General features: G+C 43.5%; 1 protein-coding gene across 2 annotated transcripts; it reads left to right on the top strand.

Annotated features, from left to right (window-relative positions):
• Positions 1-16,059: 16,059 nt before the first annotated feature.
• Cab39 (calcium binding protein 39) lies at positions 16,060-121,877 on the top strand. Of its 2 annotated transcripts, none has more exons than XM_070015110.1 (9): positions 16,060-16,161; positions 73,558-73,714; positions 99,838-100,002; positions 102,244-102,362; positions 108,756-108,924; positions 111,748-111,807; positions 116,399-116,464; positions 117,889-118,032; positions 119,353-121,877. In XM_070015110.1, exons 1-9 carry the CDS (start codon positions 16,145-16,147, stop codon positions 119,539-119,541), a joined length of 1,086 nt encoding a protein of 361 aa, XP_069871211.1. In that variant the 5' UTR covers positions 16,060-16,144; the 3' UTR covers positions 119,542-121,877. The 2 variants fall into 2 exon arrangements, with proteins under 2 accessions (XP_069871211.1, XP_069871219.1); XM_070015118.1 differs by lacking the exon at positions 16,060-16,161 and adding an exon at positions 41,058-41,161.
• Positions 121,878-125,279: the final 3,402 nt, after the last annotated feature.

Genomic DNA, 125,279 nt, shown 5'->3' with positions numbered 1-125,279 from the left:
CTGAGGATCGAGGTTCAAAGTCAGTCTAGGCAGACAGATCTGAGAGACACTTATTTCCAATTAACCACCAAAAAGCCAGAAGTGGAGATAAGGCTCAAGTGGCAGAGTGCCAGCCTTAGCAAAAAAAAAAAAAAAAAAAAAAAAAGTGAGAATGCAAGGTTCTGCATTCAAGTTCCAATACCAGCACATGCACACATGTGCATGCACGTGCGCGCGCGCACACACACACACACACAGAATGATCTTACTATGAAAGTTCAAAATCTATTAAAAAGCAAGTTGCAAAACAATACCCATAGTAACATACTAGAAAGGATAATAATAATAATAATAGTTTTGGTCGGCTATGGGGCTTGAACCCTGGGCCTGGGCACTGTCCTTGAGCTCTTCAGCTCAAGGCAAGCACTCTACCACCTGAGCCACATCACTACTTCTGGTTTTCTGAAGGTTAACTGGAGATAAGAGTCTCATGGTTGCCAGGCACCGGTGACTCACGCTTGTAATCTTAGCTACTCAGGAGGCTGAGATCTGAGGATCTCGGTTCAAAGCCAGTCCGGGCAGGAAAGTCTGTGAAACTCTTATCTCCAATAAACCACCAGAAAACCAGAAGTGGTGCTGTAGCTCAAGCAGTAGAGCACTTGCCTAGAGCTGAAGAGCACAGGGACAGCCCCCAAGCCCAGAGTTCAAGCCCCATGATCAACAACAAAAAAAAAAGTCTCATGGTCTTTCCTGCCCCGGCTGGCTTTGAACTGTGATCCTCAGATCTCAGCATCCTAAGTAGCTAGGATGATAATATTTTTAATCTTGACAATATACACCAAACTATTAACAACCATTAAATGCTTGCAAGGATGAGCAGGGGAAGGGAGATTTATGAAAGACTTCCATCTTATTTCTGGAATCCTTTAGATTTTTAAAAAGAAAATGTATTGCTTTGGGATCTAAAACCTAAAATACCAGTCTGTTTTTTAAAGAAAGTGTCTTGAAAATGGGGAACAGGGCAACAGATGTCTGAGTGCCCTGCCGACAGACATCTTGTGTTCACAAGGTTGTTCTAGAATTCAGACTTAACTCCTTGCTCACTGACCCGTAACACAACAGACTACAAGTTTGACATGGGAAAATTCCCGGGGACAAAAGTGCTTATTCAAGTTGAACTGACAGCCATGAGCTATCTCATAATCAACAGAGAGACCCAAGTCCTGCGTGGTGGGGGCGGGGAAGGCGGGGAAGATCTCACAAGGGGGTCAGGAAAGGACTTCCTTTCCTGTGAGGTAGTGGGCACTTGTGTGGCCTAGGCCTTGCTGAATTGTTGCAGGGGTGGCTTGAATGGAGGGGACCGGGAAGATAGAGGGAGGTAGAAGCCTGTGCTGAGCACTGTGGTACACTCCTGGAATCCCAGCACTTGGGAGTCTGAAGCTGGAGATTCTTGAATTCAAAGCCATTCTGGGCTACGTAGTCAGATCCTGACTAGAAAAAATAAAAATGGTAAAAGAATCATTGTGCACCAGTGGCTCACACCTGGAGGCTGAGATCTGAAGATCAAGTTTGGAAGTCAGCCTGGGCAGAAAAATCTGTGAAACACTTATCTCCAATTAACCACCCAAAAGCTTGAAGTGGAGCTGTGGCCCAAGTGGTACAAGCGCTGGCCTTGAGCTAAAAAGCTAAGGGACAGTGCTCAGGTCCTAAGTTCAAGCCCTAGTGCTGACACAAAATGGAAAGAATCTGTGCTCCGAGCTTGCTTTCATTTGAAAGAAAACAATGGATTTTATTGAAATAAAAATATACCTAAGATGAAAGTTCCTGTGTTTACCATTTAGAAGGATTCAGCTCAGGGGTCTTAAATCCATTCATATTGCCGAGCAATCCATCCCCACAATCCATCCTCTGATCTCTTTTCCCGTAGAGAGAAACTGTTCTCATTAGCTGATAATTCCCCATTGGCCCTACCCTCAGCCAGACTCTCCACACCCCAGGCCAACTCAGCCTCTTTGTCAATTAATTGAGAATTAACAGTACTTGGCTAGGTCTTTTGTGAGTGGCTAACTTCACTTACCAGGATGTTCTCATGACGTGTTGGGGCTCAGAAAGCAGATACCCCTAAGTATGGCACCCTGGTTGCTCATGACTTCCAGTTGAAGGCACTTGGGCATTTCCCTTCCTGCCTAAAGTCAAACTCATCCACTGGGGGAAACTGACTCAGAAAAGAGACTAAAGGTCAAGCTCGCCCAGGCAGACTTTGGCACAGCTTGCCACCTGTCTTCTGAGATTGTACCTGCATGCCATGACCACCTTTGTTTACCCAGCGTCTCCTCCCCTCAGCTCCTATAAGCTGTCCCAGCCTACCTCTCCAGAGCTCAGAGTACTATATTAACATTGAATCTCCTATTTTTTTCCTGATTCCTGCACCCATCGTATAAAGTGTTTTTCTCCTGTTAATCTGCTTATTGGAAGTTTCTTCTAGAGACTCAAGTGACTGGATGTTTGAAAGAATAAAAGGAAAACTTAAAACTCCCTTATGCAGGCTTTCCTTTTTTACGGCTGAATAATACTTCATTGCATGTGTATGCTTCATTTTGCTTAGCTATTCATCCAACAGATGGACAGGTGGGTAGCTCCCGCATTTTGGCTGTTGGGGCTAGTGCTTCTGTGACTACAAGGACGCAGCTCTCTCTTCAAGACTCTGCTTACGATGTTGAGGGTATCTCCCCAAAGGCACCCTGAGCATTTCTGGCCTGGATTAGATCTGTGAATCGATAATGACAATGATCATCTCTGACCTATAAGCTGCCTTCTGCTTCCCCTAGTTTCCCCCACCACCATCCTCACTCGTTTATTTCAGGCATGGCCCCTGGGGTCTCACATTCATCTCAGCCAAGTCTTCTACTGTATGTTATATTGTTATTAGGAGCATTTTTGCATTGCAACCTCTCTTTGTAGAATGAAGAGCTATTCTATGTCATGTCCATCGACTCCTGCCCAGTGTTTCACAGATGCGGGGGGGAACGGTGGGGGGGGATGACTCCTCCATGCCCCAGCTTTGTCCAGGTGGCCCCCACTGCCTGTTGCTTAGCTGTCACCCCAGGAAGTGAGCCTGCCCCTCCCTGTTTCCCGGAGGGCAGGATGGAAAGACTCACTCCCGCTTCCAAGGCAAGGCGGCCAGCCCAGGTGCACTTGGCATTTACTGATTGCTCCAAAACAGCTACACGAGCGGGTTTTCAATGTTCTCAACACAAAGCCATGATAAGTGTGTGAGGTCATGAATATGCTAATTACCCTGATCGGATCATTGCGCTTTGCATATATGAATTGAAATATCACACTGTACCCCATAAATATGTACAATTACAGTACTAGGCATTTATTTATCAATTAATTATAATAATCTGCAAGGGTTAAGGAAAAGAAAGAATTTGCATCAAAAAACAGGGCCCACTCCACCAAAGTGAAAAAATAAATATTGCTGTTCTTTCCTTTGCTACTCTGCCAGCATGCCCTCACCCTCCTCCCCCTCCCTGGTAGCTCTGCTCTCCCTACTCACCCCTTGGTGAATGCCCAACTTCTACCCCCCAACTCCTAGTGCATTCCTCCCTAATTTATTATGCAGAGAAATTCATGCACCTTACTTCCTAGCCTCATTGCATATTCAAAGACCTCTTAATGGCGCTCCTGACTCCTCCTACCATGGGAGGACACTGGGCCTCCAGTGCCTGCCCATATCCTTTACTGGGGCTCTGACAATGGAGTCTGTGGAGATAGTGAAGCCCCCAGCCCCAGTGATTGTCACCCTTCTAGCTTCTGGAACAAAACGTACCTCTGCCAAACCTGAGGACAACTGCTCACTTCAGACAAGTCTGAGAAACACCCCCATGGACCTCCCTCTTCCTGGCCCCAGTGCCTGCACACCTCAGAAAGCGACACCCCAGCTAGGATTCTGCTACAAAACTTAGAAGAAAACTGGAAGGAATGGAGGACAAAGTTGACTACCCAGAAGGGTGACACTGCTTCTGGGTTTCTTAGGATTCATTAATTCTAGGAGGAAAGGAAGCCCAAGGTAGAAATTAATTTATAGAATTAAGCCTTTTCTTAGTGTGAACACAGTCTACAGCTTTGGGATACCACGGACTGCCATCTGTGTATCAAGTATCTGATAAAATCCAGGGACAATGCTGGTGTCTGAGGCCTGCGTGCCCGCTCTCAGCATGAGGTCTCATGTGGGAATAGTTCCCTTCGTGCTACTGGTGCCAATCAAGGTGTTCACCCCTCAAAGGGCACCTGAGGGGACAGCCAGAGTCAGTGACCCCTGAGCCAAGGAATTATGTGTTATCCAATAAGCCAGCAATGTGCATTTTTGTTGAAAAGATAAAAGCCTGGAAATAGTAGTGATATAACACTGAAGATAAAACTCCAAGCCAGTCACTGCTGCTCACACACATAACCATAGTTACTCAGGAGGCTGAGATCTGAGGATGGAGATTGCAATCTAACCCAGACAGAAAAGTCCATAGGAAACTCTTATCTCCAATTAACTGGCATTAAACTGAAAGTGGAGTGTGCTCAAATGGTAGAGTGCTAGCCTTGAGGAAAATAGAAAAAGAAAAAGCCAAGGGAGAGTGCAAAGCCCTGATGTCAAGCTCTAGTGTAATAATGAAAGGGGGGTGGAGACAGAGGTTGGAAAGAGGGAAAGAGGAAGGGAGAGGGAGGGAGGGAGAGAGGGAGAGAGAGAGGAAGGAAGGAAAAGGAGGAGGGAGGAAGGAAGGAAGGAAAAAAGGAAAAGAGAGAGAGAGAGAGAAGGAGAGTAGGAATTAGGTGTGAGGTAGGAAGGTGGTTCAGGCAGAAAGAGCAGGTGAGAGGTGAGAGGTCGGAGGTCTTGCAAGGATGGGGAGAAGGAGATCCTGTTTGCCCAGCTGAGGAATTGGTGTTGATCTGGAAGGTAACGAAGTCCAGACTGTGGCATTACTACTTCTAAGGCCTGATGTGGCTCTGGGGAGCATCAGCCTGGAAGGCAGCCAGTCCTGGAGAAGACAAGGCAGTAACTGGTAGGAGAAGATGAGGGCCAGGAGGGGAGGGGAGGTGTGGGGAGTTCCAAAGGGCCAGCAGGTGTGAAAATGTGTGGGGACAGGAGCCACATAGGGGTGAGGAGGAGATCAATAACCCTTGTTTTCTGCCCTGTCTGCAGTAGGCAGCCGGAGGTGCCCCACTGATTCTCCAGGGAGGTGTGGCCCCGTGCTGAGGGGGATAAGCAGGGGAGACAGAAAGCTCTTTCTCAGGCTACAAGAGTTTCTCTTTGCTAGAACTGCAGAGTCATCCAGAAAATGAGAAGCAGGACCCTGCAGGTCTGATAAGCAAAGGCAGGCACAGGGGCACAAGTGTGGGTTACGGCGGGGACCAGGAAGGCAGTTTTGCTACTATTTCTACAGAAAACCCCAGAAACCAGCCTCAAAGCAGATTAAGCTGTGGTTAGGAGGTGAGAACCCCCTAGGAAACAGGGGAGACCCCTGTGAGGCCTCCCTCCATTAGCTAGTACCAAGCCAACCCCTGTGGCCACAGGATGGCCCAGATGCCTACCCAGCAGCCATTGCGAGGATCTGATGGTAGGCAGACACCTAGAAAGCTCGGTGGCTTTCTCGACCCTGTAGTGGCCACGGCCTCATACAATAGCCTTGAGGGAGAGTTAGGCGTGCTCCCTTACATAGACAGGGATTGAAAAAATAAAAGGCAGACACGATGTGGCCTGTCATGGCACTTCTTCCCATAATGCTCTGCGTTTCTGCTCAAACACTTCCTTCCCATAATGCCCTGGGTTCCCACTCAACCAATAAGAAGTGCCAGGTTGGGGCACACACACACACAAGCCATTCAGCCATCCGTGCAAAGCCCGGGAGAGGAGGAATGGAGTGGCTAGCTCTATGCAGAGTCTGTTTCCCTGTTTTCCTTTTCCTGCTTTTCTTCTCACCTTTAAATAAACTCACTCTGACTGCTTTAGACCGTTCCCTGCCTTGTCCCTCTTCAATTGGCAGAGAAAACAAATCCATATTCCTAGACAGTATCTTCCTCATGCCCTCTGGCCTCCACCAAGGCTGCAGAGTCTGCTGCCGCTGGATTCCAATGGGTGACACACAATGAGCTCATGCGAGGTCAGGTTCCTTCCTGTCTGCTACCAGGGGACCGAGGCAGGAGACACGTTGCAGTAGGCCCGGGCGGGCCTCTGGGCCTCCTCCCTTCCTCCATCTCCCCTGCCTGCAGCTCACCTCAGATGTGGAGGACTACACGTCTGGGACACGCCCCTGGGGGGCACACGGTGGCCCTCTGGCCTGGACAGAGACCAGGTTCTGACTATAGAATCTCCCCCAGGCTTATGAGGCCAGAGGGCAGGGAGGAACCCACCGAGCCAGGTGGGTTGAGCACTAGACACAGTGCTCAAATCACTCCTTCGGACTCTCAGCTCAAAAAGGACACAGTGTGCCACATTGTCACTGACAGTGGGAAACACCCCTCCCCAGGGATGCCATTTCCCTAAACCTTGGCTGCAGATTTATCTCCAGGCTGTCCATGCTCTTCTAGGAATGGTTTGGGCAATTCCAGCCCCAGAGAAATTCCTTCTCCTTCCTGTGGTATGGCCTGCCCAGGCTACTTCACAGCCAGCTGGTAGCCTTTGTACCTCCTGATGCTGCAGGCTGAGGGGCCCAGGGACACTGGCTCAAAGAATTGCCTGCTGATAATTCAAGCCTCAGCTCCCAGGTAGCGGCCGTGGGGGGGGGAGGAAGCGCAGGCAGGAGAGGCTCAGGACCACGCGGGCAGCGCTTCAGATCTTTGTCACATTGGTTGGCAGTTTCCATCTTCTCACTTCCTCGTTTTCTGCCCAGCACAGGGGAACTTGCCAGCCAACCACAGCCTGTGGGGACACAGGGCGAGGCAGTGGCGGTGAGTGGTGAAGAGTCTCACCCTAGAGGGAAGTAGGATGCCAGCTCCACATTTGAGCTGAGCCTCAGTTTCCTCATCTATAAAATGGTGATCATGATCAGTGAGCATCTTGCAGGGTGACTCAAAGGATGAAGTGAGAAACTACAGAACTGGATGAGGGCGTGAGGAACGCAGTGGTTCTTCAGCTAGCATTCCCAGGCAAATCTGAAGTTAGCGGTCGGCAGTTATTAAGGTCATACTGTGTGACCCTAAGTCTGTTCTACAGGGTCTCATGCGCCGAGGGACATTCAGGAAATGCTTCCTCTCCTCTCTTTCTCCTGTTGATCTCAGTGTGTGAAATTAGAGATTAGTTCTTTTGGGAAATGGCAGCCACCTGTCGGCTCATAGGCTCTGTGCAGAGATGCAGGTGTACCTCCATCCTGGAGGGCCCTCCTTCGTGAGGGGTGGGGTGCAAAGGGAGACAGATGGGGGACAGGCCTGGTTGCCCAAAGTCCATATAAACAAGGACCCTAGCAAGTCAGCTCCTCTCCCCCATCTCACGAAGTTTTGTACCCCAAGATGCAGCCCTTCGTGGGCCCCTTGACATCCTGAAACAGTTTCTGTCTCTGAGAAATGAGTACTTATTGCTCAGATTCTGGTGAGGACCAATGAGATAATCCACGCACAACCCTTTGAATTGAGCAAGGCATAGGTGGCCTGTAAGTCTAACAGGGCTACAGTAAGGCCAGGCCCTTAAACAATGGAAATGTACTTTCTCCTGATTCTGCAGATGAAGGTGTCAGCAGGGTTGTCTCTTCTCAGACCTGTCTCCTTGCATTATAGGTGTCTGTCACATTCCTGGATCCCTCATTGTGTGTCTGTGCCTGAATCTCCCCATCTTATGAAGACACCAATTTTATCAGCTTAAAATCCATCCTAATGACCTCATCTTATCCCAATCACCTCTTTAAAGATTTGTCTCAAATACTGTCACATTCTATGCACAGGGAGCCAATAACTCCACATGTGAAGGGTTTGGGGTTGGTTGGTTTTTGTTGTTGTTCCATCACGGGGGTTGAACTCAGGACCTAAGCTCTGTCCCTGAGCTCTTCTACTCAAGGCTAGTGCTCTACTGCTTTGAGCCACAGTGCCACTTCTGGTTTTTCTGGTGAAGATAAGAGTCTCAGGGGCTTTTCTGCCACTGCTGGGTTTGAACCACTATACTCAGTCTCAGCCTCCTGAATAGCTAGGATTACAAGTGTGAGCCACCAGCACCTGGCCACACGTGAATTTTAAGTAGGCAAAATTTGACTTGTAACTGTAGGTGCTAGAAGGAAAGATTGCTAATCAGCTTGACAACTACCTCCTTTCTGACAGCACTATGCTCAGCCATGGGAATACATTATGAACAAGCATTCAGATGGTGGAAGGGAGACAGACATAAGTTATGATGGCCAGGCAGGGTGGTTCATCCAGCACTCGAGAGGCTGAGGCAGGAAGATCTTGAGTTCGAGGTTAACCTGGCTGCAGAGACAGTTCAGGCCAACCTGAGCTATCTAATGAGACTATCTCAACGAAACAACACAAAGAAAGTAAGTCATGCAATGTGCTGGGCTGAGCTGATCTAAGAAAAATAGAACAAAATAAAGGGAATCTGGAGTCAAGAGTAGAAACTTTGAATAGAATGGACAAAGCATTTAAATGGTTAAGCCACTGTCATTATATTATTATTGTTTTTAATATTATTGTTGTACTAGTACTAGAGTTTGAGCTCAGTGCCTCACACTGGTTGGCTGGCACTCTACCATTTGACATGACACTACATCTATTTTGTTGGTTACTTTTGCAGATAGAATCTCATGGACTTTTCTGTCGGGGCTGACCTTGAGCCCCAGTCCTCCAAATCTTGGCCTCCTGAGTAGTTAGGATTAAAAGTAGGAGACATTAATAGCATAATTTCATTATCCCCAGAAATTACATCTGAATCCTTTGGCTTGAACGCCACTCTTAAAGAAGGAAAGATCTGTTTGGGGGTCACGGTTTCAGCCTGTGGTCACCGGGCCACCACGCCTTGGGCCTGTGGTGAGGCAGTACATCATGGAGGAGGAGGAGGCTGCTGGCCTCATGGCAGACAGGAAGTGGGGGGGGGATGAGAGACAGGAAGTGGGGAGATGAGAGACAGGAAGTGGGGGGGATGAGAGACAGGAAGTGGGGAGATTAGAGACAGGAAGTGGGGGGATGAGGGACAGGAAGTGGGATGAGAGAGAGGAAAAAGGAGAGGAGAGGAGGAGAGACAGAGGAGAGAGGGGAGAGACAAAGGAGAGAGAAGAGAGTGGAAAGAGGAGAAAGAGAGAAGAGAGAGAGAGAGAGAGATTGAGGCCAGAGCCCTAATATCTCCTTCCTGGACATATTTCCAATGCTCTAACTTCTCCCACTGACTCCATTCCCGAAGGGGCCACCGCCTCCCATTAGCCCCACAGGCTGGCACCCAAGCCTTTAGCCCCTGGGTCTGGAAGAGGCAGGGCAGGAGGGGCAGGGCCTGCCCGGGGTGGGTAGGCAGTAGGGAGTCTCTTTCCTGCCTCCCTGCTGTCTGAAGGGCTGCCCCGGGCTAGCGGTGGGGCCACTGCTCCTGGCCTCTTCTGGAAGGATGGCCCCCTCCACTGCTCAGAGGGAGGAGTGCGCTGTGGAAGTGGAGGCTGTGCTGTGTGACCACACCCTGCCGTTCCTGTGCCGCTCCCCACCCCGTCCCCACGCCTGTGGGCCACGCCAGGGTTCTCCAGGGGAAACTGTGCTGGGGGGGGAGTCCCTCCGCCAGTGCTCACCTCAACACCCTGGAGACCCCCTCTTCCTCCTTCCAGCAAGGCCTTGAGATGCGTGGACAGAGTCTGACTTCTTCTGCCTCCACAACCAGAACCCAGTCCAGGGCACTGTAACTCTGGTCTCCTCCTGGACGCTCGGTCACCACTGTCCACACTCAACACCCAACTTCTGCAATGGCTCTCAGGGGCTCACATGATTGCTAACCAACCCTGGGGCCACACCAACCCTTTGAAAGTGTCTTCCTGCCTCAGGGCCTTTGCACTTACCAAACCTTCTGCCTGAGAGCCCTGGCTGACTCCCTCACCCTTCAGACATCAGAGCATCTATCAGAGGTGTTCTCTAGCCTTCTGCTTTCCTTCCTCCACAGCATGTGACCCACCAGACACAAATCACTAAATCCCCAGTGCTTAGAACTCTGCAGCAAACCCTCAGTCCCCAGGTGCTGAAGGAAGAAGGAATGAACACAGAACCACAAGGATGTTGACACTCCAGGAAGGCTGCAGGAATGGTGGTGGGACAAAGGTCCTGGGAGCCCTCTCTGCATGAGGTACTTAGATCCCTACCTTTTACTTCCTGCTGGGTCTCTGGTTGTCTCTTGAGGGCATGCGCACAGGTGTGCTTGCAGCTGGGGTGATCACACTCTCTCCTCTGGGATGGGACTCGAGGCCAGTCCCCAGTGAGTATGCAAATACATTGGGGCCTACTCTGGTCAGATGACCATATGATCACCACAAGCCAGGAAGCCACATGGAGGCCTCTTCTGGTTTCCTGGAACCGTAGCACCAAAGCATCACAAACTGGGTAACTTAGTATAACAGAAGCGTTTTGTCAAACCAGGTGTCAGGAGATCATAGCAGTCATTTTAGCAACTCAGGAAGCTAAAATCCAGAGGATTAAGGGCCAAAGCCAGTCTGAACAAAAAAGTCCATGAGATTCCATCTTCAAAATAGCCAGCAAAAAAGCTGGGCCGGAGGCATGACTCAAATGGTAAAGCACCAGCCAAGCAAGCAAGCTCACCAAGCTCAAGGCTTTGAGGTCAAAACTCTGATACCAGCAGAAAACAAAGTGTACTGTCTCATAGTTCCGGAAGCCAGAGTTGGAAACTGAGATGTGTGCAAGGCCACGCCTCCTCTAAGGGTGCTGGGGTCTGTTCCAGGCCCCACCCCTAGCTTCGGGTAGTGTGCTGGCAATCGCTGGTATCTCTTGATTTCTAGAAGTTTCATCCTCATGTAGAGTTCTCCCTGCATGTAAATATCTATGTCCTCATTTCTCATTTCTCCCCTTTCAGAGACAAAAGCCAGACTGGAGTTCCATTTCAATATGAGCTCACCTTACTAATTACATATGTAAGGATCCTATTGAGATACTGAACTTCAAAACTTCAGCGTACAAATTTGGAAGGGGACACAGTTCTACTCTCAACACACCCTGAGAGCAAGTCTGGACCCAATGGACAGACCCAACTCTTTTGGCCTCTTAGAGCCTGTCTGGGTTTTCCAAGGGGGAAAAAAAAGTTTCTGTTGTTTCAAGATTAGTCAGATTTTATGTGAAATCTCTGAGCTTCCTCTCTCCACCCCCTTCCACTGCTTGGGTTTGAACCTGGTGCCTCGTGCTTGCTCAGCAGGTAGTCTAGCCCTCTTTTGTGGTGATCATTTTTGAAACAGGCTTTCATGGGCTGGGAAGGTGGCTCAGTGGTAAAGTCTTGCCTTGCATGCATGAGACCCTGGGTTCGGTTCCTCAGCACCACATAAGCAGAAAAAGCCGAAAGTGGCACTGTGGCTCAAGTGGTAGAGTGCTTAGCCTCGAGCTGAAGAGCTGAGGGACAGCACCCAGGCCCAGAGTTCAGGCCCCACGACCACCACCAACAACAAAAGAAATAGGCTTTCACATCAACCTATTTTTAAGTTTCCCATCCTGGCTGGGGTGATAGGCATGCACTATCACACTCAGCTTCTTCCATTGAGATGGAGTCTTACAGATTTTTCTGACCAGATTTGCCCTTGAATTGTGATTCCCCCCATTTTCAGTCTCCCCAGTTGCTAGAATAAATAGGCATGAGCTGAAATCTCCATTGAAGACTGACCTTAGGCAGGCCAATGCTATCTCCTTCCCAACCCCTAAGGCTAAGATAGACAAAGCACAAAAATGTGTAGAAGCAGCAAATCCAGACTAATCCACTGGGCTCTCTATTTCCTGGCTTCCATGAGGGAAGTAGTCTTTCACTGCCAAGATATGCTGCTTTGCCTCAGGCCCAAAGCAATGGATCTGGCTGACCATGGGCTTGAACCATGAGCCAAAGTAGATCTTTCCTACCTTAAAAAAAATGAATGGATGCTGCTGGGAGTGTGGGATCCCTGTGAAAGGGCAGGGAAGAGGCCAAGCCACATTGTCAATGACCAGGGTTGCTGTAAACTTGGGCCTACACACTTGTCACGAGGCCCTGCTTCATTTATACCATCTGAGGAGGAGTTTAAGGCTACTCTCCCCGTGCTTCAGTAGTGCTTCATTTCCCAGAAGTTTATAGAACCACTGAAAATAAGAAGAATAGGATGAGCAGGCAGAGAGGACCATACAGGGTCTATTTTCTGTAGCTGTGACAGCACGCTGGAGCTTGAGTGAAGAAAACAGCCTCATTTGGCTCATGATTCTGGAGCCTGGAAGTTTAAGGGCATGACTCCGGCAGTCTCTCCCTGGCTTCTGGCAAGGGTCTCGTGCTGCTTGGTAGGAGCATCAAAAAGAGGCCTAATACCAAGGGCAGCCTCCATTTATACCAAGCCATTTATACCAATCCCATCAGGTGAGCACATTTCTGAGAGAAAGGCTTTAATACTCTCTTTCTCTTGTCTCATCCCTTGTATTTCTGTCCTCCTTCTTCCTGATACTGGTACTGGAGCTTGAATGCCGATGGCGCTCTCCTCTTAGCTATTTTGCTCAAGGCTGGCACTCTACCCCTTAGGCCACAGCTCTATTTCCAGTTTTTTGCTGGTTAATTGGAGATAAGAGGCTCTCAGATTTGTCTGTCCCGGCTGGCTTCAAAACTCTGTCCTCAAATCTCAGCCTCCTGAGTAGCTGGGATTGCAAGCGTGAGCCACGGATGTCTGCCTTGATCAAATCAGCTCCTTAGGGTCCACCTCTTCTCAACAATGTTACATTGGGGACCCAGTCTCAACCCAAGCTCGGAAAACTATACTCCGACCACTGCAGCATTCTGGGAAATGAACCAAGCTGTGCACGTCTGGGGTGCAGGGAGGGGCTACAAACCTGACTGCGGGCAGGGCCATCCCTTTACACCCTCTCTCACAGCACACCAACACTGCTCCTTCACCCTCCCGCACCAGCTCCAGAAGCTTCTCAGTCAAGAGCAGCATCGTAAACCATTTGAAGGCCAGGTGGCAGCGAGTAAGAGCAGGCTTTCCTGCTGCTTGGGCAGGGGAAGGGCCGCTGATCCAGGCCCCTGCTGCGGTGCCTGCTCTTCTGGGTCTGAGATTCCCCCCAACTGCCAACAGCTGGGCCCTGAGGAACCGGAAGGGGAAAGAGGAACCGGAAGAGGAAGTTCTGTGCTGGAAGAGAGGGGAAGAGCAAGGGCTCTTCTGCTGCTTGCCAGGCGCTGAAGGCCTGGAGCCACACCTCCTCCCCTGTCTGGCCGGGCCCTGGCCTCCCTGCTCTGCCTACTGTGACCTAGGCAAAGCATGCTGCTCCTGCACATCTTGGGGCTTTCTGAAACCTGAGGAGTGAAAGCCAGTGAAGGGGGAGGCCCACCCAGCGCCAGGCCAGCTGGTCGGGCTAATTTTAGATTTTTCCCAGCCTGAACAATTCTGCTAATCTCCCCTCATCCCAGAAAATGTCTACAGATCAGCAAGTGTGTTCGCTCTAGTGTCCCCCACCTCCATCCTGGCCCCCCCACAGAGTGTCTCCCTTTGTCCAGATTCAGTCTTCTCCTCTACCTGCCCCAGCCCCACCTCCCCTAGGAAACCTGCTCTGAATGTCAACTCACAAACATGGCCAAGGGGGCAACTGAGGTCGAAAGCCACAGTGAAACCTTGTGTCCCTACCCTGGCATGGTGCTGGACCCAAAATAAGCACTCAGTGAGCGTGGCTGGAATGAATGAATGAGCACTTTGTGACCCAGAGGTGTCAAATGCTACTCAGAGGTTAAGTCTAAAGTTAGTAAATACTGTAAGGTCACAGGCCCTCAGAGATTAAATCACCCTTAAAAGTTCACCAGGAAGCCAGGTGCCTGTGGCTCATGCGTATAATCCTAGCTATGCAGAAAGCTGCGATCTGAGGACTGTCGTGTGAAGCCAGCCCAGGCAGGAAAGACCGTGAGACTCTTATCTCCAATTAAGCATCAAAAAGATGAAAGTGAAATGGTGGCTCAAGTGGTAGAGCACTAGCCTTGAGCAAAAAGGCTCAAGGACAGTGCCCAGGCTCTGAGTTCAAGACCTAGTACCAACACAAAACAAACAAGGTGCTTTTTGTTTGTGCTTCTAATCCTATCTATACAAGAAGCTGAGATCTGAGGATTATGGTTCAAAGTCAAGCTGGGAAGAAAAGTCCTTAATACTCCATCTCCAAATAACCAGCAAAAAATAGGCTGGAGGCATGGTTCAAGAGGTAGAGCCCCAAGCATGAAGACCTGAGTTCAAACCCTAGAACCAGCAGACACATGCAGCAGGAAGCTGGCTATGGTGGCACATGTGTGATCCTAGCTACAGAAGAAGCATAAGTAAGAGGATGCTGGACTATAACCAGTTCTAGCTAAAAGTCAAAGGTTATATTTGAAAAATAACTAAAGCAGACTTCCTCTTTTCTGGATGGCATCATGGGGGATGCTGAAGATAAGAAAGACAAGAAAAAGGAGGCTCCTGCTATGCCAGGAACCCTTAAGACAAAACAAAGGGAATTCACAGAACCAAAAGCAACGCACTCAAGAAAGATGCTTCAAAAGGCAAAGAGAAAGCTCATCCATGGCAAGGCAATGCATCAACACAAAGAACACAAGCAGGTGCACAGAACTGGGGGCGGAAAAAAAAAAAAAAACAGCTGGACACTTCTACGTACCTGCAGAACCCAAGTTTGCACTTGACATCTGAACCAGTGCCAGTAGTGTGACCCCAAAATTCATAGGTGTTACATCTCCTTTGCCTTTGACCCATCTTCCATGGTGCCTTTTGCATCAAGGAAACCAGTAACTTCCTGGGCTAGAGACGTGGCTTGGCTTTAGAATACCTACCTAGCAAGCACCAGGCACTGAGTTCAAACCCATGAGATGCACTGTAAACAGCCCATTTTGTAGAAGGTAATGATACTGGTAACAGGAAAGACCAGATCAACAGGCTCAGCAATCTGGTCAGTTAATCAACAATGAGGCTGGTAAATTGGGGGGCGGGGTAGTGGGGGGATAATACCTAAAGCAAAAAAGGACTAGAAGGGTGTCTCAAGGAGAAGAGCACTAACTTAACTCTGAAACACTGACTTCAACCCCCAGTACTGTCAAATGGACACACAAAAAGGAAACTCGGCTGCCAATCTCACACCTATAATCCTGGCTATTCAGGAGGCTGAGATCTGAGGACTGAAGTTCAAAGTCAGACCAGAACAGGAAAGTCTGTGACATTCTTATCTCCAGCAAAGTAACGAGCAAAAAGCTGGAAAAGTAAGTGTGGCTCAAGTGGTAGAGCGCCAGCCTTGAGCAGAAAAGCAAAGCACGAGTGCAACACCCTGAGTTCAAGCCCCAGGACCAGCACAAAAATAAATAGACAGATTTGAAAACAACTCAGTGGGCGTGGCTAAGCCAATAATTCCAGCACGGCCATTGTATTTCTTCCATCAGACCTACCTCCCTGGACTCCTTCTTCTCTAGCCTGCAAGAGGGACCCAGAAAGGACCCTGGTCCTCTGTCTTAGTCTCTTAATCCTCTGCCCAAGACTTGGGACTGATGAATTCTTGCACAAGGATTCTCCAAGTTTAGGCATCATGCCCCTCACGTGAGCCAGGCCCCGTGACTCATGCGTGTAATCCTAGCTACGGAGAAAGTTGAGATCTGGTTTGAAGCCAGCTCAGGCAGGAAAATCCATGAGACTCTTATCTCCAACGAACCACCAAGAAAAGCCAGAAGTAGGGCTGCAGCTCAAGTGGTAGAGTACTAGCCTTCAACAAAAAAGCCCAGGCCCTGAGTTCAAGTCCCAGAACTGCTCACCTTCCCCAAAAAAGTATCCCATCCCCATCCTCCACCCTTCATCCTCATTTAAGGCCAGCAGTTCTGTTGCTATGGCAGCCAAGATAGGGTGTGGTCAGGCCTCAGAAAGTCCAGTAAGCTAAGTATGATGACGTCACAAGAGGCAGAGGAGGACCCCAAGGAAGGTAGCAGAAACGAGGAGCTTTTCAGTGGACAACTGGATCTGTAAGGTTTTGAAGAACCATGAGTATGCAGACAAGGTAAGGGAAACTTTCTAGATCCAGGCAAACAAAAGGAAGTGACCTTAGCCAGAGGTTTAAAAGACCAGCAGGGGGGAGACCTACTCCTCATAACCCATTCTTTCCCTAGAGGTCAGTCTGTCTCCCTCATCTCTTTATCTAACCATCTCCAAATGTGAGGGGAAAATGAGCAGGAAAGTCCAGTACTGCTGCACTCTCATCTGTAGTCAACACTGTTAGTATTTTGCCTTCTTCTCTAGCAGTTTTTGAGATTGTCAAGAGAGCTGTAAAAATCCTGACATATGCCAGGTGCCAGTGGCTCACACCCATAATCCTAGGGACTCAGGAGGCTGAGATCTAAGGATTGCGATTGAAGCTAGACAAGGACAGGAAAGTCTGCAAGACTCTTATCTTCAATAAACTACTCAGAAAAAAGCTGGAAGTGGTGCTGTGGTTCAAGTAGTAGAGAGCTAGCCCTAAAGAGAGGCTCAGGGAAAGTGCCCTGGCCCTGAGTTCAAGCCCTGGACCTGGTACCCCAAGAAAGAAAGAAAAAAGAAGGAAGGAAAAAGGAAGGAAGGAAGGAAGGAAGGAAGGAAGGAAGGAAGGAAGGAAGGAAGGAAGGAAGGGAAAGGAGAGAAGGGAAGGAAGGAAGGAGGAAAGGAAGGAAGGGAAGACAGAAAGACAGAAAGGAAGAAAGGAAGGAAGGAAGAAGAGGAGAAAGAGAAGGAGGGAGGGAAGGAAGGACGAAAGGAAAGAAGAGGTAAGGAAGGAAGGAGGAAAGAAGGAAGGAAGGAAAGAAGAAAGGAAGAAAAAAGGGAAGAAGGAAGGAAAGGAAGAAGGAAGGAAGGAAAGAAAGAAAGAAAAAAAGAAAAGAAAGAAAGAGAAAGAGAAAGAAAGAGGGTAGGAAGGAGGGAGGGAGGGAAGGAGGAAAGGAAGGAAGGAAGGAAGGAAGGAAAGAAGGAAGGAAGGAAAGAAGGAAGGAAGGAAGGAAGGAAGGAAGGAAGGAAGGAAGAAAGGAAGGAAGAAATCCTGACATGTCAGCCCCAAATATTTCAGCTGCCTATCCTGAGTTGTCCATTTTCCTACCCAACCACAACCCCAAGTTTAATGGATATTTAATTTTAAGAAAACCCAACAAATAGCGAACTATTTTATTTTCCAAATAAAGAGGCTTTGCATGACTCTAAAAGTAAGGGAGGGCCAGGCATTACAGAGTACATTACAGAGTACGGCCATACAGAGCACATTACAGAGTACGGCCATACAGAGCACATTACAGAGTATGGCCATACAGAGTACATTACAGAGTGAGACCATACAGAGTACATTACAGAGTGAGACCATACAGAGTACATTACAGAGTATGGCCATACAGAGTACATTACAGAGTACGACCATACAGAGTATATTACAGAGTGTGGCCATACAGAGTACATTACAGAGTGAGACCATACAGAGTACATTACATAGTACGGCCATACAGAGTACATTACAGAGTGAGACCATACAGAGTACATTACAGAGTGAGACCATACAGAGTATATTACAGAGTACGACCATACAGAGTACATTACAGAGTACGACCATACAGAGTATATTACAGAGTACGGCCATACAGAGTACATTACAGAGTGAGACCATACAGAGTATATTACAGAGTATGGCCATACAGAGTACATTACAGAGTGAGACCATACAGAGTACATTACAGAGTGAGACCATACAGAGTACATTACAGAGTGAGACCATACAGAGTATATTACAGAGTGAGACCATACAGAGTATATTACAGAGTACGACCATAAAGAGTACATTACAGAGTGAGACCATACAGAGTACATTACAGAGTGAGACCATACAGAGTACATTATAGAGTGAGACCATACAGAGTATATTACAGAGTACGACCATACAGAGTATATTACAGAGTATGGCCATACAGAGTACATTACAGAGTGAGACCATACAGAGTACATTACAGAGTGAGACCATACAGAGTACATTACAGAGTATGGCCATACAGAGCACATAACAGAGTATGGCCATACAGAGTATATTACAGAGTATGGCCATACAGAGTACATTACAGAGTTGCGACCATACAGAGTACATTACAGAGTATGGCCATACAGAGCACATTACAGAGTATGGCCATACAGAGTACATTACAGTGTGAGACCATACAGAGTACATTACAGAGTTGCGACCATACAGAGTACATTACAGAGTGAGACCATACAGAGTATATTACAGAGTACGACCATACAGAGTATATTACAGAGTACGACCATATAGAGTACATTACAGAGTATGGCCATACAGAGTACATTACAGAGTGAGACCATACAGAGTATATTACAGAGTACGACCATACAGAGTATATTACAGAGTACGACCATACAGAGTACATTACAGAGTATGGCCATACAGAGTACATTACAGAGTGAGACCATACAGAGTATATTACAGAGTTACGACCATACAGAGTACATTACAGAGTACGACCATACAGAGTACATTACAGAGTGAGACCATACAGAGTACATTACAGAGTGAGACCATACAGAGTATATTACAGAGTATGGCCATACAGAGTACATTACAGAGTACGACCATACAGAGTACATTACAGAGTGAGACCATACAGAGTACATTACAGAGTGAGACCATACAGAGTACATTACAGAGTACGACCATACAGAGTATATTACAGAGTATGGCCATACAGAGTACATTACAGAGTGAGACCATACAGAGTATATTACAGAGTGAGACCATACAGAGTATATTACAGAGTATGGCCATAAAGAGTACATTACAGAGTGAGACCATACAGAGTACATTACAGAGTACGACCATACAGAGTATATTACAGAGTATGGCCATACAGAGTACATTACAGAGTATGACCATACAGAGTACATTACAGAGTACGACCATACAGAGTACATTACAGAGTGAGACCATACAGAGTACATTACAGAGTGAGACCATACAGAGTATATTACAGAGTATGGCCATACAGAGTACATTACATAGTGAGACCATACAGAGTACATTACAGAGTGAGACCATACAGAGTACATTACAGAGTGAGACCATACAGAGTATATTACAGAATGAGACCATACAGAGTACATTACAGAGTATGGCCATACAGAGTACATTACAGAGTGAGACCATACAGAGTACATTACAGAGTAAGGCCGTACAGAGTACATTACAGAGTGAGACCATACAGAGTACATTACAGAGTACGACCATACAGAGTATATTACACAGTGAGACCATACAGAGTACATTGCATAGTGAGACCATACAGAGTATATTACAGAGTGAGACCATACAGAGTACATTACAGAGTGAGACCATACAGAGTATATTACAGAGTGAGACCATACAGAGTACATTACAGAGTACGGCCATACAGAGTACATTGCATAGTGAGACCATACAGACTACATTACAGAGTGAGACCATACAGAGTACATTACAGAGTGAGACCATACAGAGTACATTGCAGAGTAAGGCCGTACAGAGTATATTACAGAGTGAGACCATACAGAGTACATTGCATAGTGAGACCATACAGAGTACATTGCAGAGTAATGCCGTACAGAGTACATTACAGAGTACGACCATACCAAACCCAGCCTGGGTCAGTTCTGAGCATTCTAAATTGGCTTCTCATCACAGGAAAACAAGTGTGCTTTCAGTTCTGTCCAGCCGTTCCCAGGAAGCCTCTAGATGCATATTTAACAGTGGTCTCCAGTCACATGTCTATGCTTCCCACAACGATGCTTTGTGTAAACTGGAGCTGTTCTAGAAACATCGGATTATCACATAGTAGGTTCTTACTAGCTTCACATGCAAGCTCTGCCTTTGGGACAATAGGACGTTTTCAGAACCCACTATTTGAGCCAGCTTAGTCTGAATTAGCCATAACTCAGCCATGCTCAGAATGACTGCACTTACCCACAAGACGTTCCCATCAGAGCCCAGCTCTAGCTGCTCTATGAAGACCCCTCTACCTTTCAGTCCCCCCACTGTTGTCTTATATGAATCCCTAATTTATTTGTGGTCAGAGATTGAGTTCATTTTCTGTTGCTATTACAAAGTAGCTGAGGCTGGACTTTTGTGAAACAAAGAAATGGATGTAACTCATAAAGATAGAAAGAAGCACCTGCCAGGGACAGTGATTGGCAAGGTGTGAGGCAAGAGCAACTCAGGTGCCATGCCTGATCTTTCTGGAACTGTGAAAGCTACATTAATCCATTGCAAGGGTAACATCTCCCAATGACCTAACCAGCTCCTGGTAGGCTCTGCCTCTTAAAGGTTCCACCCAACATTATTGCTGCACTGAGGACCATGCGCATGAATTTGGGGAGACACATTCAAATCTTATTCACCCATTAGCAGCCAGCATCGTATTTGGCTCCTTCTTTGTCTTCTGTTTTTTCCCATGTGATGGTCATATTTCTCTTCTCATTCTACAGCACCACGGGCTCATAGGCAGAAATTGCTGGCTGGATCTGGCCCACTATAGATCAGAATTTTCATAGAACTCTACCTCCACATAAATGCTACATACTGGGCAACCCTACAAACATAATCCTACTTCATCTGCACCAAACCTTATGACAAGGTTTGTGTGTGTGTGCGTACTATTTATGTGTGCATGTATGTGTTTCTGGGGATTGGACTTAAAGCCTTGTGCTTGCTGGGTGAGTGTTTTATTCTCACAGAGCCACACCTCTGGCACTCTTTGCTTTAAGTGTTTTTTGGTGGTTTTTTCCTCACATCTTTGTGTGGATCTGGTTTTAGGGTGTGATCCTCTAACTAGATAGAGGTTACAGGCATGAGCCACTGCACTTGACGTGGTCCCTATTGTACAGAGAAGATCAGGAAGATCAGAGAGATGGTCAGACATGACACAACTTGGAAGTAGCAGGGTATTCTGTAGTGATTTGAACGGATCATCTAGACGCTAAGTCCCAAAGTTGTCCTCTCAAGAGTGCCAGAGACAAGCTATAGGGCCGAGGGGTCTGTACAGGTTCCCATGAAACTTGGGGTAGGTGAATGTAAGGGAGAAAACAATGTAGGCTCCTAGGCCGGGGACCAGTTGTGTCAGCATGGCTCTGGGTCTGGCCTGAGCTGTGTCATTCTACCAAGTGCCCCGACGAGGCAGAGGACTCTGCTTTCCCTTCCAGTCTTCTCCATGAGTTTCAGACAACAGATGCCCCATCAATACGAGAACCCAGGCAGATACAAAGCAATGTCATGTATTTCTGCATCACCCCCCCCTACTGTGCAAATGAGCAGATGGCAGAGTCCAGGGCGGGGGATAGGGGTACTACAGCCTACCCCTTGGCATCCCGTTGACCTTTCTGCTGCTGACCCCTGAGCAACTGGGCGGAAGGGGTGTGCTCTTGGCTTCTCAGGTTATTCCAAAGCATTGAGTCTCAGGGGGAATATTTTCCACAGCAGGTGACCAGAGGAAGCTCCCCCACATTCCTCCATAATATGTAGGACAGCTGTAGGGGTACAGGGGTGGTCCAGAAATGACACAGGATGCTGGAACTTGAAAGAGGAGAAGAAAGGAAGGATTGCCCACAAATAGCCAAAGAAAATAGATTGGGGTTGTGGGGTTTTTTGGTAAGAACTTTGAACAGAAAGAATGAATAGAAAAGTGTGCAATGATTTTGAAAAAAAATATTAATAAGAATTTAATCCCAATTCTATGTACCTGGGGGAAAGTTTAGGAATTGTTACAGAAATGGAATTAAGCGGGGGGGGGGGGGGGGGGGCAGCGGGGAATCTAAGCCGGCTGTTGTTAGCTCAGACCTGTAATCCTAGCTACTCATGAGGCTGAAATCTGAGGATCACAGTTCAATGCCAGCCCAGGCAAGAAAGTCCATGAGACTCTTATCTCTAGTTAACTGCCCAAAAGCCAGAAGTGGAGCTGTGCCTCATGTGACAGATTGCCAGCCTTGTGTGGAAAAAGCTAAAGGACAGTGTACAGGCCTTGAGTTCAAGCCCTCAGTAATGGGTGGTGGGGGTGGTGGAGAGGGTGGGGGTGGGGGCACGCGCACGCACACACACACACACACACACACACACACACACACACACACACACACACACACACACACACATCTAGGTGTCATTTTGTTTCTATAGAGGTAAAAGTAGCCATAAGTCTCAACCTACTGGGGTTGTATGTCTGTGTGTCCATGTTCTGCATTACTTTATATAGTTAGTTTTCCAAGCCAATGTGCTTTCCCCATCCCACATGGAAGTAAAGAAGAAGTGACTCCCTCAGTCTAGGAAGGAGCAGACAGCCCAGTCAGAGAGGCAGGGAGGAAAGCAAGGTAAGTGCGTGTATGTCCCCATCAGTGGTGGCAGATAGAAGCTAGACAACAGCTAGGTAGAGGGAGAGAGGGGAATCCCTTCTTCTCCTCAACCCGGCAGGCCACCCCTTCCTCCCTCTTGCTCAGGCCTCTGGGGAAAGGCTGTCTGAAGTCTGCCTTCACCAGCCAGGCACAAAGTTTCATCAAGGCCCACTGGCTTGGCAAAAGGCTGCTCACCATTGCCTCTGCCACTGTGATAGCAGTTAGGGCAGAAGCAAACCACTCGACACAACCAGATGTGAGCTCCAGGCAAACCCCACAGGGGCTATCAGGTCCTGGGGCGCTGGGGTGGGTGAGCCAGTGGTCATGGAGTGAACTCTGCAGGGTGGGGGTAGGCTCTAACCCCTCCAGAAGGCAATGTCACCTCCCTCTACCTCCCTCTGCAGATCTGGCCTTCGGGAAGTGGTGGAACATTGGCAGAGGGGTCAAGGAGCATCTAAGAACAGAAGTAGGCTGGGCCCTGGTCCCAGGGCCTTTATACCTCTAGTACCATATGACCATCCCTGAAGACTGAGATTGTCTCAAAGGAGGACTCCTGGGAGGAGAGAATTCAAAAGGAAACTCCCCCTGAGGAAAGGCGGCCAGGACTCAGGACCCAGAGGTCTAGTACTTGGACTTAGAAGGCAGAATTAGCCTGAGGGCTGACCCAGGTCCCCAGTGCTGACCTTCAGAAACTGTGTTGCTGAGCAGATGACTGTAAGCTGAGTATTCACAGCGTAAGAGGCTGAGGGTGGGGCTCTTCTGCAGGCAGTGGCACAAGCAGCCACCCTGCCCAGCTCTGGTTCACCGCAGAGGAATGGGGGCAAAGGCAGCCAAAGCAAGGAGTCTGATCAATGTCTCTAGCCATTTCCTGTCCCTATTGGCATCTGGAATGCTGTTCTATCTAGGGTGCTCTTTGCCAGGTCCTATCCCTAACTGTCCCTCTGCCAACCGAGATCTAATCCCCTCTCCTCTTTCATACTAAGCCCTAGATGCTACCTAGGTTCTGTGTCTTAGCTGTCCAAGTAAAGGAAACGACCACCACCATATGCCAGGCCCTCTTTCCTGTCCCTGTATTAGGTCCTCAACCAGAGAAGGGGACTGTGCACCACCCAGCCTCATCCTGGGAACCTGCCTTTTCCAGGCATCCAGGTGATTCTGGATGATTCAAGACCCAGAATTCCCTCTCTGACCTTCCACAAGGTACCTCCAACCACTGTGTCTTTGATAAGATTTCCAACAAAGAGGTAGTGTATACAGGGAAGGCTCAGTGTCTCACCTCAGGCCTACAGATTCAATTCATCCTGACCGATAGTCATTCATCCCATTTGATTAAAAACAAACAAACCAAGAAGGTAGGTCAACACAGATGGATAAAAACTCAGGGCACCAGACATCCATCTGTAAATATCGGTTTGATTCAAACACCTTTATCAAGTGTGGTGATTACACTACATCTGTTTGCAAGCAACCGAAATCCCTCCTGTACCAGTCTAGACATAAGGGAAAGGATCATGTCATCATACCAGGAGCTCAGAGGGGGCTACTCCTGTCCTCTCTGCTCCAGGTACCACACTGGGGCTTCTAGGTACCTAGACATGGTCCCTGTTGTTAAGCAAAATCTCAAGGAGAAATGTAATTGACCCCCTTGAGATCAGATGTCATGGTCAGGAGTGACCAGACTTAGAGTAACGTCAGCAGAGTTGAAGCCCCGAGGTGCCCCACTCCTGACCCTGAGGACCTTGGAATCGGTGCTCTGCCACATGGCAGTGTCCATGAGAACAGCTAGAGAGGTCACACGTTGGTTACAGAATAATTTTTCCACCCTTTGTCTCAGTGGCTGGGACTGAAGACATATATTAGAGGCTTGGCAACACGGAGGTGGTAGAAATCCTGATGTGGGTGGGAACGGACAAGCAGAATGGGAGAGACAGCAGAGCACTGGGTTGAGGGCGCGGGCCCAGGGTGCCAAACCTTTGAGCCTTCAGGGTGGGGTCTTGGAGACAAGGCAGAAGAGTGCCAGTGAGAGGCTCCTGGGAAGCAGAAAGAATGGCAGGATGGAGGCTGCTGTGTCAGATACCACAAAGAAGGGCTGCAGTGTATCCTGCGGGCTCAATAAGGTGCAAGCACAGTACCTGGAGGCTTTGTGAATCATTTCTGTGATGTGGAAGGGATGGAATCAGAGTTCCATGCTGTTGGGAGTGACTGGGAGGGGAAGATTGAAATTACCCAATGTAGGGGACGCTTAGCGGAGAACAGGATCAAAGGGCGGTGTTTGGAGGTGTGGAGGGTGTAACTCGCCAATTCCAAATGAATGGCCCCCTTCTACAGTCACCCCAAGAATAAAGAAGAGTCAGAGTTCCAGTCAGAACATGGGTTGTTTGGGATGAAATGGTTTGGCTTCCAAGTACAAGGGTCCGTTCAAACCATAATATGACCAAGAAAGAGTCAGAAAGACAGAAACAGGCAGACACACAGATAGACACAGAGAAGGTATGGCTCAAATCGTAGAGCAAGAAAACTGAGTGAGAGCATGAGGCTTTGAGTTCAAGTCCTGGCACAAGAAGAAGAAGGAGAAGGAAAAGAGAAATTGGCTATTTCTAGCATGGAAGATGCCGGGCATTTAAATGTGATTTGATGCTGAAATGGGCAGCTGGGACTGAAGAGATCAAAGGAGCTGGCTAGGTTGGTGGATAGGTGTGGCAGATAGGAATTCATTTAGCTGTGAGCCAGATGACTGTGAGCCATATGACTTTACTAAGAGAGCCTCTCACTGGGCTGTGCATTCTGCAAGGACAGAAATGGTGGGTGTTGGCTTGCCATCATTCCTCACAAGTGGCCACAAGACCACCTGTGTGTCAGAGGGCCTGACAAATCATTACATCACCGAAGGAGTAAAGAGGGACTAGCTTCTTTGAAGAGATACAGAGCTCATTTCTAAAGGGAACAGAACTTCGAAGGCTGAAGGGGTGGCATTAAGCATCAGAGGAGCCAGGCACTGGTGGCTCACGCTTGTAATCCTAACTACTCAGGAGGCTGAGATCTGAGGATCGCAGTTCAAAGCTAGCCCAGGCAGGAAAGGCCATGAAACTCTTATCTCCAATAAACCACCAGAAAAAAAAAAAAACCCAGAAGTGGCGCAGTAGCTCAAGTGGTAGCACTAGCCTTGAGCTGAAGAGCTGAGGGACAGTGCTCAGGCCCAAGTTCAAACCCCATGACTGACACACACACAAAGAATCAGAGGAGCAGCACATTCTAACAGGAAAGATTCAGAGGCCTATGGAGAAGTAGACATAATTTGTCCCCCAGCCACTACCAGTTCTCCAACTCAGCTTTTATTAATGACTTGTGCAGCCCTCCCTGTACTGTCTCTGAGGAGAAGAAGTAGAGGAGCAAAGAGCTGTGGGGGAGGAAGACACAATTTTACAGCCACCCCTAACACCCACTGCTTCCCCTCTGACTGACCACCTCCAAAAACTACGCGACAGCAGAAAGAACCGTCTCTATAATTAGACCCTGAGAAGTGGGGAAGTCTCAAAGAGTTCTTGTTTGACTCTGGTGGTGGCCTGGGTGGATGGACACTGGCTTCTGAGAGCAGGCAGGCCAAGGAGAGGAAAGCAATCAGGAACGAAGCCTGGCCAAAGAGTAAAGAAGTCTCTACATGGCCTGCCTCAGCTCTGAGGTTCTGGCCACATTACCCAGCCTCTCTCAGCTTCTGCTTCCTCATTCACAAATCTTCCTCATCAATTCCAAGATGTGCTGCACTTCTTCACACCTGACCACCACTGATTTCAGGATGTGATTAGCAACTGCTGTCAGGTTAGAGTATGCCCAGAAGGGCCTTTATTTCATCAGGATAGAAGGTAATGGTGATCTTACAACCAAGGTGTCTTGAGATTCCAGGAAGTTTAGCATCTTCCCTGTTGTTTTGAGATCAGAAATAAAATGGTAACAATTACTTAAAGATAAGCTATTTAACCCTAGTTCTTCAAGCTATAAAGAAAAATCTTCAGACTCATTATTATGAGTTGTTTGATGTCCTCCAGACCTAGGAGTTGCTAGCTAAAAGCTAGATGCTGGTGCCTCACAGCTGTAATCCTAGCTACTCATGAGGGTGAGATCTGAGAATTTTGGCTCAAAAACAGTCTATGAAACACTCATCTCCAATCAACTAGCAAAATATTAGAAATGGAGATGTGGCTCCAGTGCTAGAGCACCAGCCTTGAACAATAAAGCTCAGGGATAATCTCCAGGCCCTGAATCCAAGCCCCTACCCCAGCATGTGCATGCTCGTGCGCGCATACACACACACACAGACTCGGGCTGCTTTGGTGTGTTAGACTGAAATATAGGATAGAAGATGGATCTCAGAGAAATGGGGACAGAGGCAGAGGGCGAGAGGCAGCTAAAGAGATATACAAAGAGTAGAGATACAAAGACAGAGACAAAGACTCAGAGAGATAAAATTTTAATCCGCCACCTCTTTAGAACTTTGCAGCGGTGATGGAAATGTCAGAGGGACTGTCTCCAAGCCTGGGGAAAGGGCAAATGAACCCAAACAAAGTGACCCAGTTCACAGATACCTTTGTCAGGAGCCAAGAACATCCAGAGGAAGAAACATCCTTCTCAGATTACTACAAAGTTGGAAATCATAAATATAAACCTTTTCTTTTCTTTGTAATTGGAAAGATAAAAGGCTATTGTTTGGTACCAAACTCCTGGTTGGCTTTTAAAAGGCAAACAAATGATAGGCTATTGTTAGATATGAAATATCTAGAAAGAATGCTGAACTTATCTTCACGCTTAGAATCCCCCCTAATTATTCAAATGATTTCTTCAGTTAGAATTGGACTGGATTTCTTACAGCTCTATTGGAGTGTGAATATCTCCATATGAGTATTCAGTTTAATAGCTATAAGTTTAATTGAGTTCTTGAAACACTTTCTTTAAAAAAAAAATACTTCGTGGAGAGGGGTAATACTTAGAGGAAAATTGAGGTCTGCTCCATATTGGTCTAGAACTCTTTTGCAGGGTAGCAATGCTTACAGTTTTGCAGAGCCCAATAATGAGAATCAGGAAGAACATTAAAAACATCCAGATAAATAAGCTTATGCAGAAATTTATAAGCATGACTCAGGATATTCATTATTTCAGGGGAAGTGAATTGTTAATGAATGACTTTGGGAGTTAGAACTGTCTATTGTTATGCTACCTTTTATAACATAATAAATCAAATGGGAAAATGCTCACTTTTGTATAAAAGTCAGCCTATGTGTGTGGCTAATTCTGTTAGAGAAAAAGTACAAAGCTGTGTGATTTGAATTCAGAAAATACAGATAAACATAAAACTACAGCACTGATACTTTATCAGAAGATTGCTTAGTGCATAGCCAGATGTTTATAACTATTTTCTATGATGTAATCTGTCCTTTAATTCAATCAAGATGCTTTTAGAGACAATTTTTTGTTAAAGCAATCCATGATGGGACTTAACGTGCAATACTCAGTTAGCAATCAAGTTTGGGGGGTGGTTATTTTAATTTTTTTGTTTGTTCTGTTGTTTTGTCATTTTGCAGTGCTGAGGATAGAACCCCAGGACCTTGGCCAAGCTAGGCAAATGTTTTACCACAAAGCTATATCCTCAACCCTATGTTTCTTTTAATTTGCTTGGTAATTTTAGCCAGAGGCATACAATGATCATTGGCAAATTTATTGGGATTTGGTGTGTTTTGTGGTTTCTCATGTGCTATACTACCTCAGCCTTGTACGCTGGGTGGTTTGTGGTATGAACACCATAAAATAGGCCTGAGACAATGAATGCCAGTGATATCAGCTCATATATAACAAAAGACAATAGACACACCGAATAAAGATGTATCATTGTTGACACTTTATACATTGTAAAATAATTTTGACCTATAACTTGTATTGAATAGTTAGTCCCTCACCCCTGAGTAACTTCTGGAGATGGCTGGAAATGTATTTTCGTCATGCTGAGGGTAGTTTTAGATTGTGCAGCAGAGATGGAGTAGATATGTATGTATGTACATACGGGGTTGGCAGAAGTTGTTCTGATAGTCACTGGCCATGTGGATCTCAGTCTGGAAGAAGTTGGTTGCCGTTGGATGGATTTGATCTGGGCCATCTCCAACTCTGACCCTGACACTGTTGCTCTACAAGGAATAGCTTCTGCATCATTCCCCAAATAGCTGGAGACTCTGCAGCTCTTTCTTGAGCCTTGTTGGCAACTACAGGCTGGTTGCCACCACTGCACTCCCACTGCACCAGGAGGCCATGAGTCACAGCGTGCTGTTGCCTGGACCATGCCTGGACTGGAAAGAGCCTGTCACTGCACCATTCCAGGAGGATCTGAACAATCCCTTCTGGAAGCCAGGCTAAACCACAGTGGTTGGCAGCTTCCCCAGGCTCTCTTCCACTGTAGTGGGATCATGAGGTGGCTGGATTCCAGCCATAGCTGCTGTGTGAGCATGAGGCTTGGGAGCTCCAGGGCCCCAGTCCCTGCATGACCCTGACCATGGCCATTCTTTATCGTGCAGGGTCTGAGAAGAGCCAGGGCTTACCCTCTGTGGGAGTCCGTAGCTCCTGTATTAAGGCATGTTCCATCTGAAAGAGTCTATTCATTTTTTTTTCCAGTAAAGAAATGGGCTGGGTGGAAGTTGTAGGTTCATGGAGGCCTACCTCTTCCTGCCTTCCCAACTAGCCCTGTAGCCTCTGCTGGGCATCTCACTGCTACTGATCTCAGCTAAGCAGAAGCCCTTTGTCTTATCCTCACCTAGAAGCTGGGATGTAGAGCTTAATTCTAGGTTCTTACAACCAACACTATCCTACGTAGATGTCCTCTATTTAGATTATACCAGAAGCATAGCTAAATGGCCACACCCATCTTTGGAAGTTCAAGTCTTCATCCCAAGACAATCAAGAAGAAACTTCCCATGGTGAGTACTTCATCATTCGAGCCAGGCTGGTGGAAAGGGAGAAAACAGGGAACTTCAGCTAAAATAGAATTGCTTAGAATGGGATGGGAAGAGAAGTACATTTAGAAGGGAAACTAGTTGTCCAACTTTCTGTATAGTCATGTTAATCTCATGTAAATTCTTTGTGCTATCATTTCTTCTCAACAGACCCAAGATTGGTGGCCCCAGTCGGGGCCACATGCTTAGGACACATGTATAGAATACATGTGTATTCTACTCCATGCATATTCTATTCCATATGTATTCTGGGGGGCAATCTGCCAAAATCTCCTGGGCCAGGTGTGATGCCATCCTTGACTGATGTTCTGATCCACTGTTAATTACCACATGGGTGGGCCAGATTCTCCTCCCCAAAAATCTACATTCAAAACATTTGAGATTGACTTCACTAGATACCTACAGTCAAGTGGCAAACCTTTATAGCATCCAGGGCTTCTGGAAACCACAGGCATCTACAATCTCACTTCTCCATCATCACCTTGTCCATTAGCTCCCATGAAATAAAAAAAAATACTCAGAACCACAAATGAGCAAAACCTTCCAGAAAACCAAGCATCTGCTCTCTTCTGCCTTCAGCCAAAACTACCTTCTCATACCTGCCTGACCTGGAAACCTTACCACCAAATATGGCCACTGCATTTGCTGGAGAACTTTTGTTCTGTCTACTTTTCAAAAAATCAAATTGGGTTTAAAGTCAATACCCAGTCCACAAAGAGCCTTAAACAGACCTTAAGAGGAATTCAATGGAACTTGCCCCCAAGAGCCTGACCACTGTAACTTAAGACAATTATAAGAGGAGAGAACTCAAGAGTGGTCACTTGCCAGGCTACTGGTGGGTCACACCAGTGACTCAGAAGGTTCACAACAAACCCATACAGAAAAATTGGTGAGACTCTTATCTCCAATTAACCAGCAAAAAGGCAGAAGTGGAGGTATGGTTCAATTGGTAGAGATCCATCCCTGAGCAAAAAGACCAAGAGTATGAGACCTTGAGTTCAAGCCCCAGTACTAGAACACACAAACTCGAAAAGACAATGGCTCACGCTACTCAGGAGGCTGAGATCTGAGGATTGTGGTTCCAAGTCAGCCTGGACAGGAGAAAATCCATGAGACTCATCTCCAATTAACCACCAGAAAACCCAAAGTGGAGCTGTGGCTCAAAGTGGTAGAGCAGTAGTAGCCTTAAATGAAAAAGTTCAGAGCCAGCACCCAGGCCCTGAGCTCAAGCCCTATGACTGACCAGACAAAAAGGCACTTCTAATGATAGGAATTCTCAAACAATAAGGTTCTAGGCAACCATCTAGCTAAAATCTTGCTATACAAATCCAAATTATAGGAGTCATCTAGACCACCTTAAGTAAAGGAAGTGCCTTCATTATGAAAGGAAAAAATGGTGGCTACGCTGTATGAAACCTACTAGCTTATCCACATAAGGCCACAGGGCAGTGTTGGCATTCTGCATCCCTTGCTCAAGGCTCTGACCCTATTGGTCAGGGGTTCTTAAAGACCAGAGAATGGGAGGCTAGCTCTACCATCATGAACCCTCCAGCCAGATTTCTTGTGTAAGGTCAGAAATCATATGTGTATTTGCATTATGCCAAAGCAAAGGTCTCCTAGCACACAGGTCAAGTTGAGGTTCAGGAAGATTCTGGAGGTTCCTTTATTGACTTCTGATGTCAGGTGCTCCTGAAAAACTGGACTTTACAACAGGTGCTGATGGCTCACACTTGTAATCCTAGCTACTCAGGAGGCTGAGATCTGGGGATCACGGTTTGAGACTCTCTATCTCCAAAAAGCCAGTCACCAAAAAGCCAGAAGTGAAGCCCTGACTCAATTGGTAGAGCAGTAGACTTGAGCAAAAAAGCTAAGGGACAGTGCCCACGCCCTGAGTTCAAGCCCCAGGACACACACACACACACACACACACACACACACACACACACACACACACACACACACACACACACACACACACACACACACACACACACACACACAGCCAAATCAACAAAACAACCCTGGACTCTCTAATGGGTCTCTCTCCCACACACCCCTTTGAAATGTGGCTCTAGGTGACACTGTGAAGACAATGCACACCCTCTTCTTTTGGCAGAGCCCTTCTACCCTTTATCTTCACAGTTCTATTTTCCAAGGCAGATTTCTAACTCTATAGCTTAAGTGGACTCCTTTGGCACCCCAATTCTAGAGGCTTAATCCAGAGTCTAATGTATGTCTCCCATTTTATTAAAGTAATAGGTCCCTGAGAGATTCTACCATTGCTAGGGATGGTACTGATTTTTACCCAGAATCCATTCTATTCAGTAGTTGCCTGTATAATCCTCATTATCAAATATTTTAATATCACCATGGAAACACAATATACATGACCCCTTCCTGTATCTCGTTTTTAACCGGTTTTCCTTCTTTGTCATCCCTTATATGGCCCCCAAAACATCTCCACAATAATTATAAGTTCTTAAACAGCATGGAATGCTTCCTACAGGCAGGGTGCTGGCCTGAGGAAACCACAGAGGGCATTTAAGGGCTCTGGAAATTCTCAGGGGCTTCCTAAGACCTGAGCTCAGCAGCCTCTGGGACCTGTCTGACCTCAGTCATGCTTATTCACCAAAGGGAAACCGATGTGGGACACCTTGGGCCCTTGAGCAACAAAAGAGTCTCCCATTCTTTCTTGCACATACAATCATGCCTTTAACTGAGATCAGGCAGGCTGCTTGCCTTTTTATTTTTATTTTTTGATCCAAGGCTGAGACTTGAACTCAGTACCTGCCACTTTCGCTCATTGTCTAGCGCTCTACCAACTAAGCCATGCCTACAACCCTGAGGCTCCTTTCTAAGCTCTGTAAAATTGTAGACAATTGTAGAGTCTCTTCGCCTTTTGCCTTCAAACATTCCTGCCTGGGCACATTCTATGCTTGGAGCATCCTTGCCTGTCAGGTGAGTTGAACACTTGCCTATCTTGGATTTCTTTAGCCCTTACTATGGCCTCCCCTACCTCTAGGTTTTAGGGCTGCCTCCACATACCAGCTCACTCTTGGCCTTCATTCTGGTCACAAAGTCAGATCCCTAGACCTGAGAAGCACCTGCTGCAGTCTAGTTCTGCTCAGTCTGCCTTCCACCCAGTTGGCTGTCCTGGCCAGACGTCAGCTGTTTGGATAGGACTTCCTCTTGCAATAAAGGCATTCACTGGGTGTGTGCTCCTGTGTCTCTGTTCGGAGGCATCTCAGATTCCTGACAGGATGTGGAAGTCCCCTCCCACAGCTGCAGTGCCACCTGGGGGACCAAAGGTCACCCCTTCTTTCTTCAGTTTGCTCAAGCTCTGGGATGTTTAACTAGTGGTTGCCATGGGGCTAAACCCCAGGGGGGGCTGAAAAGAGCCTCAGGGCACAGATGGTTGTCACCCTAGCCAGGCAGTTGGTATGATTGGGGGGGGTCCTTACCAGTGTTATCCTATACAAAATTCACCTCACAACTAGGAGGTGTCTTTATTCAGGTTAATGCAACAAGGAGAACTTTGTTGGATGAAGAAGACCTCTACAGATCTTCCTTCCGTAGGCAAATGATACAGAAGATAAAGAATAACTTTTCAAAACCTCCCAACCCCATTTCCTTCTGCTGCTCTAACAAATCACCATCAATTAAGAGCTTAAGAGAGCACAAATTTATGATCTTATGGTTCTGAGATCAGAAGTCCAAGATCACCCCCACTGAGCACAAATTGCGTGTCAGTAAGACTTATTCCTTTGGGAAGCTTTAGGGCAGAATCCATTTCTTTGCCCTCATCTAGAAGGCCCTTAACTTTACCATAGCTACAAGGCTTGCTTTACCAGAGAAAGTAACAGATCCACAGACTGCAGGGATTAGAATGTGACTTGGATGTGATCACTTAATGTGATTATAATTAGACTTCTTTGAGGAACTTCATTGAGGAGAGACCAATACTTTTTTTGTTTAAAAAAAAAGAAAAACAAATTCTAGTTTAATATCAGCATATTTTGAGACAAAGAGTCTTTTCCTTTTTTTTTTTTTTTGGTCGGTTGTGGGGCTTGAACTCTGGGCTTGGGTGCTACCCCTGCACTCTTCAGCTCAAGGCAAGCGCTCTACCACTTGACCCACAGCACCACTTCTGGTTTTCTGGTGGTTAATTGGAGTTAAGAGTCTCATGGACTTTTCTGCGCAGGCTGGCTTTGAACCATGATCCTCAGATCTCTGCCTCCTGAGTAGCTAGGATTACAGGCATGAGCCACGGGTGCCCAGCACAAAGGGTCTTTTCTTATTTAAAAAAAAAAAAAATATATATATATATATATATATATATATATATATATATATATATATATATATATATATATCTTGTAAGTCCATAGCCAGCTTTGACCATGATAAAACTTTTTCTAGAACCTTCTAGAGTTTTCTGTGGCCATTCACATTGAGCCATATAGTTTTTCTTATTCTGGAACCCCCAGCCATTTCATTTTAGTATTCTCTCTTCCCCTTAATAAAACACATCTTGAAGCTTTGGGTCCTCAGCTCCCGGGACCTTCCCCTTCAATTTCACTCTGTCACCCTCTCTTTAGGCTATACTTTTCTTCCTTTTCTGTTATTACTAAAATAAAAGGGCCTCACTTCCTCCTTCTGTGCTCTTGTGGAGCTTCCTCTTGCTTGGGGACTCTGAGCTGCTTTCTCTGATTTCCTCTCCTTCCTAAATCTTGAGCTTCCTTCAATACTCCATCCCATCTACACTGAAATTAAATTCTCTGCTATCTTCCTCTCCAGCTGTGCTTCACCAACCCCCTAATGTGAAAACGTGACCTTCCTTTTCAGCATCATCTGGGGGGGGCGTGCACCTGCGCTGGGGGGCTTGAACTCAGAGCCTCATGATCTCACTTGGCTTTTTTTACTTAAGGCTCCACCACTTGAGCTGCACCCCTCCTCCCCCACCAGCTTTTTGCTGGTTAATTGGAGATGAGAGTTTTGTGGACTTCTCTACCTTGGCTGGATTGAAACTACCTTCCTCAGATCTCAACTTTTGTGTAGCTAGGATTACAGGTGTGAGCCACCAGTGCCTGGCTCAGCACCTCCCATGTAGACCTTAAATTCACGGTCACCTGGCTGATTGTTCATTCATGACTCCACTGGTATGTTTCTTGCCAACGTCACTCAAGTCATCCCACTGCCAGAGCCCAAAGATTCTCACAGACCTCATACCCCTTGACATTACGCATTCTTTGGAGAAAGCTTGTGGGACACAATGCTCTCATGGTTGTTCTTTATCTCTGATTAGTCCTAGATAGTGTCCATTTAAGTGAATGGCTCCACTATCCAACCAACTGTGTATGTCTGGTTTTCTTCTAGGTCCTTCATTCCATATTATCATCTATACCTTGAAATCACTAAGTATTATGTTCTAAAGGCTTCTTCCTTGATGATTCCCTTTTCCCAGGCCCACTGCCGCCAATCCTACCTCTAGCCACCATCATCTCTTGTCACAATGAAAATAGCTTCCGATGGGTCTCTCTGGCCTTCCTATCATTCATGGTGCACACCAGACCAGTGTGGTGCTTCTAAATTCACACAAGCATGGCATCGATGGTTTAAAAGTTCCAGTGCCTACCTACCTAACCCCTACCCTCAGTGTCCTGGTGTTCAAATTCAGTCTCCTCACCCTGGATGATAGAGTTCTTCATAATTGGGTGTTTGCTTATCTCTCCAGTCTGCTTTCTTACTAGTTCCCCTCCTCAAATTCTCACCTCTGTGTATTGCACTGCTCTCATGCAAGTCCCCAAACTCATGGTACTTTGGCTACTTCTTGCAGGATTCTCCTTGAACCCCCACCTTCAACTGGCCAGGACTTATTCACGCTTCACGTGGTCTCATTCCTCTGATTGCTTATTTACCTAGGTGTGTCTGTTCGGACTCTAATTTCTCTGAGAGCTGGGGCCCTGTATGGTTCAATACCGGGTTCTCAATGTGCTGGGGAAAGATTTGTTCTCAATAAGCATTTGTTGAATAAACAAATTCTAATGAGATTTTGGAGCAGGTTTGGTGAGAGTGAGGGTGTGGCCTGGTGGATGGATGGGAACAGAGGGCAAACAGGATTGTGGTAGAATTCAAGCTTCAAAGGTAGAGCAATTCTGGTAATTGCAGTGTCCGGGGTGGGGCTAGACAAGTGGAGGGGACATGAAGGTCACAGGGACAGAGAACAGGAAGGATATAGGATCTAATATGGCCTGTGAGTGGCACCTGTGCTGTCCAGGTGAAGGTAGGTACTAGGTGGGGTGGGAGGGAAGTCATGAATCAGGGTTCAAAGTCCTTTCACAGTGGTCTGACTAAGGCAGGGAGGGGCCTTCGGCCTTTGGCCCTGCCCTAGAGGGGGAGGAGAGGAAAAGGAATGGAATGATGGGAAATGTACCACCAGCAACCCTCACTCAAGAGGGATGACAATCCTGCCTTATGACCTTGAGGGAGAGCCTCTGATCGCGATGAAGAGATGGAAGGATTTTCTAGAATTGGTTCCGCTTTTCAGAGGTGTGTGTGTGTGTGTGTGTGTGTGTGTGTGTGTGTGTGTGTGTGTGTGTGTGTGTGTGTGTGTGTGTGTGTGTGGTCTCCCCATTGTAATTCAAGGGGCCAAGTGACATGGTTCTTTCCAGTGTGTCTTCAGAACTTGTTACAAACTCCTGCTCCAAATACTTAGATGGGGTTGCTGCTATAATTGTTATGGTTAGAAGATTAATGTGGAACAATACCCTAACCTCTAAAACAGAGGAGTAGCAGTCCATCCCCATTTATTTTTATATTCTGTAGGAAATTGACTCCTGTTGTTATGGAATAGCAATGCCATAAAATTCTCTCTCTGGGACTCCTTCATCATAAAACAGCAACAGGAGCCATCCTAGGAGTAAAGTCTCTAACGAACAAAGTTTCCAACTTAGATAACGCTTGCGGTCTAGCTTGAGTCTCACTTGCAGAAGGCCAAGGGCCAGGCACCTGCCTTTATCCTTTATCTTACTGGGAGAGAGCAGTGTAATCATTATTGTTAGCTGGATCCCCCCAGAGCCCAGACTATGCCTGAGCCTCCTTGCTTCATTTTGTATGGTCCAAAGGACTTCATGTTAGGATTGTTTTTGTTTGTTTTGCAGTGCTGGAAAATCAAACTCAAAAACTTACACATACTAGGCAAGCATTCTACCACTAAACTAAATCACCTGCCCTAAATGAACATTACTTTTCTTTTTCTTTTTCCTTCCTTCCTTCCTTCCTTCCTTTTTCTTTCTCTCTTTCTTTCTCCCTTTCTTTCTTTCTTTCTTTCTCCCTTCCTTCCTTCCTTCCTTCCTTCCTTCCTTCCTTTCTTTCTTTCTTTCTTTCTTTCTTTCTTTCTTTCTTTCTTTCTTTCTTTCTTTCTTTCTTTCTTTCTTTCTTGTCATGGGGCTTGAACTCTGGGCTTGGGCACAGTCCCTGTGCTCTTCAGCTCAAAGCAAGTGCTCTACTGCTTGAGCCACAGCACCACTTCCAGATTTCCAGTGGTTTATTGGAGCTAAGAGTCTCACAGACTTTCCAGCCTGGGCTTGCTTTGAAACATGATCCTCAGATCTCAGCCTCCTGAGTAGCTAGGATTATAGGCGTGAGTTTTTGCTGTGTGTAGTATTTATGGAGGATTTCATACCATGTCAATAATAGATTGCTCCCTCATGACACACCTTACCCAGCTTATTAGAACTATAGAATCCTTACCCACAATCTTACCCAGGCCACCAGAACCAGTCCTAGCATTTCCACAAGACCTGCTGGTAATGTATAACCAAGTTATACTTTAAGAGGCTGCCCCAGGCCGCACCATTCCTGAAAGTATCCCTGCCAGACCAGCTGGCTGCCTAACTAGCACTTCCTTCTCTCCAGCTCACTCATGGGGGACGCGGATTCCAACCATCCATGGATTCATTGTTTGACTCCGTTGCTCTATCTACCAGCTATCTCCTCCTTCTGTCCCCATCCTACCTCACCCTCTCCTTAAACTCAACAGCCCGTCATTATTAATACATATTTATGTATACGTTGTAATTATAATCATTACTTACACACTCACACACCTTCTCCTTCCTTTCTCCCTCTCCCTCATGGAATTATTCAGCAAAAACGATCTAATCTCCCACTTCCTGTTCCTGCATCTTTCCAGCAAAAAAAAAGGTGCTTGTGAAAAAATATAAAATGACCCTGCAAGCCTGGGTTGGAAAATCCATGAGATTAATCTCTAATTAACCAGCAAAAAGCTGGAAGTGGAGCTGTGGCTCAAGTAATAGAGTGCTAACCTTGAGCAAAAAAGCTAAGGGACAGTGCCCAGGTCCTGAGTTCAAGCCCCAGGACTCACACACACACACACACACACACACTCACTCACTCACAATGACTTTGCTGACTAGTCCCTTGCACCTTCCCCTCCCCCTCAAATTTCCAAGCCTGTCTTGCTCCCTCTGCTCACTGATGGAACAGAAGCCCTCAGGGGGGCCCGGGGCACACATTTCCCACACCTAGTCTACCTGGCTTCCTGCCTCTGTGCCCATGTTCCACCCAATTCTCCTGATCCTGTGAGTGAAACATCACCTTGTACCTGTCCCAGGACAAGCCCTCCAATAAACTTTGCACCTTTAAAAAAATTGTTCAATCAAGCACAGCATTCCAGAATACGCTCCCCATACCTCATCATCACATTTTCCCCCTTGACTGAACCAATCATATCAGCATTTAAGCATAATGTCATAGTTCCCATCCTGAACACAAAAGGAAATAGAAAAAAAACCCTATAACCTCGCTTTGGCCCCACACTACCCTCCAGTTACCTGCTACCCTGTTCTCTGATTCTCTGAAGAAGCAACGCATCATGAAAAGTGTGTAGCCTCATGATCTCTTCCTAGAGATCTTCCTAGGCCTCATTTCTTATTGGGATCTTTCCACTCAGGCATCCCCATGTCTTGTCTACAGTGAAACAGCTCTTAGGGCACTGGCTGGCTCTATGATGTTGAAACCAATGGTGTTCACCAGTCGTAGCCTCATTTGGACTAAGAGCTGCATTGTACTAGTGGTCCCTTCTCCTTCCAGAAAGGTGTGTCTGCTTTCCCAGAAGGTGAGCCTCCTGTATCTCCTCCCTACCCTGGCTGCTGCCTCCTCTGGTTCTCTCTCAATGTCTCACTATTGGAGACACTGAGTCCGCTCTTGGCCTCCCCCCCCCTTTTTTTTTGCTGGTCTTGGGGCTTGAACTCAGCCTGGGCACTGTCCTTGAGCTTCTTTTTGTTCAAGGCTAGTACTCTACCACCTGAGCCACAGCGCCACTTCCAGCTTTTTCTGAGTAGTTTACTGGAGATGAGAGTCTCATGAACTTTCCTACCTGGGCTGGCTTTAAAACTCAAATCTTCAGATCTCAGCCTCCTAAGTAACTAGGATTAAAAGCATGAGCCACTGGAGGCTGGCTTGGCCTTGCTCTTAGTTAATACTTGTTCCCTAAAGGTTCTCAGAGTGCTGAGGTTTCACCAACTCTGAAGAATCTCAAGTCCATCTCCAGACCAGACATCTGCTCCCCACCCCACACTTCCTGTTCCTACTTGTGTGTCCAGCAGCCTTGTGTCCACACAAGGCTCCAAAATGAAGCCTTCCCTCATAGCTTCCTCTATGGAAGTCTTCCCCACATCACTAAATCATTAAGTTTCTTGAGAAAATAAGAAATTTGATTTTAGTAAAATCCCCACAGTTGTACCTGTAAATGTATCTAGAGCTGACCACTGAATTCTTGCTTCTTTCTCCCTTTCCCAGATTACCACTTCCTCCCTCCTCTCCATGTGTTTTTCTGTCTGTCTTTCTCTCACCTCCCCATCCCAGACTTCCTACATACTAGAAAGCACCCTACATCTGAGCTCCCCCCACACACTATCCAACTAGATCATTTCAACCATCTCTAACTAGCCTCCTCTGAAAAACTTGGGTCCTCAGTCTGTTCTTCACACCACAGCCACAACACCCCTTTTAAAATGTCAGATCACATCCCTTCTCTGTCCCAGAGCCTCTAAATAACTTCTCATCACTTACAGTTTAAGCACCAAAGTCATCAAGGGGGTGTGTAGGCCCAGTCTCTGCTCTTCCAGCCTCTATCCTGTCCTCCAGCTCACTGGCACTCTCCTTCCATCTCCTTGTCCATCTGCTCCTTCATAGACTTTTACCGTAACATGTGCACTCTCTTCCCTGTTTTTCTCCCAAGCATTTCAAACTGTTCTCTGGTATATATATTGCTTTGTTTGCTGATTGTTACAGAAACAAGGACTGTTTAACTAACTGCCCTACCCCTAGAATACTGCCCAGAACATGGTAGGAACTCAACTATCTTGTTCAATTATGAATAAAAAAGAAACAAGCATATATATATATATATAATATATGGTAATAGATGGATCCAACTCTTGAAGGCCTTTGTAATATGTATCTTGTTCATCCACATACTATTACACCATGTGTGTGTGTGTGGGGGGGGAGAGTTCCTGGGCCTTGAACTCAGATAAGCCTGAGTATTGTTCTGAGATTTTGTGCTTAAGGAATACCACTCTACCACTTGAGCCAAAGCTCCACTTTCAGTTTTGTGAGTGTGCTTTATTGGAGATGACAGTCTCTGGACTTTCCTGCCTGGGTGGTTTTTGAACAGTGATCCTCAGAGCTCAACTCCTGAAGTAGTGAGGATTACAGATGTGAGGCATTGGTGCCAGGCTTTTTTTGGTTGTTTACTGTTACTTGTTTTTAAATGTAAGAATCCCAGGCAATGACATGAAATAGCCCATGGATAGTAAATGGTGGAGCTGGGGTTTCAGTCCAGGCTGGATTCTACTACTTTGGAACATTACATCACTTTCTTTGGTGGCAGGGGTTGGTAAAATGAAGTTACATGTTCCCTGCATGTATGGATGGACTGGAGTGCACAAGTTGGTTCCAGGCCATGGCAGAGATCAATGCTTGAAGTGAATGTGCGGGAGGGTCCTCCAAGGACAGCAGTCGGATGCCCAGGAGGAGCTGAGCATCAGCGAGTAGATGAGAAGCTGGTTTCTGCCTTTCTAGGCGTCCCCTCCTGAACGCCTGCCTCGCGTGACTGCGGTGCACTGAGTCCTCCCGGCCGCCGGGGGGCGTCCGAAGCCGGAGGAGGGCGTTGCTGCGCCGGCCGACGTCGCGTCTTCGGCGCCTGCGCACTGCGCACGTCAAAGCCGGGCTCGGGCCGGAGCGGGGCGCGGGGCGCCGGGAGCGGCGCGGCCTGAGAGGACTCTAAGGTTTCAGGAGTCGAGCGAAGGCGGAGGCCGAGGCGGCGCCGAGCCTCACAGACAGCAGCCGCCACCCGAGCGAGCGCAGCCGTGCGGAGGCCACCGGCGGGAACCTCGGAGCCACCGTCCGCCCGCGCAGCCGCCGCCGCCGCCGCCGCCGCCGCGGGAGCCCGTCGCCGGGAGCAGCCGCGGCGGAAGACAACGGAGGGGCCGAGCGCCCGCGCCGCGCCGCGGGGACCGAGCGAGCAGCCCGAGGCGGCGGCGGCGGCGGCCGAGGACGGGGACGGCGACGACGCGGAGGCCGAGAGGGAGCCGCCCGGCCCGGCCCAGCCCCGTGAGTGACCCCCCGGCCCGGCCCTTCTCGCGGCGCGGACGCCCTCCGGCTTCCGTCCGGCCCCGGTCCCGGCCCCCGGCCCCCGGCCCCCGGCCCCCTCCATTTTCTCGGGTGGCGGCGTCCGGGTTCCGGGCTGGCCGGGCTGGTCCCGGCGCCTCCCGTGCGGGCGCCGCTGGGCGGCTCCGCGGCGGGGCTGCGCGGCCCCGGCCGGGGTCGGGAAGTGCGGGCCGGGCCAACTGTCACTCCCCCCGCCCGGGGGGCTCCGGGCGGCCGGCTCCCGGGCCCCGCGTCGGCTTCCGGGTTTCGGAGACCGTGGCGGGTCGTGTCGGGGGAGCCAGGAGCGGAGCGGGGGAAGCGTAACTGGTTTCTGGTTTAGGAATTGTGCGATCGGCTCGTTTGCAGCCATTGAACCCCAGTGGGTCCGCGCCGGAGGAATCCCGAGGAGGACCGGGCGCGGAGGTCCCCTCCCCGGACGAGCCAAGGCTCTGGTGTTGGAGATAAGACCAGCACACAAATAGCCGCGATCCCGGGACCCAGGTGAAAAGTCCGGCGAAGGAACAACTGCCAAGCGCTGCGAAGGGTGCCCGGGGAAGACGGGACCGGCCGTTGGATCGCTTCTGCCTTAGCACCAACCTGGGAGGCTTCCTGGGCGAGGCGGTAGCGTGGTGGACCCGTGGAGGCCCCGGTGGGGTTGGGAGAAGAGGGGGTAGGTAGCGGATCTAGAGGACAAAGGCGTGACTTAGGAAGCCTTGCTCAGGGAGGTCGCCAGCCTGGGCCGCGGTGAGGTGGGACGCGCCTCGAGAGGTATTTTGGGGCCACATCCTTGAATGCAGTTAGAGGAGCCGTTTGAACGACCTTCTGCAAGAAACTTAGAGCTCCTCTCTCAGTGACTCATGAGCCCGGAAATGTATGCTAGGGCATATTAAAGGCGCTCTTCAGAAAGAAAGGAGAGGAGGAGGAGGCCCCAGCCAGGATTTGACATTCTGTCCCTTGAACTGAATGCAGTTTGAGATCGATTTTGACAGTTTCCCGGATGTTTAAGTATATCCGTAGCCAAGCCAGGCCGAGGACCTTTTGCAGAAATTCATTAGGCGCTTAAGAGGTTCTAGAAGGATGTGTATAAGCTCGTCTGCACACGTCAGGCGTTTTTGTTAGTGACTTCCTTCAAACGCATCAGGACTTTATTTGTTAGGTGTCTACACACCTATTACCTGGGCTAACCCGAATTACTGAAGTAAACCTGAATTGTTTGTTGTTGTTGTTGTTGTTTTGGAATGACATTTGTGTAAAGCAATCTAAATCAATGATTTTTATAAAACTCGAAAGTATTGCTTATGTTCTAGAAGAAATTGGGCCCATATCTTTTTTTCCACTAGGAAGGTAATTTATTTTTAGTTGTGAAAAATAATGGGAGAGCCAGAAGTGAAAGTTTTTAGGTCTTCACAGTTTTTGGAATTGTTAGCAAGTAATTAGTACTTGTGTTTAAAGTCAAAAATTCTAACCTGTTCTAAGTAACTCAGAATCTGTGTTGGTTTTGTAAGCACTTTTTGTTGTATGTTAACAAGTGAATGCCGGATTAATACACAGATTAAGACATAACGTAATCTGTGTAAAATTCAGATAGTACTGGATTTCCCCCCCCCCCCCACTTTTTCTACAAGTCCAGGTCTGTGTAGCCCAAGCTGACCTGAATCTTGGGGGGATTCTCCTGTTTTAGCTTCCTGAGTGCTGAGATTACAGACATATACCACCATACTGGCTCAGTACTGAAATTTTTTTAAATTATATTTTTAATCTTACCATTTAAATCACTATTAACATTTTGTATATTTCCCTTTCAATCTTCTATGTATATTTTCTTTACTTGAATATGTACATTTGTATACACTGATATCTTTTGTTAATCATTTAAAACTTTTTTACCCAAGCAAAGGAAGTCTTAGATTATTAATAATAGTAATAATATTTGTGAGCAAGGTTGCATTACTACTCAAATGGAATTCAGTAGTCCTGTTTAATTGCTGTATGAACAGAGCTTTTCCAAAAACTTTTTTTTGAAAGACTTATTTGAAATATATTAATTTCTCTATAAGCTTTTGAGGAAAAAAAAACAAAACTTTGAATGCCAGTCCTGGGGCTTGAACTCAGGGACTGAGCACTGTTCCTTTTGTGCTCAAGACTGGCATTCTACCACTTGAGCCCAGAGCTCCACTTCCAGCTTTTTCTTTTTGAGTAGTTTGGTGGAGATAGGTCTGATGAACTTTTCTGCTCAGGCTGGCTTCGAATCTCAGTCCTCAGATCTCAACCTCCTAAGTAGCTAGGATTGCAGGCATGAGCCACCAGCTCCTGCAAGGTTTGGATTCACTTGCTTATTAAATAATGTTCTCATTGGTCTGTGATCAGGAGGTATGGAAGAGAGTACCACAGATCTCTGCTATGTGAGCAGATGTACTTTTAGAAGGGTGCTGTGAAAAGATTACTTTCATTGTTGGCACCCTGTGTCTTATACACTGTTCAATGCATTCCCCCTTCCTACCACCCCCATTCCACTCCTAAAAATAGTCTTTATTCCAGAGCTATCCACATAGGTCAACTGCGTTTTGAGCATGACATCATAAAGACTAGGACTGTATGCTTAGGTTCTTTTAATTAGCATTTTTAAAACCAAATATGTAATTTGTTATGAAATGATTTGTTATAATTACAAAGGGAGCTTTTTTAAAATTTCTAGGAAACTCACTTCAATTCATTAGCATTTTAAAGACAAGTCCTTGTACTAAATCTTACCTTGTGCTTTGCATTCTGAAATGCAGTAGCCTTTGTTTCTGTTGGTATATAAAATGAGATGTTGAGTTAGAAAATTTATATAAAGTTAAACGAATAGTTAAGAAAGACCAGGTTAAGAATGGGGCTTGGTTTATAATTTGGTTTCATTTGAATTTTTATTTGTATATTGAAAATGTGTGTACCACACAGCATCTTTTATTATTTATTACTTTGGAATATTTATGAAAGGCTTTTCTTTTGTGAGATTATAGATTCATGTGGCTACTGCCGTAACTTCTCTCCAAGAGCTTTCCTTCCCAGGATCACTTACTAGTCACATTTGCTTTCTGCTGTAGAAATATATACACACATACACCCCCACACAGGAAAAAACAGTACTCGACAATTTTATTTCAGATATTTGGTTACCTTTGTTGATATTTCTGTTTTACTGCTTTTGTTGATATTTCTGTTTTACTGCTTTTAAAAGTCTACACGGCTCATTTCCATGGTTTATTAAATTGGAAGTTTGACTTTATGGATGTCTTAGGGTGTTAGAGAAATAGGAATGTCCTAGGTAATATTGGTATGGGGCTTTTTCACACAAGGCTAGCACTCTACCACTTGAGCCACTGCTCTACTTAGGATTTTTTTTGGTGGTTAGTTGGAGGTAAGGGTCTCCTGCCTGGGCTGGCTTTGAACTATGATGATCCTCAGCTCTCAGCCTCCTGAATACAGGTGTGAGCCCCATTCTCAGCTAGTTTTTACAGGCAAAATTTTGTGGTGTGAAAAAAGTATGGGAATAAAGGTGAAATTTATGTCAGCTTCTGGGCTACATTAATTTTGACTTGGTATTTTATTTATGTATAAAGAGCCTGAATTTGTATGAATGTAGATAAAGCCAAGAAGCTTAAAAATTGCACAAGGATTAAGTCATCATACTTTTGACTTTTATTGGAAAGAAGACTAGTGTTGGAGCTGTCTGTAATTAAAGGAGGAAATGAGCAATATGAAATTTCTTTTTGTGGGCTTGCTTGTTTGAGATAGGGTCTTAATATGTAGCCCCAACTGGTTTCAAACTCCTGATCCTCCTGCTTCAGCCTCTTCTTGAATGCTGGGGTTACAGATGCACTATGCCTATGTACTTTTTTTTTTTTTTTTTTTTTTGTCGGTCGTGGGGCCTGAACTCTGGGCTTGGGCGCTGTCCCTCAGCTCTTCAGCTCAAGGATAGCGCTCTGCCATTTGAGCCACAGCACCACTTCCAGCCTTTTCTGCTTATGTGTTGCGAGGAATCCAACCCAGGACCTCATGCATGCAAAGCAAGCACTCTACCACTGAGCCACCTTCCCAGCCCCTTGCCTATGTACTCTTAATAACTATGGAACTGGACTTTAACCACTTTAATCAGTTTGTAATACCGGGGAAGAGGAAAGTGAGACAACTATTTCTACCATCACCATTTGTAGAGTACAGTAGTCTGGGAATAAAATGATGAAAGTTTTGCTTGTGTTTCTCTGGCTTTCCAAGGATTAGGAGAAAAGTTTTCCAGTAAGGGCATGGTGGCAGAACAGCATTTCATGTATGTGTAGCCCTCCATTGTGTCATTTTTACTCCTGAAGTTTCCTAGTATCACTGCTTTTACCTTTTGAAGTGGGACAGGGAAGGACAGAATGGTGGTTTGTAGCAGCTGTGAAGCTAAACCAGCAGAGGGAAGAATGGCATGCAAAGAATTGCAAGAAGTCAGTCAGGTGTGAAGTGGCCCCAGAGGAGAGAGCTAAAACCTGCTCTGGACATTATGTTGGCAGTGTTCATGGCATACCTATTCCTTAATAGAATATTTCTAACTTGAGATTTTGCTGCTCAGACTCAGAATATAGTATTTTAAGTTGGAGCTCTGTGCATGGTTGTGTGTGTGAATGTGTTTACCTTTTTCCTTTTTGAGACACTGCAATCCAGAGTGGCTTTGAAGTTGGGATGGCTTTGAACTTGTGATCCTCCCACCTCAGCTTTCTGTGTTTGGGGATTACAGATATGAACCACCATACCCAGTTTTATATATGCATTTTTATATGCATGTTAAAAAGACAAAACCTAGTCTAGTTAAACAGTATTTAGTAGCAACCTGGTTTTGTATGGTTATTATCCTTTGGAGCATTAGTATTATACAGTGAAGAAACTGTTGAGGTCTAAGAAGTAGGATCATGTTAAAACATCACAACACTTTAATTTTGATAGAACATTGGAAACAAAATAGACATTTTGTAGCTTAGTCTTCAGTTGCTACTTTGTAGCCTTATCTAATGGCCTGTAGCTTGCAGTTTTATAGGGTTCACTTTAAAATGTGTGTGTACAGTTAATATGTCTGTTCTCTTCTAGAGATTTAAGTTTTGGGGCCTGGGGGAGTCCTGGGGCTTGTTTTTTTTTTTTTTTTTGGTCGGTCATGGGGCCTGAACTCTGGGCCTGGGCACTGTCCCTCAGCTCTTTAGCTCAAGTCTAGCGCTCTACCATTTGAGCCACAGAGCCACTTCCGGCTTTTTCTGCTTATGTGGTGCTGTGGAATCGAACTCGGATTTATGCATGCTAGGCAAGCACTCTACCACTAAGCCACATTCTCAGCCCTGCAGATTAAATATTAGGTGTATTTAACCGTAATCATTTATAATACATTTTTTGTATACATAGCTGTAGGGGCCGGTCCACTCTTGGATTCAGAGGATCTGTCAGAGGATCTGACAGACCACCTAGATTTGGACTGCATCTCTCCTCCTATGGGTTCTATAACCTTACACAAAAAATTCCATGACTTCTTTTTCTGACAAGGTTATTGGGTTAAATGAGTTACTCTATTTCATACTCAGAACAGATCCCGGCAAATCTAATAATAAACTGTTCTGAGTGGACTAAACTTTAGAATTTCAAGCTAGTTAGTAGTTCAGAACTTTCTATAGGCGGGAACACTGAGGCCCACTGTAACCAGAGCATGTTTGGTTAACCTTTGTAGATTGAGCTTTCTACAAAGTGAGGTCACTTACCTAGAGTTACTGTTCTAAGTTATCAGCTACATGACTGGATTCTCTTCATTCTTCATCTGCTTTGCTCAAGTGAAATGTCTGTATTTTATGCAATCAGGTCTTCTTTAAAACCTTTTCATTAATATTGCTAAAGATTGTAGTCACAATTTAGTAAGTGCTTTTAGGCATATAGCCCTGTTTGGTGTAATATCCTAATGTTATCATTGTGATGTAGTTGGCAAGTTTGTTGGTTGTAAATTAAAAGTTGAAATGGACAAAGTAATCAGGGCAGATGAACAAACATTACTAGATAAATTTGAAAGTATGTTCTCACTCAGGCAAACCTCTGAGGTAGGCGGATGTCATACAGATACTGCACAGTTGAGGTAGGATTGGAACACAGGTCAGCTTCAGTTCAAAATCAGTATTCTTGGAATAGGACATGGTTTCATCATCTGAAAATTTTATTTTCCTCCATTGGGTCTTGGTTACTTGCTGAGTACTTTTGATTTAGTATTTTAGATTGAAATTTTATGAATAGAGGCTATTAAGAATTTTAATACATTTTTACAGTAACTACATGTTATAATCCAGAATGAGATGGTTTGTTCTAAATAGTTGAGTTGTATTGAGCATGATTTGATTAGTGGTTTATAGTTTAGCTAGGCTAGTATAGGTAGTACTTGCTTTTCATGTCAGTCTTAGGAGTAAGGATGGGAAGCCTGTGTTACAGTGGGAAAGGTAGAAGCCTGGGAATTGGCCCGGCTAGCTCCTGACTGGTTGACTAATCATGCTGTCACTTGAGGCAAGTCACTCCCTGGGCTTCAGTCACTCTGTTATTAAACCAAGTGGCCCAGGTTGAGTACCCCGAAGTCTTTGTCTTATGTCTCCTGATCTTGTGTGTGGTTGTATATGTGGACACATGTGCTTTAGCTCTTTCCTCCTGTAGTAGGTAGTTCTACTTTTGCTTGTGGTCTTGAAGTCTGTTTCTTTATTATGGTATGAACTGTTTCTTAATGGTATGAACCGTGGTTTTCAAAAAACATTTTTTGTCTCCCATTTAGTTGGTCAGATGCCTGGAGTTATTTCATAGTACTGAAGTTTTGTGCATAGGGTAAATGTGAACATTATAATGTGTTTTTTCTAATTTCCTATCCTTATACTTGTAAAAAATTAATAAGTAACTGTTAAATGATTGTAAAGTACAACCTTAGTAAATCAGGTAATGATTAACAAATCCTCAATCCTCAAGTGAGTTTATTGTCACACTCACAATTGTGAGTTTATTGTCACAATTATGTTGTAAGATCTATGAGCTGTTAGTTTTAGGGAAAGGAAAACATTAACCAAAGACAATGGGAGTGGAAAAGAAGACCAAAATCCAGACTCATATAGAAAAACAAAGAACAGTCCTAAGGGCAGTATTCCCTGGCCATAATCAAGTTGATCCTCTACTTGTGTGGTGGTCGTAGGTATGCCAGCTTAGATGTTGGGTCCTTGCCTGCCTTAGAAGAGATGAGAGTGGTACCACCATGAGGAATCATGGATTCATAGTTCCCAGAGTAAACGTTCAGACTTAGTTTGGTCCACATGCCCAAGTCCTCCCACACTATCCTTATTCTGTCTTATTCCAGACCAGACTGGAAAGTCCATGAGACTCTTTTTTCCAAATAACCAGTAAAAAGCTGGAAATGGAACTGTGGCGCTTGTGGTAGAGTGTCAATGCCCAGGCCCTGAATTCAAGCCGTAGCCTAGCACCAAAAAACAAAGAGTAAATGATTGCTGCCATATACATACTTGACAAGTGCTGGTGCATTGTTTGAGGTTTCTATCAGTATTTAGCTCATTTTTTGGGGGGGGGGGGCGGTCGTGGGGCCTGAACTCTGGGCCTGGGCACTGTCCCTCAGCTCTTCAGCTCAAGGCTAGTGCTCTACCACTTGAGCCACAGCGTCACTTCCGGCTTTTTTCTTATGTGATGCTGAGGAATCAAACCCAGGGCCTCATGCATGCAAGGCAAGCGCTCTACCACTGAGCCACCTTCCCAGCCTTGGTATTTAGCTCATTTAATTCTGTAAGAACCCTATTTTCATGTTCATATTTTTAGATGTGTAATGAATGAAAAGAAGCTAAATAACTGAAGTTATCTAACTAAAGAAAGACCCTAGACTGGAAACCCTGACTGCAGAGCTTGACCTATAACCTACCATGCTTTGCTAATCTACCACAAACAATGGATTGTAGAATCATCCTGGAACAGAAAATGTCTGATGTGAAAGCAGATCGAATCTCCCAATCAGGATGTCTGTTTTCCCAGAACATGGAGAAAACTTTCTTTGAGGAGTCATTGGAACCTTAGAGAAAAATTAGAGAAGTTTAAGTACTGTTTTTCTAAACAAGGAAAAAGTAGAATTCACAAATCCTAGAGACTCCACTTGATGTTGATTGCTAATAGTCCTTAACCAAGGGTTGATTTCCAGAAGTTCCCATACATATATCAGTTCTTCTCTTGGTAAGATTCTAATAGTGAGATTAGCTCAAAATTATTCAGCTTTACAGTGTTAGTTGGGAAACTGTCTAGGATTTGAACATCTTTATAGAAAATAGAGGAAGCTGGAGACGCAGCTTCGACGGTGGTAGGGCACTTGCTTAGCATGCTGGGTTCTATCCCAGCACTGAGGGTCAAAAGCACCCCCCTATATTCTAAGTCCTAGAAAAATAGACAGTTAGCATTAAGTCCCATTTCACTCACCAAGATTGCCATGAACGTCCTGAGTAAAACACCAGAAGTTATATTAAATAGGAAATTATTACTAGGTAAAATGGGACTGTCAGTCAGTCCATGTTAGTGGTAGGCAGAAGGAGTATGAAGAGCTGAGATTGAAGCCAGCTCGGGCAAACAGTGCAAGACACAACCTTAGGGACAAGAATATTACAAGAGTGTGGCATAAGATAAAGTACTTGCTAAGTGTGTGTTAGGTCTTAAGTTCGTTCGGTTCTCAGTACTGCCAGAGGCGGAGAGGAAAGGAAGAGCAAAATTATTGAAGAAGGTACCACTGTGTACCCGGTGTTGTTCTAATCACTTTACCTCTATTATCTTAGCGAATCAAAAAAAACCCAAGAGGTTGTTACTGTTACTCTCATTGTACCGATAGAAGAGGTTCAGGATAAGCGTCTACCTCCCCCAAATTTATTACAAGTAAGACACAGAATCTAGTTTTGAGCCCTAGGGGTATGGCGCTGTTGTATATTTAATTGTTGGGCTATATCATCTTAATTTGTGCCAAGATAAGTGTTAATTAAATAGTTCTTCCTGGTTTATGAACTTTTAAGATCAGAAAACCTGCTGATGTTTGCTACAATTCTGTCCAGTACAAGAATACATCAAATAAAAGAAAACTATTGAAAACTGGTAGAAAAATACCAATATTTACAGGTAGTTACAATATTAAACCTAGGAAATCAAGACAGTCAAATGAAGAGCTAGAGTTCGGTACTGTGGCTGTGTACTACATAAAGATATTAAGTAATTGATAGCATTTTTCTTGTTAGCAATATTCTTATATTGGGAGAATATTATAGCAATGAAAATGTCTAAAATGAGGGAATTTTACATGAAATGGTTGGGATTTCTATCAAGAAGAGTATTCTCAGCCAGGCACCGGTGGCTCATGCTTGTAATCCTCGCTACTCAGAAATCTGAGATCTGAGGATTGCAGTTCAAAACCATCCCAGGCAGAAAAAAATCCCTGTGAGATTCTCCAACTAACCACTCAAAACCCAGAAGTAGCACTGTGGCTCAAAGTGGTAGGATGGTAGCCTTGAGCAAAAGAGCTCAAGTGCAACCCCCAGGCCCAACAACTGACCAAATCTCCTAAGAAGCTATAAAGTTTTAAGCGAAAAGACTTAAGGATAAAGAACTATATTCTTGAATGGAAAGGTTTAGCAAGAAAAATTTAAAGTTAAAATCAAGTGTATTAATGTTAAATCAGCTAAGACAGTGTCTTATTGGCCAGAGAATACTGTTAGACTTTTTAAAACTCAACTTACAAAACTCAGTTGAAGATACATAGAAATATGAGTAGGGAAGGAGAAACTATTATTTAGCAAAAAATAGTTTTGGACATTGGTCCTTCTTCAGATGTTTTTTTGTTCGTTTGTTTTCTGGGTTGTTTTGTTTTTGTTTTTGTTTGTCATACTAGAGTTCAAACTGAGGACTTTGTACTTGGCTTTGTCACTAAACTACGCCCCCATCTCAGGAAAATCTATTCTGATAATTAAGCTACCCTTGAAAGTATATCTGATGAAAGAATGAATACAGAAAATACAAGAAAATTATCAGACTTTACAAGCAACTTTCCATTGCTGTCAAGTGATTAAAAGGAAAGAAAATGAGGAAAAGTTTTGCATGATAGTGAACAGAGAGTTGATATTTACTCAGTGTGGTAAAAATCCAGAAAAAATGGATTACTATTTATTAGTAAGCTACTCCTACAGTCTTGAACGTTGCCCTGGACACTCCTTTCACAGTAAGTGTGAAGTCATTTCTAAATAATGGAGACTCCAAAGATGGTGTTTTGCTGAGGAGTTTGATGCACACCTCTCTCTACCAAACAGCCTGGTGGTCTTTCACCTTGGCTCTGATGAGAGCTTGTGCTGTTAATGTGTATGAAGTTCTAAAACACTGGGTAGATGAACGGTCAGTTCAGGTAGTAGCTAAATGCAATAAATGTAAATAAACAGTGGGAACCTTAAACTAGAGTTTAATGCTAGTTTAATTAAACTAATGCTAGGGATATGTTGAGTCCTAAGATAAGATAATTTCACATACTGCTGATAAGGCTGTTCTGGAAAATAGTTTGGTCCAGTATATATCTATGTTGTAAAGATGTTCATTTCATGTAATCTAGGAAGAAATAAAAATTATTTTGTGCTTATTAAAGCAATTGCCAGTGTCTAAAAAAAATAATCTAGACCTTTCATTGATTGTAGTGGTGGTTATTGATTTCTGAATATCCCGAGAACCATTGAATTGTATGCCTTCTATAGGTAAATTGTATGTGAATTATTTCTAATAAAGCTGTTACTTCAAAATATCTATTTTTAGATGTTAAGTAGAAGAAAATAGTTTGCTTTGGATTATTAAAGATACTTGAGAAATTAGAGCTTTTCCATAATGCTACACATATTTTACTGGTATACCACTCCATTTGAATCAGTGTTACAAACCTGTAGAAAGTCAAGTTCATGATGATCAAAGGAGAAAGAGCTGATAGACCCGTGATATTACTCTTTGAGCAAGAGGACTCATAACTTGTCATTTCAAAGTCAGTCAGAAGACTACATGCTGGGGTTTAAGAAGACACTTTCTACCTCATCTTGATTCAGAACACAAGCACAATCTCTCACTGTTGGTTTTCCCCCAGTAGCCCAGCCTTTGAAGAGTACCTGAGATTGCCCTAAGGATGCCCTATGGAAATGCAGTTTTTAAAAAATTTCAAATACAAAGGTATTTGCAAGGGCAAATAGCTCAAAGATTGGACGGGGGAAAGGATCATATAAAGAAAGGTCCTTGACTGCTGAGAAAATTAAGTCAGCCTTTTCTGATCCTTCGACAGTGAGAGCCAGATGAGAGGAATCAAAATAATGAATTGTCTGCCTAAAGGAGGAGATGCAACTAGTTTACCCCCTGGTCTGGATCAGCATGGCTGGTGGGAGGTTGAAGAGTTAAAAAATGGGCATATCTTGGACTAGGAAGGTAGCTCAGTGGTAGAGTGCTTGCCTCGCATGCATGAGGCCCTGGGTTCAATTCCTCAGCACCACGTACACAGAAAAAGCCAGAGGTGGTGCTGTGGCTCAAATGGTAGAGCACTCGCCTTAAGCTGAAGAGCTGAGGGACAGCGCCCAGGCCCAGAGTTCAAACCCCATGTCCGACAAAAAAAAAAAAAAAGCATATCTTTTCATAAACCTAGTGAATATTTACTAGGTACTTACTTACTGATTTGAAGTATCAAATATTGCTGAAAGACTGTCATTAGTAACAAATATTTATGTGCAGTTGACCCTGCTAGGTCCTACTAGTGAAGAATTCTTTGTCCTTGCTAGGTGGGCTAATGAACAGAACCTTAGTTATACCAAGGTAGTCACAGTTTAGTTAGGGGTAAACAAATATCCCTATCTGTTAGGGAAAATACACATTTGACTCTGTCATCCTCATGCATATTGCTTCTCTTAGGTTCCTGTAATCACCCATGGAATAAGCATTGTCATCTTACATTCTGCTTTGCAAAGATAGCTGTTTCCTGGGGTAGCTTGATTCTGAGGTTCCTTCTGGAGCCAAAGCATACACTGGTCCTTTGGAACCCAGAGCTAGCCCTTTTAGAAGATTCCTTTGATTTTCCTTTCCTCTGAATGAGAACTGTGATGTTAAAGCTCTAAAACACTTACTTTTCCACAAGCCACAAATCTGAGAGATTCTAAATGTAAGCACTTTGTGCCCCAATTCCTTCTTGTTCCATTCTCACATATGTAACTTCCTAGGAACTACTGACAGAGAAATTGGAGACTTCCGTGTTTTTGTTTTCGTTGTTTTGTTCTTGGGACAAGTACTTCTGTGTAGTAGCCCAGTCCAGCCTTGGACTCCTATCCCCCTGCCTCAGCTTCTGAGCGCTAGGTATGGAAGTATGCCCCTGTGCCTCACAGAATTCTAGTCTTTAAGTGGTTGATAGTGAGATCATCTGTTTTTCCTGTCCTCTAGTGACACATTTCAGATCTCTACCCGCAAAAGTTGATATGGGGAAGGGTTAAGGGTCAAGTCTCCATCAAGCTACTTGGACCCCCTTCATAGAGTTAAGACCAGAAATGTTGAGCACTCTGATCAGAGCTACTCTTAGGGAAGAGGACCTAGAGCCATGAAACCTAGGAGGTGGCCCCTTTATTAACAAAGTGGGAGACTAATAGAATTTGGGGAAGAGTCAAGGTATGGGTAAAGGCAGAGGTGCACCTGTGTTGCATGAACAGCTGGAATCAGGAGCACCATCAAGGAGATCTATTATTTGCAGACTAGGTTGTTCTACCTGTTCAAAACCTGGCTGCTTGCACTTCCTGAGTGTTCCATTTTAGGAATGTAGTCTGGATACTGATTCCCTCACAGGTTAAAAGTTTAGCTTGCCTCTTTAGTGATTCATAGACTACACATTCCACTGACACTCTGAGTGGTGTGTGAGGTGAAGAGAGGGGAAAGGAGGCGCAGAAGGGGATCTTGGGTGGAGGTCATAGGGTGACCCTTCCATGAGGGATGTTGGGGTTATCTTAATCCATTTTTTTTTCTTGTTGTTGGTCACGGGGCCTGAACTCTGGGCCTGGGCAGTGCCCCTCAGCTCTTCAGCTCAAGGCTAGCCCTCAACCACTTGAGCCACAGCACCACTTCTGGCTTTTTCTGCTTATATGGTGCTGAGGAATCAAACCCAGGGCCTCATGCATTGCATGCAAGCAAACATTCTACCACTGAGCCACCTTCCCAGCCCAAATCCAGTTTCCTTAGATATCTTTAACAAAAGTTTAAGAAAAAGTTCTTGGTTATTTTCCCCAGGCATATTTGTTCCTATTCTTATTTTGTCCTTCATCTCAAATTTTAGCTTAAATGGCGGGGTTCCCGGCTTATTCCTGTAATCCTAGCTACTTGGGAGACTGAGATCTGAGGATTGCAGTTCAAAGCCAGCCCAGGCAGGAAAATCTGCGATTCTTACCTTTAAGCACCAAAAAAGTAGGAAGTGGAGCTGTGGCCCAAGACTGCTAGCCTTTAGCAGAAAATCTCAGGGACAGTGCCTAGGTCCCGAGTTCAAGCCCCAGGACGAGCACAAAAATAAAAGTAGGCCCTGTTTTACCTTCAGAGGATAGACAGGGTTGAAGAATGGGGGAGCTTGAAGGAAGGAGCAACATAGATTAGGTTGCATTGTTCTCATAAACTGATGTTGAATTGAAGCCCCTTTGTACAATTTCATATAGATAAAAGATTCAACAGTAAAAAAGATGGCCGTGTTTTAACACCTCTGGTCACATATCCTCAAGGACCCTGGAGAAGCCATAGAAGACTGGATTATACATTCTCAAACTCTATTAAGTACAGTGATCAAAAAAAAAAAAAAAAAAATCAGCCCTCCCAGAATGTGGAAGGAGGGACAAGCAATAGATGCAACCTGGGCTATTCATTGTTAATCTTGTAGTCTAAACCCACCAGTGTTTGTTGATTGGGTAGCATTTTAGTTTATCTCATCATTTCCATTTCTGTTGTGCTTTTTGCGGTCACCTCCTCACTTCTATTGTTGCTTTCCCTGCAGAGACGAGTAGAGTTATAGCATAGTGTTTGCAAATGAAACTCACCCATCCCTTTATGAACAGGATTTTTTAAACTAATTGAATCGAAAACTTTTTGTATGCCTGGTAAGAATAACTTTTAAGATTGATATTTAAATCTTAATGTCTATGGTATCTCCCACATTACCTTACACATTAAATTAGCCTGGAAATAATTTTTAATTTTTTCTTCTCAAAAGGCAAGCATTGCATACTAGAGGGTCTTTAGAGGAATGAACCCAGGCAGCTATTTCACACTCCAAAGGAGGCCAGACCACTATGACAGATAGGAATTATTTGACGCTCAGGAAAAATAATTGAAGTCCCTTATTTTTATGTATACGGTACGTGCTGCTTACTTAATGTGCTTAAATTTGAAGTCTCCAGATAGGATGTGCCCTTGGCCCTGTCTCCTATTTCTATCTCAGCAAGAAAATAGACACACTAGATTTTGCAATATTTAACAGATTTATTACAGTGCTGAGGTTCAAGTTACACCCTTACACTAATCTTAGATTTTTTTCATATTCCTTACTTGTATGCTCAGTGATCAGTTTATTCCCCCAAGTGTTTGTGTGTTTAGGGGCTTGGTTGTTAGTGTGGCGGTGAGGTGCTGAGACCTATGAGAGGTGGGGTCTAGTGGGAGGTTCTGGGTCGTAATTGTGCCCTCCAAAGATATTAAGGTGGTTCTCCAGGGACCTCTGATTCTCCTTAGAGAGCCACACATTTCTCTCTGGATTTCTGTTTGTGATGTAATCATTACCTACTGCACTGGCTCCTGCCATTGCTATCAGTCATAATGTAATAGCCAAGAGGGACCTTACCAGAACTGAACTGGTAACATGTGTCATGCCCTTGAACACCTAAAATGAGCAAAAGAAACTTCTCCTTAAGTTAGCTTGTCCCAATTATTTTGTTGCACTGACATAAAGCTGACAGTACAGTTGCATATCTACCACATAGGGGCATGGAGAAGATGAGCAATGCGTTTTCCTTTCTGTCTCACTATCTGAAAATAGTTTATGTACAATATGCAGATGTGTGCAATGACTTTGTCATAAGTAATATAAAAACACTTGCTAGCTGGGCATAGTAATGCATGCCTTAAAATCTCAGAACTTCTGAGACATGAGCATCTTGAGTTTGAGGCCAGTCTGGGCTATTAGCAAGATCCTTTCTCAATAGGAATTTTTAGATAAGAACAATGTATTTTGGAGAAGTGGACCCTCTCCTGCTCCTGGGTTTAAAAGCTTCTGTCAGTGCCATAGCTAATGTTATTTCAGTCTGAAAAAGCTTCAGAGCCTGGGTCACCAATCTACCACCATGGTGGAACAAATTTATCTTCCCCCTCCTAGAACACCTGTAGCAATCTAATTTTAATTAGATTAGTAAGATTCTCATAGGTTGCCATGGTTCACAGCAGCCCCACTATGTGTGAGAGAGTTAAGCAGCCCCACTATGTGTGAGAGAGTTAAAAATCAGATAATCTTCCATTTGTATGAGTTTGGGTTTTGGAGATCGCAGAGGACTTTCTCAGTCATCACTTGCGGTAACATTCCTCTGCTTAGCTAGTAAAGGAAAAAAATGCAAATGTATGTTCAAAATTTGTACAGGGAACTAAGTTATGCATATCTTTTGTGGCTTTTCCTGTATGGAGGCCTCTCGCTAGAACTCTGAATACTCCCTTGGATGTAAAAATGCTTTTGTTGTGTATTTTAGATACCGCTTTCAGATTGACTAGTAAATTTCCCAGTCTAACTTTGTCATGTCAACACTTACCTGAAAAGTACCACTCCACAGAGAGGAATGCTCTTAGAACAGAGACAGAGGGCTTGTGGTTATTTTGAAAATAGCACTTGGGTTTACAGGGAGTTTTTCTTAGTTTGCCTTCTTTTGCACTGGATACTTTGTTACCTATGAGAGCTTGAAGAAATTACAAAGTAATTGTGTTTCCTCACCTTCAGTCTGTTACATAAAGCTATCCAGCTAGTTATGATACATTTTCTGGCTTTTCTGGCTTTGAGCCATTTTCAGTCTCTTAAACAGTTCAAGAAGCTCTGTCTGTGTCTGTTGCCCAAGTTGTTCAGGCTGCCTGTGGATCCAAACTTGTTAATGTTAACCTGTTGGAGTTTTTTTTTTCATTCATTGTCTGGTAGTATGCTTGTAAGTCATGTGGAGTCCTGTCTTCTTACACTTGGTTTCATTAAGGTCTTATCTCTTGGTTCATGAGCTGAGTTTTGGCAGTGTGATGGAGACCTTTTTTTTTAGCTTTTATCAGAAATTTTACCATTCTGATGACTGAAGTTCAATAATTAACTCTCAAGTTAAATGTTTTTCAGCCATATTATTTCATTGAGCAATGTTCTTTAAAGCCAGAGTCAACCCCTCATAGTCCAGTCGCTGTGCTCATGTGGAGGCTGGAGAGGGTCTGTTGACTGGCTGGGAGAATTCTCAGGAATAACATTGGTAGAATGTTCTACATAGTCCTCTAAAGGGCCATGTAATTGTGCATTCTGTGACTCCAAATACTTCTGCTGGAAAAGATCTATTTACACTAAATCCCACTATACAGCAGCCTTTGAGCAGTTTAAAAAGAGAACAGACCTTCAAATCTCCAACTATGGTGGTTCAGCTTAGGCTAGGTTTGTGGCATGATTTTGCTTTTGTGGGCTTTTGGCCAGGAACAGAAATAGTAGTATTCAGGCCTTGAGGAGAATGATTTTCCAGGTTTATATCTGATCTGTAGAAGTGAGTTCAACATTATAAATTTTAAAAGGAATTCCTCCTCCCGCCCCTGCCCCCCAAGAGCTCTTGCTTAGAGTGACTAAAAGCAGAGAACCTAAAAGTCATTTCACCATTTTCAGGTATAACTTTTCAGAATCACCAAAGGTGATTTTTAATATACCTTGTTAATTCTTTGATCCAAAAGTAATTTTCTAAAAAGTGGTTTTGTTTTACCATATTTGAACTTGGTTTACAATTTTCTCATCTATTTACAGCTCAGGTCTTGAACTAGACATTCTTTTTAAGAACAGGATTGGCTGTTTGCTTTTCTTATTTACAAAAGTGTGGGTGAGCCATGATGTTTGATTATATGGACTTTATTTGCACAATCTTGTGGCTAAATGAGTAATAAATTTAACCAAAAGAAAAGTAGCTTATAACTTCACTGAAGATTTATGGTTTCTCAGTTTTAAAATATGGACATTCATTAACCTTTCCTGCTTTGCCTAGAAATATTTGGAGTTTTCATTTTCTGAAAGTAATTTAAAAAAATATGATAATACAACTTAATTCCTTAGTATAACAGTGAATAAATCATTATAGATGGAACTAAAAATGTTAGGTCAGTATTGATGAGAGCAGAGAAACCAGTTTGTCATGTATTACAGGTGTTCATAAGTAATGCTTTGTAATATATAACTATACTTAAATAAATGTCTTAAATAGTGGCAAAATCTTTTTATTTTGTAACAATTAAAGAGTTTATGAATTATGAGTAAGATAGCTGGGCACTGGTAGCTCTGACCTGTAATCCTAGTAACTCAGGAGGTTGTAATCTAAGGATTGAAGTTTGAAGCCAGCTGGGGCAGGAAAGTCCATGAGACTTTTATCTCCAGTTAATCCAAAAAGCTGGAGGTGGATCTGTGGCTCAAGTGATAGAGTACTAGCCTTAAGCATAAAATCTGAAGGACAGTGCCCAGGCCATGTTGTGTTCAAGCTCCAGAATTGGCACAAATGTACACATGCACACACACATGCATACATACACACACATACATAATATCTGTCTATCTGTCATTAGTGAAGGAGTTATCTGTCTGTCATTAATGAAAAACTGATTGATTTTAAATCTTACTAACTTCAGGTCCTGTCCTATTGGGGTTAAGATATCAATTTAGGGGGGTAGGACAGTAGTGCTGCCTAGTGATCACTAACTTGCTTTTTACTGGATGAATCTGTAAGCCACTATTAGTATTCAAGTAAGAGTCCTGGTGGCTTTAGGGAATTTAAGTGGCTGTACATAAAAGAGATTGATGGTAGGCTTTCATTGGAAAGACCCAATACTGTGTCCTCCCTGACCTATTTGTGCTTTTAACAGGGAGTAAAGGAAGACCTGTATGATTTGCCGATCAAGTTTATAATTGACAGGACTCTGGTAGGGGAAGCTAATAATGCACTGTATAGTGAATGCAGGTCAGGAATTTAATAAAAATAATTGTTCAGTCCTGTAGGTGTGTCTCAAATGCAGTAGTAAATAAGTAAACATGTAGGAAAGACTGGGTTCCACTAAACTACTCACCGAAAGTATATTAGCTATGTAGTGTGACGGTTGAACCTATTAATGTCGCTTAAGAGTACATGTATAGCTAATCTTGGCTGCCCATCATAGATGTACTTTGGGATCCAGTTTGGAGCATCACACTCTGAAGGGCAGTGACAAACTGGGATGCCTGGAGAATAAACGAGGGGATCTTCTGATTGAGTTTCCCTCTGTGTTCATCAGCTCTGTAACAGAACTTCAGCCGATGAACTAACTATAGGCATTTGAGTGCCTGCTCTGCTAAATGTAGTTGCTGATTAAGTCTAACTGAATGATTTTTGCTTCAGACACCTCACAAGCTGCTGTGGGGATATACTTACTGTAGATAGCAACATGTCTGATCAAACTGTTCAGCGGAGTGCTCTGATTTCCTTCTTCACCGTGTTTACCCAGTCTTGCCTGCCTCCATGCTTAGGGTTGAAAGTTCACAATATTCCTAACTAAAATGGTTGCCCAAACTTGAAGGCACATTTTGTGAACTTCAAGTTCTAGCATTTTCCTTTGGCTGAGACTAAGATGATGTAAGGAATGGGAATTCTGTTTCACATTATTGGGTCCATTTCTAAAAGGAATGCCTCTTCCAGTTTTTAAATGTCCTAAAATCCCAGGCCTATGATTTTTAAAAATAAAATAAAATGTAAATAAAGTTGCTTAATATGTATTCAGGGGAGTTGCCATATGCAATGATTATACTGTGCGTTTCTGCATCTCAACACCAGGCTAATGAGATGGTGATTAACTGGGGAAATAGACTCCTGAATGTATCACAGTGGGTTTCTTGTTGGTTTTTTTCTGCCCACAGCTAAGCAGTGCTGTAGTGAAAGCAACAACTCCTGAAACTAGATAGTATAATGAGATGATTTTTTTTTTGTCAGTCCTGGGGCTTGAACTCAGGGCCTGAGCACTGTCACTGAGCTTCCTTGTTCAAGGCTAGCACTCTACCACTTGAGCCACAGTGCCACTTTGGTTTTTTCTGTTTATTTTCAATTTGAAGGAATCAAACCCAGGACATCACAAATGCTAGACAAGTACTCTACCACTAAGCCACATTCCCAGCCCCTCTAATGAGACATTTTGAAAAAGATAACACTAATTATAGACGCTTGATATCTGTAAAGATAAAATATTGCATTTATATTCAAGGTACCATTGTAAGCCTAGTACAAAGTTCAAAATTATTTTAAAAGATTGATAAAGCTCTAAAAAACTAAAAATCTGTACATTACATGACAATTGTTGAAATACAAATGGTAAACTAGGAAAACATTAAAAAAAAAAAAAAAAGGAAGGAAGGAAGGAAAGCCAGAGGGATAATGTGATTGTACAGTATCCCACAAATCAGAACTACAAGTATGGCTCAAGTGGTAGAGTACCAGCTGCTGTGAGTGAAAAAGCCACACAAGCTTGAGGCCGGGAGGTAAACCCCATGCACACAAATTAAGAATAGCATGTTTAAAATCCCACAGATTCATGAGGCTCCAAATACAGTAGACTAATAAGTAGTAGAGTTTTACAAACAATCTTAGTAATAAGATAAAATTGTAAATACAATCATTATTATCCAGTGAATGCTAGCGATAAAACCAAAAGACTTGATCAGGGGGATAAAAAGGTGGGGAAAAAAATTTTTTTAAGATAGCATTTTTAAATTGGTCATATTGACAAAAACCAAGGATTAGTAATCTGGTATTGATTAGTCGCCAAGTAAATGGCTACCGCATGCAATTTGGCGTAAGCTTTTGCATCTTCAGGATGTTTTGACCCTCATATTTTGTTAGATGATAGATGTGGAGGGAATCTCTGCTTAGATTGCTGCCTTGTCTGAGTCCCAGACCATCTTTAGCTTCATTTACTCTGGTATCTGATATTTGCAAATAACATTGTGTGGTCTTTCAGAGACCAAAAGGACCCTTTGCTTAGCCATTCCCTAGGACTAACGATTTCTAAAGTGGGCCTGTCAGGAATCTTCCTCAAAAAAATGTTTGTTTTTTCCAGTAGGAGGGATTGGTCTTAGGGCCTTGTTTTTGCTACCAGCACTCTGCCTCTGGAGTCACACACTGAGTCCTTTTGCCATTTCTTAGTTTGTTTCTCAGATGGGGTCTTGATAATTTTTGCCTGGAGTGGCTTTGAACCAGATCTACCTGTCTCACAGCCTTGTGGGTAGCTGGACCACCACACCCTGCCCTCATTTCCTCAGCTTCTATAAAATGAGGAAGCTGACTTTGTCAGTGACTTCTGAGTCAGAGGGCCTGGTTAGTAAATGGAAGACAAGGAATTGCAAATTCTTTTCCCTTACTTTATTTGACTTCAAAGGATAACTGCATTGCTATCACAAGCCTAAGTAAAACTGAGTAGGTAGACCTACAGGAAAAGGAAAGGATATACTAATTCATTAGAAATAAGGCCCAAAGCTGAGCGTAGTGGTGTACCACTGTAATCCCAGAACTTGGGAGGCAAAAGCTGAATGACTGAAAATTTCAAGCCTGCCTGTGATACAAAGTAAGACCCTAGGTCAAAACCAGAAAACAAAAACACCAAAAAGGAAAGGAAGTGGGGGGTGGCGGCGGGGGGGGGGGGGGGGGGGACTCAGAGCCTGTGACCTCATAAGCTTTCTGCTGAAATCTTTTTTTTTAAGTCTTTGCTTTGTAAAAGTAATGAGATGACCCTATGTTGACTCAGAAAAAAACTGCATTTCAGAGTTTCAACTCTGAAAAAAGTATAATTAATTTTGTAGTTCATTAAAAGATAGTAGTAAGCAGGAGAAAATGAGAGGGGGGGAATAGTGTTTAAAAACGAAATTGCTCATTACTGTATTTAAGTAACTGTAAACCACCCCCCATCACCTTTACAATTTTTTTTTTTTAATACTGAAAGAAAAAAAATTGGGTCTGGGTAGTTGGCTCAGTGGTAGAGTGCTTGCCTCACATGCATGAGGCCCTGGGTTTAATTCCTCAGTACCACATAAGCAAAAAGAAAAAAGCCAGAAGTGGCGCTGTGGCTCAAGTGGTAGGACACTAGCATAGCACTGAGGGACATTGCCCACGCCCAGAGTTCAGCCCCATGACTGACCAAAAAAAAAAAGGATAGTAGTAAAGGTATTTTGTGTTGTTACTGATTTAAAATATTGCCAAGTTTTGGTAAACTATATCCAGATAATTGAAACATGAACATATACTTTAATATTTTTTACTCAATATTTTAAGCTGATTAGAAATGGATATTCATCTAGTTACGACTAGAAGAAACTCATTAAGAAGTATATTCCTGGGCTGGGTATAATGACAGTGGTTCATGCCTGTAATCCCAGTTACCTGGGAGGTGGAGATCCAAAGGATTTAAGCTAGACCACACACAAAAAAAATGAATGAAACCCCATCTCAAACAATATGCCAAGTATGGAGGCACATGAATGTGGCCCTAGTTATGTAGAAGGTCATTCATAGAAGGATCACAGTTCTTCAGCAAAAACCTGAGATACTACTTGAAAAAAAAAAAAAACTAAAGCAAAAAGAGGCTAAGAAGAGTGGCTCAAGTGGGTAGTGTACTTGCCTAAGCAAGCACAAGGATCTGAATTAAAACTAGTACCACCAAAAACAGAAAAAGTGTACCCAACAACAAAAGTAAAGTACAGTAGGAGCATTATCCATCTGGGACATAAAAAACATACTATATAGTGAGCAGAAGTCAGAAACTGTGTGTGTGTGTGTGTGCATGCACGCACATGTGCACATGCTTATACATGTGCATGCCTGCATGTCTATGTCTGAGACTATTAGAATGAAGACACATTTTGGAGGGAGCACTTGTTTTTGTTTTTAATTTTTTTACTGTCTTTAAGCAGTTGTACAAAGGAGTTTAATCGGCACATCAGTTTATGAGTACAGTGCATCTGGATCAGTGTCACCCCTACCAACACATTACAATTTTGCTGAGAGTTAATTATGCTAAGTTTGGTTAAGTACTTCCAACCACACCTTTAAGTAAATCAAGAACTGTTTCAGTGGATGTTTATACATGCCTTACCTTGTTCTAGAAAAGGATTTAAGGCAGCTTGAAAGATTTTATTGTATTTACTGTAACTTTTGCCTTTGAAATCCGTGACTGCATGTTACCCAGACTTGACTAAAGCAAAACTTGACAATAATATGACAGTAGTATGATTCTCAGGATTTGAGAGGTTTCTGTTTATAAAGTTAACACACAGCTTTCTATTTAAAAAAAAAAAAAATTTGTAAAGCTGGCACCAGTGGCTCATGCCTATAATCCTAGCTACTCCAGAATCTGAGATCTGAGAATCATGATTGGAAGTCAGCCCAAGCAGAAAAGTCCCTGTGAGACTCTTAACCTCCAATTAACCACTCAGAAACCAGAAGTGGTGCTGTGGCTTGAGCACAAAGAGACTCAGGACAGCATCCAGGCCTTGAGTTCAAGCCCCACAACCAACCCCCTCCCCTTCCCCCTCCCACCCCCCCCCCCCCCGCCCCGCCAAAATATGTATCGTTGTAAAATAACTTCTAAAAAGAAATTACCTACTAAAGCAAAGCCTTCTCTCCTATAAATATATATGCTATAAGCATATATATGCTGTTTTGTTGTTTGTAAGGAATTTACTTTACCATTACAATATTCCTTAAATATTCATAATTTGACATTCCTCATTCTGGAACTTTTTAATGAGTAACAGAAACCTTTTTAGAGGATCACAGACACATCTAAACATTATGATTAGTGAGCCCTTTTCATTAAGTTGTTCTCCTTGTGCTAATTTATTCAGAGCAAAGACTTATTAACTTAAAATATTTTTAAACACTTAAACTTCTGAGAGTACTATTAAAGATAGGTTAACAGAATTATTTATTGCTTTAGAGTACAAAAATGGAATCATGTTCATGATATAGTAATAGGTCCATGTTTAACTTTCAGATCATGGAAAATGTTTCACTAACAATGGTCTCCTTTGCCCTCTAAAGTATGAAAAAAAAGTTTGAAATCTTTTCATCTTTCTTTTAAAACATTTTGAGAAAATAGGCACATACTTAAAGGAACTTTAGTGAAAATACCATTCTCTCAAAGGGCTTTGTGCTTGGTAAGACCTGTGCATAGGTCCAGAGACGTAACAGGGTCTGAGGGAGGCGTCTGTACCCATCCCAGCCATGTAGGATGTTCATACCAATATTCATACTGCATAGAAAGGTTGTCATTAATGGCAGACTTTGCAGTGTTTGGCTATATTATCTAAAGATTCTGGTCATTTTCCTTTAAAGAATTATTCTGTAGCCATCTTTGTACATCCATCTTAAAGAAACATCTGTTAGAATACATTAGTAGAGTTGGGATTGCAAGTAAGGAATATATTTACGGTTACTCATACATAGTGAATATATTTGCTGTAATGTGAATGACACTGAAAAACTACATTAAACACTACATTAAAGCTGTTAAACATCTGGTTTGAAATTTCTTCAAATTTCTCTTGCATTTTACTAACTTTGTGCTATTTGAACATATCATCTAATACTTTTGAGCCATTTTTTACTTATCAATAAACAAAAATAACTCTTAGCAATGAAGAGAGTCAAAAGAATACCCATCTATTTCTCTGAGGGTCAAAATAAATTTTTAAAAATGGTGTATGTTTGTCACACATTCTTACAGTCTTTAGGAATACGATCGCAAAGGAATGATGCCAGCAAAGTTTTTATTTTCTTGAGGCTTACATGAATAGGGAAGGGAAACCACTCAATATAGGTCAGGTTGTTTGTGCTGGGAGAGATTGAAGCAGCAAAAGAAAACGAGAGCTGGAGACAGTGGTCAGGGAAGGCGTGTGTGTGTGTGTGTGTGTGTGTGTGTGTGTGTGTGCGTGTGCGTGTGCGTGTGCGTGTGCGTGTGCGTGTGTGTGTGTGTGTGAGAGAGAGAGCAAGCTACTCATACTCTTGGATTGTTTGTTTTTGAGGCAGGGCTTTGCTGTTAATCAGTCTGGCCTTGGACTTTTGATCCTCCTGCCTTCCTCTTCGCAAGAGCTGGGGTTACAAGCTTGTCCCACCACTCTCAGCTCTAGGACTTGTATATTGGGTATCATTTTAGCAAAAGTATCAGTAAAGTAAGGAGAGTGGGTTGGGCTAAGAGCTCTCCCTTGTACTTACTGTATGGGGAATATGCTTAGGCCTGGTCCAGAGTGAGTAAGATGAGGACACAGTAATAGATCACAAGAGCTATGTAGGCTTTGTCAGGAATCCAGGTTCTGCTTATGAATTGGGGACGTTTGGGGTAGGGATGGAGATTGAATAGAGAAGTGACAGTGATTTTTAAGCTACACCCAAGAGATCTGCTGGTACTACTGCCCCTGCAGCCATCTTGTCTACCATCTGGGTGGCGACAAGAGAATTTCTGTATTCTCCTTTTGAATAGCATTGGCCCTTGAAAGTCAAAATACACTCCAAGCCAGGCACTTGTAGCTCACGCCTGTAATTCTAGCTACTCAAGAGGCTGAGATCTGAGGATTGTGGTTTCTAAGTCAGCCCAGTCAGTCCATGAGAATCCAAAACTCAAACTGGGCATCTGATCTTCTGCTTAGTGGCTAGCACTCTTCCAGCTGAGCCATGCCTCCAACCCCATCCATGAGACTCTTTTTTTTTTGGGGGGGGGGTCCAGTCGTGGGGCCTGAATGCTGTCCCTCAGCTCTTCAGCTCAAGGCTAATGCTCTACTACTTGAGCCACAGTGCCACTTCCGGCTTGTTTCTTTTTGCTTATGTGGTGCTGAGTAATCGAACCCAGGACCTCAGGCATGCAAGGCAAGTGCTCTACCACTGAGCCACTTTCCCAGCCCCCCATGAGACTCTTATTATCTCCACTTAACCACCAAAAAGCCAAATGTAGAGCTGTAACTCAAGGGTGGAATACTAGTCCTGAGCAAAAAAGCCTGAGGAGGGCACCCAGGCTCTGAGTTCAAGTCCCAATATCGGTACCAAAAAACAAAAAGCTTTTGAGCCCTTGGTTTTGACCTAATTGATTTAGAGCTATGTATTTGGTGGCATTGTAATTAGCCAAGGATTCAACTGCTGCTTAAAGCTACTCATGGCTTATTATAACAGTGCTGAGTCATCATATCTTATTTGCCGCTAAGAAGGGTTTGCCTCCCATCCAAAAACTGAGCCAAGGCCTTTAGATGCAGGTTTACAGGATAGGCCATTCATATTATTCCATTTTATATTGTTATCCAGTCTGTATAAGTAAATACCTTATCTCCATATTTTGGTTCTGTAAGTAGTAGTCATGAGTCATATTGCTTTGATTTTTTTTTTTTTTTTTGAGACAGGGTCTTACTAAATAGCAGCACATGATTTTACCTCTGAGGCTGCCAATCAGACTTGAGAGTCCGAGGGGAACAAAAACTACCTCCTGCTGTTCAGATTTTCCCATGTTCAGGTGCTGTGCTAATACTTCAAACACATATTTTAGTATTTTAGTTGATTCACATTGTGCAGTAGCTGTTTTCTCATTTCAGAAATGAGGAAAGGGGCTTAGAAATCTAAGTTAGTTAAGGCTTGATAAGGTCAGATTTGAACTCAGGCTGTCTTTAAATTCCATGTAATTAACTACTGTGCTTTCTGTAATTGCCCTGTATTACCAAACTGATAATCTAGAACTTAACATAGTATCTGTATGTATTCAGTAATTTTGTGAATTAAGTCACATGAAGCCTGGAATCAGGTAGGTTTTAGAGCCAGTGCTCTTAAAAAAAATCATTCATATTATATATACTAGATTTCACATTTTCCATGACTTCATAATTAAGTACCTTCGTAGCTCCTTTGTACAACAGTCATATGTGTGTAGGTTCTTTCTGTGTACTTTTTTTCTCTTGACCATCAAATTTATGAGTCAGATCTAACACATATGTTAGTGTAGACTTATGAACTCAGCTGTCTAAGAATGTGTTGTCATTCGGCAGTTTTTCATTCTTGTCTCTAAACACACGCCCACATACATACACACCAGAATGTTGTCTCAAAAGCAGGCACTCTTGATGCCTTCAATTATGGCATATAGTATATACACAGTATTCAGTGATTGAATGTGTTCTGATGACTGGTTTATGAGCCATTTGCTACTTGTCCATATGTGTACATAAGTGAAAGGGTATGCCAGAAGCAGTCAGATGGTCCAAGATGGGCAGTACCTAGCAGCTTTAACTTGAGTGCTGTGGCCTTGTGGTTTCCCATGTCTCTTCTGTATGTTCTCTATACTTCTTGGGATGGAACTTTCTGCCCTTAGGAATATTAATGGAACAGAACAATGATTTCAAACCTTTGTTTTTTGTAAGATAGAGTTGACCAGTTCTAACATCATCTGCTCTCCATCTGTTTGGGAGAAGAGAGTACATTCCTGTGTAAAACCTACAAATATAAAATAAAATGGAGAATGTGCCAGTCCATTAATAGTATCTCTATAGGCTTGGCAGATAATACTTCACTTTCTATCTTATGTAATGCTTTAATGCTTGAATTTTTCAGAGTGAACAGTATAACTTTTTTTAGCTACAAGTTGTCCTCTCAGTAATGGACTTGGATGCAGGAACAGATAGACTCATTTTGACTTACCCCACTCCACCCCAAGGATATGGAAACTACCAGAAAGAGCCACCTAATGGGATCACCAGCATGAAAAGTAATGCTTCTTCTTTTTTTTTTCTTGTCCCAATGATGATTATGATGGTTTCAGTGGTCGTCAAATGCCCCATGTTTTCCAGAACATGACTTATTTATTCTACTGTAACAGACTACCTGAGACTGGGTAGCATATAAAGAATACAAATTTATTTGTTACTGTTCTGAAAGTTACATCCAAAATTAGGGTGCTTGTATCTGGTGAGGTCTATATTCTCACATGATGGGAAATAGAAGACCAAAAAGAAATGAACTCTGAACCCTCATGTGGGAGAAGAGACTTGAATGAGCCATATTAATCAGTTATTGAGCACTTCATACTCATGATCCACACACCTCCTGTTAAGCCCCCTCCCCTCACATACACATTGGGATTAAGTTCTAGTGTGTGAATTTGGGCAGGTATTCAGATTGTAGCAGTCTGTGGAGGCGACTCCATTAACAACATCTGGCCTAGGTAGAGAACTGTGAGTTTACATCTTGATGTCTGCAGAGACAGATAATTACAAAATAGAATTTGCTAAAATGATGGGCTAATTATATAAGAGACACTTAATCCAAATAGAGTCTGTTGTCACAGTCTAGTTTTGTGCCTAAGTGAACAGTGGATCCATTCAGTGTGAAGGGAACCTTAAAAATAGAAACAGAACATGGATGAGAGATTTCCAGGATACCATCTATAGAAAGTAGACTAATCAGTTAGGGCTAAGCTGGAGTTTAGATTGTTGAAGCCATAGATGAGACCACCTAGGGCTAATAGAAGGCAAGGAGACAGGATGGAAGTTTTTCTTTTATATTGTCTGATGGGAATCTGCTTTGTCTTCATAACTCTGTGGTGCTCCCGTGGCCCACTGACCACCCTTCTCTGGAGACCCCCTCCTGGTTCTCAGGTAAACTTTACCCTGACCTGATCTGAAAGTGTAGGACTGTTGGCAGCAGAAGGTTAGCCCTACCGTAAAACTTCAGTACAGACAGTTTGCATCATAAGTCAGTCCCCAACAGGACAGGACAAAGAAATTCCAAAAAAGATCTCACCCTTGAATGTATAAAAACCTAACCCCCTACCCCACCCCTATTCCTGCTCTTTCGCTACCCTGCTCTGTGTTACATGAAGTCCCTCTGCAGCACTATTTAAAGCCTGTTCTGGTCTGTTGAGGTCCCTGCCTTCTTTCTCACCTTTCATCTGCTTGATTTCTCTTAACACTCATGACTTAGTTTCCTAACATTGCTATTATAAAGGTGATATACAGAAGGGTTGCAGTTACATAAGTTGGGTAAAGAGTACATTTCTTTGTGGACAGCGTGACCCCTTCCCTCACCTCCCAGTTTTTCCCTCCTGTCCCCACTCACAAGTTGTATAGTTCATTTTCAGCATAGTGTCTAGTAAGTACCACTGCTGCATTTGTTCACCCCTTGTCCCTCCATTTCTGTGTTCCCCCTTACCTTCCCAACCACAGATACTGAGCAAACAATACAAAAAGGAAAAAAAAAAAAAGAAAACTTGTTTGTTTCCCAGAATTCATTTTGATAAATATGATTTTGTATGATGAGAGGCACTGCGCCTCACAGATGGAGTCTTGAAGCTTGTCCATATTGGACTAACCCTGAGTTGTTGAAATGAAGAACAGAAAGATAAATAGATACAGAAAGAAAATTTGTTGAAAGAAGAAAGCAACTAGTGGAAAGCCAAGCCATGCATGAGTACTGGGCAAAGGCTGCGTCTAAGGGGTTCCTCTCACAGACTCAGCTGGGCTGCAAGTGTTTATTTGAATATAAAAGTGATACATTAAGTTAGCCCTCTTTTGCTCAAGGCTAGTACTCTACTACTTGGAGCCACAGTGCTACTTCTGATTTTCTGGTGGTTAATTGGAGATAAGTGTCTCACGGACTTTTTCCTGCCTGGGCTGGCTCAAACCTTGATCCTAAGGTCTCAGCCTCCTGGGTAGGTAGGATTACAGGTGTGAGCCACCAGTGTACAGCAAACTCATTTGGCTAACTCGTGTTTCAGCATGTATCCCCCTCCCCCCCATCTTTAATGAATATGCTCAGATGACACATGATTTCACAATAGTGCTTGTGAGATAAAGTACATTGGCACAATAGTTTCTGCCTCAGCTGCTCTAGTTTCTTGTGTTCTGGAAATTTAGCAACATAGAATCAGTGCTTAATGGTTTTTTGCACACTATTCTAACATGTTTAGGAACTTTATTTCTTGATGGTACATACTTGTGGCTAACAGTCATAATCCTAGCTACTCAGGAGGCCAAGAGCAGGAGGATCACAGGTGGAGACCAGCCTGGGCAAAACAGTTTGTGAGACCCTATCTCAAGCCCCCCCCCTCCAAATCTTGAGTAGTTTCCTTGTGTTCGAGGGTGAATCTGAGGATATAAATGAAATAAAAGAATTTGTGGAGAATCACTATACTTTAAAAATAAGAGCTAGCTGGGCATCAGTGGCTACTAATCCTAGCTACTCAGGAGGCTGAGATCTGAAGATCAAGCTTTGACCAGCCCAGGCAGGAAAGTCTGTGAGACTCATCTCTAATTCACCACCAGAAAACCGGAAGTGGTGCTGTGGCTCAAGTGGTAGAGCACTACCTTGAGCTGATGAGCTGAGGGACAGCACCCAGGCCCAGAGTTCAAGCCCCAAGACTGACAATAAATAAATAAAATAAATGAATAAACAAGAGCTATATGCCTTTACTTACTCTTTTAAAACACTAGATTATTAAAGGATATACAGAGTATAGAGTGGATCATGATGTGATGAGATCCTGCTGAGGACGGTCTACTTCTTGTTTGGGATTCATGTTATTAGTTTATATATTATGGGGAATAACTGTCATACCTTCCCTTGCCCTCACAGAAGCCTTTTATGTACATGTTCTCTTTGGCCACTGCTTTCTGTTGTGGCCAATGTTTGATGAGTAGTAGGGCATTTTAAACCTCCTTTCTCCTGGAAAGTCACCTCTTCCACCATGAAGCCAGAGCTGAAAATATCTCTGTTGCATAGCACCATAACACATCCTGCAAAATACCATTAAACATTCCAGCCCTCCACCCAACACTGACATACACAGTGTCACTGCTCTTATTTGTAGAGTTACAGATAGGAAAGATAATGTCTTCAGAGAACTTACAGTGAATGTGGCCTATGATACTTATGTGAGAGTTACGTGTTCTTCCTCCTCCCAAAAAAGGGTTTAAAAAAAAAAGATGAAAAAGAATGATTCAGGACTTAACATGCCAGCAAGCCAGATAATTAGGTAATATAACAGCTACTTGGGGAGACTCTGCTAGCCAAATTTCCTGTCACGGAAATACATTTGTCTGTGGACTTAAAGCATCTTTGAACTTCGAGAAGGACATGTGCTAAGCTGTTTCTTTTTGGCCAATGGAGACACGGTTTTAGTTTGAGGAGAAAAGGATTTATAAGTTGACAGAGCTGAGGTAGGTGATGTTTGGAAATAGACACACTGATCATAATAGATTATATTAAAACATATTGAAAATAGCATACTTAAGATTTTAGTATAAGCTCAACATTGTATTTTCATGTTCTTTTCCCTTAAGCATTGGTTCTTTATAAACATAAATTTTCCTCTATTTCAAACTTCGGGGGAAAAAAAACAAGTTTTTTCTGCACATGAAATTTTAGGCAAAGTAAAAATGATATGCAATGGAGATATTTATGTCTATACTGGGGGAAAGTCAAAAGTAGGATTGGAGTAGCTGACACCTTCCCCTCCCTACTGTGGTGCAGGGGTGGGAGGTAGGAGGCACCTGGTACAGTAGAAATGCACTTGGAATTTGGCTTGAAACCATGTAGTGATCTGTAAGGTTCTTCTGCAAATGTTCCCCCACCCCCTTCCTCTCTCTCTCTTGTCAGACCTGGGGCTTTAACTCAGGGCCTGGGCACTGTTCCTGTACTTTTGTGCTCTACCACCTGAGCCACAAGCTCCACTTCTGGCTGTGTGTGTGTGTTTGCGCGCGTGTGCGTGCACGCACGGTTAGTTGGAGATAACAGTCTCACAGACATTCCTGCCAGGGCTGGCTTTGGGCAGCCATCCTCAAATCTCAGCCTCCTGAGTAGCTAGGCATGAGCCACTAGCACCTGGCTCTTTTTGTATTTGGTACAAGTTTTTTGTCTCTTGACTAACTTCTTTTACTTTGTTTATTAAAAGAAATTGTAGTTTCCATCATGTTCCCAAGGCATTTTTCAATCATTTGTCCTGTTAATTTCAGTTGTTCATTGTGGCTTCTCAGAATAGCTGTAGGTTCTCCTTTGGATAATTAATGTTGTTGTAGAAGTGGTGGTTTCTACCCCCAGAAAAAAAAAAAATTAAGTTTTTGGAAGTTTCTGGTACTAGAGATTTATCGGGTGAATTCTTCATAGGAAGTGATCATATCTAGGCTGACAACACAGCCTTGAGGATCTGCTGAGAGACTTGTCCAAGGTACTCTCATGGGGTCCTGGTCCTTTGCAGCTCTGGGACACTGACGTGTGAAGAGGAGGGTGGGTATGCTCAGTGCCACCCCCTTACTGCTGGTGCTGTTTGGCTGGGCTCCTTCCCTGGCTGTCTGCCTTACTCAACAGTAGAAAGAGGCACCTTTTAATTGGAGGTACAGCATGGTGATTAAGGACATTTAGGATTAAGATTGAGACAGACCTGAGCTTGTTTTACCCTGCAGCAATTTGAGCCCTGATTCTCAACCTTCACCTGAAATAGGAGCAGCAGTGTCCCTCAGGGGCTTGTTGGAAATCACTCTGTGACATGAATACTTGGCCTGTGCGTGGTGGCTACTGCTACCTGCACCAGCAGCATCGCACATTTCTCCTCAAATAGTGGTCAGGAGAGCTGAGGCTTTGAAAAGAAAATAACATTTTGAAAAGTAAAATTGGGTGCCAGTGGCTCATGCCTATAATTCTAGCTACTCAGGAGGCTGAGATCTGAGGATCATGGTTCAAAGCCTATATGACTCTTTACCACTAATTAACCAAAACCTGGAAGTGGAGCTGTGGCTCAAGTGGTAGAGTGCTAGCCTTGAGCAAAAAAGTTAAAAGGACAGTACTTAGGCCCTGAGTTCAAGTCCCAGTACTGGCACTGAAAAAAATAAGAAAATTACAAGTATCAGTGGGTGTTCCAGTTACTGCTGATGAAGAAAGTACATGAATGATGTACAGTGGCTATCTTTAGTGCTGTTTTTCTTCCCAGATTAGGATTGAAAAAGTGTGTTCTCTTGGCCCACTCTCACATGAGTCTGTTCTGCGTTGCAGGTCAAGCAGGCAGAGCGCAGCAGAGGCCTCTGTCACTGCCGTCATGCCGTTCCCATTTGGCAAGTCTCACAAATCTCCAGCAGACATCGTGAAGAACCTGAAGGAGAGCATGGCTGTTCTGGAAAAGCAGGACATTTCTGACAAAAAGGCAGAAAAGGTACACATTTAGCTTTAGCAGCAGTTCAATTCTTGGAATTAGGAGCAAATATACGATAAATTATAAGGTAATTGTTTTTTAATCAGTCAGTTCCCACTTGGATTTTAAAAAAATCTAATCATCAAGTGGTATTTGCTGCTCCTTTACTTTGTCCTCATAAACACATTTCTCTGTTGGTCAGTTGTAGTTTGTAAGTCTTAAGTCTGTTTATTTCATCCGTATTTATCTGGTTCTTGAAATTAGTGTCTCTGCCAACTATCATTTTTTGTGTACTCTGGGAATAAAACACTGGGCTTTGTGCATGCTAGAAAAATGTCTAGCCACAACTTGTCCTTCACTGCTGATTTTCTGCTGCATTCTCCATCCATCCCTGTTCTTTCCTTATATCTAGTCATTGCAGTTCAAAACCTGGCTCTCATCCAGCTGGGCCCACTATCCCCTGAAACACCATTTCCACTACTGTGTATTCTGCTTCTAAAAGGGCTTATGAATAGACCCGAATTCTATTCCTTCTTAAGAACTCTCAGTTTTTCTCATGCACCTTAGCAGTTGCTCTGGCAAACTACACTAAATCAGATAATCAAATACACTGTTTTGAACTCTTCTTTCTGGAATTTTGTTCTCTCATCTCATGTCCACCAAAGCCTCATTCATCTCTCAAAGCTACCACATACATTTCCTAGATGGCTTCCTAGCATACTTCCTCTCCTCTCCTATCCATGCCCAGTCTAATAAATCTCCGTCATTTAGACACCTCTTTTGGAAATGTCAGACCACCATACCATCATCTTCATTCTGGCTGTTTTTGTTATACTTTGCCTCCCTTACTAACTGGAGCTCTTTGAGCATTGTGTCATTTCTGGCCTCTCTATACTCTCAAAGTACCTAACTCCCATGAGCTAGATGACTGCTGTTTATGAATGAGTTGATACTTCAATGAAATCTTCTATCCCATTTTTAAGAGATTGTTTTCTGTATTGGGATGGAGCTAGGCTTCTTAGCTACATAGTTTACCTTTATTTTTTGGTGGAATGTTGTAATTATGGCAAAAAAAAGGAAAAGGAATATATCATCTGTCTTTTAACAACTCTGCAGTTTATTTTGCACTGATAGAGCCAATACTTTGGCACAAACCAGGACAAAGATCACAAGCTGTATTAGCAGTTAATGAATTAATTGTCATGTGCTGGAAGGAAAGAAGGAGGAAGGAAGGGAGGGGAGAAAAAGTGAGAGAAAATAGAGAAGGATGGAAAGGAGGAAGGAGGGAAAGAAAAAGATTAAAAGCAGCTATTTCGGGCTGGGAATGTCGCTCAGTGGTAGAGCTCTTGCCTTGCATGCATGAGGCCCTGGGTTCGATTCCTCAGTACCACATAAGCCGGAAGTGGCGCTGTGGCTCAAGTGCTAGAGTGCTAGCCTTGAGCTGAAGAGCTGAGGGACAGTGCCCAGGCCCAGAGTTCAGGCCCCACGACCGGATCCAAAAAGCAGCTATTTCAAACAAAGATGGAAAATTACATGTTGAGGTATTGATAAATGTTTATAAAATGTAAGCAAGCCCATGGGTAAATGAGAGCTTATTAAATAGGCAGGTAAGTGGATGGAATATTTGTAAATATTCCCTAAATTCCAGCTGTAACTACCTAGAAAAAAATTTTTTTTTAATTGTAAGCTAGAGCTGGGTGCCAGTAGCTCAAGCCTGTAATCCTTAACTTTTTAGAAGAAGGTTGATAGCAGTCGAAGCAGGAAAGTCAATGAGACTGTTATCTCCACTTAACTAACAAAAAAGCTGGAAGTGTAGTGATGGCTCAAATGGTAGGGCACCAGCCTTGAGCAAAAAAGCTCAAGGACATTGCCCAGGCCCTGACTTCAAGTCTTAAGACTGCCAAAGAATGAAATAAAGTCTTTTTACTATAACAACAACAACCAAAAAAGTAAAATATCCAGGAATATTTTCAGAAAGTATGTTGAACCTGTTCGGAAAAAAGAGACCAAAACTATGTAACCTTATTCAGAGGCACAAAAGAATACTTGATTCATGTTTCCAGTTAGTCAACATTCTATTTCTTCTTGAATCAGTAAACTAAAGCAGTTCCATTCAGATTGTAGCAAGACCTTTTTGGAACTTAACAAAAATTTCACTTTATTTTGGTTTAAAACATACTCCAAAATCTGTTTCATTGACCGTCTTCACAACCATGGTTTCCAGACTTCTAGTTTTATAGACTAAAAAGACAGCTTTGATTGCTTTCCTACTTCCCAAAGCCATCTACTTAATTAGAAAAAAAATTTAACTCAGCCTGGAAGCTAAGCATTCCTTTTTACCATGATGGTCTTATATCTGCTTTAGATTGCTGCAGTGTCCTCTCTACTGGTTTTCTTTTTCTCCCTACAACCATTGAAATCCTTTCAAAACTTTTTTCCTTAAAAAACAAAAATGTGCCCAAACCCAGAGTTCAAGACCCACTACTGACAAAATAATAATAATAATAATAATAATAAAAACAAAAACATTGAAAGTCCTTGCAGAGGCCTAAAGTATATTCTGCAACTAAGTCTGTCTAGGCCTGTTTTCATAAAGCTCATGAGAATGATTTAAAAAATACATGAGACAAACCATTTTCTTCCCCATTGGACTATCAGCCTGCCAAATACTTGTATTTATTAAAAAATGGAGTAGAAAGCAGAGTTAACATAAAGCACTGTGACCTTCTTTTCTAAACTCTTAATGACTGCTTAATGAAATAGCCATATTGGAACAACTTGTAGGTTGATCTAAGAGCTATTAACTGACACCAGAGTATTTTTTCTAAATTCTACAATGGTATCCATATACCATGTTCCTTTTTTCATGTTTCTGCCTACGGAAGGATTAAGGTAAATGACTTCTCTCAAGAGCTCTGTCCTAGTTGGTCATCAAGTAGTGTTTATTCATTATCTTTCCTTATGGATAAGGAGGGTCACAGGGCATTTTTAGTAATTAGATAAATAATTGTGCCTAATGAATCTAATGATTGAATCAATAGAGTTTGGTGATGGGGTTCTGTTAATCTGTGCAAGATATAGTCCTTGGTTCTATTATTACTTTTATTGTGATTTGTTTATCTGGAGAGAGTTAAAAGTTTTAATTAACACCTGATTGGTAAGGAGAAAGCTAGTGTGTAAAAGGAAAGGACAAAAATATGGATGACTGAATCAGACACCAAAGAAGAATCAGTAGCTGGAGGACCTGGGAGCTCAGGTTGAAGGGGATATATAAGCTTAACTGTAAATACATTATACATAAAAGTATGACTCTGTACTTGATCTAGAAAAAAGTGAGTTAAATGTCAGTGAAGAAAATAAAATAGAATCATTGGAGTACTTGATAAAGCCAAAAGAATGCAGGAAAAAAGGGTTAAATAACAGATGCAACCAAAAGAAAACAAATTATAGGATGCTAGATTCCAGTTTGTATCAGTAACCACATTTAATATAAATGTCCTGAGCACCTTACTTAAAAGGCAGAGATTATGTAATTAGATGAATGTTCCAACTGTATGCTGCCTGTAAGAAAGGTACTTAACAGGTACATTTGTACATAACAAATGGGTTTAAGTAAGAGAATGAAGAAATATACATTTGACATTTGTCAAAAGGAAGTGAAGTGGCTCTATTAAAAGAGGTTTCAGAACCAAGAATCTTGCCAGAAATAAAACCATGTCATGGTAAAGTTAGGGATTAATTAATTGAACATTACAATCTTAAACATTAAAACTTAAAAAACAGAACTTCACAATAAAGCAAAATAGAGTAACCAAAAACCAATGGAGAGCTGAGAATGTGGCTTAGTGGTAGGGTGCTTGCCTAGCATGCATGAAGCCCTGGGTTCAATTCCTTAGTACCACATAAACAGAAAAAGTGGGAAGTGGCACTGTGGCTCAGGTGGTAGAGTGCTAGCCTTAGCTCAGCAAGATTTTGTTCTACACCAGGATAATACCTAACCTGACCTGATTAGCAGTTGTAGAACACTCCACTTATTTCACAAATAATGGGATACTGCTATATAAAACATTAAGAAACTTAAAGTATTCCATAAAGTGAGCATTCACTTTAAGAAAAAAAAAAATCAAAGAATCTGGGTGCTAGTGGTTCATATCTGTAATCCTAGCTATTTGGGAGGCTGAGGGTTGAAAAACACAATCTGAAGCCAGCACAGGCAGAAAAGTTTAAGAAACTCTATTTTTAGTTAACCAGCAAAGAAGCTGGGCTGGGAGGTATAGCTCAAATGGTAGAGCACCAGCCATGAACAAACAAAAATGAGAGGGCAAGGCTCTGATTTTAAGCCCCACTACTGGCAACAAACAAAAAAACTAAAAACAAGAAAAGAAATCACTATTTACCCAAAAAAAATCAATTAATTATAAAACAACAAAAAAATTGAAAAGATATATCAAACTGATAAACTCTGGCTTAGAATAGTCAGGAGGAAAAGAGAGAAATTACTAACATAAAAGGAGAAGTGCTATTACTGAAATACTGAAAGGGTAGTATGAACAATTTCATACCAATAAATTTGATACCTTGAGTTTAAAAGGACAGATTCCTTCAAAGACATCAGCTACCCAAAATCACTCAAGAAAAAGTAGATAATTTGAATTTGAGTAACCCTATATTAAAGTGATGGATGATTTAGCCACTAACCCATACCATCAAAGACTGAGTCTAGAGGACTTTGCTAGAAATTCCTACCAAATGTTGTCCACTCCTTTTTCTTTTTTTAACTGAAGACAGTCTTACTAAGTAGCCCAGGCTGATATTAAGCTTTCTATATCCCTGGCTGTTCTCAAACTCCTGCCAAGTACTAGGATTATAGATGTGTACCACCACACCAGGCTTCTACCAAAGGACAAAACAGTATAGTTGCTAGGCAAACTCTTCCAGAAAATGCAAGAGGGAGGAGTAGTTCTTCAGTCTACCAAGTCAGCATTATCCAGATACTAAGATCAGACAGAACTAGGTGTCAGTGGCTCACACCTGTCATAACTATTCAGGAGGCTGAGATATGAAGATCACAGTTCAAAGCCAACCTGGGCAGGAAAGTCTATGAGCCTCATATTTCCAATTAACCACCAAAAAGCCATAAGTAGATATGTGGCTCAAGTGGTAGAACACCAGCCTTGAGGGTCAGGACAGCATCCAGGCTTCTGAGTTCATGCCCCAGGACCGATAACAAAACAAAACAAAGATAGTATAGGAAAAGGAAACAACAAAGTAACATCAGTCATAAAGATGGATCTAAAAATTAAAACTATCTTTTAGCAGATTGAATCTGAAAGACATTGTGATCCACGTGGGATTCCTAGAAGATTGCCTGTGCAATCTGACAAGAAAAAGGAATGGAAGGCATCCAGATTGTAAAGAAGTAAAGTCTTTTATTTGTAGGGGATATGATCTGAAGGTATCTACAGAAACTAATTGAATTAGCCGGGCACCGGCTCATGCCTGTTATCCTAGCTACTCAGGAAGCTGAGATCTGAGGATCATGGTTCAAAGCCAGCCTGGGCAGGAAAAGGCCATGAGACTCTTATCTCCAATAAACCACTCAGAAAACAGGAAGTGGCGCTGTGGCTCAAATGGTAGAGCGCTAGCCTTGAGCTAGGCTAGCTCTTGAGGGTAGGTAGCCTTGAGGTAGGCTAGCGCTCTACCCCTGGAGTTGAAGAGCTAAGGGACAATGCCCAGACCCAGAGTTCAAGCCCCCACAACCAACAACAACAACAAAATAATAATAATAATTAAACTAATGAGTTTAGTCAAGGTCACCAGTAATAGGGTCAATATTACACAAATAAGTTGTATTTCTGTATAGTAGCAGTGCTCAATATATGAGGTTAAAATTTTTAAATACCATTTAGAATAGCTTCAAAAACCTTGAAATAGGGATAAATCTGACAAAGGATGTGAGACTTAATATTACAAAATAATTCTAAGAGAAAGCAAAGAACCAAATGGGTGAAGGCATACATCAGAATTGTGAAAATGGCATTTATTCCCACACTTACCAATAGAGTCAATGCAATTCAAGCAGGCTTTGTAAAATAGTAAGACTTGTTCTGAAATTGGTGTGGAAATGCAGAAAACCTATAATAATCAAAATAACTGAAGAAAAATAGCCAGGGCTCATAGTGTCTGATTTGAAGAATTATGAAACTATCATAATTAAAGCACTGGTCTCAGTGGAAAGATAGATTGGTGGGACAGTTGAAGGAGTCCAGAAATAAATCTACATAGGTATGGAAAGTTAATTGGGACAAAGGAGTTCTGTAGGGAAAAAGTAGCTGTTTAGTCCCAAAAGGTTATTAAAACCTAGGTTTCAAAAATAGAAATACATTGTTTAAATTCTACTTTGTGTGGGCAAGTCCTCAGTTGAGGATGTAGAGAGAGGAGTAACCAGGCTGGTGAGGAGCAGTTGAATGAGCTGGAGATGAGAGGTCTTGGGACAGAGCCTCTTCTGTCTCGGCAGAGTGCCTTTGAGGGATGGAGGGAATCAGTGTAGCTCCCAGGGAAATGTTTTTAGGGGATTGTCTATTATAAGGCAAAGGTTAAACCTGTTATGGACTGTGGCAGGAGATAGAACTGAGACCTGAGGGCCTCCTGAGTGATGCCTGAGCAAGTAGAAGGATAACAGTAAACCCAATTTTGTCTTGATCCCAAGAAAAGTGAGAGGTGGAAGCTGGCTTCCTTATTTCTGGAGATAACACTGGCACAGTGCTGGGTGTGACCATCTAGTTTGGTGCTGTAGAGGGGACTCTAGCTTTGAGTCCTTGGCTCGCTTGGTCATGGACATAGTGCCATCTTTGGCAAGGTGCTTCATAGAGACACCCTGTCTTATTTTGAGGCACAGTAGCTTCCTGTTACTATTTTCACGATCCAGATGAAGAAAAAACTATTGTTTCCTAGGCAACTCATTAGAGTTATAATTGGAATTCACACCTAGGTCTTCCAAACCAGTGCTGAAGTTACACCCATTTCTACTTGATTCACTAAGTACATGGACAGTTCCCTGTTTGTCTCATGTGATACCTTAGACAGAAATGATAATTATTTGAGTGTTTATTTTTTTATTTATAACATACTGACATTTTTAGTGTTTCATGGCGCATAGTTACCATATTAAGAATTGTAGGTTGTAATTTGTTCCTCAGGAACCTTGTTATAGCTTTTTAAAGAATCTGTACAAAATTAATTTTCTTAGAATTAAAAAAATCAGTTATTAATCTTACCATCCTTATTTTAGGTAACTGGCAATTGAGGGGAGGGAACTTGTTCTTCCAAACTAAGAGTCAAATAGATGTGATGTATGTGATGACTATTTACACTCTTGGCCCACTATGCGCTATATAAAGAAGGTATGGCTTCCTTGCTCAATCTATACTTGGTTTCCCTCATCACCATGAATACATGTGTTCACTGGCTTGAATAGCTGTATTCACTCCATGAGAGAAGTAGGCTGGCTGGCATATAGGAGGGGGAAGGGAGTGGCCTTTTCATAGCATGGCCATTTAACAGTGACTCATGGTTACTAAACTTGTTTAGAATAATCTTTGATACCAGAAGGTTATTAATAGGTTTTACTTAGTCCCTGATCTTTTGGCTTAGAATTCTCAAGGCTGGGAAAGCAGGATTTCAAAAAGTATTTGCATAGGAATTAATATGATAATAGAATTTTTCTCATATTTGCACCAACAGTAACTTCCAGTTTTGAAAATGAAGTGTGTGTGTGTGTGTGTGTGTGTGTGTGTGTGTGTGTGTGTGTGTGTGTGTGTGTGTGTGTGTGTGTGTGTGTGTGTGTGTGTGTGTGTGTGTGTGTGTGTGTGTGTGTGTGTGTGTGTGTGTGTGTGTGTGTGTGTGTGTCTCCTGGGCACTATCTCTGAGGTTTTATAGTGGTTAATTGGAGATAAAGACTCATGGACTTAGCCATGCTGGGCACTGGTTGGCTTACGCCTGTAATCCTAGCTACTCAGGAGGCTGAGATCTGAGGATCGCGGTTTAAAGCCAGCCCGGGCAGGAGAGACCATGAGACTCCTATCTCCAATAAACCACCAGAAAACCGGAAGTGGCGCTGTAGCTCAAGTGGTAGAGCGCTCGCCTTGAGCTGAAGAGCTGAGGGACAGCACCCAGGCCCAGAGTTCAAGCCCCACAACCGCCAAAAAAAAAAAAAAAAGACTCATGGACTTTCCTGCCCTGGCTGGCTTTGAACTGAGAACCTCAGATCTCAGCCTTCTAAGTAGTGTGTGTGTGTGTGTGTGTGTGTGTGTGTGTGTGTGTGTGTGTGTGTGTGTGTGTGTGTGTGTGTGTGTGTGTGTGTGTGTGTGTGTGTGTGTGTGTGTGTGTGTGTGTGTGTGTGTGTGTGTGTGTGTGTGTGTGTGTGTCTCCAGGCCTGGGCACTATCTCTGAGGTTTTATAGTGGTTAATTGGAGATAAAGACTCATGGACTTTCCTGCCCTAGCTGGCTTTGAACTGAGAACCTCAGATCTCAGCCTTCTAAGTAGCCAGGATTAAAGGAGTTTGCCACCAGTGCCTGGATTAAATATATATATATATATATATATATATATATATATATATATATATATAGTTGTTGTTGTTGTTTTGTTTTTTCTTTTTTGTTTTTGGTCAGACATACGGCTTCAACTCTGGGCCTGGGCGCTGTCCCTCAGCTCTTCAGCTCAAGGCTAGCACTCTACCACTTGAGCCACAGTGCAGTGCCACTTCCAGTTTTCTGGTTGTTAATTGGAGATAAGAGTCTCACAGACTTTCCTGCTTGGGCCAGCTTTGAACTGCGATCCTCACATCTCAGCCTCCTGAGTAGCCACCAGTGCCCAGCAAAAAAAAGAAAAGAAAAGAAAAAATTACCACTGGTGCCCGGCAAAAAAAAAAATTTAAAGAGTAGATTTAAAGAAAAATGTGAGACAAAAGCAACAGTATGTTCAGTGTCACTGTATAGGAATGGGAATCAAGAACAGGTAGGAGGTAAGGTTGGTGTAAATTCTGGTAGATTGAAAAGGGTTCCTGTGTACAACCTAAGGATATTCTGAGGGTGCTAGAGAAGCCTTGTGTCATTTTGCTTTATTTAAAATACTTATTCTGAAATTATTCACATAAAGTTAAAAAATGAATCTGGAGAGATCCCATAAACCCTGTCATCACTCCCCCACCCCTCCTTTAGAAAATACCATGGAACACATGCATTGTCCAAATCAGGAAATTAACATTGGTACTGAGGGCTTTACTCGGACTCCTTCAGTTTTACAGTTTGTGTGGGTGTAGGTGTAGCTCATGTGCAGCCATGTGATTATTTTTATAATATAGACCTGTCCATCATCACAACCCTTGGCTACTATCCTAATAGCCACACACATCTATTGCCCCATCCCTAATCCCTTCCAGCAATCAATAATCACCTCTTTGAATCTATATGATTTTTTAACTTAAAGAATGTTATATAAATAGCAGGAGATGGAGATAGGAGAACTGAGGCCAAAAGTGGACACAGGAGAAAATGCAAGACCCTATCTGAAAAACAAAGCAAAAGGACAATGGCCTGAGTTCAGTCCCCAGTACCTCCAAAAGAAGATGAGGTGAGAAAGGGGGAAGAGGAACAAAAGGACTAGAAGGGAGAGGAGAAAAGGGGGAGGGGCCAAAGAGAAGGATTAGTAACTTATATTGCCTTTTGAGAGAGAGAGAGAGAGAGAGAGAGAGAGAGAGAGAGAGAGTGTGTGTGTGTGTGTGTGTGTTGGTCTGTGTCAATTTTCTTGGTCCTAAGACTTGAATTCAGGGCTTGGAAACTGTCCCTGAGCTTTTTTAGCTCAAGGCTAGTGTTCTTCCTCTTGAGCCATAACTCTACTTCTGGCTTTTTGCTAGTTGATTGGAGATAAGGATCTTAACAACTTTCCTACCCCAACTGGCTTCAAATCACAAATCTCAGATCTTCGCCTCCTAAGTAGCTAGGATTATAGCTGTGAACCACCAGCACCTCCCTGAGATTGGCTTTTTTTTAAAATTTCAGTATTATTATTCACATGAGACCCATGTCAATAACTCTATCAACTGTATCAGATGCTCTTTGCTTTTGAATGTGCGTGATATCCCATTCTGTGGCACACTTCATTTAACCATTAGCCTGTTAGAGGACATCTGGGCTACTTCCAGCTTTTAGCTATTAAAAATAAAGCTACTGTACAAATTTCTCTACAGGTTCTTTATGTTAACATATATTTTTATTCCTCTGAGATAAACACTCAAGAGTACAATTCTTGAATTATGTGTTAAGTACCTACTTAGTTTTCTAAGAATCTACCAAAGCTTCTTCCAGAGCTGCTGTGCCATTTTACATTTCCCTGAGCAGGTTTTCAAAATTAGAGATGGAATGAAATTGATATGTGCTTGGGAAGGTAGATATAATTGCAGATGAACTGATAAGAGATTTCTGATAAGAAGGAAAGTTAGGTATAACTTTTTTTTTTTTTTTTTTTTTTTTTTTTTGCAGTACTGGGGTTTGAACTAAGGCTCTTATGTTTGCTAGGAAAGTGTTCTACCACTTGAGCCACAACCCCAACCCTTTCTGTGCTGGTTATTTTTCAGATGGGGGAGTCTCACATTTTCTCTGGGCTGGCCTTAGACCATGATCCTTCTACCTTTGGCCTCCTGCATAACTAGAATCACGGGCACATGACAAACTTATTGGTTGAGATGAGTTTTTGCTAACTTTCTACCCAGACTAGCCTGGATCCATGATCCTTCCCAATCTCTACATCCAAGTAGCTGGAATTAAAGGCATGAGTAACTGCACCCAGCTAAAACTGTACTTTTAAGAGATAATTTAATGGTTATATACATTCCTGGTTTATATACCCATAAATTAATGGTTATATACATTCCAGGTTTATGTATCCTATGCTCATTTTCTCACCAAATATTTTCCAGAATTCACATCAACAAGCTGTAATCCTTTTTGCCTGGATTGCTAAGTCAAGCTGTGTTGACAGCCAGCTGGGGCCATTCATCTACTTATGGTCTGTGGCTACTGTCCTGCTATGGCAGACTTGAGTAGTTGTGACAGAAACCACAAGACCTGAAAAATGGTTGCCACATACTTATCTAGAAAAAGTTAATACATACTTCTGATGAGCTAGATTATAGTAAGGAATCTTATTTTGGTTACAATGTGGGAGGAGGCAAGGGGAATTTGTGTTTCATGTGTTTTCCTTTTAAACTCCAGAAGTGGGTCAGCTACGGCTTCCTATGCTGTCTTCCTTTAACTGTCTTCTGTTTTGTATATTGGGATCCTATTAAGGTTATTTAGAAAAATGGCAGTAGGCAGAAGAGTTAGGTTATCAGTTGTCCTGAAAAGATCTGAAACTTGCCAATTGAGATGACTTGTGACATCTCCATATAAATGCTACCATTTCTCACTGTAACATCTGCTTTCTTGAACTTGTTGCTTCCCTGTGGGAAGTTCAAGGGGCTGGCTTCCTGATTAACGCCTCTGCATTCCAGACCCAAAACTTTGCAGATACCAGGTCCTTTCTCCTTACTCAAACTCTGTTTGCCAAAGTTTTACTCATTTAAAAATCATTAAACTATTTTTATTTTCCTAAGTATTACGTGTAAATGTACAGGAGAAAAAGGATCTGTTCCCTTTATTAAACCTACATTTCAATTTAATTTATGTCTATGTTATCTGTCTTACTATTAATAAATTTTTTATTGTGAAAATACCATATAGGGGGGTTACAATTACATGAGCAAGGTAATGAGTACATTTCTTACCAAGCATTTTTGCCTCCTCCTTTGTAAACCAATTCTTTTTTTTTCTTTTTTGCTTATGTGGTGCTGAGGAATCGAACCCAGGGCCTCAGGCACGCATGGCAAGTGCTCTACCACTGAGCCGCCTTCCCAGCCCCCCAATTCTTATTTATATTATAGCATTCCCTCTTCCCTCCACCCTTTCTTTCTCTGGGAAGTCATGCTTTTCTATAACCTGGTTTATTCCTTAATTTTAATATTGACATCTATCTTTCATGTCAGCTTTGGACTTCAGTTATTTTTACTTTTATTTTTATTTTTTGGTCAGTTGTGGGATTTGAACTCTGGGCCTGAGTGCTGTCCCAGAGCTTTTCAGCTCATAGCCAGCTCTCTACCACTTGAGCCACAGCACCACTTCCAGTTTTCTGATAGTTAATCGGAGATAAGAGTCTAACGGACTTTCCTGCCCGGGCTAGCTTTGAACGTGATCCTCAGATCACAGCCTCCTGAGTAGCTAGGATTACAAGTGTGAGCCAACCAGTGCCCAGCATGGACTTCCAATTTGTTGTTGTTGTTGGTGGTGGTGGTTGTTGTGGGACCTGCACTTGGCCTGGGCACTGCCCCGAGTTCCTCAGCTCAAGGCTAGCACTCTACTTCTTGAGCCACAGTGCCACTTCTGTCTTTTTCTATTTATGTGATGCTGAGGAATGGAACCCAGGGCCTCATGCATGCAAGGCAAGCACTCTACCCCGGAGCTACCTTCCCAGCCCGACTTCAGTTACTTTTAAAGCTTATCATGTTTTCCATTCTGTGGATATATTAAAACCTAACTGGTTCAGTTAGGATAACTTTTATTTCTAATCCCTTGCTGTTGTAAATAATACTACTTGTATTTATATTTTTGTGTACTTGTTTAGTAATTATTTACTGAGAATTGGAGGCAAAAGGGAGGGCAGCCCCAGTCTCACATCTCACCACATTGTCCCTTCAATGGTGAGTAGCCATCTTATCACATCTGACCTCCTGACATTAGGTCAGTTTGGGTTTACCAGGTAGTTGGCTGTAGAAGAGAGGATGGTAAGAGCCCTAAGGACCTCAGGGCCATGGTCTGGAGGAACTGACAGGTAAATGAGTTGTCTTCCCAATCTTTGAAAAATGTATTTTGCCTTCCTGCATTGCTTCAGTAGTAGCAGTAGCATCTCAGGGAAAATAGTCCAGATGTGGGTGTCTCTGGGGTACTACCAGAGATGGACTTAAAGCAAGAAATTTAATACAAAGCTTTCTGAGGTTTTGAAGATTTTGAGACAGAACAGTTGTTGCCAGTATTTGGATTGCTTTTTTTTTTTTTTTTTTTGGTCAGTCCTGAGGCTTGAACTCTGGGCCTGGGCCTAGGTCTGGGCCTGGGCCTGGGCACTGTCCCTGGGCTTAAAACTATAGTCCTCAGATATCAGCCACCTGCGTAGCTAGGATTACAGGTTTGAGCCTCTGGTACCCACCTTGGATTACTTCCCCCCCAGCCCCTCATCTGTTTTTCTTTGGTTGCAAGGGAGGTCTCCCTGTGTTGCACAGGCTGGCCTTGAACTCCTGGACTTGTGATTGTTCTTCCTCGGCCTCCTTTGTAACTGGGACTACATGTGCCATACCTTTTCCCACTCTTTTTTTTTTTTTTTTTTTTTAATGAGAAAGCTGTCGGTGGAAAGCCCCACAGCTACAGTGCTACTTGGGGAAGTTATGACGGACACTACCCTAAGTTATTACCTATCTTATGTGACTTGGGTGGGTGTTTGTGGTGAGCAATTGATGTGAACTTTGAGATAATCACTAATGCTAAAGTTGATCCTATAACTTAGATGATTTAATTTTGAAATATTTCCAAAAGTAAAGGAAATGAAGTTGTTGTTAGTTGGCTATCTGTGGAGCTAGGGAGCCTTCCTAGTTAAGGATTCACATGTCTTGTCCCCAGGGGACTTAAAAGCATGACACTTCAAAAATTGGAGCCTTGTTTTTGATCAAGTCTGCCAAGCCCCAGACTGTGGCTCTGCTTGGCTGGGCCATCTCCAGACTCCCCTATGTGTGGCTGCTTTGTATATCACTTCTTAAAGGCCCTAGGAAAACAAGGCCTTAAATAAAATTCCATCCCTCTCACCTAGAAGAGTAAGTGGTGAAGGACAATCCACATCATTTTCCAGTCAGGCGAGTGGGCTTGTCACAGGGGCTGTTCTCACATGTTTCTCTTCTGATTGTGTATTTATAAAACACTCGCTGCTGTTAATAAAGTAGTGTGCCTGTGGACGTAACATGAGGCTTCCTGGCCCTAGGAGAGTGGCATTTGTGTCTCAGAACACCATGTCCAGCTGACGATTACTTAGTTCGGTCCATGCAAGTCATGTGCTCAATCCATGTGTAAATCTCTGTCTTAGGCCTTGGAGTGAAGATGGAGCGTTACGGGATTGTAAGCAAACTCTTTCAAAGGTCCTGACTATAAGAGAACTGAGAGGTACAGCTGAGATATACAGCATGTCAAGGCTGCAACTGGAAGAAGGAGCCAGCCACCATTAGGTATTAGAGAAGATAGAACCCTGTGAGGGAGGAAAGGGTTTGGGGGCTGGACTAGGGATAGACTGTAAGCTTTTAGCTTGGATTCGGAGACAAAGGTGCCCAAGATGAAAGAGTAAAAATGATGATGACAAGGTCAAAGAACTGAAGATTTTCATTTGGAATTTGAGATTATCAGAAATGAAAGTACTTCAGAGGTCTTCTGGCCTTGCCCACTTAGTTATCAGTTGATCTAGAAAAACCGAAGAGGTGTTCATGAAGCAACACACCTGGGAAATTACACATGAAGGATATGAATAAAGGCTAGCCTCCTTCTTGTTTGTAGGCTTTTCCAAACCAGAAAGCACTGTCAGCCTTGGAATTGATGTGAGATATTTCTTACCTGTGAAAAAAAGGCAAAATAAGGGGTTGATAAACCTGTAGACCTGGAAGTGGCGCTGTAGCTCAAGTGGTAGAGCACTCGCCTTGAGCTGAAGAGCTGAGGGACAGCACCCAGGCCCAGAGTTCAAGCCCCACAACCGACAAAAAACAAAAACAAAAACCTGTAGACTTACAAAATGGTTGCCAAAAGAGTGCCTTTACCTGGCCTCCCAAATGTTAACATCTTTCATGACCACAGCACAGTGCAAAATCAGGAAAGCAACATTAATAGTGTATTGGTGGTGTGCGCATGTGTGCGTGTATATAACTATGTAGTATATACTAAATGATATATAGACATTTTTTCATACTACCTTTTCTGGACCACTGTCCAATTTATGATGGCACATTGGCTTTAGGTGTGTTCCATAGTCTCTTTAAATCTAGAACAATTTCTCAAGCTTGCTTCAGTTTAACTTTCATGGCCTGGGCACTTGAAAGTTTTGTAGAATCTTCCTTTGATGGGGATTTGGTTGCTATCTCTTCATGTCTGAGTGTATGTTGCATGTGTTAGACGAAGGATCCACAGAAGTGGTGCAGTACCCTTTTGGGGACATCCTCCTGGAGACACCTCATCAGCAGTCTCATTTCTTTCTTTCTTTCTTTCTTTCTTTTTTTTTTTTTTTTGTCATGGGGCTTGAACTCTTGGCCTGGGTACTGTCCCTCAGCTCTTCAGCTCAAGGCAAGCACTCTACCACATGAGCCATAGCGCCACTTCTGGTTTTCTAGTGGTTTATCGGAGATAAGAGTCTCATGGACATTCCTTTCCGGGCAGGCTTTGAACCATGATCCTCAGATCTCAGCCTCCTGGGTAGCTAGGATTACAGGCGTGAGCCACCGGCACCCGGCAACAGTCTCATTTCTAGTGATGTCATTTGGTTAAGGTGATAGCTCTGCTGTAAAATGACTACTTTTCATTTTGATATAAGTGTCTTGGAGGACTAAGCATCTAAAAGTTCTTTTGGGGATTGTTGAGACAAAGAACGATAGAAATAAGTCAAGATGTAGAGCAAGGAAGTTGAGGGGGTTTTTTTGGGGGGGGGGGGCTTGAAGTAGCATCTCATTATAAACACCAGGTTGGCCTCGATCTGGCAGTCTCCTGCCTCTTGCCTCCTGAGTGCTGAAATCACAAGCACACGCCACGATGCCCTACGAGAATATGTTTTAGATAGGAAGTCTTAATCATAGAAAAGAAGTGAAGATATACAGATGTGGAACTCAGAGATAATCTAAAAAAAATCTGGGTGAAAGTAGAACCATTAAGATACATGCTGCTAGGAGTTACTGGTTGGAAGTCAACCCAGTTTGATCCAACTGAGCTAGATTGACAACATGCGAACCAAGTATACATGGATTCCATCACTTTTCTGTAGTACTCAGAACTTTGGGCTCTGGAGTAGAGAGATTTTCAGTAAAGCTGTTTGAGACTGTTTACATGTACTGTTAACTCCCTTATGGGAGTGAGACTGAGCTTCTGGAGGCCAGTGGATTAAATGACATTTGGTCATTTCAGTAGCTTGCAAAGGATGCAGATGTTTGTAGAAGCTGTGTGAATAGCTTACTCAGTAGGTGTGAGGAGACAGACAGGGAGGTGCAGATAAGGAGGATGTGGTCAGAGAAGCAGAGAACATATTGACGTAATGCAGACAGGCCCAAAGTGGGGGGCTGGGCTTGAAGGGAGGGAACCAAGTTAATTCTGAACAGGAAGGACCAGTTTGTTCTTTGTGTGGCATCTTTGTGTCTTTTCTTGGGAAATAACTTGTTAAACTTTTCTCATTTTTTTGTAATATTAGACGTTATTTCTTACCAGATTAAACCTGGTAAGTCCTCCATGCAATAGCGATCAGAAGGAGCACAAATACTTGAAATGGACATATAATTAAAAGTCACCATTGAAATATGAACAGATCTCTCATGTTTATCAGGACTGCTATGTATATGTATGGCCAGTTTTTCTTTCATGCGTCTCTGCTGATTAGCCTTTGTATGGTAGCTAGCTGTAGAAATGCCAAGTTCTGGAAATTTAAATAATCTGCTTCGGAGGAGTTAAACACTTTCTGTCTGTTAAGTCCCATCCCAGTCTTCAAGTTTTTATTTGTTATTTTTCACCTATTTTTCAAAATAGACCTATACATATATGCATATTTGAATGGCTGCTAGTCTCCATACTTGGCTTTTTTTTTTTTTTTTTTTTTTTTTTTTTGTCAGTTATGGGGTTTGAACTCTGGGCTTGGGCGCTGTCCCTCAGCTCTTCAGGTCAAGGCAAGCGCTCTACTCCTTGAGCCACAGCGCCACTTCTAGTTCTCTAGTGGTTTATTGGAGATAAGAGTCTCAAGGCCTTTCCTTCCCTGGGCTGGCTTTGAACCATGATCCTCAGATCTCAGTCTCCTGAGTAGCTACGATTACAGGCATGAGCCACCAGCACCCAGTTTTGCCCTCTTTTTTTTTTTTTTTTTTTTTTTTTTAATGAATCATTAAATTTTGGGGAAATACATTACCCCTTTCAACATTGTTACTGAGCTCCAGTACTGTGGCTTGAACTACTCAGGGCCTTGTGCTCTTGCTTGGTTACTTTGCTCAAGACTGTACTGTTCCCTCTGATGTCCTGCATTGTATTTATATACTCCTTTGTGAAGTGGCAACTCCTTTATATAGCTACTTAAAGATAATTTTTTAAAAATTGGAGGGAAATACCTTGTGAGGAAGGATGAAAATAAAGAAATAGAGCAGGGCACTGATGACTCGCTCCTGTCTGTAATCCTAGCTTCTCAGAAAGCTGAGATCTGAGGATCACAGTTCAAAGCCAGCCCAGGCAAGAAGAGTTCAGGAAACTCTTATCTCTAATTAACCACCAGAAAACCGAAAGTGGTGCTGTGGCTCAAGTGGTAGAGCACTTGCCTTGAGTTGAAGAGCTGAGAGACAGCGCCCAGGCCCAGAGTTTAAAGCCCCATACCTGACCAAAGGGAAAAAAAAAATAGAAGAATTAGAAAAATAAACCAATTAGTACCAAAGTTATAAACTTTTTTTTTAGCCTGTACTGGGCCTTGAACTCAGAGCTCAGGCAATATCCCTTAGCCTTTTCCATTCCACTCTACCACTTGGACCACATTTGTACTTGCCTTTTTGGGGATAAAAGTCTCATGGACTTTTCTGCCTGGGCTGTCTTCGACCTCTATCCTCAGATCTCAGTCTCCTGGTGGCTAGGATTATAGGTATGGACCAGCACCTGGCTATGAACATTTTGATCTTTAATTTATCTCCTTTATCTTGTGCTCTTAAAAAGATAAATATCATGTGACTTGTAAAGTAGTCAAGCAAGTCTGAAGGAGAGCAAGTAAAAAGTGAAACTGTTTTTACCACACTCTCCCATAGGTAAACTGTACCAGATTGTTTTGTTCTTCCAGACTTTTGCCTGTGAGATCACAGTCATTAGGCTGTACAACTTACCTTTGAGCTTACCAGTTGCCCACATAGAACAATATACAGAGTGGGAGTGCTGTGACTCAGGTTGTCCTCCTGCACTGAAACAGACTCCTCTTTCTTCAGCGGAGATCCAGATACAGGAATTGGCTTTTACTAAGCCTAGCTGCTGGAGATGTCCACACAGTTCAGTGTACGTGCACAGAGACCCAAACTCAGGGGTTTGGTTTTTAAGGAAATCGGGCAGCAGGTAGATGCTGCTGTTTCTCATTCATTGCTTCTCTTCCTTTGTTTCCAGTATTTTTTCACATCTGAGGTAATTTGGTTCTCTTCTCATCCTTAGAGTATTGTCTATTCTGTTTTCTTTTTTCTTTTTTTTAGGTTAAAAATATTTTTTTTAACAAAGAGGAGGTAAAGGCTGCTCAGAAGAGTGAGCAGCTGGACCCAGAAACTGGTTGTACCTAAAGTCTATTCTTGTTTAGTATTGGACAAAGCTTTTTTTATGCTAGTATTGGAGCTTAAACTCAGGTTCTTGGGGTGCTGTCCTTTAGCTTTCTCGCCCAAGCCTGGCTCTTTACAACTTAAGCCACAGATCCATTCCGGTTTTTGTTTTGTTGTGCTGGTTGGTTGGAGATGAGTGTTACAGGCTAGTTCTACCCAGGCTAGTTTTGAACTGTGATCCTTAGATCTCAGCTTCCTGAATAGCTAGGATTACAAGCATGAACTCTGCCTGGACAGAGCTTTTTGATTCCTAATTCTATTGCCCTCTTTTTCAGTAGGCTAAAAAAAAATAACTCAGTTGTTGTCTTGCTTGGCTTCTTCAATGATGCAGCAGCCCTGGGGCAAGTTAAGAGACAGGCATCTACACATGATGTGATTTCCCGTGTGTGATTTCTAGGAATAAACCATGTGAGCTGTGTTTTATTCTTTTTCTGGATAAAATAAACTGCTTACACAGTCTCTTCTTGGTGTCTAGGTTCTCTTAAGAACTTTTTCCTTTGCTTTCTTGGTGTGGTGCTGCAAGGTTGTTCGTTCTTCAAGTTCCTGCCCAGAACCACATATATAGAGCACCTGCAGTCACTGAGTGGCTGCCAGTGGAACAGAGAAGGGACAGTAATTTAGAAACCACAAGGAAAAATGGAATTACCTACAACTATGAATGAGAAACAATGTGAAGTATGTGGTAGAAGTGTGTGTGTTAGAATTTACCTAGAAAGACTTCTTAATGAAAGTGATCATTGAGCTGAGCAATGAAGGAAGAACAATAAAGGACACTTCAGGCACAGGGATCCACAAGTGCCAAGACTCTGAAAAGATCAGTGTGGCCATGCATTGGCAAGTAGATACAGGTAAGCTACACAATAGGGCCAGACCTTGCAGGGTTTTATAAGCTGTGTTAAAAAAGAATTTGCTCCACTAGCAAGAGAAACAGGTAATCATTGGAGCACTCCATTTGTTCATTTTATTTTTTTTGTGCCACTACTAGGACTTGAACTCAAAACCTGGAGATTGTGTCCCTTGGTTTTTTTTCTCTCAAGGCCGTGCTCTACCACTTGGCCACACCTCCACATCTGGTTTTTGCTGACTAATTGGAGATATGGCTCTTGCAGACTTTTCTTCCCTGGCTGGCTTCAAACCACTATCCTTAGACCTCAACCTCTGGAGTAGCTAGGATTACAAGCTGGAGCCACCATTGTTCCGTTCTTTCAAGTACTTTAAACAGAGATAATGTCTTAATCATTTGTGTTATGAAAAGATCACTACACTGTAGATACAATATGGGAAAGGGATTGGGGGGGTGGGGAGCTCGCAGATGCCAGTCAGTAGGTATTAACTAGTTTAGGCAAGATTTATGGGATAGATTTTTATTTCGGAGGGGAGCATAAATGGCCAAGTAGAGGGAAATTGGTAGTGACTTAATTGTTGAAGATAGATAAGAGTTGAGGATGACCTCTGTTTCTGACATATATAACAGCATCAATAATGGTAAGGAGGGAGGAATGCAAGAATTCTTCTGCTGGGGCGATAGTTCTTTTTTAGATGGGTTAGGTTTGGCCCACCAAGAAACATCTAAGTGGAAACTTTTTTGGTAGACTGTTGAATGGTAAGGACTGGAAGAGATAAGAATCTGTGAGGGGGCTGGGAAGATGGCTCAGTGGTAGAGCGCTTGCCTTGCATGCCTGAGGCCCTGGGTTCGATTCCTCAGCACCACATAAGCAAAATGAAAAAAGCCGGAAGTGGAGCTGTGACTCAAGTGGTAAAGCTCTAGTCTTGAGCTGAAAAGCTGAGGGACAGCGCCCAGGCCCAGAGTTCAGGCCCCACAACCGGACCCAAAAAAAAAAAAAAAAGAATCTGTGAGGCATCTGCCTTTAGGAGTTAATTAAGCAGTGGGTGTAGATGAGATCACCTAAAAGAAAAACTACAGAATGCAAGTGAGAGAAGGAGGGCCTAGCACTAGCACCCTGCCTTGAGAAATGCTGTATATCTGAATGGCCTTGACAAGGATAAACCGAAGGAGACCAAGAAAAAGCAGACGGAGGGCTGGGAAGGTGGCTCAGTGGTGGAGTGCTTACCTCACATGCATGAGGCCCTGGGTTTGATTCCTTAGCACCACATAAGCAGAAAAAAGTCGAAAGCAGTGTGTGGCTCAAGTGATAGGGCACTAGCCTTGAGCTGAAGAGCTGAGGGACAGTGTCCAGGCCCAGAGTTCAGGCCCCACTACCAACAAAAAAAAAAAAAAAGAAAGAAAAAGAAAAAGCAGACTAAGAGTAGCAAGAGTAAAAATTGAAGTTGTGGTTGCAGTTGATTTGGGAGGAATGGTTTTAAAAGGTGTGACCACCAGGGCACCCATGACTCACGCCTGTAATCCTAACTACTCAGGAGGCCGAGATCTGAGGATTGGTTCAAAGCCAGCCTGGGCAGGAATCCTAGCCCATGAGACTCTTACCTCCAATTAACCACCAGAAAACCAGAAGTGGTGCTGTGGCTCAAGTGGTAAGAGTGATTGCCTTGAGCTGAAGAGCTCAGGGACAAAGCCCAGGCCCAGAGTTTAAGCCCCACAACTGATTAAAAAAAAAAAAAAAGTGATGATTTAAAGGCATCGTGGCAGGCTTCTTTTGTGTTTTTGTTTTCTTCTTGTTTAGTATTTTAAGTCAATGCCTGACACAGCTGAAACTCAGATAATACAGATATGAGGGGTAGCTGATTGATATATTTGAGTATCTTTCTGAATAAAGAAATATCCCCCTCCCCCAATCTTGAGCAATAGTCTGATGAGATTATATCAAATAAAGCCTGCATTTTAGGGTCACTCAGTTTAAGAACAACATTTTAAAAGATTTGGCTTTGACAAGTAATGCCTCTGAAGGCAGAAAATATTTAGTTTACTCCAAGTTCTCTCTAAGTCAATTATATGTTACAGTAGCCAAAATTCTTAAGGTTACCCTTGGGCTACATTAACATTGCAATAGGAAGTGTGGTCTGGTATCTCCTCTGTCATCTTCTTCTGTTTGGGATGGGATTGGGACATTAGCCCTCCCTTTCTTGGAAGGATAATTTAAGAAGCTAAGAGATTTTCTGAGAATTTAAGAGGATGGGTAAGCTACCTTCAAATAAGAGTGTTTGTGTGGAAGAGAAGTTAGAATACGGCCTGAGCTGCGGGGCAGACCCAGGGCCAGCAAGCAGTGTGGTGAGGCAATGTTTGTCTCCTTACAAAGCTGTCTGATGCTGCCATCTGCTGAGACTGCCTTACTTCACACTGGAAATATTCAAGGTGAAGCAATGTGATCATTTGGTAAGAAGGCTGGACAGTTAGAAAAGGGAGTGTCGTAAAACTAGGTTCTTATAGCTCTATCATAGGCTTATATTTTGTAAATCTGTACTGTCATCTCCCTGAAGTGTATTTCTTATTGGAAATGCCTCATTTCACATAGCTTTTTACAGCTTTTATTTTATTTTGGATATTTTTAATACTCCACTCAAGTTTTTGTTGGTTTATTAGCCATAACTTTTATAGGTTTTTATGTTTGTTTTTTCAAGTTTTATGAGACACTATTTTATTATGTAGCTGGCCTCAAACTCAAAGTCCTCTTACCTCAGCTTCCCACCACATTTGGCTATAGAGGGCTTATTATCTTGTTTTCTGTTAATGGTTGCCTTAGGATTTATAATATATACCTTTAACATACCATAGCCTATCTTCAAGAAATATACTGCTTTAGTTATTATGAGGACCTGTTCTTTAGCTATTACTGTTAGATGTGTTTTTTAAAGTCAGTTTTCTTTAAAGATATTTTTTAAATATAATGATTAGGGGAATCTTATATTTACTTACATTGCTATCACCAGTGTTCATTTTTCATTTGTACATACTTTATTTCACCTTTGTTTTTGAAACATTTCACTTAGATAGAATTCCTTGATTATAGCTTTGGTTATATTAGTTGTATGTTTTATTTTTAGTCATTTTTAACAGTGTTCTGCCACATTGTTTTGACTTTCATTATTTCTGTCCAGAAATGATGCCATTCTTTGATTCTTTTTCCATAATGTTTTCCTTCCTCTGGTTGCTTTTAAGATTTTCTCATTTTCACTGAATTTGATTACTCTGTACTTTGGTAGTCTTCCTGTTTCTTGTGCTAGGGAGGTTTTCAATATTTTAGCAGTTTTAAGTCAAATTTAGAATTCTTTCAATCATCATGTCTTTAGCTCTTCTTTGGGGATTTTAGATACTCCCTAGTGCAGCCCCCACCTCAGTGTTTCATTTTGAGGTAACTGTTATTCCTTTAACCCTTTCTACTGTAGTATCTCATCTACTGTAATTTTTATCTCACATTATTTTTTTTTTCTTTGCTGGTCATGGGGCCTGAACTCTGAGCTTGGGTGCTGTCCCTCAGCTCTTCAGCTCAAGGCTAGCACTCTACCACTTGAGCCACAGTGCCACTTCCAGCATTTTCTACTTATGTGGTGCTGAGGAATCGAACCCAGGGCCTCATACGTGCAAGGCAAACACTCTACCACTGAGCTACCTTCCCAGCCCCTCTTCATTATTTTAAGTCTTTCTATGTCTTCTAACTACTTAAAGTGCCTGATTTTTTCCTTGAATATAATGAAGATAGCTGTAGTGACTGCCTTAATGTTCTTGTATATTCTGCCATCTATGACATTTCCGGGGCTATTTTTCTTAGGTTGTCTTCTCATGTCCTTGAGGCTTGCACTTAAGCTTTGTTGGGTAAAGCCAGTGTAGAGTCTAGAGATAATTTTGTATAGCTGCTTATTTTTTTTTTAAATCATCTGAGTTCTCTGCCCTGTTCCTTGTAACTATGAAGTTTTCCTTTCAGGTTGGTGAGCTAGGGAACAAGAGTCTCCTTCCAGCTCTGTGTGAGCTCGCTGATTTTGTCCCCTGGCCTTGGCACCTGTCCTCACGCACCTGTGCTCAGCAGTTCTCAGGTGACGTGCTCTCAGGTCACTGAGATCTCTCAGCGGCATCTGATGCACTCGTTCTGCGCAGTGCCCTGCGCAACCTTCTGTACTCCTTGGTTTCTGCTTTTCCCAGCCTTGCCTCAACTCATGGAGACTACCTGTTCTGTGGCTTCTTCTCCTCCTGGTGCTGTGGCCTGTCAATAAGTGAGGACAACTAAATAAACTAGGGTTCTCCTGCATTCTCAAGGATCACTGTCCCTTGCTACTTATGTTTAGTGTTTGAAAGTCATCATTTCATATGTCTTAGGATATTTGCTAGTCTTTTTCATAGGCAAAGGTAAATCTGACCCTGTATCTCCAATCTCTGTCAGGGCCAGAAATAAACCGCTTTGTGGAGTTTATTTTGTGTTGTTTTTGGTGCCAGTCTTAGGGCTTCAGCTTAGGGCCTGGGTACTTCCCTGAAGTTTTGTGCTCAAGGCTAGTACTCAACCATTTGAGTCACTATTACACTTCTTGCTTTTTGGTATTTAATTGGAGATACGCGTCTCAAGGGTTTCCTACCCAGGTTTGTTTTGATCTGTGATCCTCAGATCTCAGCCTCCTAAGTAGCTAGGATGACAGATATGAGTCACCAGTGCCTGGCTCTTTAGTCACCTTTTGCCCCTAACACTTAGCTTCACATTTGGAACATGTATTAGCTTTATTTTGGGTTTTCTCTGCAGTGCCCGAGGATTCTCCATACCTTTTCGCTGATAGACTACATTCATTAGATTTTTGTCACTATGCAAGATAAACTACTTAAAGGAGGAAAGGGGTTTTCTTGGCTCAGTTTCTGAGGTTTCAGACCATGGCTCCAAGACTCTTAAGGCTATGGAAGTATAGAAACATCATGGTAGAAGGACAGGCTGGAGGAAAGCTGCTCATCTCCTGGCAGTCAGAAAGCAGAGAGAGAGGGGGCCAAGAAGGCTCTGAGGACTATCTGTATCCCTCAAAGGCACAGCCCCAGTGGCCTTACTTCTACAAGTAGGCCCTGCTTCTGCTCCCACTGATGCTGTCAGATGATGATGATGATGATGATGATGATGATGATGATTTATTTTTTCTTGGTCATGAATTCTTTAAATCTTCAAATACTTGTACAAAGGGCTTATCATTGTCTGTTTATTTGTCCACTACATCTTGATCAGTTATTCCTTCCATCATTCTTCTGCATCCCTTTTACTCTTCCCTCCGTCTCATCAGGTTTCCTTTTTCACTATGTACACTGAGTGTTACGACTGTATTTATCCTCCTGTTTCCTGACAGCAACTCCACCTCTCTTCAATATTGTTCTGCTTCCTGATACTCGTTTTGTTAAACTGCTAATTGTTCAGCTCCCTCCATGGAGTTTTACTCCTGCATATACTATACTTTAGTCAGCTTAATTGTGTGTATAAGCATGTGCCCCTGTGTGTGTTTACATGGGATGTTGTGTGGAGAGAAAAAAATGTGCTCTTTGTCTTTCTGGGCTTGGCTTACTTCACTCAGTATGATTTTATTTCCCAGATTCATTATCTATTTCCCTGAAAATGACATAATTTCATTCTTCCTAAATGCCCTCAGATTTTGAGTCTACTAATGAATTAATCTATTGATGGGATTAGAGCCATCCAATCACTTCCTAAACATCCATCAACTGGCCATTGAGCCTTGAGCACATGAACCCAGATCTGCACTTCTCCCTCCTCATCCCTAACTCCTGTTCCTGATGCTTGTCAGAGTCTCTTTTTTTTCTCCTGGTCAGCTCTGGTGTCTTTTCCCTGCTGTTCCTGGCCCCCCTTTTAAAGGAGGAACTGAGGCTTTCCTTTTCTCCCTATTATGTTTCTGTCATAACCTAAAACAGGGTTTTTTGTTTTGTTTGTTTGTTTGTTTTTGTTGGTTCTGGGCTTGAACTCTGGGCCTGGGCACTGTCCCTCAGCTCTTCAGCTCAAGGCGAGCACTGTACCACATGAACCACAATACTAATTCTGATTTTCTGGTGTTTATTGGAGATAAGAGTCTCATGGACTTTTCTGCCTGGGCTGGCTTTGAACCATGATCCTCAGATCTCAGCCTTCTGAGTAGCTAGGGTTACAGGAGTGAGCCACCAGCACCTGGCTGAACCAGGTTTTTAGTGTTGAATTGTATATCACATTCTGGTCTTCCTGTGGAGTGTGCATGCTTTTGTTGTTGCCATCCGTCCGTGTCCGTCTGTCGTTCCTACACACACACACACACACACACACACACACACATAGTGTGCATGCTTTTGTTGTTGCCATCTGTCCGTGTCCGTCTGTCGTACACACACACGCACACACACACACACACACACACACACACACACACACACCCCATACCACCAAAAGTGTTCAGCTCTGAGAGGCAGAGGTGGAGCATTGTACATAGGTCTGAGGGAAGATGATATGGAGACAAGGCATACAATAATATATGTCTGTTAAAATGAATTGTTTTTCTCCTCTTCCCCAACCTTTCCTACAAATCAGGCCACGGAAGAAGTTTCCAAAAATCTGGTTGCCATGAAAGAAATTCTCTATGGCACAAACGAGAAGGAGCCACAGACAGAAGCAGTAGCTCAACTTGCTCAAGAATTATACAATAGCGGGCTCCTTAGCACCCTGATAGCTGATTTACAGCTCATTGACTTTGAGGTAAGAAATCAATTTCTTAATTTTCAAAAACAGTACATGGTACTTTTCTATATATTCTCTCAGAAAATCTTAAGATTCCTGTTGGCTCAGGGCTTCCTGACCTCTAAGCATAGGGCCGTCTACTTCATTGGCGTAACCAGGGCAGATATTCACGAGTGTCTCAAGCTTAACCAGGGTTTTCCCTCTCTTTCCTCACATTGAATGTAGAGTTCTTAAGATGTTCATTGTGGCCTTTCAGTTAGGCTACATTTCCTCAGTACTTGCTCTTTGGAGTGAGATCACATCATTTACTAATGTCTTCTGCTCTTCAAGTATAAGCAGTTTAAAGATGATAGAATATTAGAATTTTAGAGCTAGAAATCTGAAAGTCCATTACAACAGAGATCATATGTGTTTTCACTTGGCACTGCTTTCAAACTTTAAATTAGGGTAATGTTTAGTAGATTTTACTCATAAGTCTGGATTTCTGTCTTCTTGGAAAATTTGACTCTGGTATTGTTAGGCCTCTTAACTAGAATAGAACTATAACCCAGGGCATTCACACTTGGGTTTTGCTGTAGGCAGCTTGCCTGCTCTTTATGTCTGGGTCCACTTATTTGCATCTCCTGCCCAGACCTGGTAGGCATTTGAGTGAGTTAACCAGCTTACACAGCTGGATTATGCCATGTTGGATATTCAGTGAATTTAGCAGTCCTCAATACCAGTTTGAATAAAGAAATATGCATGGTAATAAAGCCCTCTGGCAGCTTCCTCATCTCAGAAAGTTTCCTCCAGTTGTCACAAGTGTGCCTTGTTATCAACCTCAGTGATTAGATGTCTCTGCAGGTGCTTAAAAGATAGATGTGCGTTCCATGGGGAAACATGATAGGCACTCAGATTAAATGGAGAGGATGGAGGAGAGGGTGTGGTTTGTAGTTTGCTTGAATAATACTGACAGTAAAATAAAATAGAAATTTACATTTGTCCTACTGAAGAGCAGATAGAACAAAGATACTTCCGTGTATATAGCTGATCTCATGTATTTTTAATAGTTTATCCAATTCTAGCAACAATTTCTATTTTCTCTGATAAGAGCCTGTCCTTGGTCTACATCCACCTGTCTCACCCCCTAAGCTGAACTCCGAATTTATTGTTCATTTGGCATCAGAAACGTCAATTTAAAGAAGAATGTATGTGCCCTTGACACTGTTTCATAGAAATACCATTACTGTATTTGAGTTAACATGGGCCCCAGAATGATCTCTCTGTTGTTTTAGGTTGAGTGCTGAAAAGCTTCCTTTTCACAGACTTTTTTTATGGGTTTGTCACTAGCCTAGGCACTGGTGGCTCACACCTGTTATCCTAGCTATTCAGGAGGCGGAGATCTGAGGATCAATTTGAAGCTACCCCAGGCAGGAAAGTCCATAAGACTCTTATCTTCAGTTATCCACCAAAAAGCAGGAGTTGAGGTATGGCTCAAGTGGTAAAGCACTAGCCTTAAGCGAAAAAGCTAAGGGACAGGGCAAGCCCTGAGCTCAAGTCCCAATACTGGCACAAAAATTGGGGGCGGGGGGAAGGGTGCATTCTGAATCATCACTTGGGATCTGGTTGTCCACTTGTTAATTTCTTACTCAGTTTTCCGATTGCAAGGCTCTCTAAATGGTACCTGTCTGATACAGAGGTGTTAGAAAGTTCTAATCTACTGCATCATGTGATACTCTAGTGCCTTTGTTTATTAATCTATTTCAACTTTTCTTAAGTGACTTAGTTTAAGAGGGAGATTTCCTGCTTGCCATTAAAGCTCTATTTCTTACGGAATTTTCTCACTTTGTTATGGCAGAGTACAATGTGTATCCCCCACTTCCATCACCCTGAAAAAAAGCTTGCGTATCATTCATAGTATGAACATCCCATTTGATGCTGTAGATTTCACATGGTGGGACTCACATCTATGTAGATTGTAAGCATAGAGCAACATTTGGTTTTTATGTCTGGGTCAGCATGATTCTGAGAGTTAGAAATGGTTGAAATTACTTGTGGGATATAGTAAGATTTTACTTTGTCTACACTTTGTGCTAAAAATAGGACACTTTAAAACTTTGGAATTATAAATTAAAATGTAAATGTCTATGAATGTTGTAAAGACAATATTCAATTTTAACTCTTACGTATACAATGGCTGTCTTGGACTTTATTTTGGAGGGTGGTTGGGCATTTTCATGTTTAGTCAGGTAAATATTTTAATGATTGTATTCCTAATAGGGCAAAAAAGACGTGGCTCAAATTTTCAACAATATTCTCAGAAGACAAATTGGTACAAGAACTCCTACTGTTGAATACATCTGCACCCAACAGAATATTTTGTTCATGTTATTGAAAGGGTATGTACAATGTAATAAAATTTATGTTCTTAGTTGAAAACAAAAAGGAAAGATTGCCTTGGGTAAAAACAGGATGGTGAAGGTGGGAGGCATTTTCTCTGTGATGTAGTGACATCCTTTTTCCATAGATCACGAATGCATTTCTCTCCTTAAAGTTCAACCTACAGGCGGGCTACATTAAGGTTAAAATGCCCTAAGTTTAAAATTTGGTGAATTGTGCAACTTTAAATTCACAAATCAAATATAGCTAAAAGAAAGGAAAAGGTCTTTCAAGGCCTTGTTTTCTAGGATTCAAAAGTTTGAGTTTTATCAGAATATTTATTTTAAGACATCTTCTTTGCACCCTGTCTGCACTCTGTAAGCAAAAACCTCCTATAAACTTCCTATTATAGATGGCTCGCATCTATAATCCTAGCTGGTCAGAAGGCTGAGATCTGAGGATCATGATTTGAACAAAGCACAGGCAGACAAATCCAAGACTCTTACACCCAGTCCTCCACCAAAAACCTAGAAGTGGAGCTTTGTTTCAAATTAGTGCCAGTGTTGAGCAAAGAAAACTCAGGTTCTTAAGTTCAAGTTTCATTACTGGTGCACGCGTATGCACACACACAGAGACAGCACCTGTAGTTGTGTACAGCTTCATTTCAATCAGTATGGTTATGTGTGAGTTTCTCCTGTATAAGCTGTCACTAGCCCACTTAGTTTTGCCGTTCATACTGAGTCTCCTTAGAATTGCTACTGGACTAGTCAGGCATTTGTGACTGGGTAGTCTGTCTACTTTAAAAAAAAAAAAAAAAAAAAAAAAAAAAACCCTAAGACCAGAAACTTAGCAATAGAAAACAAGCCCTCTCCCTCCTCACTAAGCCTCCCTGACTGTTCACCTCTTGTTGGTCTCCGCCAGTTGTCTGCCAGCTGTGGCTATGCTGTGCTTCTGTCTGTCCAGACATTGGCAGTGTTGTATTAAATAACTGGTGGGCAAGTATGTTACTGGCATGAATGGTGGCGTGAATCAGCTTGCTCCCCCAACCCTGGCTTTGCAGCTTGCCTCATTCTGATTCCTATCTCTGTGGTTTAATAACACTTCCCCCCAAGTTCAAACTTGTTTAGACAAAGCATGAGTCAGTTGAGTGTGCATGCCAGCATTCTGTTTCCTTCTTTCTTCTACTCACCATCCAATCAGTGATCCTTCAGATGGGGCCAAACAGAATTTTGGGCATCTGATTTTTTGTTTCCTCAATTCAGTGTTGCTGTGTAAACCTGCAGTGAGCATGAAATTTTGGTGGCCATACACTAGCTTCCAGCTTTGGTTTTTGGTTTGGGCAGTTCTGGGGTTTGAACTCAAGGTCTTGTGCTTGGTAGAAAAATGCTCTACTGGTGAGCCATGCTTCCAGCCTTTATTTGCCCTAATTATTTATAAAATAGGGTCTTCCTGCTTGGGCCACATCCCACCTATTTTAGGCCCTCCGGTCATAGCTAGAATAACAGGTTTGTGCCTCATTAACTTTTCTGCCCTGACCACAAACTCTGATCCTCCCAGTCTTCCAAGTAGGTCAGATTACAAGTATAAGCCACAGCTTCTAGCCTCTCTATGTATTTTTTAAGCCATTATTTTTTCTTTGCATAGAAACTAATGATTTATATTAAAATATATAAATTAGGGGCTGGGAAGGTGGCTCAGTGGTAGAGTGCTTACCTTGCATGCATGAGGCCCTGGGTTCGATTCTTCAGCACCACATAAGCAGAAAAAGCTGGAAGTGGCACTGTGGCTCAAGTGGTAGAGTACTAGCCTTGAGCTGAAGAGCTGAGGGACAGCGCCCAAGGCCAGAGTTCAGGCCCCACGACTGGGGCGGGGAGATACATATATATATATACATACATGTATACATATATATATATATGTGTGTATATATATATATATATATATATATATATATATATACACACACACACACACACACACACACTTATATAAATTAGTTAACCCTTCCTATGATTTCACTTTACCATAGACCAAGCTTTGGTATAAATACTGTTAGGATTTTGAGATAGAGTTTAAACTTTAAACCTTGCATCTGCTGGCCAGAGCTGCCGCCTCGTCCAGATATAGAGGATGAAAAGCATGAAGAATAGAGCCAGGCTTAGACCTCACCCCTGCCTTCCACCTCTCAGCGTCACCGTGGTCACTGTTGTGCAGCTGCAGGGAGGAACACAACAAACCCTTCCCTGCCCACAACCCCATTCGTTAGTATACTGCCACTTGTGCTCGTTCTAGTTGATTCCTTCATTTCCTCCTCACAGAGGACTTGATTTCAAAGTATATCCCTAATCCAGAATGTACAGCACAGTGCCTCAGACAGAGCAGTGTCACATAGTCACCTAACAGTATCTAACACCTAACCCATGTCATATTTCCATGACTTTCACTAAAACAATATGTAAATCAGATACTAAACAAGATCTACAAACGGAGTTTGATTGATACAGCTTTGGCTCTCTGCTAGTCTGTAATAGTTGCTGCATCCCTTACCCTTTTAGCCTATGCCATCTGTTGAAGCAACTGAATCATTTGTTTAATGGAAAAATTACATAGTTCAGCCAGGTGTGGTGGTACACACCTATACTCTCAGGAAGCAGTGACAGGAAGACCACAAGTTCCAGGCCAGCGTAGGCAGCATGGTGAAACACAGTCTTAAAACACCAAGGGGTAGGGATATAGCTCAGTGATAGAGTCTTCACATAATGCCCAGGGTTCAACACACAGAACAGCAACCAAAGAAATAAAACAGAGAAAGCCTGCAATTTGGACTTAGATTCCTATGGTTTCATTCAACATTTTTTGCTAGCCCCTATTCTTGAAGTTGGTGGTTAGACACAGATTCGCCTAGAGGGGGGGCCAGTGTGCTTCCTTCTGGGCGACACTGGTTGTCCCACTTGGTAAAATTTAGATTGCCCATTGTATACAGGTGTCATTAGACTGTAATCTGTTCATATGACCTTCTCTTATCCACCTAATGCTTTCAATATCCACTGAGGATCTTTGTCTACTTCAAAATGACAGTTGGCTTCCATTACTATTCTATTACTTCTTCTATAATTAAATATGTTTCTTCTGTAAAGAACTTCTTATTGATGACTTAGCCCCAAAATACAATTTGTATGGGAAAGATTGATGTCCTTGTTTCAGTTGTATTAGTTGATATCCTAACTACTTCCTTAGTAATCATTGAGTATGTATGCCATTGAAATATTGAAACATTGTTACTAAATAACTTTTGTTATTTAAAAAATATACTGAATCCAGGCGCTGGTGGCTCACATCTGTAATCCTAGTTACTCAGGAGGCTGAGATCTGAGGATCATGGTTCAGTCAGGATGGGCAGAAAGTCCATGAGACACTTATCTCCAGTTAACCAGCAAAAAGGTAGAAGTGGTGGTATGGCTCAAGTAGTAGAACACCAGCCTTGAAGCTAAACAAAAAAAAAAAAAGCTAAACAAAAAGTTCAAGGCCCTGAGTTCAAACCTTAGTATTGACACAGGGAAAAATATATATACACACATACTAGATGTGTTTCAGGCATTGCTGTTTTATGCCCACATTGTCCCAATTTAGGCTGTTGAAAATTCCTTCAGGTTGTCTCCTGTATTCTTTTTGGCAAAGCCTCATCAGTCTGTGATAGCTTCCTTGCTTTCTGGCACAGATGATCACTTAACTCATTTGTATGGTTTCTGCCAGATCTGTAAATAGCCATTTCTTTAAGGATTCCTATGAACTACCTTTTAAGATGATGTACAATGTTGATTGCCTTCTTAGGCTATAAGACCCTATTTGGTGTTAGATATTTTGGTGCTTATAGCAATGTTTATTTGAGGTCTTACTGCTAGCATTGTACTGCATTTAGAGAAAAGTGGGTGGGTTTTTTTCCCAGCAATTTAAATGTTAATGTGCTCTCTGGTCTAGCACTAGCAGGTTGTGTGGCATAACTGTTTGCCTTGTACTTATTGGCTTATGGTTTAATCATTTAGACAGACTTGACAAACTGCCACCAAAACCTGCCCAACTTGTTGTACTAAACTATCTTACCCTTGTCCCTGCTCATTAAAGATAAGCAAAGATGAATGAGATGAGCAGACATTTTGTGAACAGATATTTTAATCACATTTAATAAGAGCCAGTCGGCATGCTAACTGCCAGTGGACATAGTTTCACCCTTGTAGAGGATCTGTGGTGATCATAGATAGGACAAAAGGGTAAGATAGTTTGATAATTAGTGCTACAAAATTTCAGAGGATAAATGTGGGCTTGAGTTAGAAGGCCAGAGTTGGTGAAAAGAAAAGAAAAAGAAAAAAAAAGGCGGGGGAGGGTGGCGAGGGGGGTGAAGACTTAAACTCAGAGTTACGGAGGATTTAGAATTTGTGTAAGCTGGAAGGAAAGGAAGTATTTTAATGGCATGTGACTGGGAACAGAGACCCAAGGGCAAGCGTGGACACCACGTGATTGCAGCAAAATGTGAACGCTTTATGAAACGGTATGAGATGACGTTGTACTAGAGTAGTATGTATACCTAGTCAAGGGAAGGCTGGAGATCAGGCCCAGAAGTCTGTTTATTTGCCTGGCAGGAAATGATAAGTTCTGGTGAGCATGTGTGTTAGGTTGACTGGCTAAGACAGAATTTGAGCAAAGACACTGGTTAGGAAGATTCGCAGTCCTTGTGAACAAGGTTTGAGTTAATGCAGCAGTGGGGCTGGAAGAGAAGGAAATGAAACTAAGATACTTCAAAGAAGTGTAGAAGAGGCATGCTGACGCTGCAGACAGAAGAATGGAGTGACGAAGGGAAGGTTTAGAACTATGCTGTCCCATAAAGTTGCAACAATATATAGTGACTTTATTAAATAACAACAACAGTTCAGCCCTTCGGCCTCGCTAGCCAGAATTCCAGCACTCAGTAGCCTCATGTTCCTACTGACTACCAAAGTGAATATCAAAGGTGCAGGGCATTGCTCCTGTCACAGCAAGTTCTGTCAGACCAGGTTTAGACCTTAGTATCTGAAACACAGTCATGATGCCAACTCGCAGAAATGAGGATGCGGGGAATCTGGGGCTTACTTTGTGGAGGATTGAAATTTCATGTTAGACTTGATGACTTCTAACTGAAGATGTCCAGAGACAGCAGAAAAAGCCCACCTACAGTCAGGAGTAGACTGGACAACGGGAAATTTGGAAGTCCTGGTAGGAATCTTAAGTCATAGGGTCTTTCCATAGCAGGTCAGAGGCATCCATAAAGACCTTAACAAGGCAAGTAATAGGAACCACAGAAGGGACAGAAAGGATAACCGGGAGACCTTTTTACTTAAGAGGGATGTGCAAGGGGAGCTGGAGGCATAGCTCAAGCCATAGAGTATATGCCTAACAAGTATAAATCCTGAGTTCAAATCCCAGTACCAGAATGAGGAATGGGGCACAGGTGCAGGGCTGGGAATGTGGCTCAATGGTAGAATGCTTGTCTAGCATTCATGAGGCCTGGACTCAGTACTCATCCCTGGGAGGGCAAAGAAGGAGGGGCACATTTGCCCTGTTGGAACACAAAGTAGAAGGATCTTTGTTATGAGAAAAGACCACTTGTCTTAGCTAAGAGGAAGTCTTTGCTGGCCAAATAGCTATTTCACTAGAGTATGAGGAAATGGAATTTGATTGCAAGAGACTACAGGAGTGAGTTGGGAAAGGAATTAAGGCAACATGTGCAGCATGAAAGAAAGTGAGTGGAAAGCAAGCAACCTGTGTGAGCAGCGGCTGAGTTCAGTGAGAGGACTTGGTGCACAACAGAAGAGAGACCCAGCCTCATGGAGGTTGTCGTTCTGATCTCGGGGAAGAAGAGCTGAGATGCCACGCGGCAGCATAGGGAGGTTGTATTGCAGAGCTGGCGAGGAGCTGGGGTCCAGTGTTCCCTGGATTCTCTACGATGGAGGTGCTTTGTGAAGCCCCCAGGACAAGACTTTCAATTTGCCAAGAGCCTTGAAGAACTGTTTGGACTATTGACTTGAAATAACAAAGTATAAATTGGATATACCTAATTTTTGATAAACCTATTGTTATAATGAATTTCTGAGTTGGAAGAATATTGTAGCTTGAGCAGTGAACTTCATTTCACACAGGCACTCTTGTGGCTGTTTTTCCTTGTTGAAGGCACCACCCACACCCACTGTGTGAAGTCTCTAAAGAAAGTTCCTTTGAGCCCAGACTGTACTCAGAGAAACAACTTTTGTAACCTTACATTGTGTGGTCACTTGGTTTAGGCACATCTGAAACTCCTGTGGAAAAAGTTTGAAACATTCACCTGTAGAGTTTCTGAGAGAGCAATCATGTTTGGCATTTTTGTTTTTGTTTTGTTTTTACAGGTATGAGTCTCCAGAAATAGCTCTAAATTGTGGAATAATGTTAAGAGAATGCATCAGACATGAACCACTTGCGAAAATCATTTTGTGGTCGGAACAGTTTTATGATTTCTTCAGATATGTGGAAATGTCGACATTTGACATAGCTTCAGATGCATTTGCTACATTCAAGGTAACATAGAGACTAGAATTATAAATGTATTGCAAGTAAGAGCAACCAGTGTGAGGTTTCCTAATCTCCTACGTCTTCCTAGACACAACTGCCCTCTAGTGGGAAGAAAGAAGCTGTATTTCATATGTGTTGGTATGTTAGGTATTTTTAGTGACACTACAGCTTTAAAAATATGGAAAAATTAGATTTTAAAGTCTGTCCAAAAAAGAGAAAGAGTCCTGAAAGGGTAAAGTTAGAGTTTTCTGTTAAACTACCTGCTAAGTACTGTGTACAGGTACACAGTCACCCAAAACCAGATTTTTTTTTCATGTCCGGATTGGGTAGCAGATTTCTTTTGTTTAGGAGCCATGTTAATCTGGAATATACATGTCATTAAATACCAGAAGCATATTTATGTCAGAGATAGCCACAGTGTTGACAGGCCGGGGGAGCCCACATCCCGCCCTGCCTGAACGAGTGCCCCACCCCCCCACCCCCCTTATATGCAACCTGAAATGGCCACTCTTCTTGCAAGAGTTCATTGTTATGGTTATACAGAGCCCATAAAATAATAATAAGTTTGGGCTCTGGTAAAAAATATACATATATATATGTGTGTGTGTGTGTGTGTGTGTGTGTATATATATATATATGTGATATATATATGTGTGTGTGTGTGTGTGTGTATACACACACACACACATATACACACCGTAGTGACTGAACACTGAGATTAAGATGAAGGAGTAGAGACTGCTCATCAGGGTTTCATCTTGAATGAGAATAAGGTCATAATGTAAGGGCTGCCAGGGATATGTTCTCCAAAACCATTAAAAGATGTCAGAAGCCTTAGGTAAGACCTCAGACACTTACTTATAGATGTCAATGTGCAAAGCAAAGTGAAATGAATTTGAGATTATAACCTAGAGTGCTCACTGTGATGTCTTAGACCCCTGCAGTGTTGGGCTAGGACTGATGATTAGAATGCATTGGTGGAAGGGAGTGCCCCATTCGGAGCAGCAGCCCAGCATGAGGGAGGTGTAGTGTGGTGCCTTGTGTCAAGGAGAAAGTGCCCTGTGTGGAAGGACAGCCAGGATCCCGAGAGTGGCAGCACTCTGGATGATGAGGGTGAGGGAAGAGGATTGAGGAGCAGCAGTGGTGTGGGAGCATGCAGCCAGACCCCTGGCCCTGTGGAGGACATGGATGGCCTGCTCTTGGCACAGATGCTCTCATTGGCTCCAAGGTGAGAGAAATGTGCTGGCTACATGCCGGAAATGTGATATCTGACAGTCTTGACAGGTTTTGCTGATCTTTTCTTCTCAAGTGGGATTACTTCTTTCAGTTCTTTCTCACCAAGGAGAACATGATGAATTCACTGTGGGTTACACAATCCTGGCAAATCTTTGTGGCCAGAGAGTAAAGGACTGAGTAGAGCCAGGCAGATGGTCCAAGGAAGCTCTGGAAGAGAGCTGGGGAGGCTGACCTGTATCTCAGGTGCTTCTCTGATCCTGAAGACGGCAAGAGCTCGTGAGAGGCCCTTGATCAGAGACCTCCCCAAGAAACAGAATGCAAGACAGTGTGTAAGAGGAGGCACAGGCCTACCACCTAATCTCAGGTGCCTAAATACCAGACAGAGCTCCCTCCCCACCAATCAGCTAATTGCAGGGAGAATTCTCAGCAGGCTCAGCACTGCCACACAGCAAAGACATAGTGAAGAGGGAATGGAGAGCCAGTCCTCCTGCCTGCTGGTGCTTTTCTAATGAAACAGGAGAACAAATCTGTCCCATATTCTCCTCTGAGAATGGGCAAGAAGTGCCCGGCCCCCCGACTCCCCGACTTGAATGGGTGATACTGGAGTAGTAAACCAGACCGTCAAAAACTTGCTAATGAATCCTGGTTTTCTTTTGAAGAATTAGAAAGTGGAGAAGTTTTCCAAAATAAAGGATGCTAGATTTCCCCAGAAAGGCTGGTCGAATTTGGAGCGTGATGTTATACCCATGTGAAAGTCTAGAAAGCATCTCTACAGAGATGACTTGTGAGCATTTTGGAAAGGAGCCCATGTGCCCACAGACACATGAATTCATTGAGAGTGAGTTCAGTCATCCTCATCTCATACAAGCTCCACTATGGATTTAACTTGCGTCTCCATCTGTTAAAATGTAGGTAGATATATAAGTATGTGAAGGGTTTTATACATTTCACAGTCTCATGCAGTAAACAAGTTGCTGTTGATGATTCCTTCATGACAGTTGAGGACCCCAGGCCGTGAATAGTTAATTCTCCACAAGTCTGTTCTCTTAGAAAGAGTAAATGATAAACTAGATGAAGTTTCAGCAGAGTGATTCACAACTAGTTGAATTAACCCACGCATTGTTGGCACATGGATTTCCATTGCCCTGGAGAGAATTTTCTAGCAATCTCCACAGGGTTCACCTAGTCCAGCTGAATATTTTAATTAATGAGTAGAGAGTGACAAGGCATACTTAACAAGATAAGATATAGGCCCTAATATGAAGGGAAAGATGGGTGTTAACAGTGGGCCCTAAAGTTAAGATGGCCCAGAGAATGTCTAGAGGATAAGCATAAATGCAGAAGCCTGAGGTCTTCCCACCTGAGGAATCACCTGTCTAAATACATGGCTGGGAAATGAGGCATACTAACAAGAAACACTAAATGAGTAACTGTTCAATGTAATCATTATTAGAATACATTGTAGTAATATGTCAGGCACTGAGTAGTGAAGTTTAACAGTCTTTTTATCAGGTCACAGGGCATGGGATGGTTTAGGATTCTATTTTCTAAATATTGATAAACAAGTATAAAAATAAATTATTTTTTTTCTAGGATTTACTTACAAGACATAAATTGCTCAGTGCAGAATTTTTGGAACAGCATTATGATAGAGTAAGTATATGAAACAATACTTTTAAATAACAGATTGTAACTATTCACACCAGAAATGAAAGTTGTAACATAGATTTTGTACAGAATATTGATCCTGACTGAAAGTTTGTAGTTGGTACTGTAACCACTTGCCTACAGAAACTCTGTAGTGTGACTTGGTCAGAAGCAGAATTTGATCTTTTTGATTGACACTGTCCTTTGCCTCTTGTCTTACTTTAGAAGAGGAAAGTGGGCATTTTGCTGCTGAATGATAATACAGTTAAGATAAAATAACTATTATCTAACTTTTTAACTTTTCCTTCCTTTTCCATCAGTTGCTGCATTCAAATAGAGAGAAAGGGAAGCAGCAACAGATAGGATGCAAGCGCAGGCCTGGGGGGAGGACCCGGCCCTGCTCCTGATAGAATGTGAGCGCTGGCCTGGGGGGCAGGACCCGCCCCAGCTCTGCTCCTGCGGCACTGCTAGCTCCTTTGTGGCCACTACTGGGGACTTAGAAGTCCTCCCCTATTTGTAAAATGAGGACATTGGACTAGCCCATCGGTAAGGTCCCTTTGAGCTCTGAGTCAATGTCAGATGTAATGGTGACCCTTAGAGACCCCAGAGAATGACTCTGAGTGCTCTGATGCCTTGGTGCCTGGTGAGCCACACACCTGGGCTGCAGTGTCTCGGCTGGGTTCTCTTTCCACACTCCCACTCTGCTTTCCTCCCTCCCGAGGCTTCCTTCAGTACCCACAGCACTCACAGTACTTTTTCATCTGAGTCTAGGATCCAGTAGCTGCTCTTAGAGACATGAGAACAGTAACACTCTGCTCAAATTCCTAAATATCCCACCAGATAGGGCTTAAGCTTTACTCTTCCACTCACCTACTACTACCAGTAGTTTGAAATCTTAAGTGCTGTTAATATTTCATTGTTTGCTTTCCTATTCAACTAAATTGTAAGATTCTTGGAGGCACACATCTCTGCTTCTTCGTTCTTGTGTGTTCTTCCTCCTGGTCTGTTCTGGATTCTGCTCCCAGCAGCATCGTAACACATTGCTGAGTACATACACACTGGATCCTCATGGTCAGTGCTGAGTGCACACTACATCCTCAGACGGTCAGTACTGAGTGCACACTACATCCTCATAGACAGAGATGAATGCACACCGCATCCTCAGTCAGGGATGAGTGTACACTGCATTGTCAGACAGGGCTGAGTGCACACTACATCCTCAGACTGTCAGTGCTGAGTGCACACTACATCCTCATAGACAGGACTGAGTGCACACTACATCCTCAGTGCTGAGTGAACACTATGTCCTCATAGACTGTCAGTGCTGAGTGCACACTACATCCTCAGTGCTGAGTGAACACTATGTCCTCATAGACTGTCAGTGCTGAGTGTGCACTATGTCCGCATGGACCGTCATTGCTGAGTGCATACTACATCCTCATAAATAGTGCTGAGTGTGCACTAGGTCCTCAAAGATAGTGCTGAGTTAACAGCTGCCTTCTTCACTTCAAAGAAGCCATTAGATAACAGAGGGGAGGGCTGGGGTGGGGGTGAGTGGTAAAGCCTGAGATGGAACTGAATGTAGCGAGGCTTAGTTATTGCCATGTGGTCTCAAAACATTTTTTAACACACCGGTATGTCTTCATTTATCACCTACCAAATATATAGGCTAGCTAGCTCTTTTCTAAGTTTACTATAGGCAGTGAAATCAGTTGAATGTTGCAGTAAAAATAGTTTCCTACATATTAGGATGAAATGAGTTCTTTAGAAAAATACATATAATGCACTCAGAGCTGAGGGAAAAGGAAAGGGGGAATGTGTAAAAACAAAGACCAAGCCGGGCGCTGGTGGCTCACGCCTGTAATCCTAGCTACTCAGGAGGCTGAGATCTGAGGATCGAGGTTCAAAGCCAGCCCGGGCAGGAAAGACTGTGAGACTCCTATCTCCAATAAACTACCAGAAAACCGGAAGTGGCGCTGTAGCTCAAGTGGTAGAGCGTTTGCCTTGAACTGAAGAGCTGAGGGACAGCGCCCAGGCCCAGAGTTCAAGCCCCACGACCGACAAAAAAAAAAACAACAAAGACCAAAAGTGCTTGCTCTAGCATCCTGAGTTTTCCAATCAAATACAAAGGGAAAGCCAGATGCCAATGGCTCACGCCTGTAATCCTAACTACTTAAGAGGCTGAGATTGAGATCTGCAGATACTGGATTGAAGCCAGCTTAAGCATGAAAGTCCTTAAGAGTTTATCTCCAGCTAACCACCAAAAAGCCAGAACATGGAGCTCAAGTGGTGGAGAGTACTTGCTTCAAGTAAAAAGTGCAAGGCCCTGAGTTCAAGCTCTAGTACCAGCACACTGGATGGATGGATGGATGGATGGATGGATGGATGGATGGATGGATGGATGGATGGATGGATGGATGGATGGATATAATTAAAAGATGAAAAGATTTGTAAATTAAAATATATACTGTTGCTCAGAAGTAGCGTAGCATTTTTAGCACAGGGACCTGAACCATGCTTCTCCTGTTGACACTTTAGGAGGAGTCAGACTACAACCATCTTGAGGGTGGCTGAGAAAGGCCCCGATTGCAGAGAGGATGCCCTGCTCTGTTACCTGCCCTCTGTCCTTGTACAGAGCACGCCTGGCCTAACTGGGGCAAAACATGACCAAACACATTCTCTTAAGCAGTTCCTTGTGAAAATCATTTCTTGGAGCAAGTTTATCCTAAAAAATTACAAAAAACCCAAGTTTCTGTTGAGAATTTTAAGTACATGTTGTATGTTACTGATTAAAGGCAGGTCCAGCCACTTTGATGATCAGCTTGATGATTACTTAAAGAGAAAGGAGGGTCAATAGCCCTTTCTGAAAAAAGCAGTTCTAACTTGTTAGATGGCCAGCCCCGGCTCTGCCTTTAAAGGAAGTAAAAGAAGTAGGCAGACAGTAAAATTCTTTTTTTTTTTTTTTGGGGGGGGGGTCCTGTCATGGGTCCTGAACTCTGGACCTGGGCGCTGTCCCTCAGCTCTTCAGCTCAAGGCTAGCGCTCTACCACTTGAGCCACAGCGCCACTTCCGGCTTTTTTCTTTTTGCCTATGTGGTGCTGAGGAATCGAACTCAGGGCCTCATGCATGTAAGGCAAAGCGCTCTACCACTGAGCCACCTTCCCAGCCCCCAGACAGTAAAATTCTATCTGAAATGTCTATTAGAAAGCAAGGCAGATAGAGATAGTCAACATCTGAGGCTTTTCGGGCTTATGCAGACTCCTGCATCATACTGTGAAAGTCCCCGTAAACACTACATAAGGGCATATAGATGAATATTTGTGGACATGCAGGTGCAAAACACTACATAAACAGCACATAGATGAACGTTTACAATAAACATGACAATGGCAGTTTCCAGTATGACTGTTTATAAAAAACAGCAGGCTGGGACTGGGAATGTGGCTTAGTGGTAGAGTGCTTGCATGGCATGCATGAAGTCCTGGGTTTGATTCCTCAGTACCACATAAACAGAAAAAGCCGAAAGTAGTGCTGTGGTAGAGCACTAGCCTTGAGCAGAGAGGCTCAGAGACAGTGCCCAAGCCCTGAGTTCAAGCCCCAGGACTGGCAAAAAAAAAAAAAAAAAAAAAAAAAAAAAAACAGGCTGGATGGATTTAGCCCAACCCCTGCTCTAACCTAGTGAGTGGCTAGTGGGGACTCGTCCTAAAGCATAGCACAGATGGCTTTCCCAGGGGCAGAGGGCATCACAGCCAGTGCAGTCTCCATGAGCGCCAGAATCCAATAGCCACCTGAGTTCTGTGAGCTATTCAGCATTAAACAAGGACAAGAGAAAAATAACACACACCAAACCTTAAAGCCCACTAACCTTCTCTAAGAGCTAGGACAGCTGCGGCCCCTATGGGACCACCATTTCCATCCCTACTTCCCTGATTCATGCCTGCACCCACTCAGCATCAGCATTCCAACAGATTCTTGTCGGTGCTGCTATTTCAAAGACCTTGGTGGGTGCTGCTCAGATCTCAGCACTACGTCTCCTCTCAGCCTGTGCCTGCCGTTTCTCTCCCTGTCCTGAAGGGACCACTTCTCCAAGTCTCACCTTCTCTAGGACCTCTGCCTGCTAGCTCATCGCTGGATTGCATCGCTGATTATATTCTTTCCCTGCTAGATACTTTGAAAAAAAACAGGCTAACCTTTGTCTTTGTAGTTATGCTTTGAACAGATCAATTCTTTGGCCATTCAAAAAAAAGAGGAAGAATTTTGTAATCTTAACACCAAGAAATGAGCTGTGCCCTGACTGTGGAGAAACATTGTGGAAAGGGAATTGTGTTTTACGTGCATGGAGTTGGGGTGACAGAAAAGGTGATCGCAGCCGTCTCTGGGCGTGGCGGGGTTCAGTCCCGGAAGGCCTCTGGATAGAGGCGATCGGCACCCTCCCTCCCCCCCGGCCCTCTCAGGGCACTAGAGGAAGGTGTGGAGCCTAGCGGCAGGAGAGCTTGAGCAGCTGCCGGAGTGCTTGGAGCCATCCGCCAGTGTCTTAAGTGTTACAAGCACATCTTTCTTTGTAGGTAACCCTGACATATGTTTTCTTGTCTCTTAGTTTTTCAGTGAATATGAGAAGCTACTTCATTCAGAAAATTATGTGACAAAGAGACAGTCACTGAAGGTATGACAGGTTATTTCCTTCCTTCATCTATTTCTCTTCATTGGGCTTGGGGAAAGGAAGGTGTGCTGGTGTGGATTTAGACTTTTGGGGGGAAATACATTTTGTCCATGGTCAGTACTCTTGCAGAAAAGAACAGGCTTTGACGTGGTCTATTGCGGGGTGGGGGGGGGAGGGTAACCTGTTCCCAAAGGAGCAAACACACAGAAGCTGGAAAAGGACTTCATCTCCAGCAATACAGTGGTGTGGGTTTTGAGGTATACTTTAAAAACTAGAATCATGCCAACTACATGAATGCATCCAGATGTGTGCCTCTGTGTATCAGCTCATGCTGTGCATAGTTCCCACTGAAGCTTCCAAATGTTAAATGTACGATTGAAGCTACTCTAGAGCAGAAGTTGACAAACTTCTTGGGTCAAATTCAGCCAACTGCCCATTTTTTGGAAATAAAATTTCATAGAACACAGACGTGTTTGTTCATTTACATATCATCTTGGCTGTTTCAGGCTACAGGAGCATATTGGAATGGTTCTGCTAAAAACCACATGGCCTGCAAAGTCTAAAATATTTCCTGTTGCCCTTTGCAGAAAAGGTTTGCTGACCTCTGATCAGAAAACTCGTGTGGTGGTTTTTAAATCCATAACTACCACCATCACCCTATTCTCCCAGGCTGTCCTGAGAGGAACCATAGATGGATGACAGGGATTTAGGAGAAATATTATAACTCCATTTAAGTGCTTTGACAGATCCACTTTAGATACTGCTCTGCCCAGAGTTCTGCCCTCAGAAATGCCTGAACTCATACTGGTCAAGACTCCCTCCCTTTTTTCCTCCCAACCACAGGGGAAATCTCCCTTGAAGACATCTCTTTCTGTAGAAAGACACTAAAGACCCTAGGAGCCTAGGTAATGTGTTAGTAAGAATGCTGCGACATGCAAGTTTCCAGCCCTTCCCATCTGTCCAGCTCCTCCTTTTCCCTTAGGGTTCAGTAGGCAGGAATCAACACCAGTTATGGGTCACTATACTGACAACCGTGGCTTCTCCAGTTCTTTAATTCAAGCTGACACTAGTGGACAGAAATTACTAGTAACTTTTCTTTTGTTTTCTTAGTTTCTTTTTTTGTTGTTTTGAGACAGGATTTAAGTTGCCTCAGCTGCACTGAACACATGGATGGGCATTTAAAGAGGCGGCTCTGCCCACCTCCATCCTGGCCAGGGGTGGCTTGGGTGCTTGGAGAACAGCATCTCCTTGCCACTGGCATTGTGTGGCGTGCACGCATGGTCATTGGGGGAGGTGGCACCCCACTGCCTGTACGTCACCCCTTAGTCGGCTCATCTGTTTACAGTGCCCACGGATAGTTTGAAAATTTCAGATCTGCTTCACATTTTAATAGTAATGTAATTGTAACCATTGAAATGTTTTCTCAGCTTCTTGGTGAACTACTGTTAGATAGACATAACTTCACAATTATGACAAAGTACATCAGTAAACCTGAGAACCTCAAATTAATGATGAACCTCCTCCGAGACAAAAGTCGTAACATCCAATTTGAGGCCTTTCACGTTTTCAAGGTAGAGTATGCACACTGTGAATGATGTTTTTCTCCAGAACTGTTCTCATCTCTTCTCAACTACAAATTATTGAACACTTGTCAGCCTTATTTTGAAATCTCGACGATATAATTCAGTTTCTTTGTGTGGAACATTCCAGACAGGCCTAGAAATGAAGCATGCTATTTGGAAATAAGAATGTGCAGGCAGAGTAGATGTTATCTGTCTGTAGCATAAATGGTTACTCATCACAGCAAAAACTTTTTTTTTTAGGTCTGGTTTTTCATGACAGGGTTTCACTATGTAGCTCAGACTAGCCTTCAATGTGTAATCCTCCTGCCGTGAGCCTCCTGAGGGCTAGATTATAGATGTGTGCGGCCATTCCTGGCTAAGAGACATGTGTTATTGCTTCCCGTGGAAGCTTTTATTCTTTTGTTGTTGGTGTCCTCGGTGTTGTTTTGGCCCTGGGGCTTGAACTCAGGGCCTGGGAGCTTTTTGGCTGGAGGCAGACACTCTTATTACTTGAGCCACAGCTCCCTTTTCAGCTGCATGGTAGTTAATTAGACATGGGAGTCTCATGAACTTTCCTGCCTTGGCTGACTTCAAACCACAATCCTCAGATCTCAGCTTCCTGAGTATCTAGAATTACATGTGTAAGCCACCAGTACCTGCATGGAAGTTTTTCTATTTTTTTCAGTAAATATTTTATTTTTTAATTATTTTATTTTATTATTATTATTTTTTTGTCCGTTGTGGGGCTTGAACTCTGGGCCTGGGCGTTGTCCCTCAGCTCGTCAGCTCAAGGCTAGCGCCCTACTACTTGAGCCACAGCACCACTTCCGGCTTTTTTCTGCTTATGTGGTGCTGAGGAATCGAACCCAGGGCCTCATGCATGCAAGGCAAGCACTCTCCCACTGAGCCACCTTCCCAGCCCCTAAATATTTTATTTTAAATTTTTAAAAATTGTTCTTATAAAGGTGATATACAGAGGGGTTGTAGTTATATAAGTTAGGTGAAGAGTACAATGCTTTTTGGACAGTGTCACCCCTTCTTTTGCTCTCTCCCAGGAAGTTTTTATTCTTCAAAAACAAACTACCTCCTAAGTCTAGAGAAAAATTCTGCTTATTTTATTCTGACATCCAACTCTGTGTATCAGGGCTGACAGAATGTATTTGGCAATTTTCTTCATATTACAACATCAAATTGTTAATTCTTTTCCCTCCATTTTGTATAAATAAGGACTTCTAAAGCAAAACCCGCTTACCTGCCTTCCCCACCTGCCCCGCAGTGCTGGACGGGCGTCTGCCCTTCCTCTGTCTGATGCGGGTTCCTCTCGCACAGGTGTTTGTGGCCAATCCCAACAAGACACAGCCCATCCTGGACATCCTGCTCAAGAACCAGACCAAGCTCATCGAGTTCCTCAGCAAGTTCCAGAACGACCGGACCGAGGATGAGCAGTTCAACGATGAGAAGACCTATTTAGTTAAACAGATCAGGGATTTGAAGAGACCAGCACAGCAAGAAGCCTAATTTCCAATAAACACCTACAATATTAAACCCAGATTCAGCATTTGCTGTTAGCTATTCAGCATCAGGCACTCTTATCGATTCATGAGGAACATTACTGCTAATCTGCTGTTAAGTGAACGGTTTTCATTTTACCTTTTTGTTTTTCAGTCCAGGTTGGAGAACGTAGCTGCTGCTGCCTGCACGCTAACGCACACGTGGGCTTTTTCCCTTGATCTTTGTGTCATGCAGAATTCAAAGACTCTGTTTGCTACAGGAGTTGTGAACATGGCTGTGTTCATGAGGGCAGATGTATGGATGAGAATGGCGTAGGGAAGAGGGCATCGCTATTACCAGCCAACCCCGTGTGTTTGCATTGCTCCTCGGTGAAGATGGGCGCGTGGGGTGGCGTTCGCCTGGCACCCTTGCCACCCACCATCCGCCTTCGCTAAGGGAGCTGGCACGTGCAGAGCGTTTTGGAGATCAGAGGGATCTGTGTCCACGATGTGAGCTTGGGGGAGGATAAAGTTGACGTGCAAATAAATTGATACTGAAACAGCAACTTCTCCAGAGTGTGAAGCTTCATAAGGTCATAAGGAAAAAAAATGTATATATGCTTTTCACAGCTTTCTAGAACTTTCTGACATTTGATTTTCTTGAGACTTGTAAACCTGGATATGTTGAAGGGTATTTGTTCATTTTACTTTTTTGAAGGTATTTTAAAACAGTAGAACTAGCAACGACACCCTGCATTTCATTTCAACACTGCTTACAGGTTTCTTTTGTATATAATTCCTAGAGTGCTCATTTCTTCTTTTAAAATGGTTTAATTTGTACAGCAGAGGAATGTTATTGTAGCAGTATGTAACTATACCTAATACTGGGGTTTTGCAAAAAAAAAAATGAATGCTCATATGTAATTGAAATACTTCAGATCACATGAAAATGCTGATTTAACATTTAAGGATCAACCGCATTAAAAGAAAAAAGTAAATCAATCGTTTGTATTCAGTTACCAATGGGGTTCCATCGGCAGGCTGGAATGACAGACCAGAAACTCAGTTTGCTCCACTTTCCTGCCTAATACTGGCCTTATTTGTTTAAAATGAGTCATAAGTTTGCCAGATCTATGAATGATACCAATTATGCTAAATTAATGCTGATTATTTGTGTGGGGCTGGGGCGGGGGGGCGGGATCTCTACAGAGCACCCTTTCTTTCTTAGAGTAAGTAATCCAGTACAATAGTTGTGAAACTGAATCATTAAACCTTTGGCTTCTCTTAGGAAAAGAAGAGTTCCTTGTCATAGGTGTCCTATGGGGAAATTTATTTTTTTTAATGTCCTATTCCTTAATGCTGCAAATTATCAGTATTTATAAAGTAACTGATTTTGCACCACATTTTTGTGACTGTAACCACAGCAGAACAATGTTCCCTAGACACTATCATTCTGTCTCTTAGAATGGTACCTATTCATCTCAGTGACAAGCTGGTCACAATTAACAACTTAACAATCAGAGTTTGCCAGGTCCAATTCAGCATGGCTATAGCTGGGTGAAAAATTTCTGTAATCACTCTTTGCTAGTCTCTCTTACTAATTGCATTATTTATCGGCCAGTAAAATGAGCCTCCCAGTTGTTTTAAAGCAGGTTTTAAAGGTCTCCTTCGAGGAACACAAGTTAGAAAAACCACCCCAGAAAATACACATATATCTGATTCTATTAAACTTAAATGGCAGTCTATAGTCATAGGCTTTCTCAAGACTGTCTGTATAAGAAATGATGTGAAATAACTCACATTCTCTACTGGTCTCCCAGAAAGAGAATCTCTGAGCTGCATCGGAAGGCAGACTCGGCCGTGATGAGAGTTCCAGTTCTGGGCAAGGGCCCTGTGATTCAGGAGTTCCCCAGCAGATCACAAGGAGGAAGTGCGCCCAAACCTGCTTCCACTTGAGCACCTCTGGGCTCTTTCTGGGAGATAGTGGGGTGCAGGGAGCCCAAGAAAACATCCTTGTGTTTCTAACATGTCAGAAGCTGACCACACTTAGGACTTTTGTGCTTTTTGTTCTTAAAACGTTGAAAAGTTGCATTTGAAGTTAGGATCATTTAATATATTCATATTACCAAAAAGTATAATTATACTGGGAGTGGTTTCTTTTTGTGTTATAAAGGTTTAATTTTACTTACGTCAGTTACTTAATGTGATTTTTTTAACCCTTCCTTGAAAAACAAAAAGTGGAGATGTATACAGTTGTTAACTATGCCATGGAAGCATTTCCCTTCTCCTGAGGAAAAGTGACTTTCTTATCAGAATATCTGGCTGGCCCTGTAATTTAAATTAAAATAAAATTTTGGAGAAACAGCCTTGTCCATTTTTCTGATGTCACGTAGACAGCTGCATTTCTGCCATCGTGAAGGGCCTGGGCAGGTGACGCGGGCATACGTTGTGCTGTAAAACAAACACCTGCCATCATCTCCCCTGGTCAAAATGACCTGCACTGCTAGGTTACTTGTTCTCCCCTGCTCCGTGGCCTGTGTGGTTTCGTGTCTCATATTCCGCAGACCCAGGGCTTTAGGGAGTAGGCCCTCTCTTTGGCTCCTTGGTCCTTTACAATTAACACAGGAAGATGATGAGCGGCTGCAATGCAAAGACCATGCAGAAGAGGCGCGGGTGTGGACACCAGGCAGTAGGCGGCACCTGAGAAGCTGAGCTGGTCTCGGGATTCGGCAAGACAGCTCACCTGAGCACAGCCCTCCTCAGCCCTCACCTGCGCAGCACAGGCAGGGAGGGCAGGCTCTGCCCAGAGACTGCGTCTGAGTAACTGCCCCCTGTGGCTTTCATGCCTCCGTGGTTCCGGCCACTGCGGTGGGACTTCCGCCTGGGCTGATTCTAAGGGTGGCCATGCCCACAGGAATTCGGGCAAGGTTCACATCCGCTTGATGTGCCCTCTTGCTACAAAGTCGCGCACCTTGAACCTCAGGCTGCACAGGGATTGTGTGATTCGTTCCCAGCACACGGGCTGCGCCGTGTGCTGTGTTCAGGGCATGGGAAATCTCACAAGTGCCAGCGAGGTGCCTTAGAAGAAGAGGCCAGCCTGGACGCGGCCCTGGGTTCTTGCACTGAAGATGTGTTTTGCTGTTTCTGTGTCTGCCTATAGCATCTTTCTGAGCCTCATGCCGTCTCTAACCACCTAGTGTCCCAGAAGGTCAGAAGGCAGCAAGAAGATTCTCCCCACAGGACATGAGAAGCCTGCCAGCCCCCAGAATCAACCTTACGGAAAGAACTCAAAAGCCAGCAGGGTCAGTCCCACTTTTCACCTTTCCTTGTTTCCTCCTGCTAAGCCAGCCTGCTTACCCAAGCACCTGGGGCCCAAAAATGCCCTAAGCACCCAAGTATGGGTCCTCCAGGGAGCTGGCCTCCCAGCATGCACGCTGCCCAATGCTTGCACAAGACCGTGCCATTCTGCAATTGTGAATGATGTTAAGTGTGTGAGCCTACAGTGAGCTGTGTGGCCTGTGGCTGCCCCGCCCCCAGGCCTGGAGACCCAATCCCTGGGGAAGTAAATCTCCAAAGACAATGACCAGCAGGGTTCTATGCAAGAAATTTCATCCTCTGCAATTTATTCGGTTTTGTGGGAGTTTTTTTCCCCCGTTGTATTGGAGATTGGGCTCAGGGATGCAAAGCCTACGTCTGTGGTAAATGCTTTTTCCTGCAGTCTGCCGAAGAGCAATCTAGGGAAGCTGTGCATGTTTTTTCCTGGGTTTTACACAAGGTTCACCGGAGGTTTTACAGAATCTATGATCCTAAGTAATGTTTCTCATGCAGATCTCAATGTTCCAAGGAAATAACTCAGGCTGGCTCTAGAATGCAGCAGCTCGGGCCCCCCCTTGGCTGGAATGCACAGGGGGACAGGAGTCGGCCAGCTGGGGAGGCTTCATGCAGAGAGGGCTCTAGGAGTTGCCCTGCCGGGCCTGAACCACCCCCGAGCAGCAGGGCGGCCTCCATCCCCGCACGGAGATCCAGCACCCGTCTTATAAAGTCCTCAGTCACGTGGAGAAAGCGTGCTGAGGGTCAAGCAGTCCACAGCCACCTGACGCCGCCTGCTCAGGCAAGTCCACGCCACCCAGGGAGGTGGGCCCAGGAGTGGGATTGATGCCAGCCTCCGCCACCCAGGCACACAGGACACCACCTGTCACCTACTTGTGCCTGTCCTGAGTGTCTGCTACTGCCTTGATGCCCTTCCCTGGACCCCGCAGTGCTCCAGGGCTGAGCTCTGGCGAGCACTGATGCATTTGCACCAGCGCATCCTGGATCAAGGACCAAACCATGCTTCGCCTGGAGCGCCTGGCCGTTCCCAAGGCCGAGTCGCAGCTGAGACCCGCGCAGGGCCCAGGCAAAACAAACTCCCGATCCTCCCACTGCCCCCTCGCAAAAATGGGGCCTTTTTAAAAGAACAGGCTGAGCCCCACGAATCCACCACGACAGGTTGAAGCCCACGTGATTAAGGTCCAAGTAGAGAGGTGAGAGGCCCAGTCCATCCACCAACCTCCCTGCACCTCCCCTGCTTCTCCACGAGGGGGCAGTGCGGCGCCCCAGTTAGGACCTGTGAGGCTCCAGCACTCTGGGGCATCAGGCAGGAGAAACAGGAAAGGGGCCCCAGGGCCTGAGTGGTGTCTTGTCCTGTGCTGTCACCCAGCTTTGAGAGACGGTTTGCAGCCAAGAGGAGGGAGTGGGATAGCAAGGTTATAAAACGAGGCCGAGACAGAAGACAGAATGTGAAGAGAATTGTGGTGGGGCGTGTGACTGGCTTGTGAATAAACTTGGGAAGAGTTGAGGGGGCAGCTGGTAGAGAGCAATCCCTGGACTTCCCACTCGGCTTCCTCTAGAATCTTCCCTTGGTGTCGTGGTACCTTGGTGCTCCGTGCAGTGCAGTTGGTGGACCGATGTCACCACACAGGCACTAACTGGTCCATTCTCTTCTGATCTGTCTCCCGAGGCACCTCCAGCCGTCCCGCCCTTCCCTGATTCTTGGATTTGACCAGGATAGTTGGGCGTTCTCCCTCGCTGGAGATCTGACTGGTTTTCTCACGATGAGGATGAGGTGGCAGGTGCAGAAGGCCGGGCAAGCCTGGTGCCTTTACCCTCACAGCCCAGCCAGGTGCACGGTGCCCACACAGGGTTCTGCTGACACCACCCCTGTTCACAACTCGCACAGCAGCGAGTCAGGAAAATGGAGCCACTGCCTAACTGTCTAGTCACCCACTCTATGGGTTTTCCCTGTAAAATGATGGTTTTCTTCCTTTCACACGGGGCTGATGTGCTACCGTGTGTGCCTCTAGCTCTTCCTCTTTTTTTTTTTTTTTTTTGTCTCTCTTTTACTTGACACTACTGGGATTTTGAACTCAGGGCCTTGTGTTTGCCAGGCAGACCCGCTATCATCTGAGCCATGTCACCAGCCCTATTCACTTTCATTTTTTAAATCGAGTCTTGCTGTGGCCTAGATTGGCCTGGACAGTGATCCTCCCATGTATGCATCCTAAGTAGCTGGGATGACAGGTGCATGTGCTCAGCGATCAATTTTCTGTAGCCTTGAAATGTCTCATGATGGTGTAATTATGGAATGTTCCTCACAGGCTGCTGTGTGGAATACTGGTAGTAGCCTTTGGGAGGTGGTAGAAGCTTTAGAAGGTGGGGTCCAGTTAGAGGAAGTAGCCGCTGTGTGGGAGGGGAGCACCGTGGTTCCCGTGTTTGCCCTCCCCACTC

The sequence above is a fragment of the Dipodomys merriami genome, unplaced genomic scaffold, assembly GCF_024711535.1.
Source record: "Dipodomys merriami isolate MVZ:Mamm:240054 unplaced genomic scaffold, mDipMer1.0.p SCAF_1, whole genome shotgun sequence".
NCBI lineage: Eukaryota > Metazoa > Chordata > Mammalia > Rodentia > Heteromyidae > Dipodomys > Dipodomys merriami.
Note: the sequence above shows the minus strand (reverse complement) of the source record. Positions and strands in the feature narration are given on the sequence as shown.

Bases quoted from the DNA above. Each gene is read 5' to 3' on its own strand.
- Cab39 (XM_070015110.1), top strand. The intron at 100,003-102,243 runs GTAAGAAATCAA...TATTCCTAATAG, and splicing joins TACAGCTCATTGACTTTGAG to GGCAAAAAAGACGTGGCTCA. The intron at 118,033-119,352 runs GTAGAGTATGCA...CCTCTCGCACAG, and splicing joins AGGCCTTTCACGTTTTCAAG to GTGTTTGTGGCCAATCCCAA.